The 144,179-nt window shown below is 36.4% G+C and overlaps 1 protein-coding gene across 3 annotated transcripts; it reads right to left on the bottom strand.

Moving 5' to 3' along the window:
• Positions 1-39,301: 39,301 nt before the first annotated feature.
• On the bottom strand, positions 39,302-115,320 carry LOC131072872 (asparagine synthetase [glutamine-hydrolyzing] 3). 3 transcript variants are annotated; one of them, XM_058009164.1, is made up of 16 exons: positions 115,008-115,320; positions 114,772-114,921; positions 114,477-114,593; positions 109,834-109,972; positions 104,890-104,988; positions 104,567-104,708; positions 104,387-104,482; positions 103,910-104,004; positions 88,983-89,144; positions 82,629-82,709; positions 82,283-82,504; positions 59,600-59,734; positions 59,106-59,186; positions 41,078-41,164; positions 40,341-40,448; positions 39,302-40,040 (listed from the first exon to the last, which is right to left on the bottom strand). In XM_058009164.1, the coding sequence occupies exons 3-16, from the start codon at positions 114,554-114,556 to the stop codon at positions 39,792-39,794; spliced, it is 1,776 nt and encodes a 591-aa protein (XP_057865147.1). In that variant the 5' UTR covers positions 114,557-114,593; positions 114,772-114,921; positions 115,008-115,320; the 3' UTR covers positions 39,302-39,791. The 3 variants fall into 3 exon arrangements, with proteins under 3 accessions (XP_057865147.1, XP_057865145.1, XP_057865146.1); XM_058009162.2 differs by having other exon boundaries at positions 114,772-114,903; positions 115,008-115,272; XM_058009163.2 differs by having other exon boundaries at positions 114,772-114,829; positions 115,008-115,272.
• Positions 115,321-144,179: the final 28,859 nt, after the last annotated feature.

The following is a 144,179-nucleotide window of genomic DNA, read 5'->3' as shown; positions in this document are numbered from 1 at the left end:
TTTGAATGCTAAATGTGACTCATTTGTTTTATGACCATCCACGATGATAGTTCCATTATCAATCAAGTCTTGAATAAGGTGCTTCAATCTTTGACAATCATTAGTTTGGTGTCCTTTGTTTCAATGATAATTGTAAAAATGATTGTCATTCCACCAATTAGGTTTGACTTGAGGTTCATAATTTCTTGCTTCTAGTAAGGTAATAAATTTGTTTGCAAGAAGAGTCTTCAAAGTTGATTCCAATGGTTCCCCAATGTTTGTGAATTTCCTGCGAGGATTGGAGAAGATTTAGATCTATTGTTCTCTTGATTGTTATTGTTTGGTTTTTCACATGATAAGTTGAAGATTGGTAGTTATTTGGTAGCATTGTTGTCATCATTTTCTCTATTGGTAACATTCTTATTCTTCGACCAAAATTTAGGTTTGTCATTGTTATTGTTACCTTTGTTGTTTTTATTGTTGTTGTTATTGTTGTTATTGTTGTTGTAGGAACTGTTGTAAAGCTTTAACTCTCCCTTCTTTACCATTGCATCTTCTATCTTTAGACCATTTTCAATCATTTTAGCAAAAGGAGGAGGACATTGCATTTTAAGACGGTAACTCATTTCACTAGTCAGGTTTGTTGGAAAATTGGAGAAATTGATTATGTGTTGCATTGATGTTTTGTCATTGATGGCAACATCGGTTGTTTTGGTTGTTCATCGGTTTCCAGTAGGTTTTGGTAGAGTGGTTGGATTATGATATTGATCTGGTATGATCCGGTATGCTTTGGTTTGTGGAATTGGTTTGGATCTGTCATTCATGCAATTCATATGTGTATCACAATCAGTTGGTTTGGGATTTGATGACTCTAGAGCTATCATTTGTTCTAGTAAGTCTTTTGGTCACCGGTAAGGTTTTTACCGGTAGAGTTTTGTTGAAGATATTTTGATGCACGTGATAAGTGGTGTTGGTTTGGCTTCTATATGGATTTCAAGATGTTGTCGGTTATCTTGTTCTTGTTCATGTTGATCGGTGGTGTTGGATTTAGGTCCCGACCTAATGCTATCTTATTCGGCTAGGTTATGGACCGGTTTATGTAACATGTTGGTGGATGATCTTGATGTGTTATCGGTTGGATTTATTGATTGGATTATGTTGTTTCGATCTTAGGCTCACATGGTTGTTCATTGGATTGCGGGTTTATGTTATGAATTTATTGTATTATCTTTTAGGTGGTCGACCTAATTGTTTAGGTCCTGGGTTGATATAAATGTGATGTAAGATCTCTTTGTATATCATGGGGTTTTATGGGTTATGCGATTATCTATGCTCAAATAAGATTGCAATCATATGCAGAGGTTTTCATTGATCATAGGTGATCAAATTGGGTTGGTGAAAGAGGTTTAAGATCTCCATTATTGATCTCAACCGGAAATATACTCAGGCATAGGAGATATTATTCTTGCAGTTCACTCTTCTTTCCAGATTGTAGTCTGGATTTATTTTGTAGTCTATGAGGCTCCTTTTGTGATGAGCAGTGCGCTCTAGGTTGTTGGTCTTCCTACATGTGCACGCCCCTCTTTTTATAATCACATACTTACTACAGAAGTATTATCTGACTATGGGTAGGCTTCCCACCATAGTTTTTCCCTTTACCAGTTTTTCCACGTACAAATCTTGGTGTTATCTTTTGTGGATGGTTGGTAAATGTTATATGGCTTATATTTGTGCTTAATTGTTATATCTGTTATTCCAATATTTGGTTTATGTATTCTGGTAATAAGGTTTTAATGCTTAAATTTATATAATCTGTTGACAACTGATTCACCCCCTCCCCTCTCAGTTGTCCTTTGGTTATCTGAGTTGTCTAACAAGGTTGTCAATGAATATGTCGATTTTCTCTTGATTGAGTACATCTCTTGGATACCTATTGAACATTCATTTTCATTGTTGTAAAAAGACCATGAAAGGTTCACCATTCTTTTGCTTGATGTTACATAGATCTAGCATTTTTATCTCATTTCTTATGTTGTAGGAGTATTATGAGAAAAAATTGTTCACAAGTTCTTCAAAAGATTTAATCCCAGATGGTAGTCTTGAGAACCATTCCATTGATTGTCCACTTAAGCTTCTAGGGAATAGCTGCATCAAGTAAGTTTCATCATGTGCAAATTCTATATTCACGGTGCAAAATTCCCTAATGTGATCTCGAGGATCAGATTTTCTATCATATTTATCATATCTTGGGATTTCACAATGTTGTGGAAATGGTATCATTATTAAACTCTTGTCAAAAGGATAGGGGAAGATGTCCTCTAATAAATATTTCTTAAAACGTGTTCCATTCTGCATATCTTGTATTTGTTGTTGCAAGGTTTGCATTTGTTGAGTGAGAGTTAATAAAGGATTATCAACACAGGTTCTCCTTGCATCCTCATAAGTTCTTCTTTCAACACGCTCTCTTCTTGCTTCACCTTGGTTCCTTTCATCATCATGATCTCTTCTTTTTCTATCTTGCCTTGTTTGCTCATGATTTACTCGATTTACATCCTCGTTATTGAAATCATCAGTGTTCTAATTGTTACTTGTTCCTGCATCTTGTTTCAAACTCTCTACGTTAAATTCTTGTGGCAATTTGGCTCCTAAATTTGCCAACATTAGGATGTACTTCTCATTTTGTTTCTCCAATAACTTTTCCATTAGTTTATCAAATTTAAAATCTTGTTCAAGGTCTCTAATGTTGCTATTGATTACTTCTTCATCAACATCGGTGTATCCAAATTGATGAAACATTGGATTTTCCTCTTCCATTTGACGTCTTCTAAATTGCTTGTGTTGAGATTTAGTCCAAACCGACATGTGATTGATTTGAAAAATTCCTAAGTTTTTTATCTTGTAAATGCAACTCAATAGGTGATTATTGGTTTAGGAAGATAAGCTTTGTTGATTTTACCATCATTATTAGTGCGTTGTGATAAACCTTCTCTTTATTGAAAAGCACGTCTTTGCAAAATTTCTCTGTCAAATTTTGTTCCGTAACCACGTATATAGTGATAAAAATGGTGTAGGAATGTCTTATGTTTTAACAAGATTTTGCGATTGATGTACAAGAATCTTGCCTTCTTCAGAGTAGCCTTATAACTGGGTTTTATTTTCTTGAGGCGATATTTAAAAGTCATATAAGCATATGATGGTTTACAAGTTTGTTTGATTCCAATGTGAGTGCAATCTTGATTTTGATATAACCTAGGTTCAAAATAGGAACAATATATCTCAGATAATGAACAAAGGTTAATAAGATCTAGTTTCATGATAAAGGATTTGATGTATCCTGGTGAGAAACTGATAATGATGTTGATTTTTACGCTTGAGATGGTTGAATCACCAACTTGTTGAATGCTTTATGCTTATGAAAACCTTTGGAAATAACCTATTTGATTGATAACCTGATTATCTGACTAGTTTGAAGCCCTGTGATAATTGAAGACAAATCTACTTGAAAAAGGGTATCCCAAACTATTGTTGAAATTTTGATCTGATATGTGGAAAAGCCCTTTGTTTCAGATGCGGGAAAACATTTGCGCTAACCTATTGTTAAAAAGCGCTAACCTGGGTCATAAATGTGTTGTTTTGTGAAGTAAAAGCATTTCTCTGCATCACAAATGCGCTAAAATGTGTTGTAAAAGTGCAGTTTCGAGTTCAAAAGCATTGTTTCAATGATCAAATGTGTGATTCTAGAGAACCAAAGCACCATATTGTTGATTAGAAGCAATTTTCTACAAAACAAATGTGTTGTTTTGTGCAACAAAAGCATTGTTCTGATTGTGTTGAAATATTTTTCACTTTTTCTAGCAAGTTATCAAATTTTTACCCATTATAGGATGATGATTTTTCAAGTTTTTGACCATTTTGAGCATGTTTTGCAGACACAATGTTTTGAAAAATAAAATGCACAAGCAAGCATGAATCCTATGGTAGGTCGAGACAATAATTATTGAATCTCACATGGGGTTTCCCTCGAGGCTATGCTATTCAAAGTGGATATTTAGGTGCTTGACCCCACTGGTTCCACCCTTGGTACTCACTTCTCTAGGGCAGTCAAGCACCAGTTTCCATGAAAACTCATCATGGAAAACTTCATATCTCTACTAAGAACCGTATGTGTGTGAGTTGCTTCAAAGGTCCGACCTCCTACACCAACAACTAGAAGGATTTTGGCAGCTAGATACAAATGGTTTTTAGTAAGGGCTTCTGGTCATGTGGCCATACATGCGGCACTTTACACTCTGTAAATACAAAAGGCTCCTAGCATATAGAGGTTACTCTCCATAGGGTTTATGGGGAAACATAGTGTTGGTATGAACTAATCAGCACATGTTATTTATGACTTTCATCATAGACATGATTTATTTAGAGTGGATCGGAAGGACTTGGTATTAGCCCATTTCCACTTCATTCATTCCTCTCTCACTGGCCTCGTCAAGGTAGCTCGAGAAGGCAAGCCCTCTAAAGGTTACACATAAAGAAAGTAGGTATAGTTTTTTGATCACCATATGAGGGTAAGACCATACTCGTCTACTACTTCAACAAGCACGGAAGACAGGTTTATTTTAAGCCTTCTAAAATCTATGTGCGACTACTTTAAAGAGCACACTCAAATCCAAGTTGCATGTTGTTAATTATCCTCCTAGATGAGCAATATATGGTATGTTACTCTCCAAAATAACTCCTAATTAAACTACATGAGGAAATGCATTAAATTTGCTTCAAAATAACCCTACACACAAAAATGTCAATAGTTTTCAAAATTTTAAGTCTTGGACATTCGGACCTGCAAAATTGGTAGTTGTCAGATTATGAAAATTCAAAGTTTGCAGACTAACAGAACATAAGTGGTACTAAAAATTCAAAAGTGCTATCTTAAAGAACAAAAGCACTAACCTAAAAGGCAAAAGCGATATCCTAATCAATAAAACCGCTAACATATGTGACGAATGCGCTAACCTATTGCTTAAATGCGTGAATTTATAGATTTTTTAGTGCATAAGCTTAGGTGACAGAGTTAAACAGTCATGATTAAATATTTCAAATTGGATGGCTATGAGCAAGAATTTGAAGGTTGAGAGAAAGGCGGAAGGAGAAGACAAGTGTCACCCATCTCACCTTGACTGAATTGAAGACTAAGAGAATATAGGATAGGTGGAGAAGATATAGGAATGAGAGGACAAGTGGACACAAGTCCTCCTAAGATAGAGAGATTATGGAGAAATATAGAAGAAGGTTGAAGAAATATGTGTACGTACACATTATTCATTTATTTTGGAAGTTGAAGATAAGTAGCTAATAAATGATTTTATTTTTTATTTTTTTTGTTGAATTAATTTAGCCACACGATGGATGAGTTGGAAAAGAAGAAATGATGTAGAGATGGAAAGGTGAGTTGGAAATAGATTTAAATAATTAAGAAATTATTTACTTAATGAGACTATAGGATAGTAGATAGAGGAATAATCAAATATTAAAATATTTAATTATTTAATTAGAAGAAATCAATAAAACGAATTAATTAATAAAATGTTTTGATTAAATTAATTAATAGAAGAACATGAAATGAATTAAATAAATTAATCTTTTCAAATTAACTATTTAATAGAAGAATAACGATTAAATAAAATATTTAATATTTATTTAATTGCTCATAGCCTATTTTATGTGTATAAATGTTGCCCCTCATTGAAATGTTGTTGAGACAACATTGTTTCAAAGATTAAATCAAGTCTCGATAATGCACCTGACGAAGATAAAAAATTTGATTGTATGCCCCCTCGGGAGATTGATCTTGAAATTGTTAAAAAAATTGGAATTGATTGTGAGATTGATCAAGTATGCAAACTTCAAGCCACAAATGAATCTATTAAAATTGATCAAGAGGGAACTTGTAGTATCAAGGATGCATGTTTTGATATAATGCATCCATTTGAGGGACAAACGTCAGATGATGAGTCACTTGATAGTGAATCACAAAATATCAATCCTAACTTCGTTAGAACTAATTGGAGGGCACTTGGGAGAGACTATCCTCAAGAGAGTTATATCTATGGCATTACCTATTCTACGCCAAACTATGATTATTATGTCATGAACCTTGAAACACCCAACAATGACAATGACTATGACCTACCCCTGCTTCATCCAGAGATAATTGATTGGGATAACCTAGAAAACCCTGAATTGGATGTCTTTTCCAATGACCATGACAATTATATATCTTATAATGCAGTTACCTAAGATATCTTTCACCGATGAATCGACTAACGCTTCTTGCAGTCAAGAGAATGCCAAACTTTCTAGTCAAATTTAACAAATGCGATGTCAAATTTCATAGATGTGTGAAACTGGCTTAGAAAAGAATTAAATTGATTCTATGAGAATAAGACAGTATATTAGAAAGGTAAGTGTGAGGCCTGAGCCCCACAGTGGGTGCCAAAAATGTTGAGGCTAAAGTTGAACTCCAAAGAAATGTCCCAAAACTGTTAGTCCATCATAAAACATAAAAGAAAGCTACAGGAAATTTAGCTTCAACCAATCAAGTAACATGAAATAAACAAAACAAACAAAATAAACAAAATTATACCTTCCATGATTTATGCCTCATTGTGTCCTAACTCCACTATTCTTGGTTGCGAATAATTTTGCTCTCAGACAACCACAGATAGCTTCCAAGATGGCATATGAAGAATGGACGGCTAATTAATTGATACTATGATATGCAAATGATATTAAGCTGTAATTTTATGAAAATGATTTATGCTCAAAAACTCTAAAATGCTATTTGCTTCAAAAACTCAAACTCATAGATGCAAGATACAGACTCCTAGTAGACTATTAGTTTTAAAAATGTCTTAGGAGAGTTTTATTTATAGATTTTTGATTGCATGAGCTTAGGTGGTAGAGATCAACGGTCATGATTAAATCTTACAAATTGGATGGCTATGAGCAAGAGGTTGAAGGTTGAGAGAAAGGGGGAAGGAGAAGACAAGTGTCACTCATCTCACCTTGACTAAGTTGAAGACAGAGAGAGTATAGGATAGGTGGAGAAGATATAGGAATGAGAGGACAAGTGGACTCAAGCTCCTAAGATATAGGTATGTTGGAGAGAATATAGAAGAAGGTTGAAGAAATATGTGTACGTACACATTATTTATTTATTTTGGAAGTTGAAGATAAGTTGCTAATAAATTATTTTATTTTGTTGAATTAATTTAGCCACATGATGGATGATTTGGAAAAGAAGAAATGATGTGGAGATGGAAAGGTGAGTTGGAAATAGAATTAAATAATTAAGAAATTATTTAATTAATGAGACTATAGGATAGTGGATAGAGGAATAATCAAATATAAAAATATTTAATTATTTAATTAGAAGAAAGGGATAAAATGAATTAATTAATAAAATGTTTCGATTAAATTAATTAATAGAAGAACATGAAATGAATTAAATTAATTAATCTTTTCAAATTAACTATTTAATAGAAGAATAATTATTAAATAAAATATTTAATATTTATTTAATTGCTTGTAGGCAATTTTATTTGTATACAATAGTCACTAAGCATTTCAAGGAGTTAAAGATACAAGGATAGGAAATAGTTTTTGACACCTCTAAAAGGATAGAAGCAGATGATTCTTCTTGTGTTTCTTCTATCACAAATGAATTGAGTACATAAGTTCATAAGGATTGTGAGATTGATCTTACACCATCCCAAGGATCATGCATTGAAGATGTCATGGTAGGGATTGAATATAAGGATCATAATTCAAACCATGTGGAGTTTCTTAGTGATGAGGGTGTCAGCCAAGATTCCATTTCACCTCTTGACTATCATATGCCAGTCCCTAGCAAACCAATGATTGAGGATGAGAAGAGTAACATTTCTAAGAGCAGTGATCAAGAAATTACATAGTGTGACCAATCTAATCACATTGATGAAGATAAACAAATAAATGTGAAGGTATGGATCTATAAGATACTAAAGATAATGAACATGGAAAAGTTTTAGGGTGTTAAGTATCCCTTGTTTGAAGTTGAAGTACATAAAATTTATGACAACCCACTTTTTGAATTGAATGAAAAATCTATTTTGGATTCATATAAAATTAAAGATGAAAACAAAACTTGGAACCTTGGAGTCAAGATGACATATGAAAAGTATAGTAAAATTTCTCTTATCATGTTGTAGAATCCTAAATTTTACTCACCTACAATTTTGTCCTCACCTAGGCCTCACTTTGGCATTCCATTTTCCAAGGCCTAATTGCAATGTTGATTCTACTCACACTACCCATCTATTTTGCATTTTTATTAATTTCCCAATTCTGACCTGAATCTAGAGTCCTAATTTCCAGGACCATGGTGTGGTGTGTACCACGCCCTGGGCCTCTTAATTGGGCCCCAAATTGAAACCTCATAATGGTCATCATTAATGAGAGGGAATTTGGATCTCGTGTCAGCCTGTTGCGGAAATTCAATTTGATTTTAGACGGTCAAGTATAAAAGGAGGTCTACCTCTCTCATTTGAAAGCTAATCAATCACCTAAAGACTTCCAAGATCTCAATTACACTCTAGAAAATTCTAGTGAGCAAGCAATCAGTCATTCATCAAGCATTGGAGCAGAAGTCAAGTCAAGTTCAAGCATTGAAGATGCATGCATGATCAATGTTTTATGAAGACATCTTACATGAAACCCTAAAATCCTTGTGTAAAGACAAACAAAACTTCATCAAGGTAAACATTGTGGTTTCAAACATTACATTCTTTATGAATTCATTCTTTCATTACATTTGTCGATTCAATTTCATGGTTAATTCTGAAACTAGGGTTTGACCTAAGCCAAACCCCTATTCCCAACATATTTCCCTTTCTTTTTGTGTGTAGGAAATAGGTACAGTTGTACTCGGTAAATCTGGCAAAGTCGACAATGACAAACAAGTTCATCTTTTGACAACATAAAATTCAAAGGACTAAGAAAATTTGTGGTACTTGGTCTCAAAAAATTAGGCCAAACTTTTGAGAATGGGTTTTAATCATCTCATTTTGCCCAAATCCAAGTTTGTGGCTCAGTGGGACATTTGTAGCTGATTGTTTCTATCAGTTTACTTCAATAATTCATGGTTTTACCCTAGTTTCACAATTGCATTACAATTCAACTTAGAAAGAGGATATTTAACCCTAACCAATTGAATCCAATCATAATCCCAGTCTATTTCCCATTAGGATTGAGCCTAGATCTATTGGGTTCAGTCCTCTTTCAATATAATTTGGTTAATTGGACTATTTAGTGGATTTACTTAGTGAAACCCTAATTCCTAATTTTTCACACATTATAAATGATAAAGACTTGAGGCTTTTGGAAGACAATCTTCTAAAGAGCATGTGTAGCAGGGAAATATTATACCTTTTGACAACTTTCAGAAGACTACTCCACAAGACTATGTTTTGCATAGATGGCGCTACCAAGTTTGGTATCCAGGAATCATGGTTTAAATAATGCTTGTGGAAAAGCATTTTCAAGAAGGAGAGACTGTGATGTCTCCACCCAAATTTAAATACAAGGCAAAACTTCATTAAGCTTTATGTTGCTAACTTAAGAAAGCTCATTATATTATCTTTATGAATGATGTGAATAAGGAACAGTGAATGGTCTATGATATATGACAATGATCAAAATAATAGCCAGTAAATCCATAATCCAACATGTCCATAAGATGGTATCCTATCATCATCAAGACAATATGAAGAATGTACAATGCATACTGAAAACTTAGCATGGATATAGCAATACTCAAGGATCATAATATTAATGTCACATAAGCATACACATTGTAGCAGTTGATCATGAAGAACTCTTATATGCATCGACCATATATTAAGACAAATCCATATCGATATCACCAACTATAACACCCATCATACAAAGGGAAGATAATGGAGATAGCAGGTAACATGGTCAAATCATCATCCATCATTTATTATCGTTTTGTAATGATTCCCATCTAATGAAGAGGAGACAATAGAAGGAGCATGATCAAGCATTACTTAATATTTTTTTACAAGAAGGATTAAATAGGTTCAATCAACAAGTTGATGATTGGCATACTCATGAAGTAACACTCAATAAACTTATAAATGTCATGTAAACGAGAATTAGTATTGCTTAAAGAACTGATTAGGATTGGCGATTTACTAATCAAATGATTAGTTGTCCAATAAACAACGAGTATATACTTAACATGGCAGAGGCTGTTATTCGAACAATAAGCTCGATTTGTGAAGAGATGCAATTATGGGAAAGGTGTGTCTATTCCCAAGCAATAGTTGCAACTATACAATACTATGATATATTTAATAAGAATCAATCTCATTCCAAGAACATCAATGAATCTTACTCATTTATTTCTTATAGCCAGTTTGGATCGCTCTATTAGAGAAATTGCATTTTGGCATAAATCATTGGCATATAATCCAAGTTTTCTATCAAGAATAGCCCATTCTTTGCACATTTATAAAGTTCAGACCATACACAGCAATATCATCGCTATAAGTGATAGTGGAAGACATTTGCATATTTATAAAAATAGATCAAGAACAGCAAGATATATCATTGTTACAAGCGATAGAAGATGACTTTATCCTATTCCTTAGTGTCATATTACATACAGCTATCAACAACATTGATTGCACACTTCATATTTTTATAGCAAAAGCGCAAATCACACATAGACACATATATGTATATGTATATGTATATGCATATGCATATGTATATGTATATGTATATGTATATGTATATGTATATGTATATGTATATGTATATGTCTGTACGTGTGTATGTGTGTGTAGATGAGATCGTCTTGCATAAATCCCATTGATATATCAGAGATAGTGCCCACTGATAATCTATCTATAAGTATTATATCATCACATTATAAGTAGTATTGATTGTAAATCCTAAGAATAAACATTCAAAATCTTTAATTCGAAAGAAGTCCCTTGCAATTAATTTGAGCTGATATTCCCTGATTCCTAAGAATTTACATAAGAAAACATTGTAAAATTTTACTTGCGATTCCCTTCAAAAATTGAGAGATCTATATGATTTTCATTCTAAATTGGAGATTATTCAGTTACAATTAAAGTTCTTCAACCTTGAACTGAAGAATGGAGATGTCATGAGTTTGTCTTTTGAAATTCGAGCCATAAGACAAGATGTTGATGTTGTTGGTGGGAAAGTTGATAACTATTTCATGTGCAGTCTTTTGAAATTCAAGCCAACAAAGAGGAGTGGATTATAATTATAGTTTTGAGCTTGTGATGTTTAATCACAATTAGAAAAATATCATAAAATCAATTATTAAAGCATGCAATGTGAAATGATTTCTCTCCTTGATCATGTATTTGATTTATAATTTTAAAACTGAAAAAATGCCTAACATTTCTTGGCTTTCATTTGTAACAGTGAATGATAGACTCAAAATCCCACAAAAGAATAGCTAGAGGATGAATTGTTTGATTACGAATGCAAAATGATATTATGATACCATAGATATGTAAATTATACAAATGGATACATAGTATATGAAGAGCCTTGCTTATATAGTTAAGATGATGAAATGTGAGAAAATAAATTATGAAAAAGAGTCGTAATCATAATGATATAAAGTATTTTATTTATATAACATGAAACACAAAAACTAAATAACCTAAAAATATTCTAAGTAAACCTAATAAGAGTGAATAAAACCTAGGAGGTTAAGTAGATAGATAAAATATTTCATTCACATCAACACCCTCCTTACGTGTAACCTACACGTGCAAATGATGCAAAGATGGATGAAAGATGGGTCGTGGCTACAAGACCATGTTAGATACTAATGAACAAATGATCTCTCACGAATTAAAGAGAAAAAAAAATCATAGAAAAAATTCCCTCCAAAAGAGAGAACCCTAGATAAACATTATGGAAGGTCTCGATATTGTCTTCATAGGCTACATTCGTTACAAATATGCAACCAATAATCACATGTTCACACATAAACTATTCAAATGTTGACACTGTTACATCCCTTTTTCTTAATTTTGGAAATGTTTATTATGATTTATTCTTTAAATTAATGACATTATTTATTCTTCTATGAAGGAATTGCTATCAAAAAGGAAATGATATATGAAGTTTTTTAAATTAGCAGCATATTATGAATTTGGCTAAACGGATTAGATGTGACTAACTGAATATTCTTGTGACCAAGTGTTTGCAAGAACCTCAACACCCTCGGGAGGGAGGGAGAGTATCATCAAGGAAAGGGTCGCAGATATTAGAAAAGAATTGACAATATTAGAAAAAAACATTGTCAATGAGTCCTGGATCTAGTTAATCGGATATTTACTTTGAGCATCTTGGTCATGATAGAGTAAGGTTTGTACCACCTTATTATTGATGTTGACCTAGAATCATCTTGTCACCCTTGTACCGACGGGTAGTTAGGTATCCTTGGTTTGAATCTATTTTTCTTGATGTGTTGTCTTTCTTGTTAATTGTCTCTCTCATTATTGATTGAAGGATATAAGTGTGTGCACGCGCGCGCACACACACAGATAACGTACGTGTATGGATATGAATATATCCATTTTTGTTTTGGCTATGTAATAGCATGCGAAGTATCGCATTATTGTTAAGCTTCTTATTTTGAAGACCGCCAACAATAAGTCAGGGTGGCCACCACCTTTGTGGCGGAGGCCTTCTTGTGTAATTGTTGGGATGTTATGTCTTGGCATCGGTTCTTAATCACCAAGCTCGCATGGCATTATTTTTATTTATATGGTATTTGATCCAAAGTTGGAGGTTATTGTCTTGGTGATATGAGACTTCATTGTTATTGCTCTGCAACTCATTAAACTTTTTGTTTTGGTGCTTGTTTGGGAATTGAGGTTTGGGGGGCAGAAAGATTGAGTCGTTGCTGTGCGTGAATCATAGTTTGGAAGCTCTGTTGCATTGAACAATAACAAAGCTGATTGCTACGAGCTTGGCGGAAGTCTTGGGATTCTCTGTTGATTCTCAAGCAAGAAAAATGTTTCCCTCTATCTCTGTCTTTCTTGATTATTTGAAGCAAATTCTTAAGTCTATATTCAATGATCGCATCATACTTGTATAGTAATCAATGCATGACTAGACGAAGTTGTGAATGAGATTGAGCTTGTTAGCTATATTCAAATAGTATGATATTGATATGAAGCATCGAATAGTGATATTGTAAACACAGGGATCTTGAACGGCATATCAAATAATGGTATTGTTGTCAAGGGAACTAAATGTTCATTATTGGTGTCATGAAGTATATGAAGTTGTTATTTTCTTGTTGATATTAGATTAAGGAAGGCGTATTCCTTGTTAATACTGTTTTGTAACACCATGACTGTTATTAGATTAAGGAAGTTGTATTCCTTGTTAATAATGTTATGTTACATCATGACTATTTTTAGATTAAGGAAGTCGTTTTCCTTGTCAATACTGTTTTGTTATGTCATTGTTGAAGTAGATCGAGGAAGACCATGTCCTTGGGCTAGCTTTGTTTCATTATTTATTTATTGTTGCTTGAGATTGGAAGCCAAACTTAGTTCTAGAACAAGTAACCATGAGCAGCTTGTTATATTTTGTCATAACTGGGTCCTAGTATGACAATTCAGCACCCAAAGCTAATTAAGAACTTATAATCGTCTCTCCATGATTGGGATAAACCTTTACCCTTTTTACTTGTTTACCAATGGTCAACTGGACCCTTGAGTAAGTTTCAAGCACGCAACTCTTCTTTAATAGGTCAAGTAAGGGTGGGTAACATGGACTGGACTCAACGTGCTATTTATGAAACCTTGGCCAAGGTGGTGCAGCACTCAGCATGTGTTTGTTAGTTCACAAGAGTCAAATACACCACTAGCCAAAGTGTCATGCAAAGTTATGGGATACCTATACTGTATGACCGGTTAGTCAATGTAGATTCTAAACACCAAGCTCAAATGCTCATTGGAATTTGTTCTATCCTCTATCTACTTCCTTTGTGAAGGGTCGGGCCCTTCCAGTAGGAAGTGGCACAAGGGACTTATGTCCATGGTTGGTTGGAAAAGCCCTTGATGATGCTCTCCCTCTCCCTATTGTAACAAGATAAGCACCTGTTCATCGGAAAGTTCATTACTCTGAAAATTATTAAACTCTTCTCTCTTTACTTTTAGATATGAAGTTGTTAGATGTTAGTTAATGTTTCCTTTCTACTGAAATGCTTAGTTAATTGAAGTTAAGTTAGTTATTAACGATTTCAATTTCAGCTGAACATGAATCATATGAATTTTTTTTCTTAGAATTAGTAGAAGTTAACATATTATTCTATTCTAGAATTTTTGGTTGTTAGACACACATCATAATCAAATGATGTTAATTTTATTAAGACTAGCCAGAAACAAGCTCTAAAGACAATAATTGGGTTTGCCCGCTAGTGTCATGCCCAAAATTTAGGGCAAAAACGGAACGATTTTTTTTTTAAAACGACTAGTTAGATAACCAAGTTTGCTATCACGACATGTGTTAACATGTTGGCCATAACAAAGATCGTTCTAACTAAGATACTAACTAAGTTTCGAAACTTAATTAAAATTCATTTGCAGAAACTAAAAGTTTTAATTTATTTTCTCATCAAATAAAGTCGTTAGTTTAATTTATTAAACTCATTTAAATGGGTAGACGAAGGTAAGAATTGATCTCCCATAAAACCATATTGTCTGAATTTCATTTTGAATCATTAATTAGATTAAAGGATTAAAGTGTCAACTTAATCTCTAAATGACATTATCCGATGAGGAAAATTATCTTTCCAAAGTCCAATTTAGTTATCAAGGAATTTAATTTTTCCCTTCTATTTAATCTAAGGCTCCCCAATTAGTTAGTCCTAAAATAATTAAATGGAATTAAAATTTCCCGTCTATCTAATTTGGAAACCCTAACTAATTTAAATATAAAATTCCACTACTAATAAATTATTATCATGAAAGACCTAATTTAAAATTACACTATAAAAATTACTTCTATGACTCTTTTTTTTTTTAAAAATAACTTAAAACTCATTTATCTTCCCCTCTACCCTAGCTCTAACCGAGCTAGGGTTTCTCTTTTTTTTTTAAGTTTATATATTTTTTTTTTGTGCTCAACCCCATTTCCACGCAGGGCGGCCATGGCGGTGAACGGACTGCGCGAATGCAGAAGGAGGCGGAATGGTGGAGGTCGGCGCCGCCGAAGACTCCAATGTGCAAAGCACAGTGGGCTCGGCCGCCAGCCACTGTGTATAACACAGTGCGCACGGCCGCCGGCCACTGTGCAGTGCACAGTGAGCTCGGCCCGCCGACCACTGTGCCATGCACAGTGCACTCGGCCGCTAGCCACTGTGCATTGCACAGTGCGCTCGGCCCCGACCAAAACCCTCCGCGCATTTTTTTTTTGTTATAAAATTTATTTTTTTTAATTTTTTTTATTTATATATATAATATATATATATATACATTTATATATATAATATATATATAATATATATATATAATATATATATAATATATATATATATGCATTTATATATATATATACATTTATATATATATTACTCAATGTTAATTTTACTTGCAAAATTTCTTTTAAAAAAGAAACAAAAATAACAAAGTAATCTCATAATGCTAAATTAATATATATATATATATATTTGGTAAATAAACTTAGGCTCTCTTTTTCATTTGTTTTATGAATATAGGGTTTAGAAGGAATTTCAATATATTTAACACTCTGATTTTTATTTTAAACTGTTTAATATCAAAGGCATAAATTGATTTTCTGCTAAAATCTAAGGTAAATAAATGTAAAATAAAATTACAGCAAGTAAATAGATATAGATTTATTTCCTACAATAAAATAACCATAGGTATCAATAAATTTTCAATAGCATCTTATCATTCTGAAGTTTAATAAACTCAAGATAAGGAATTAGAAGAGAGGAATGCTTTAGATTTTATTCCTAAAATTAATTGTGTAATTTCATTTTTGCAACTATCATTTTCTAGGATCCAAAAACATAAATCTTACAATAGGAAATTTAAACTGCAATATACGCCTTTAATACAACATGCATACATTCATTAAAATATTAACAATAAACATTACTCATATTTTTCTGCAAGTAGAATGAAGGTAAGTTAATTAAAAACTGATTTTTTTTTTCCATATTACCAAAGAAGCTTTTGCATGCAAATCAAAGCAACCCTTTACTTTTCAAAATAGAAATAGAAACATATCTGGCTTTTTACAACTCTATCGATATCCTGCAAAATTACAAGCTATTTCTTTATTTAACTACAATTTAAAATCACATGTCCTATCTCAAAATTACAACTTGCCTCTCATTCAACAAATGAGGGTATATTTCTACTATCAAATTTAAACAAATAACTACAAATGGATTTAAGTATCTTCAACAATAATCTTCTGCATCTTTTCACTGTTCCTATTCTCTTCTCCTGACTTTCCTGCATAATGAATCACAATATGACCACAGAGTGCTCACCTCCCAGCCTAGGCTAACTGGTAGCCACCCCCGAGCTCGGAGAACCAAGCCCTAGACGGGTAACAATCATGCAAACACATAGAAGACAAAAATACACACACAGAGATTCAAACACACTCCCAACTTGGCTTCACAGCACCACACTTTGGTGATGACCTTTTTAAGGGTGGTAGTGGACCAATACCCTGAGGAGAACTGCAAGTATGGAAAAACAAGTAGCCACCTCATGGCACAATAAATATATCAAGAATCTCAACCCCTTATTCCTTATGCCCCCCAAAGGCATTCTAGCCTTATAACCCTCCTTATGACCCCCATTGCACAAACAAGCCATGCAGCAAGGGTCACACAAAGATCCCTTGTGATCGCTCTCAAACGAGAGTCTCTCACTCGAGGGTTGTCACTGCTACCACCCACAAGATCCTCCTCTCTCCCAAGAGTAAGAGGTCTTGAGAAAACTCCCAAAGCACAACAAAACATAATGCAAAATTTTCAAATGAAATTCTAAAACAAGCCATTCAAGAAGCTCAGATTTCTTCACCAATCATACACTCAAACGCATACAAGATAACAGACATTTTAAAGAAAAATCAAACCAACCTTAATCTGCCCAATGGTAGTATAATATTTGAGGAAGAGCTACCCAATCCACGGATCTTCTTCTTCTACCCTTAGTTAAATTTTCTATTCCAAAACTATTCTTTTCTTTTCAAAATTTCTCGTCTCCAAAAATGGAGAGTGGGTGATTACCCTCAAATTCACAAAATCTTCCTTAAGAAGCTCTTTCTCTGAGTTCTCACAAGTTTCTAAAAAAAATAAAAAAATAAAAAAGGAAGTAAAGCAGAATGCAAAAAGACTCTCATTCGAATAGGAAAAATCTAAATTAGATTTAACTTCTAATTTTCAATTTTCGCACAACTCAAAAAGCCAATTTTTAAAGCTTCAAAAAGATCATTTAAAAGTAGAAACTTGCCTAAAATTACCCCTAACCCCTAGGTATACCTTATGGGGTTTAGGAAACCCTATTAAACTACCCCTAGGTGTTCATTTAACCCATTTTAAACCCCTCTGAAGTTTATTTTCGGGTCAAACATATGTTGACCACTCCAAAGATTATATTCCCAAAGTATTTATGACAACACATTATATTATTTAAGAAAAACTATAGTTAAACACTTTCCCACCAAGAGACAAAAATAAAACATTTAAATTTAAATCCACACGTGTCAAGTGACACAAATAAAACATTTTTACAAAATAAAACATGAAATTGTCCCTTGTGGTTTTTACACATTAAATTTAAATAACACTTAACACTCATGCAGCATATACTGTTACGAATAAAATACAACACAAACGGGGTGTTGTCTCTCCAAATAGACAACCCCTGGCTTACGAACATACATAAGTCTAGGTTTGATTCTCCGTAATTTTCCATGGTCACATGGTAAATTTCCTGTGCATCTCAATTAACACATTAGTACTTCCAAATATCCATATATAATATAATTCAATAATATAACAATACACATCATCACTTGCATAAAATTTTCATCTGCACAGATTAAATACATCTTTTATCAAGCAAATTCTCATAAGCAATTTCACCCCAATTCACATAAACTTAACCATACATCATAGTTCTATATTCATAGTGAAGTCCTGCAAATTTAATAACGACATCTATCAATGCAATATCATCCTATCTAACAATCATGTAGTGTTCTATCCCATAAAGCATATAAGTAAATCATCAAATCATAGCAATGTTATCCAAATCCTGAAATCATATAAGTTCTAAGTCTCAAAATGCATCAAAATAAAGTATCCATAATAGTCTAAATATAAAATCCACTGAATGTCAGACTGAGTCGAGGTGAGGCCTCACAGCTAGCTCAAACAATTGGCATGGTTGTGCTAAGGCTTTGTGTTTGTCCCATGTAGGTCCAAGGTTCGATTCACTCTGGTCGGGTTTACCCTATTGCACGTCGTGTTTGAGCCTCGGCTTGCAGCTCCAGTGGACTAGTCTCGCCTCCACTCGCCCCCTCTGTCCCCCAAAACCTGACACAAAAAATAAGCCTAGTGCAAGGGTGGTTGAGGTTGTTGGGTAGAGTCACAAACCATGAGGTTGGGGATACCACTGGGATATCAAAAAAAAGAAAAAGTGTTATAATTGTCATAAAATAGGAGATTACTGCCCCCAAATGAATTCTCCAAATCAACAAAATGAGACTACAAATAAAGATGAAATGTAGGATAGACAGAAAGCCCAAGTAGTTATGTTTGGAAGATATGTGATTGTTCTAAATCGATAGGGGGTCATGGATGTAGCAATACCAATCTCATCAAGAGCAACAAAAGATGAAGTTTTAATCTCAATAACATAAGGAAGAGAAATTCTTGTACCGTCAAAACATGTAAGATATTCAATATACTCAAACTTATATAAAGTATTATCATCCAAAGCTATATCATTTGCATCAAGGGGATTAGGGCAATCCATAGTAAAATATTATCTAAGAATTGAAACATATAAGAGTCTCCAAACATTTCCAAAATCTCAATTCGAAGTGTGTGAAACAATAAAAATCAAATTATTCAAATTTAGACTGTAACTTTGAAATGTCTCTCCCGCTCCCCTGCAATGGCTCTCCCGCTTCATAATGTTTGACCGATGCTTCTGCTACTAGTGTCAAGTTTGGTGTGTGGGTTGCTCCATCCATCTCTGCCCACATACCCTCATCTGCAAATTCCCCCCCCCCCCCTCCCTGGCATGGGGGTTGTTGGCGACCTTCCCTCGCCCTCTTGCTCTGTGTCGATTGACGTTGTCCCTCCCGATGATGCTTTGGCTAGCTCGGACCTTCCCCCTCCTCTCATGGGCTTTGGCGCGTGGGGTCTTCCCTTTATTAAGGGCATTGTTGCTTCTTCGACTGTTGCTTTTGCAGGCAAAGGTGTGGATGCTCCCAAACCTCCTCCTCTTTCTCGTGGAAGATGTTATGCTCATGTGGCTAGGGCTTCTACTGTTAAGGGGGTTCGTCCCCTTCCCTATGCCAAATCTTCCCCTATGGTGGTTTGTGGCCAAGATGTTGTGCACAATATTGACTTCTATCATAGTAATGCTTTGGTGTGCAGATTTTTTGGGCTTTGGCCCTCTCTTCCAGACCTCCATCGTTGGGTGAGTAACTCTTGGAAACCCCTTATTTCCCACAAGATTGAGCTCTTTCCTTGTGGGAAGGGTTTTTTTATTGCATCCTTTACTTCTACCTTGGATAGAAACTTGGTTTTGGACAAAGTGTGGGCTTGGGGAGATCACTCTCTTTCTGTCAAGCCCTAGACAACCTCTTTTAATCCCCTTACTAAATCATTGTCTGTGCATCCAATATGGGCCCACCTTCCTAATCTCCCTCTCCATTTTTGGGAACTCTCATGCTACAAGGCCATTGGCAACTCCATTGGTTGTTTCTTGAAGGTGGATAAGGCCACGTCTTCTATGGGGCACTCTACCTTTGCTCGCTTGTTAGTCGACATCGACATCTCCTCGCCTCTCCCCAAGGATGTTGTTCTTATGGTTGGGGATAAGCCTTGGTCTCAGTCGTTGGATTATGAGGGCTTGCCCTCCCATTGTCGAAAATGCTCTTCCTCGCCAAAAGGGTGTTGCTACTTGGTGGAAAGATGCCACCATTGAACATTTGATTGTCAGTGTGTTGGACACTACTTGTTTCTCTCATGAGGATGATGTTTCCTCCTATGATGAAGAGCCTCTCACTGCTGCTGAACCTTCTATTGATCCTCTCACTGTTGTTCGGTAGCCTTGTTCTACTATTGTTGAGCCTGCTTTTGGTGTTGCTCTGCTTCGACAGCCTACCCTGCAACAATTTGTCGTTGTTTCTCAGCTTCCTATTCCAGTTCTACAACAACACTCTGCAGCTACTTCTGATCACAACTCTATTGAATCACTTCCACCTGATCTCTCTCTTGGTCCTAATGATTGTATGCATGGATTGTGGTTCGTCGAAGGCAGAAGGGGAGGTCTTCCCCCCTTGTCCTAACCTCTCCCTCTCAAGGCTTGGGTGTCTCTTCCCGTCCTTGAGTTGGGTCTAGTTTGTTTTTTGATCTGACTGTTGTAACTTGCTCCCTTTCCCACCCATCCCCACACACCACCCTGCTACCATAATGGCAGTGTGCATGCGTAGGGCCCCTAGAAATAGCTAGGACCGATTGATGCATAGAAGCAGCAAGGATGGGCAGGCACAAGATGTGGGCCCTATATATCTATCTGGGATTCTTAGAACTGGGCGGGAGTAATAGGGAATAGTTAATCCATAGGCAGGGTTTGATCTGGAGCCCTTCCCTTAATCGAATAGGGCTTTGGGATGTCGATCGCTTCTCAGTTTGTTTTGTCTTTTTTATAGTTTCTGACTATGTTGAGGGTCAGCACCTTAGTTAACGTTGTTTTTTTAATCAAAAACAATAAAAATCCAATATAGCTCACATAATGTCATTATCATTTAAACAAATCAATCCTACAACATTACCAATATTATCTTCTCATGCCAACTTTCTCTTATGTGCCTTTAGTTGTAGAATTAGTTTATAGAGCTGAGACCAAAGATTAAGCCACATGAGATGTATCCAGATGTAATTTCACCAAGACTTGTAATTATCCTTACACAAAATTACTACAAAAAGATGTATAGAAAAAATAATGATCTCTTCAATTTTTTTAGAGACTAATAAAGTCAACAAACATGAATCTGATAAAATGAAATCACTTCATCAAAACATAACTTTTTCAAATGTCAAAACATCAAAGTAATCAACTAGAATACAAATATGTGACAAACTAAATTAAAATAAAATCCTTAATTTACAAACCTTAAACATGGCTAGATAGGTTCCTTAATACCTTTCCAAGATCTATTTGTTTTTAAAAAATGGAGATTTTAAATATACAAACCTCTACCAATACTTGAGGTGCTATGGACATTTTAAATATTGGCAACAATGAGAGGAAATCACTCATTGGATGGCATTGAAAATAATGTAATTTGAAGAAATTAATCTGAAAACTAGGGCAGTGATGATAACTAAATGTAATTAAATATGTTAAATTACTAATAACCAATAAATTAATTGTAACTACTTGGAATTTGGATTTAAAAGAGAACATTCTTAACATGGCAAACTGTGCTGAAAATGCATAAATTCATGAGTATGAAGATCCCCCCAACAAATGAGGAAGGAAATTGAGGTGTCAATCAACAAGAAGTCCTCTTTAGAACATTTATACTCTACATAGACATGAGGGCCTTCCTTTAGGCTATCAGCCTTCAAAACAAGGTTCTCCCTCTCCTGATTTATAGTACCGAAAGCTTAAGGTCCTGTTGTGACCATTTCACACATCGCCCCATTAGAATGGGGACCCCCTCTTTTTTCTTTGGGTTTTGTTTTCCTTTTGCTTGTTTTTCTCTCTACTTTTTAGGGTTTTGAGTGAGTGAGTGGTTTGCCTGGGCTGGCTAGATTAGGGCTAATCTTGGAAGCTCATTTTAGGGTTTCTTTCAAGCTGAGTCTAGCCTAATTTTGGGGAGTTGTTAGCCGTCTGCCTGAAGCCTCAAGTTTGCCATAATCAAGCATGCCTTTCAAGAGAGTCAAGTTGGTTTGATTAAGGAGCAGGGTGAATAGGTCTCAAGTCAAGTCTAGATTGAGAGAAGATTTTCTTGTCAGGATCCTATTTGTTTCTAGGTCTGAGTTAGTTGAGAAGAGTCGGTGGAGAAAGGGATTTGATTTGATCAAGTTTGATGGAGAAAGAAGTGAACCAAGGTAAAATCTAGCCTAAGATGCCAATTTCGCTCCTGACCCTTCCAAAGGGTCCAGGGCGAAAAACTCAAAATCCCCTATTTTGCCTTGCAAGAACAAACCAAACTTGGGTGGAGTGAATGAAGAAGACCATTGCCTAGCCTTGAGGGGTGGATTGAAGACAAGATGATGGAGGAGTAAGCCCAAGCAAGAAAAATCGCTCCTGACCCTTCCAGAGGGTCCAGGGCGAAAAACCCTAAAGTCACCTTTTTCTTCCAGATTTGAGTGAGACTAAGCCTGGACTACAATGAAAGAACCTATTTAGAATGCCTTGAAGAAATTTAGACCTTCAAAAAATGAGAATTTTGAGCTCAAGAGAGAATTTCGCTCCTGACCCTTCCAAAGGGTCCAGAGCGAAATTCCCAAAAATGCAGTATTGCCTTCAAAGTTTTGATGAGCCAACTCAGTGATGGAGATAAATATACCCTGGAGATAGCCTTGAAAGAGGTTAATGATCAACCTAAGGTGAATTTTGGCCTAAAATGTTAAAATCGCTCCTGACCCTTCCAGAGGGTCCAGGGCAAAATTCACATTTTCACCTAATTTCCTCATGTGAAATACTAAAAATTGAAATGCAAGACTTTGATTAGGTCAAAACAAACATGAACTCGCCTTCCAGGAGATTTTGGAGTGAAGGGAATGAGGTATTCAAGACCTAATTGGAAAAATCGCTCCTGACCCTTCCAAAGGGTCTAGGGCGAAATCATCAAAAAACCTATCATTCAACCTCGTTTGATTAAGTCTAAGGCAAATTGCAAGATTGTGAAGACAAAGTCATGGAAATTTGCAAAAATAAGTTGGGAAGTTTTTAACTCATGAAGTGAGTAAGTCTAGATGAGAGGTTCAAACAAGTCTTGAAATAATCTAGACCTTCATCACTTTGGACATTTCAATGCCTAAGGGAGAAAGGTAACTTCATTAAGCCTCAATCAAAACTTAATATTCCCAAATTTTCTCTAAATTTGCCAATTCAAGAAGTTAAATGAAATTTGCATAAATTAAGGCATTTGCAATTGAATCAATTAGTTTTGAGCCTTAAAACAAATGAGAAAGAACACCTTTCAAGCCTTAAAATTAATTTTAAAATTAAAAAAATAAAAGTGAGCACTCAAATTCATTTATTTGCTTCTACAAGCAAGTCGGCCCCCTTTTAAAAGGAATTTTATCTTATTTTATTGCTAAAAACCTAGGTCGGCCTCATGGCTAATTAGGGTGAGCGCCCTATATAAGATAGGAGCATGGTAGCATTTTCAAATCATTCATTCATTATCCTTCTCATGCGAATTTTGAGGAGCAGATTGGAGGAGCGAAATCTAGCAGATTGGAGGAGCGAAATCTAGCAGATTGGAGGCGAATTTCTTACTAATTTGGAGGCTAAATTCTAGAATTTGCTATGTCTTTGGAGGCTAGTGGAAGGCGAAGTTCTTTTGAAGGCTAATCGAGGCGTAATTCATCCAAAGGAAGACCACAATTCAATCTTTATCCAGCAAATTTTGATCTTTTTCCTTCCATTTTCTAAGGTTCATAGTTAAGCATTCAAAAAGAGGTATGAAGAATCAAATTGTTTGAAGTTCTTATTCAAGACTTATTTTGATTTCATAGCAATCTTTTAAAGTCTTAGTCTTGAAAAATCTAATTTCCATTCATAATTAATTTGAGAATTTATAATTCTTGATTTATCATGTCATTTTCAAATTAATGTCCAAATTATCCCCTTGAAAGGTCTTAGATCCTATGCTTTAAGATATTATGCTCAAGGACTAATTTTAAGTTTTTGTGTAGGCATCAAATGACGACCCCCAAAGCCGGAGGATCAATTACTTGGCAAACTCACATCAAAGAAGATCAAGCCAGATCAAGGACGATCTCCTCCAGCCCAGCATCATCAAGGACGACCTTCTCCAGTCCAGCATCATTAAGGACAAACTTCTCCATCTATCTTCCAGTCCAGCATTTGAAGGAAGGCATCACCAAATTGAGCATCAACCAAATGTTAGACAAGGTGGCATCCCAGTCATCACTCCTCCATTCGGGTTGGTCCACCTCAGCATGTCCAGATTCAATGTACCTGGTTCATTAAAGATGGCACAAACTTCGATGTACCTACCCCGGCTATCCATAGGTCGAATATTCCAGAGAAGACGTGTCCAAATAATGCAATTATTTCATTGGTCAGAATTAAGTTTGTTGTAACAAACCATAATTAGGGTTTCATTGTGAAATCTTGGCCATTGATCTTGAATTGATCCAAGCCGTTCATTGTATTTGAGGATGCTATATATGCCCTCACTCATTTCATTTTAAGGGGTTAGAAAAGTTAGAAGAGAGAGAGAGCTTAGAGTAAAGAAAGTTAGAGAGTTAGAGATAAATAAGTTATTGTTGTAGCAAGATTCAGTAGTGAAGAAAGGATTTTGAACAATTGTTGTCCATTTGGCTATGAGATAAATAAAATATTGAAGTTATGGTGTTCTATTGCAACACTTGTGGCTATCTTCATGATTGTTTATCTTCTTGAATCACTCTCAGTTGAAATAGCATTTAAATTTTAAGTTTGAAGGACGAATTGTTGTGCTTGATCTTTGATAAGATTCACATTCCAAACCACTAGCTTCTTACTGATTGTGAGGACGCCTTGTATGGTCAACTGGAAACATTAAGATTGATTAAGAATTCAATCATTATTGGAAGTATTGATATGTATCTCTATGATAGTATCTATATCCTTGATGATTTGAAAGTTATTTGAATCCCCTTAGAAGATCGCATCAATTCTAGTAGAGTTGTAATTTCTTGGCGATACTGAAATTGGTAGAATCTTATCAAGTCTAGCCTTCATTGAGTCATTCTTAGGATTAGTTAAGTATCTCTTCCTTGAAACCCTTATCTTTTGATATTTTTTGAAAATCTGTTAGCGTTAGGAAAATCCTGTTCCTTCATTTGGAAGGAGAGTAACACGGACAAGCTTTTTCTGAAAGTACGTAAGGCCCCTTGAAGAAACAGCATACACAACAACCATTGGAGCTTATCCACACATAGAGATTCTGCAAAAAAGAACCTTGAAGTCATCCCGATTGATACTTTTCGCGACATCTTCAGCATTCGAAGACTTTATTCAAGAGAGGATAAGATACCTCTAGGTATTTTATTCTGTGTTTGGTCGTGTAAAAAATACACATCAACAGAATTGGCACTAGAAGGAGGGCTTGAAGGCAATGAATGCGTAAACAATTGGACTTCAAAATTTTATCAATTCATGTTTGCAGGAGTTATCCAGAACTTTTGTCCCTCCTCCCGCGCTCAACAGAATTGGTGCTAGAGGGAGGGCCTTTCTTATACGCAAGTTTGATTATCAAAAGGAACAGTACTATCCAAAAAATTCAAAAAAAAAGAAGTTTCAACATGAACATGTATCACGATGGTGTTGCCACATGAAGGATTGAATGAGGTAGCACAACCTAATTTGGAAATAGGCAACATTCAAGAGGACATTATTTCAGGATTGAATGACCTAGCGTGGAACTTAAGGAGAAGTGAAGCTGAGTATAATAGGGTCAGAATCATTTTGGAACAAGAAGCAGACAGAGCTGAAGAATGCCAAAGAGTCGCCGCCAGAGAACTTCGCAATCAAAGGAACCTGCAGTAATCTCCATTAAACAGATCTTCACGCTAGATCGTATTGGTTCTTTCTCGCCCGAAAAACACCAAAGAATATTGAGGTCTACACCAGGCACCAAGAATATAACCGAACTTCAATTCACTTCAAGGTCGAAGCGGGCTAAAAGAGAAGATACTCCAAAAGAGTCTAAACTGAGATTAGAAGGCACTTATGAGTCATTACAAGCTCCATCTCTTCAAGAACAAGTACAAGTAGCAATTCACACAAGTATCCAGGCAATTTCTCAACCAGCGAGCCAGGTCAGATCATCAAGTTCTCAATCAAGTTTCCAACCTTCGGGAAGCACGATGGCTCACAATGCTCCTCCTCCTCCTCTTGCTCATGTACTCAACGGCGCTAAATGGATGATCAATAATTCATCACCATTAGAATTTGCAATCTATCATGATATGCCAAAGAATCCTGAGAATTTATGTCCCAAATTCAATGCCAGTGATTTCAATCATACAGCAGAGGATCATATCAAAATGTTCGAAGATCTTCTTCGTAACATGCGAGTTGAATATGGAGATGTAGCATGTAGGCTCTTTCCCTACTCATTAGGAGAAGAAGCATACTTCTGGTTCATTCACTTACCAACAGGGTCAATCAGGACATGGGATGCAATGAAGGATACATTTATTGCAAAATTTGGTATCCCAACCACACCAGCTGAGCTGTATAGACAGTTTGTTGAGATTCGAAGGAGAGAACATGAGCCAATCACTTCTTTCAATAACAGGTTCCATAGGGCTTACACGATGTTACGACATCCCTATCTCATTGCTGACCCAAGGGAGATTTATTATGGAGCCTTAGATCATCTCACTGTCATGTTCGTAAGAACTCATCCTATCTCGAATGATCTAAACGCAGCATATGCAAAAGCTATTGAGGTCAATAAGCACATGGGGCAGAATATTACTGGGCCGCTACTTCATATGGGACCTACTACAGCACCGAACCAAATTCAAGCAGTTAGTCTAGCCTTGGCCAACCAGACTCCAGTCATGAATCCTATTCCGTAAGCAACATATCCTAATATGCAGTCGTCAAACCAATTGGTGCTTCATCCTGGAGTTGCACTTTCACAAGCCCCACCAGCACAACCAGTGTACCTACAAAATGCAACAAACTCTTCAAGAACACAGGAAGAAAAGGACGAAATGAAAGAATTGATTGAACAAGTCAAGAAGCTACCAACTGAGGTAACTCATTTGAGGAATCAAAATAATCAACTTCAAAGCATGCAAAGGATCAACCAAGGCCAACAAGCTAATAATCAGAACTTTCAAGGAAATAATAATCAAGGTTTCAGAAACAACTATCAAGGAAACAACAATCAAGGCTTTCAAAGGAGAACATGGAATATAGCTCCTAATAATGGAAACGTGGTGATGCCATTAGACAACGCATCAAGTTCATAGAATCAAGAAAATCATCCTACCAGTAAAGTGTTTCTAGCAGAGGCGGCCTTATCCAGCTGGTGTAGACTCCACAATACAAACCAACATTCTGAGTTGCAGTGTCCTGAATTCAAGATTGCAGCTGACATATTCCAGCAGGAGATGTGTAGCAATGATCCACCTGAAAACCCTCCTACAATAGGATATGAAATGGTCCCAACTACCCGCTATGATCAAGCCATGGTTGTGGAAAGCTACAAACATTTACCGAAAGGAGAAAATAACCAAGCTCAAAGTGGGAGATTTCCGCCAAAATCGGCTAATGGACCAATTGTACCTCCTGGTTCCCAGTTTCCACCTGCATCAGCAAATGAACCTGTTGAAGACTCAGAGTATTATTTCCCGCCTTTGAATAATAGTGTCCTAGTTGAAGGGATAAAAGAAGTATTCCACCAGTCCTCAAGAGGCGTAGGCCTGAGAGTTTACCAAAGAAATCAGAGAAATCAGGAACCTCTGACAACATCAATCCCTCCAAACAATTTCTCTACTCCTCCAGATCCAAAGGCTAGCAATAATCCGGATTATCCACAAGATGCACAATAATATAGGCAAAGGAATGTTCCTCCTCCCCCAAGAGATGAAATGAGAAGGCTGGCTATGTTGGTGTTCGAAGAACTCAAGAAAGTGAAAATTAGCCTGCCGCTTTATGAGTTATTGAAGGTGTCAGAGATTAAAGATGTTGTGATTAATAGCTTGAATGATTCAAACACAGTAAGGCCAAATGTTCAAAATACGTCCAAAGAAGTGGCCAACAATGTTCAAGCCACCATCAATGTAATTCAAGATGAAGCTGATAACAAGCAACAATCTGAACAAGACGAATGTATGGTCCAGACCATAACCTTCCCAGCCAAAAAGGAAGATATGTTAGAAGGAAAGGTGTTACTCAAAAGAGGTGAGGTTAAGAAAACTCAACCCACCGTCAAAGAAAGTCTCACTACAAGTCAGATTCTTCCAGAAAAAGGGGTTGCGGCTAAGAAAGATGTGATCAAGAAAGGAAAGCCTCTAAAGAAGACGGATAATTCAAAAGAGGAAACATCAGAAAAGAGTGACAATCCAAAGATCAATGAAGTAAAGAATTAGGATGATGAGGATTCCTCAATCCTTTGCCAAGGAAAAGATGAGCCAGCCCCATTCCTGCTATCAGTCAGAATCTTTGGAAAATTATTGCACAACTGTCTATATGATTTAGGAGCTTCTAGTAATGTGATGCCCTTGGCCGTCTGTCAGAAGCTAGGTATAACTCCTACACCCACCAGAAGGAAAGTCACTCAATTAGATAAGACAGAAGTTCCAGTCATGGGAGAATTGAACAATATCCACATGCAATTAGTTGTAGACCCGAGGGTCCAAAATTTCATAGACATATCAGTAGTGGATATACCCGACACATATGGTATGCCTCTGAGTAGAGATTGGTCACGAAAGTTGAATGGGTATCTGTCAACGGACTTTGCACATATGTGGCTACCCTGGAGGGGAGTTCCAAACCAAATCAAAATCGATAGTACTCCAAGATTAAGGCTTATGATAACCGAGTATGGAGAAGATAATGAGGTTCTATTTTTAGAAACTGATTTAGGGACATACAAACCTAAAGTAGAAGAAGTCTTGATGATACAAAACCTGCAAGAAAAAGACAGTCAACAAGAGGTGATGGAATCTACGGAAATTGTCGTGGAAAGTGACCAAGGATCTGATCAAGATGATGATGGAATGTTTGAAAATTTTAGAAATTTTGTCCACAAGAATGTGCAACAAAGTATGCAACTTGGCAACTTGGCGTCTGTCCGAGATATGCTCCTCCCCAACTGGTGTAGAATACATAATGTCGTCCATTTAGAATTATCATGTGCTATGTGCCAGACTGCATTACAACAAGTATACAAGAGGGTCCCACAGACATTGACTATAGAAGAAATTGAAGACCCAGAAGTAGAAAGCTCTTCGGAAGATGAAGTTCTATCTAACACATCAGAGGAAAGCCAAGATGTCCAAGAATCAAAAGACCAGAAAATTCCAATGTGGACATTGAGATTTGATGGATCTAAGTCCAAACAAGGATCTGGAGCTGGCTTTGAATTGGTCAGTCCGTCAGGAGAAACTTACCTTGCCGCCCATAGGCTACAGTTCCCTTGCACCAACAATGTGGCTGAATATGAATCCTTGATTCATGGATTATTGCTAGCTATCAGAAAGAAAGCTAAAATACTGCAGGTATATGGAGATTCAGAAATAGTAATAAGACAAATTAGAAGGCAGTATCTGTGCCATGACAAAAGGTTGACTAGATACCGGAATCGAGTTTGGGATCTCATTGAAAGTTTTGAGGCCTTCAATATCAAGTCCATATACAGACATCAGAATCAAGTGGCTAATTCTCTTGCACAAGCCACCAGCTCTTTGGTACCATTAGCTATGGAAGGATTGAAAAAGTTCACAGTAGAGCTGACCTCAGTACCTTCAGTCCCAGATAACATCACCAACTTTCAAGTCTTTGAAGATGACAAGCATATATTGGATTTCTTGACCAACACGGATGTCTTCTTAGCCCAAATCATTGATAAGAAGAAGTGGAGGGAGCAGAATTGGATGCAGAAGGAGTTTTGAATTTGAAGACAAACACTGTTCCAAAAGGAATGGTGGAATTAGAAAGAATCTTTGATCTCGACAAATTGAGGGAGATGAAAAGCCATAGCATGGAAGGAAATGTGTGTGACACAATCAATGTTGGTGATGACGGACAAGTTAAGAATGTGTTCATTGGGAAGACCTGCACTTCGCAAGAAAGAAATGGTATCTTGAAAAATGTAAGAGATTTCCCAGATGTCATCGCTTGGAGCTATGAAGATCTCAAGACTTATGATACTGCAATCATCACTCACACAATCCCTTTGAAGCCAGGAAGCAAACCTTTTAGACAAAGACAAAGGTCGGTCAATCCTTTCCTGGAACCTTTAATATATCAAGAGGTTAAGAAGTTGCTCTCAGACAAAATTATCTTTCCAGTAAGACATTCAACATGGGTCACCAACCTGGTTCCTGTCAGGAAAAAGAATGGAGAGATCAGATTGTGTGTCAATTTCAGAAATCTCAACCGAGCTTCAGAAAAGGATAATTATCCACTGCAATCACTGGATGAAGTATTGCAAATTGTCAACGGGTCACAAATGATGTCTTTTTTGTATGGATATTCAGGTTATAATCAAGTATTGGTTGAACCCGAAGATTGACTGAAGACCGCTTTCACTACCAAGTGGGGAACATTTGCATACAAAAGGATGCCTTTTGGACTTATCAATGTTGGGGCCACCTTTCAAAGAGCCATGGATATCGCTTTCAGAGACTTGATTGGGAAATGCATCATCATATACATGGATGATATCACAGTTTTCTCCAGGAAAAGGGAAGATCATGTGGATGATCTAAGAAAAGTCTTCCAGAGGTGTAAAATATATGGTGTTTCTCTCAATCCTAAGAAATGCATATTTGGGGTGACGGAAGGAAAGCTGCTAGGACATGTCATTTCAGAGGAAGGAATCTCTATTGATCCTGCTATAGTGAAGGCTATATCAACCATCAACCTGCCAGCCAGTAAGAAGGAACTCAAATCATTCTTCAGCAAGATCAATTTCGTCAGAAAATTCATCACAGGGTTTGCCGAGATAGTCAGGCCTTTGAATGAGATGCTAAAGAAGGATGCAAAAATAGAATGGTCGACGCAGGCCAAGAGAGCATTCGAGGAGATAAAGTCAGCAATCGCAGAAGCACTAGTACTGATCAGTCCTGATTACATGAAGCCCTTCTACCTATATTCATTCGCCTCTGAATACACTTGTGCAGCTATTCTCACCCAGAGGACTGAAGAGAGGAACGAGAACCCAATTGCATTCATGAGTACCCCGTTGAAAGATGCGGAGCTCAGATATCCTAATATTGAAAAACAGGGATATGCATTAGTCAAAGCCATTAAAAAATTTAGACATTACCTCTTAAGGGCCAAAATCTATGCAATTGTACCAGATGCAGCCGTAAAAACCCTCCTCATGCAAAACGAACTAGGGGAGAGAAGAGGCAAGTGGGTCGCCATTATTCAAGAATTTGATATTGAAATGCAGCCAATGAAACTTGTTCGAGGGCAGGCTTTAGCTCAGACACTGGCAGTCGACGGGCCCGAGTTAATCTAGCAAGTTTATGAATTGGATGATGTCACCCCAGATGAATGGTACAAGGAAATTGTGACTTGCCTGCTCAATCACAAATGCCCTGCTCATATGACACCCACTCAGAAGAGAGCATTGAGGATAAAATGTCAGCATTATATGCTTCAAGGATCCATCCTATATCGTAGGAATCACGAAGGAATATATCTAAGATGTGTTGGCAAAGAAGAAGTCAAACAAATAATTGAACATTTTCACTCCAAGTTTGGTACAGGACATGGTGCTAACCTAGCCACAGCTCATCAAATCCTGAGAGCCGGATATTACTGGCCCACACTATTCAAAGATACATTTGATCATGTCAAGACTTGTCACACTTGCCAAGTTGCCGCTTTCAGAGAGAAGAGTCCTGCCATGCCACTAAATCTAGTGATCAAAGCAAGACCATTTGCAAAATGGAGAATGGATTTTATTGGTGTCATCAACCCCGCATCCTCGACGGAACACAGGTATATCATCACTGCTACTGATTACTGTACCAAATGGTCGGAGGCTCAAGCTCTCAAGGTATGCACTACTGAGGCCGTAATTAAATTCCTCGAGGAAAACATTATTACAAGATTTGGGTGTCCTTATGCATTGGTTTGCGACAATGGCTCAGCCTTCACATCATTGAGATTTTCAAATTGGGCTTTTGAGTACGGTATAACCCTTAAATTTTCATCTAATTATTACCCTCAGGGTAATGGGTTAGCTGAGTCAACAAATAAAAACCTACTCAGTGTGATCAAGAAATTATTGGAGAGAAGTCCCAGAGAATGGCATACCCAACTGAGATTTGCCCTTTGGGCAGATCAGATCAGGACCAAGAACGCATTAGGGATTTCGCCTTACTTCCTAGTTTACGGTCAAGACCCGGTATTCCCTATGCAACTTAAGATCCTGACCTTGAGATTTATCCAAGAATACATGGAAGACACCGACGTTGTCCAAGCCCGATTAACGCAACTATTGAATCTTGAGGAAAAGAGGGATCAAGCACTAGAAAATTTTGCAAAGCATCAGGGAGTTGTTAAAAGATGGTTCGATTGAAAAGCTAGAACCAAGGCGTTCCGGATCTCAAATATTGTCTTGTACTGGGATAAAGCACACGAAAAAAAGGGGGAGCATGATAAATTTGATAGACTATGGAAAGGCCCTTATCAAATCTCTGAGATTCTAGGAGAAAATGTGTTCAAACTGAAGACCTTAACTGGAGAAGACGTCCCATTGCCTGTCAATGGGAGGTTAATTAAAGCATTACTTCCAATCCTAAAGTTCAGGAGGTTTGCCTTTGTACATAGTTAGTCTAGTTTCCTTCGTTTTGATTTTGTTTGGTTTGGTTTGTTTTGGGTTTGTCCTTCGTTTTGTTTTTGGGTCTTAGTTTGGGTGGTTTTGGTGTCTTAGGTTAGGTTGGTTGGTTTGTTTTGAGGGGTATCCATTTGAAAATGGGCGATTTTGTGATGAAGCACTCTGACCCCCCGCTAGATTGTTTGTCTCATTTGGACAAATATGAAGTCTTTTAGAAGCACAAAGAAGTTTTTCTTGATAAAATTTTGAGTCTGGCCGTATTTGCAATGGAGTAAGATTGGCTTATTGGACTCGGATATTATTGTCCCTCGGTTATTATATCTTTTCACACTTATAATCTCCAAGTCGTTATGGTTTTCAGGCAAAGTTGTGATTGGTGAAAAATCTAAAATCTGACTTCAGCGCCACCACAATCCTCAAACCCTAGTAAGCTTCACTGCTTACGAGCCAAAGGAATTGACGGAATGAAAAAGCAATATGAAAAAAGGAAAAAGTGAGAAAATGAAAGAGAAAAATCCAAAAAAAAGAAAAAAAAAAGAGCTGAAAATGAAATATCAAAATTGGCTAACGGGAATATACGGATAACTCCATTAGGGCTATGGACGCCTGGCTGGCAATGGAGCAATGTTCCTGAGCTTGCGGCGATAACCTCGTCGGGACTATGGACGTCTGACTGGCAGCGAGGCTCTATCTAGGATGCTTTTGAGGTTCAGATAAACTACGTAGCTAGTCACAGGGGAACCTGGAGATCATGATTGTCTTGTTGAGGGGAATTAACTCATTGCACACACATGGATAACTATGGACTTAAAACTTTGTCTCGGTATGAAAATCTCTTCTTGTAAGTACTGTTTAACTCCTTGTTTTATTGAGGGAGATTTTCTGAGTTTTCTTTAAGATGGATTGATTCTCAAATGTTCGCGAACATTCTCAGTGGTGTCGCCAGATGTTGTGACCATTTCACACATCGCCCCATTAGAATGGGGACCCCCTCTTTTTTCTTTGGGTTTTGTTTTCCTTTTGCTTGTTTTTCTCTCTGCTTTTTAGGGTTTTGAGTGAGTGAGTGGTTTGCCTGGGCTGGCTAGATTAGGGCTAATCTTACAAGCTCATTTTAGGGTTTCTTTCAAGCGGAGTCTAGCCTAATTTTGGGGAGTTGTTAGTCGTCTGCCTGAAGCCTCAAATTTGCCATAATGAAGCATGCCTTTCAGGAGAGTCAAGTTGGTTTGATCAAGGAGCAGGTCAAGCGGAGTCTAGCCTAATTTTGGGGAGTTGTTAGTCGTCTGCCTGAAGCCTCAAATTTGCCATAATGAAGCATGCCTTTCAGGAGAGTCAAGTTGGTTTGATCAAGGAGCAGGGTGAATAGTTCTCAGGTCAGGTCTAGATTGAGAGAAGATTTTCTTGTCAGGATCTTGTCTGTTTCTAGGTCTGAGTCAGTTGAGAAGAGTTGGTGGAGAAAGGGAATTGATTTGATCAAGTTTGATGGAGAATGAAGTGAACCAAGGTAAAATCTAGCCTAAGATGCCAATTTCGCTCCTGACCCTTCCAAAGGGTCCAGGGCGAAAAACTCAAAATCCCCTATTTTGCCTTGCAAGAACAAACCAAGCTTGGGTGGAGTGAATCAAGAAGACCATTGCCTAGCCTTGAGGGGTGGATTGAAGACAAGATGATGGAGGAGTAAGCCCAAGCAAGAAAAATTCGCTCCTGACCCTTCCAGAGGGTCCAGGGCGAAAAACCCTAAAGTCACCTTTTTCTTCAAGATTTGAGTGAGACTAGGCCTGGATTACAATGAAAGAACCTATTTGGAATGCCTTGAAGAAATTTAGACCTTCAAAAAATGAGAATTTTGAGCTCAGGAGAGAATTTCGCTCCTAACCCTTCCAAAGGGTCCAGAGCGAAATTCCCAAAAATGCAGTATTGCCTTCAAAGTTTTGATGAGCCAACTCAGTGATGGAGATAAATATACCCTGGAGATTGCCTTGAAAGAGGTTAATGATCAAGCTAAGGTGAATTTTGGCCTAAAATGTAAAAATCGCTCATAACCCTTCCAGAGAGTCCAGGGTGAAATTCACATTTTCACCTAATTTCCTCATGTGAAATACTAAAAATTGAAATGCAAGACTTTGATTAGGTCAAAACAAACGTGAACTCGCCTTCCGGGAGATTTTGGAGTGAAGGGAATGAGGTATTCAAGACCTAACTGGAAAAATCGCTCCTGACCCTTCTAAAGGGTCTAGGGCGAAATCATCAAAAAACCTATCATTCGACCTCGTTTGATTAAGTCTATGGCAAATTGCAAGATTGTGAAGACAAAGTCATGGAAATCTGCAAAAATAAGTCGGGAAGTTTTTAACTCATGAAGTGAGTAAGTCTAGATGAGAGGTTCAAACAAGTCTTGAAATAATCTAGACCTTCATCACTTTGGACATTTCAATGCCTAAGGGAGAAAGGTAACTTCATTAAGCCTCAATCAAAACTTAATATTCCCAAATTTTCTCTAAATTTGCCAAATTCAAGAAGTTAAATGAAATTCGCATAAATTAAGGCATTTGCAATTGAATCAATTAGTTTTGAGCCTTAAAACAAATGAGAAAGAACACCTTTCAAGCCTTAAAATTAATTTTAAAATTAAAAAGATAAAAGTGAGCACTCAAATTCATTTATTTGCTTCTACAAGCAAGTCAGCCCCCTTTTAAAAGGAATTTTATCTTATTTTATTGCTAAAAACCTAGGTCGGCCTCATGGCTAATTAGGGTGAGCGCCCTATATAAGAGAGGAGCATGGTAGCATTTTCAAATCATTCATCCATTATTCTTCTCATGCGAATTTTGAGGAGCAGATTGGAGGAGCGAAATCTAGCAGATTGGAGGCGAATTTCGTACTAATTTGGAGGCTAAATTCCAAAATTTGCTAAGTCTTTGGAGGCTAGTGGAAGGCGAAGTTCTTTTGAAGGCTAATTGAGGCGTAATTCATCCAAAAGAAGACCACAATTCAATCTTTATCCAGCAACTTTTGATCTTCTTCCTTCCATTTTCTAAGGTCCATAGTTAAGCATTCAAGAAGAGGTATGAAGAATCAAATTGTTTGAAGTTCTTATTCAAGACTTATTTTGATTTCATAGCAATCTTTTAAAGTCTAAGTCTTGAAAAATCTAATTTCCATTCATAATTAATTTGAGAATTTATAATTATTGATTTATCATGTCATTTTCAAATTAATGTCCAAATTATCCTCTTGAAAGGTCTTAGATCCTATGCTTCAAGATATTATGCTCAAGGACTAATTTTAAGTTTTTGTGTAGGCATCAAATGACGACCCCCAAAGCCGGAGGATCAATTACTTGGCAGACTCACATCAAAGAAGATCAAGCCAGATCAAGGACGATCTCCTCTAGCCCAGCATCATCAAGGATGGCCTTCTCTAGTCCAACATCATTAAGGACGACCTTCTCCATCTATCTTCCAGTCCAGCATTTGAAGGAATGCATCACCAAATTGAGCATTATCCAAGTGTTAGACAAGGTGGCATCCCAGTCATCACTCCTCCATTCGGGTTGGTCCACCTCAGCATGTCCAGATTCAATGTACCTGGCTCATTAAAGATGGCACAAACTTCAATGTACCTACCCTGGCTATCCATTGGTCGAATATTCCAGAGAAGACGTGTCCAAATAATGCAATTATTTCATTGGTCAGAATTAAGTTTGTTGTAACAAACCATAATTAGGGTTTCATTGTGAAATCTTGGTCATTGATCTTGAATTGATCCAAGTCGTTCATTGTATTTGAGGATGCTATATATGCCCTCACTCATTTCATTTTAAGGGGTTAGAAAAGTTAGAAGAGAGAGAGAGCTTAGAGTAAAGAAAGTTAAGAGAGTTAGAGAGAAATAAGTTGTTGTAGCAAGATTGAATAGTGAAGAAAGGATTTTGAACAATTGTTGTCCATTTGGCTATGAGATCAATAAAATATTGAAGTTATGGTGTTTTATTGCAACACTTGTGGCTATCTTCATGATTGTTTATCTTCTTGAATCACTCTCATTTGAAATAGCATTTAAATTTTAAGTTTGAAGGACGAATTGTTGTGCTTGATCTTTGATAAGATTCACATTCCAAACCACTAGCTTCTTACTAATTGTGAGGACACACCTTGTATGGTCAACTGGAAACATTAAGATTGATTAAAAATTCAATCATTATTGGAAGTATTGATATGTATCTCTATGATAGTATCTATATCCTTGATGATTTGAAAGTTATTTGAATCCCCTTAGAAGATCACATCAATTCTAGTAGAGTTGTAATTTCTTGGCGATACTGAAATTGGTAGAATCTTATCAAGTCTAGCCTTCATTGAGTCATTCTTAGGATTAGTTAAGTATCTCTTCCTTGAAACCCTTATCTTTTGATATTTTTTGAAAATCTGTTAGTGTTAGGAAAATCTTGTTCCTTCATTTAGAAGGAGAGTAACACGGACAAGCTTTCTCTGAAAGTACGTAAGGCCCCTTGAAAAAACAACATACACAACGACCACTGGTACTTATCCACACATAGAGATCCTGCAAAAAAGAACTTTGAAGTCATCCCAATTGATCATTTTCACGACATCTTCAGCATTCGGAGACTTTATTCAAGAGAGGATAAGATACCTCTGGGTATTTTATTCTGTGTTTGGTCGTGTACAAAATACACATCAACAGGTCCTCAACATAAAGGGCAAGTGATACGTTATTATTCACCCTCTCCTAATTTACAATGCCAAAAAGTCTTCAACATAAAGGGCAAGTGATCCATTATTACTCACCCCTCATCCTAATCCCCTTGCATCAAGGGTTAATAAATCCATTTGTCAAATATGTGCCCCATCATTGCACATGCCTCATCTATCATGTACCTAGAGGTCATAGTTTTGTTGAGTAAACCCCCCTTTATACTACATGAAATATGGATCAATTAGAGAAAAGAAGAGAAATTTAAGAACACAATGACTCCACCAAAAGGCTCAAAAAAATTTCAAGTAGCAAAACAAAATTTCAGATAAGTTGGGATAAAACTACCACAATTTTTCATCCATTATGATTAAATAGGTAAGAAGATTATTTAATGCATTATTCCAAGGAAATGTATCCCCTTTGCAAGTTTATTTTCTAAAATGGAGATGATCTGTTTAAAATAAAGTCTTTACAAAGGGAATTGATCAAGGCGATTTTAAGAAAATCATTTTCTTTTTTAATCGTGCAACAGGCTACTCCATGAGACAAACTATTGATCAGTTGGAGAACATACAAGTACAACTTACAAAGCATCTGGATATTCTAGTTATTCTCACAGTTACTCTTTATATGTTTTGTTTGTTCCCTAATTAATATTTTGAAATCTCAGCAGTTGTAAATTTCAACACAGCTTGCATTCTGTGTCATGACAATTATGTAAACACACATAATAAAAACAAGTGAATAGGAAATTATTTTTGTAATTGCTTGCTATATTGCGTTTCTAGCATAAGATTTGGAGGTCAGACATGAGGATCTGAATCAATATCCAAGTCCAGATAGTCATTGTGCAGAAGGCTAATCATGCCAAAGAAACTATGCAACCGAAAATGACAATAGAGCTGATAGATCTTAGGCATGGCATTGACAAAGAAAACAATTCATCCATATAAAGAAGATTTTATATTGTGATAACCTGATACGTATCTAGTGCAGTGGGCAGCAAATATGTCGAATTCTGCTCCAGAAAGGCACTAATCTTCAAAAATGAGGAATTGTGTTTATCTGCATTTTTGTTATACAGGCAATGCAAGGTACTCATCCCACCATAAATGATCCAAGTTCTTTTTTAAATGCTTGGACAAATTGCACAAGTTAATCAGTTTTAAACTATTGATGTCTTCAATTAGTCTAGCCATGGATGCGAATTGGAACCCATTTTCTTTTGGGACAGAAAATCTACACTTCCAACTTCTTCAATTATAGTTCATCATTTTTAGTCAATCGCGTTTAAAAAGAGGTTTCAAAATTATATCTCCTACCTGTGATTACTGGCAAGTTTCATGACCCACTTAATGCCGCCTCCAATGATTTCAATTGCTATTTATGCTTTAACGCCATTCAACTCATAAAATGTGAGCCGTGTTCCAAGATTGAGTATAAGTTTTTGAAACCGGAAACAAGAAGCTCATTCAATTACAAGACTACAAAGGCGAGCCTTTTAAACAGCTATAGTAATTCTATTACATCATGGTGATTCGAGTAGGTAAGAGATATTTATAGGCTCCATGGTGCTTGGCTTTCTACGGGTAAACAAGCTAAGGATAGCTGGCATATCCTCCTGTGATAAAAAAAAATTGTAACAGATCTTAAGCACAGAAGATATCTAGTGACAAACTACTTTTTTCAAGGAAAAAACCAGTATACTTAATTGTAACATCCGAACAAATTAACTAGAATTACATCAGCCAGGTATTCTCCAGAATATACGCCCAACAAAAACTTCATCGGTGGAACTGGCAGAGTAATTTTCAATGATAAAATCTAGAGAACGAATACAATATGAGAATATTCGCCTCTATTCAATTCAATGAATCTCAACATTCACTACAGGGAACATCACCTAGACAGGAAAAGTACCAAAGCTTGCAATAATGCATTCCAATTATTCGTTTGCATCTTTAACTCTCAACCGCAACTTCTACAACACCTTCCTGTAGTCTTTGCTTCTTATTTGGGGCATCTTCGGATACTTCCTCTGTGCCATTATTTGCATTAGCTGCAGTCTCTTCGTATGCAGCCACATGAACCCCTAAAGCGGCTCTTCCAGAAGGATCCGGATTTTTAGACCATGCAGCATCCCATTCCAAAGCTTTAGCGGTGCTGCATGCCACACTAGGCCCCCCTGGTACAGTCAAGCGTGCAGCATTCTGCAGAAACCGAAGGAAAAATACAATTCAAGCTTACTCTTGAAACATCTTAAAGCCCCTAGAAAACATTTAAGAACTCCCATCTTCTTGCAGTTGATAAAAAAAATCATACACCCTCATAAACCTAAAAATACTGGCAGTTGTTATTAACACCATTATTATAATTCAGAAAATCAGAGCATCTTGAAGTCAGCTATATCACACTTACTACTTCATAATAATTTAAACAAAGGGATGTCATATTCGAGGAAACACGCACGACTGTTTATGTACTCATATATATAAAAGAGCAAAGCTTGCCTGGGGAAAGAATCTTTCAAAAATCATCCTGTAATAGTATGCCTCTTTTGTGGCAGGTGTATTCTCAGGATAAATGTATTTTGCATTTGCCAGCATCATATCAGTAACCTGCCAGAATACAAGCCACTTCCAATCAGAAAGTACAAATGGAATTTAAATTTAAAGTTTCTGTATAAAATGTTTCGAGCAGCCATTCAAAAAATTCAGCTAAAGGGGATGTTCATAGTTTTCCAAAATTGTAAACACTAGCCTGAAAGTAAATATGCATAGATAATAGGAGTCAGGAAGTTGAAATTTGTTAGTTGGTGTAGCATTTTTTTAAAGACAGCTACAAGCCAATCAACATCACAAGTTTTGGATGCATATTTACAGGTAAACAATGCATATTTTCCACAACTAAGTCTTGCCACACAACTTGGACACTAACAGGCAGCAGTGTAAAAGGTGAAAGATATTGAGTAAAATATAGCAAAGCAACTTCAGGTTGAAAACATATTTCATTTTACCACAAATACTATTGAGAGTGAAATCCTTCACAAATATTTATGCACTAACAAAAATTGTCAAAAACTTGGGGATGCTTTGATATTTTCCAGCCAAAAACATTCCATACAAGAAAAATTCAGTTTCATGATGCTCATACCCTCAGATTAACAAATCAAAGCTTCAAATCCAATATAATAATAGAATAATGAAGAAACTAAATATTCTTTGACATTGAGGATCAATTAGCATACACGATTTGAAGCATGCGCTTTTACACCATCAATCCAACTGTAGCCAACCCCATCACTGAATTGTTCTTTCTGTCTGTACAAAATATGCTGCAACATGAGGAGAGAAGCATGTCGTTACAAATTGCTAGCAGCGAATAGGAAAATTAAGTTTTTGACAAATTAAAAATTAAATAGAACATATATGCCAATTCTTTGTCTTCAGCTTGCCGTTCTAAATTTAAATTTTCTACAACAATGTTACAGACTCACATAACAAACATGTTGTAAACCAAGTTACAGCATTATGTTGAAAATCACAGAGAAAAGCTTCAAACAAATATTAAAGAAATGCATAATAATGGGGAAAAAATGAGAAATAACAAAGGAACCAACTTAGCCATACTAGCTACCACCTTGGCAGTATAAGCAGCTACCCAAGAAGAGTAGAATGTCTGGTGCACAAAAACTTGGAAAATCAATACCAATGATAGATATAAAAATCAATCACATTAAGCTATTCCACTGCTTCCAACACCATGTTTAGATCTTGAAAGAAAAACAACATGCATCTTATGACAGCTAAGGTAATTCTCATCAAACTTGTCTTCTTTCTAAACAGTTTGCATCATACAGCAAAATTTTGCAGTTTTGAAGAAATTTTGGACTAATTCAAACATCAAATCCACCTCAACAAAGGACTACTTCAATATAATGCATAGTTTACAAGCTTGCCAAGTAATTTTGGATTTGTGCTCTCGGTGAGTATTCACCATGTGAACTCGTGGGGCATCTCCAGACAAAGGTTTTGGCAAGTTTTGGTGTCAGACTCACTGAAAAAACAGCATGCATCTTATAAAAGCTAAGGTAATTCTTATCAAACCCTTCTTCTTTCTAAGTAGTTTGCATCATACACCAAAATTCAGCAGTTTTGAAGAGTTTTGGGCTATGCTCCACGGGGATGCATCCCTGGGGCTGGTACCCACATACCCATACTGGAGACAGTACGGAGATGCAGGGACGTTTTTTTGCCGTACCCAACCCTTTTCTCATTTGCAGTGAAAAAAGGAAGCATTCTTTGCCTCTTTGCCTCATCCTTTCAAATGCCTTCTTCGAGTACAATGCAGGGTCTTCAAATTGATTTGAATCTAGCAGAAAACTAAATTAATACCTTAATTCTTTCCTGTGTATATTAACTCTTTTAGAGTTACTTTGCCGACAGATTTACCATTCGCTGTGCATAATCTGACATTTTGTATTTTAAATTGTTTGATTTTTCAAACTTTGATCTCATATGAAAAAATGTAATTGTAAATGCAGATCAGTTATGAATAGGCAAGGAAATCTAAATATTTCACTTCCCATACCCAACCATCATAAGGATTGGAGAGGATAATACAAAGGGTGCCCGAGGCCATCCACAACTAAGCCCAAGGGTGCAGAGCATCCAACCAAGACAACTCAACCCCTTGGCTAATTACTAATCCTTTGTTAACAAACATATGATCGTTGCCTTGTTATTTACTTATCCTGATTGCTGCATTTATTTCATTATTTGTGATCCATGCCTTTAATATCAGTCGCTGCCTTTAGTACATCTTTTGCTGATCATTATTATTCATATGTTCATTATTATTATTGTAAGTTAATCGCTATATAATAGATTATTGCTCGCTGTTCTCTGCTCTGATAATCGTTGCCTATTATTTGTTTTCTTCATGCCCTTAGATAATCGCACCTTACATTCTTAAATACACACCCTTAGTCTCATTCAAAGGGAGTCGTCCCTAAAGTAAGATAGATTTAATTTAATTTTAACACCAACAGGTTGGCTATCATGGATAATGTAAACTCAGTCAGCCTCCCTATGAATTAATCCAGGTCGGCCCTATATAGAATTGCGATTTTATTATCTATTTATTTTATCTTATTATCTATTTATTTTATTTTATTTTATTATTATATTTGGTCGGCCCTGCTTACCGGGGTTTTTATGGCTGCAACCCTATTAATATGGTTCAATTCTACTTATTGATGGGACATGACTGTCCGCCCTTCCCGAAATTGCTTGTCCTCAAGCAATGTCAGTTTAACCAAATCCTTTCAATGCGAGGAGATTTTGTAAACTTTAGATCCTTCATTTGCAAGAACTTATATATTAACGCTAAGGCAAGAACATATATATTAAGACGAGGATTAGAAGCATGACACACATCTATGACCTTAAATGCAATGTTCCTTTCTAAATAATTTCATCTCTTTTGGTTCACTCTAGTTATTCTCATATTCTAGATCAACCAAAAATAGAAATCGCGTGATAATAGGAACATGTTTACAGTAATCATAGATACTCATGGAGTAGACATGCTGGAAACACATCAGGTATTAATCAAACATGGAGCATACACATAAAAACACGAAGCATACACATGAATATTTGCAGACACGAGGCATACACGCAAATACATGTAATGTTAGATCCTTTCTCATTGACTAGAATGCATCCATTGATTTATCTTTACCCTGCAGGCTGGCAGGATCAAAGGCTCTGATACCAATTGTAATGTCCCCTTTTGGGAATTACCCTAAATTTTGCCCTAGAATCACAAATTTAATAAAAAAATAAAACCTAACATAGTTAGAATCATATTTTACCAATTAAATATCTTCATCAAGATAAAATCTGCGACAATGTTAGACAAGCACTGAAAGAGTAATTCATTAAGCAATTATTTCAACTAGGGTTAGATAGCATATATTCATAACTAGTCAAATCTAGGTGAACTACACAATATCTATAATGCATAATTGGAATTCAACCATAATAGGGCTTGGATGAGAAACACGATAGGGCCCTCGAAGCTGTCCCCATGCTAAGCCCAAGAGCGAATATACCATCCCTCTTAGCCCCATGTGGCAATCCACCTACCATATGAGGTGGTGTGCTTAATGGGTAAACTTGTAACTGTCCTCCCTATCCATGCTACCTTATCCACCCTTCTATGATTGAGACCCCTTTAATCCATTCGACAATCAACCATGGTAAAGGTTTGTAAGGAAACCACAATAGGGTGTCCCGAGCATCTTTCCCTTCTAAGCCCAAGGCCAAGATACACCTTTGCCCCCCTTAGCCCACATGTGGCAGACACGCCAGTAATGTTAGAAACACGATTATCGTTGCACCAAAAGATCAACCTATTAATGCCCAATACAACCGCAAGATTTAATGAATCCAAGGAGGCGGTTAAGCCATGTCGCAAACCCAAGAACTACGTTGCACAGCACAAGGAGAACAAGGGCGCACACCTTGCAACAATCCCCCCCCCCAAACAAGCGAGGGGTTTGAACCCATGACCTAGGCTCTGATACCACTTGTTAGAAACACGATTGTTGTTGCACCAAAAGATTTAATGAAATATTTAATGAATCTAGGGAGGCGATTAAGCCATGTCGCAAACCCGAGCAATGCACTACACAACACAAGGAAACCAAGGGCGCACACCTTGCAACAAGTCATTCACCATGAGATTGTGTACTTAGAAGAGGATCTCATCACAATTCACCCTCCTTGTATTCCCTTATTAACCTCATCATGATCGTTTGCAACAATTTGATGAATAGACTAGGAAATCTAAATATTTCACTTCCCATAACCAACCATCATCATGGGGATTGGACAAGATAACAAAAAGGGTGCTCAAGGCCATCCACAACTACGCCCAAGGGTGCAAAAAACCCAACCAAGACAACTCGACCCCTTGGCCTCATGAGAGGCGAGAACATCCAACCAAGACAATTCCATCCAACTCGAGGTGGTGTGCTTAGAGGGGACCCAATATCAATTCTCTCAAATGGATCTCCTTCCTTACCCACACATTAGTTCAAATTTTTAGACTAATTTTTTGTAACAAAATCGGGGTTTTCATGGAGGGTTTTCTGACTTTTTCCACAAAAAATCACAACGGTTGTTTTGTTTGTGGCTACGACCCGTTTTCTACATGTGTTTTTGTTTTACCGGGCAATGAAAGGATTTGGCTGCAATGCGAGGATTTTTGTGTTTTTTGGTATTTTGCATGATTTTTTGAAAAATCGTGGGTTCTTTTTCTGTCGGGGGGTTTTCTGATTTTTCCCACAAAAAATCGTGACTAGTGTTGCTTTTTTGGGGGCTTTCTAATTTTTTCCACAAAAAAAAATCATGATGGGTTTATTGCATGGTTTTGAGAAGCTAATCTTGGTGTCTCTAGATAAAGGGATGGATGGCTTTTGTTGCCCAATATCATGTTGGAAGGATTGTCATAGACAACTTGTGATAAACTTGGTCATATCCAAAAGTTCTACAGAACCGAGGAGGGTTTCATCAACAAGCTCATGTCATAGAGCGTTCTAAGGAGAAGGGGGCAGCCTTCTATGCACTCATGGCCAAAAGACCTGCAGATTAAGCCAAGTTTTCTGTAGGGTAGTGTTGATGGTGTTTTTACGCACTATACAACACAAAATAAAATATCAAGTATTCTATCCTCTCTTGAACAAAGACTCTCAAATGCTAAGATGCGTGATCAAGTGGGATGACTCCAAGGTTCTCGAATGTCAAGTCTTGACGTGCTCTTGGATAGACTCAGTTGTATATGATGTTATATTGCTGGTTTCACAAGGTGGACTTCCGTTGAAAGTTTGAATGCTCAAATGATGTTGGAACGTGGGATTAACTTGATTGAAAAAAAAGGAAAAGGGATAGGGTTGAGGAAGTTGTTCTAAATCTAGGAATGTAAGAGCAATGGCAATCTTTGATAATAATCAACTAAGTCTTGCTTTGACATGCAACAAACATCTCCACAAGGCTAGTGCAATCTCCTAAGGATAGCTTTATGATTTTCAAATTACCACCACAAGCATAAACACCATCAAGTTGATGCATATCAATGAAGAAATGATAATTCAAGTTAGGCTTGGCTAAGGTGGATCCAGTTGACTACACAAGGCACTTGACCATCAGCAAGGTGTTAGTAGTATGGATATAAGAATTTCACCATTGATCATACACAAAGTCTTCCATTCATCTAAATAACATGAAAATCAAATTGAGAAGTAGAGACCATGCAAATTGTTGAATCAACACATAGAATTCACCATATTTTCAATGAAGTTTACATGCCTTTTGCAAGATTCTTGGCAACAATCTTTGCCTTCTCTTCCTACTCTACTTTAATTGCTATCTGCTATTACTATTCTCTATTCGTTATTAACTCTTGTCTATTAACTTTACAAATGAAGAAGTGGAGCCTTATATAGCGCTCTCATTACAATTGAGTGGCTGAGATTGATTCACAATCAATAGCCAAGATCCAAAGATAGAAACCCTAATTAGGGTTTGTTAGACCCATTGCAAAGCATTTAATGCTTGACCAATGACAAAATTACAATTGATGGGACACGTCCTTTGAAAATTCAACCAATAGATAGTGACGATAGGTACATAGAACTTTGTGCCCATGTGGCAGTTATCTTCTTTGATAGATGAGTTGGGTACATCGAATCTGTATGCCTTATCATGAAATGATATGATTGGAAAGATGATGACTAGGCACCACCTCAGCTTTGACCTTTTGTAGCTCATCACAAGTTGTGATTGGACGAGGCATATCTCTTGATACTCAACATTATCAAGCTCCTCTCTTGTTTGGGAATTCTGCCTTAGTGTTGAATTTGATGATGATCCTATCAGCTGCCTTGTATAAGGTTGAGACTTGATGTGATGCAATGTCTTCCTTGGTCCTTGTCTTCACTTAGGTGATGAAATCTTGATATTGTAAGTGAGCTGATGTTCCTTCACCTTGGATCGGATCGTTATCACATGTTGCAGTTGAAGTGTGCTATGTATCATCATGCTGATCATGTTCTTTGTATTCGCTGCCACCCTTGAAGTAATGATGAAATCTTCCATGCCTTGAATCCCTGACCTTCCTCACATTCCTTTGCATACTCATTTCACTTGCATCAAACCTGATTTGATGATTTTCAAGTCTGGAACAAGTCTGATCTGCATTGATTTCATGTAGCAAAGGAGGTGCTAGTCATTAGACGCTGATTGGCATTGCTTAGAACGAACCCTGTCTTGGGCAGATAGCTTTGGTCAAAGGAAGAGGCGTGTTTGGTCAAAGAACAAGGTGTTTGAAGCAATGATAGGGGGTCTCGAAAGCAATGACAGCCTAGATCATTTTCATGCCTTAGCCAAATTTCTTGATCTCAACTTTGATGTCCTTAGCCAAAGGACGAAATGTCCTTTGAATTCCATGCCTTGATGTTACTTGCAGCCTTGGACATGTTGAACTCCCCATGTTGCTGGCATTGAAGCATTAAACGTGTTGATCATGAAGTCTTAATCACTTGAATCAAATCACCTCCTTGGAATGAATGTCCTATGATTGATCGCTGGACCTTAGGAAGCTTTGGTGTATATTCGTTAATCTTCCTCAAATTCGCTGTTGCTGTATTCATATCAAAATCGCCTTTTGCTTTCAAACTGAAAATTGCTGGTGCATTCGCTTTGCAATATTTGATCAAAATGGAGATAGCTGGAACATAATTCAATGATGTCTATAGTCACAATGTCGCCGCCTTGAATGACAAATTCGCTGATGCCTGAAGTCAAGTTGATGTTGATGATGGCTGGATTCGATGTCTTCACTGGTTTCGCCTTGATTCAATCCAAGTCGCTTTCAGTCTAAGGAGGGAATTCGCTGTCTATGAATTCGCATTATCCAATCTGAATCGTCCTCTTCTTAGGGAGAGATATGTTATGATTCCAAATCAGTTCAGGTTCGCTATATCCCCATATTTGGATTACCTTCAATCTGAGATGAATTCTGTCTTGCAATCACTCTTAAAATCAATTATATGTGTTTGATCAACTGAAAGGATCAAACACCTCTTTAAACTCCAGCATGATGAGGTATGATTTCAATCAAAGGCCGACTTTATTTAATAATCAGGATTCACAGCAAGGGACCAGCTCGGATCATATTTTAATGACTTACAACTCGAAATTGAATGAAAGGTTCTTTTGCATTGTTGAAAGATCAATTTAAAATAACGGCTTATCACCAAAATGTTTTGCAATTAATTCATCAAACAACTTTCATTAAATGCCTTGCAATTAACATCTAGGCCGACTTACATGTAAAATGTTTTATTTTTCTCTCTTGCTGAGCGCTTTGCATTACACAAGACGATAGCCGACTTGTCATTGATGCTTGCTTGATGGTGTTTAGGGAGATGTCAGCATTTTATCCTCCATTTGTATTAGACCCTTGGCGACATTCATCTCTTTGATTACACAAATTATTACTTCCCTCTTGTCGGCATTTTTAGATATGCATGTGCAAACAAGGCGGGGTTTTGATGTTCAATTGCATTGAGATTTCGGTATTGAGTTCTTGGTTTACATAATGAATCGGTGCCCTAACCCCCATTTGTATAAAGATTTCAGCCCTTTCTTGCCCATTTGCATCAGCAAGTTTGCTTGATAAATTGTTGATCACTTGATTACACCATTACAAATCGGTGCTTATGTGTTCATTTGAACAATCGTATAACGGCCTTCATTTGCATTAGCTCATCCGTTTGATGAAATGTTGATTGCCCTTCTCCATTAAGACATATCGGTGTTTTGTTCTTCATTTGCAAACTCAAGTTGGCAAGATCAAATTTTGATTGCCTCATTGATCCTAGGCAAATCGGTGTTTTTGGCTTCATTTGTATGATGAATTTGGTATTCTCTTTTATTCACCATTCAATTCCTCGAGTATGTAGATCTCTTCCCTCGTGTTGAGGAGCCGTCATTCTTAGTTTGTCATCATCTTATATTCCGTGTATCACACAAAAGAGAACATCCCGAATCAAAAGTTGAGAATGAAAATAAGATACAGGTAACTGAGACGAGAAATGTTAGTTCATAGCTTAATAACGTTCATGACAATCATTGTCTTCCAAAAATCATTAACAACAAACTTCTTCACAAACCCCTCTTTTTATTGAAACCTGATTTTGCAAAAATGCACATTTGCTGCTCTGCTATTGAATTTACTCCTTACTGCTCTAATTTGTTCTGAAATCTGATATCCTTGTCTCAGAATCTGCTATGATTTATTTGTATCTTTGCTGTAACTTGCTTCTCTGATTCACTTCTGAACTCATTTTCAGATTTTGGAGAGGCTCTATATAGAGTGGTGGAAATTTAAGGAGATTGATGTAATATGGAGTAGAAAAAATCAGATTGTCTTGCTTTACATTCGCCTCTATCTGCTAGTATTTGCATGTCTTGATTTGCATCATACTGTGAAATAATTGCTTGGAACCTTCCTTTACTGCTGTAACTGGAATTTGCAGTCTGTTCTTTTATGGTCTGATTTTGAATTTAAATACCCAATGTTTTGACACGTCTTTTACTCCAAAGATCAGCTTCCTTATTCCTTAATGCCACCTCTTGCCTCATCACTCATCGTGAATTTAAGGGGCTTTGGCACATAGTCAAAGGGAACGGTGAGGTGGATGTTCAAAAAAAATGCCTTAAAACTTTAACCTCCATCTTAGAATTTGTGGGCCCAAGTAATGACGCGGTAGAGGAGAGGAATATTAGGTGTTGTGGGTTGAAAGTGAATAGTAGTGAGAAAAGGTGCCACGTGAGGAAGGGAAGTAGAGGATGTTGGAGGAAAGGGAGACACAAGGGATATGGATGTGGGGGATGTAGGGAAGGGTAGGACATACCGTGGGTTAAGGTAGATGAAGGATGTGGGAGGTATAAGAGGTAATGAAGGGAGTTGGGATATAATGGGGGTAAAGGGAGTTAGTGGTGGTAGTAGAAGGGTAGTGTAGGATGGGATGGGGGTTAGTATAGGTAAGCTTAGGGGAATAAGGGGAGGTTAGATGATAAAGAAGTGTGGGTAGGGTGTAAGCTAGGATAGGATAGGGGTTATGAACGGTGTTAAAGGGGGTATGGGTAGTGGATGGGCAGGTTAAAGGGAGTAAGATATAGGATGGATAGAAAGAGGGGGTAAGAGGTTAATGAGGGGTATGCTAAAGGGTAAAGAAAATGGGATGAGGGTTAGAGGGTGTAGGAAGTGGTAAGGTAGGAGGAAGTAAAGGAAGTGAAGGTGGATGAAGTTAGGAAATGGGGAAAGTAAAGTGGAAAGATAGGGGAATAAGATAGTGGATGGGTGAAGGTAAAGAAGATGAAGGTAGGAAATGGTAGGCAGGAGGTAGTAAAGGATTTGAAGGTGGGGATGAAGGTTAGAAGAAGGTGGAAGGAGAGGGGAATGGAATGGAAGGAAAAGACAAAGGAGGTGAAATGAAAAGGAGAGATGGATGAGAAGCGATTGGGCTTGGGCAACCACTGGTAGTGCTGGAAGAGGAAGGTCGGAAAGGACAAAGTGGCGTGCCTAACTTCATGTATTCATTACATCTCAGTCACTTGGGATGCTACACTTCTTCCAAATGAAAGGCTAATAGCTAAAAGACTCAAAAAACTAACCTAGAAGCAAAAAAAAGGAGGGCTCCCCATTTGCAATGGGGCGATGTGTGAAAACGTCACAACAGGTAGTTAGTAGAATGACCATTAAGGGAGGGTATTAAAATAATATTGTAGTATTGATATAATGGTCATCTTAATCATTTAGTTAGTATTTAGAAACTTTTGTTTATGTCTTTCATCTTTAGTTAGTTTGTTATGGAAAGATCGTCTAGTAATTTTCTATATAAGGAGTAATCCTCTCCTTAATTACAACATTTAATTATCATTTCATTACCTTCTAATGACCATCCTCATTACTTCTCACATTTACCTTGTTGTTTGTGACTTTCACAAGACCATCCCTTTTTTATTTATAAATGTTTTTTTTATATGCAAGTGAAATCGTTGTTGGGCCCTAACAGACTACTAGCCATCCACGAGAGGGTCAGGGAATTCCTAGATGTTCCCTAGCCATCCTGGAAACAGCAAGTTATCCACTATCAATTTTGGAATGTTTTGGGGACATTTTCTTTTTTGGCACTCATCGGGGGTGGGAGGCGAGCATTTCCTAGGCATCCCTAAGTCCTTGAAACATCCCTTTCAAAAGGCAAGGGTACCAAGGTAGGGGATGCGTCCCTTGAGAGAAATGCTATGAAGCCATTCAAAGTACTCTAAAGTTTAATTACCCTTTCCAACAAAGATTTAGATAATGAAAATTATGTACAAACCACTAGAAAATGCGTAAATTTTTCGCCTAGGAAATCCCAAATTTGAAAGAAAACCCTAATTGATAGGTGTCAATAGCAACATCACTTGTATTATTTATTTGTACAATACAAGATGAGGATTCCAATAAAAATACTACTCTTGTCCTCCTTGTCAATCAAATGGGAGGAACTTCATGTCAATTGATAGTTCCCAAACTCCGTGAATCAGCAAACTCAATGAGTCAATTCATAGTTTGCAAACTCAGTGAACAACCAAGTACTCATGAGTTTTCTTGCTCTACAAGTACTCACGAGGCTGCTCAACAAGTTTTTTTGCCAAGTATTTGGAAAAATTCACCAAGTTCTTCCACTTCACTCGTCACACTAGCAAAACATTGAAATTGCTAAAAAAAGCATGGGTTAAAGACTCCCAAAACCCTTTTGGGGGGTTTTATAAACTATTGCTTTTTTCCTTCAAAAATTATGAAAATGGTGTACACCATGAAGGTCGGTGCTGTTTTGAAGGTCTTCATTTGGGCTTGGTCCTCTGCCAGTTACAAGTTCCTTGATCCTTTTCCAATCAAACCATGTCCACTAGAGAGTCTAACAAGTGCTTCTACCAGTTCCAAGTTCAATCGTCTCAAACTACAAAAAATTATGTCAACTTCATGTCTAGTAACATTGCTTTGTACATCTATGACTCAAAACAATATATTCTCCAACAAGAAGAATATTTGCTACATAATTTAGAAGAAGTCACATAGACTTGAGAAATTGTCTATCCCTCCTACTCTTGAGAATTCCAATTATTCTAGAAATTTCATTCCTTCCACATCTTTGCTAATGTCCATTTCACAAATAGCAACATGAAAGACACTACGACAAACTTCCTAATTCCAAAATTGATAGAATAATATTATAATAATATAAATCAATAATTATGCATTATAACATTGTTCACTAACATACATGCAACCTACAATTTGTGTTGCCTTCACAAAAGAGTATAGTACACTATAGATACAATCATACATGTATGCATTTACAAACATATATTTACCTAAAAGGAAGGTAGCAATTAACACAATTTCCCGGGGTATTGAAATCGACCTATCTGAGGAAATCGAAGATAGTTTCGCTGTCTGGGATAATCATGCCATAATTGCTCGGGTTGTAGGACCTAAATTCACAAGGTTGGTCATTCAATCAGGGTTTGACGAAAATTGGGGCAAACACACTGTTATTAAATTTCTTCCCAAAAACTTTTTTGTTGCAATTTTTGCAGATGGTGCGGAGAGAGATCGACCCCTTGGTCTGAAAAATTGGTTCTTGGAAGATCACCCCTTATATCTACAACCATGGACGGCAAATTTTGATCCTACTCTGCTAGCTGTGTATGATAAGCCTGTTTGGATCAGATTATATAACTTACCAATTGAATACTGGAACGAATCCTACTTGGAAAAAATCGGTAGATCATTGGGCACAATGTTGGAATTAGATGAAGAGATAATCAAAAACGATTTATACACTTACGCAAGAATGAAGGTGGCGGTTGTTAAATTGATCCCCTCGTCAATTTTCCTCCTATCTACGAATGGTGAGTGGGAGCAACAAATTGAAGTAGAAAAGGATATTATCGCCTGCTCAAAATGTGGTAGCAAGACGCATACTGTGGATCATTGTCGAATGTATGTAAGGAAAGCTCATGCCAAAAAAACCAAGCAAGTACGGAGAAAAAAAGAGGATATTTCTTCGCAGCAGATATTGCTTATTGAAGGCCCGAAACCGACTGAAAATGCCCTAACTATTGAATCGATTCCCCCCACCTCATATTCCTCGGCTGACCATACTGCTACAAATTCCATTGGCAGAGATTATGACACATTGGAACAGGGTGTCACGGATGGTCAAATAGATTCCTGCTCGGATTCTTCTGAAGATGAAGATTATAAGGATGAGTTGAGACATGGTTGAACCTAGATGCATAAGTCAATCTGCGAACACTCTAATTGGTAATTCTAAAGCCATAAGAGAAAGGAAAAGTAACCGGACTGTGAGGGAAGAAAGAGCGAAGGAAAAAGGGATTGTCAATATTATGGAATTTTTGAATAAATCCAAGGGAGGAATGCCCTCCCTTGGAGGACAATGAAGATCACCTCATGGAATGTCAGGGGCTTGTTTGCCCCTGACAAAAGGCGTATGGTCAAAAGGACTTTGGCCAGGCTCAATTCGGATATAGTTTTACTACAGGAAACCAAGCTCAATGGGAATAAGGCGATCAACTTTGTGAAATTCTGTTACAAATGGGAAGGTATCTTTCAGGATGCTCGTGGCTCTGCGGGTGGATTAGGTGTGATGTGGAATCCTTCCATTGTTGATGTTACTCCTATATACTCCTCTGATCACTGGATGGTTGTCATATTAAACTTTAAGTTATCGAATATCTGCTTCCCTCTGTTCAATGTATATGGTCCCATTCGTACAAAGGAAAAACTCAAAGTGTGGTCAGAAATTACGAATCAGGCATTATTGTTGGATATGGACAAAATTGTTGTGGCTGGAGACTTCAATGCCCTTCTAGATATGGATGATAAGGAGGGTGGTCTTCGGAAACCAACCAAAGTAATGGATGATTTCCGAGATTTTGTGGCCAATTGCAGACTTATTGACATCATTCCTAAAAATGGGAAATACACCTGGACAAACAGAAGATTAAACTTTTCAAAGATCTCTGAAAGGCTGGACAGATTTTTTGTGGGGGAGTGGTGGATGAAGGGCGATCTTTCCCTGGAGACTTCTATTATTCCTCAAGTTGGATCCAGTCACTTTCCAATTACTCTTTCCATTGCTCATGATACACATAATTATAAAAACTACTTCAAATTCCTAAGCATGTGGTGGCGGGATCCAAACTTCAAAGAAAACATCTGAAATTGGTGGATGGAAAGCAATATGTTTTCTGGCTCACCCAGATTCACATTTGCAAAACGAATACAGTTTCTAAAGAGTAAAATAAAATTGTGGAATAAAACTTCTTTCAAGAACATATTTGAGGAGAAAATCAGAATCGAGGATGAGCTTGAAGCAATTAGCAACAGGGTCATGTGTTGTGGTATGACAAACATTGATTTTGAACTCGAAAAGGCCCTCAAGGAACAGTATTCGGAAATATTGAAGAGAGGAGATCTATTGGAAGGATAAAGCAAGAGAGCTATGGATTGCCGACGGTGACCTTAATACAAAAAAATTTCATGCCTCATCCAAAGCAAGAAGAGTGAATAATAAAATTTGCTCCATCATGGATGATGCTGGTAATTTGGTGAATTCAGTTAAGGAAATCGAACAGACTGCTCTTGACCACTTTACAAGTATTCTTGGCAAGGAGGTGAGGATCGATGACTATGCTATTCCCTTTATAAATGAAATTATCGATCCTGTTATTAGTGAGGCAAACTGTGAAATGTTGCTTGCCCCTTATACTCTGGAAGAGGTCAAGCATGCCACATTCTCTTTGCATCCGCATAAGGCTCCTGGTCCCGATGGGATAACTGTTGATCTATTCCAGAATTGTTGGGATCTGTTTGGAATTGATATTTGGAAGATTGTGGAGGAATTCAGAAAAAAGCAGAGATTTGTGAAGGAGATAAACCACACCATTATATCTCTGATCCCTAAGAAAAACAATGTCTGATTTCCGGCCAATTTCGTTATGTAACACAATATACAAAATAATTTCCAAAGCTATGGCTGAGAGACTTACGAAGCTGCTTCCTAAGTTAATCTCTGAGAATCAAAATGGGTTTACACCGGGCAGGGAGATTGCTGACAGCATTATTCTGGTTTCTGAAATACTACATTCATTACACAAGAGAAATCTAAAAGGTATGGTTATTAAATTGGATGTTGCAAAAGCTTAAGATAGGGTTAACTGGCATTTTCTTCTGTGCATTCTGGAAAGATTTGGTTTCCCACGAAAATGGGTGGAGTGTATTAAATTTTGCATTGCAACTGTTAAATACTCAATACTTGTCAACGGAAATGTCTGGTTGCTTTGGTGCTGAAAGTGGACTGAGGCAGGGTGATCCCCTTTCACCTTCTTTATTTGTATTAATGGCTGAAGCATTGGGCAGACTGATAAAGAAAAAGCATGGGGAAGGGATTTGGAAAGGGGTTAAGGTTCATGACCAATTTGAATCTATTACACACTCACAGTTTGCAGACAATACCATTGTTTTTGGGGAAGCTTCCCTAAATGAAGCTAAATGCATTTCTAACACCCTCAGCATGTATACCAAAATATCGGGCCAGGTAATGAACAAGGAAAAGTCACAACTGTTTTTCTTCAATACCAACAAGAAGACTCAAATAAAAATTGCACAAATTCTGGATATTAATATATCCATACTCCCAATAAAATATCTTGGAGTGAGCATCAACAAAGGGAGTAGGCAGAATCAGATATGGGACGATGTCCTCAAAGCTTGTCAGGCCAAGACCGAATTATGGAAAAATAGATGGTTATCCCAAGCTGGAAGATTAACCATGGTCAAATCTGTCCTCTCGGCCATTCCAATATACAGTATGTCATGTTTTAAGTTGCCATATGCTGCTGGGAAAAGTCTGGATAACTTGCTTAAAAAATTTGTTTGGGATGGGGCAAAAGACACAAGGAAGATACCTCTATTAAACTGGGATACCATGTGCCTGGTAAAAGAAGATGGAGGTGCTGGTTTGAGGAAAATGGCACTTCAAAACCTTGCATTAGGTGCAAAATTGACATGGAAGATGTACAAGCAGCCACAGAAACTTTGGTGCAGACTCTTTAGGAAAAAATATCTTGATTCTGAGGATCCATCTAGAATTCTTACTATGGCAAATTCTGATAGGGGATCTGCCACATGGAGTTTCTTATGGGACAGCCGGGGCATTATCTCTGAGCATTTATCATGGCATATTGGAGATGGAAGGAAGGCTCTGTTCTGGAGAGATTCATGGGACAGTTTCTCTGCTTTGGCTGATCAGTTTGAGGAACAAGATTGGATCAACCTGGTGGAAGACTGCATTGGAAAATATGTTTACAATTACTTTGAGGAAAAGTCGGAACCACAGGGGATGAGAGTTTGGAAAAAGATCACTATCGGTAACCCTTCTATATGTGGGAAACTATGGGAATTAATTTAAGACAGATGCATCCCGGTATCACAAGAGGATGATACCATATTTTGGTGTGCCTCAAAGTTAGGTGAATATAGTGTCAAAATGGGTTATGAGATACAAAGAACAAAAGGTAATGCTTCGAATTGGACCCATATGCTCTGTTGGAATAAGAAGGTTCTACCTAAGGCTGGCGCCTTTTTATGGATTGCACTACATGGCAGAATACTAACTGGGGACAGATTGCAAATCATAGGCATTTCCGGACCTAATAGATGTATCATGTGTGGTTCTGAGGAAGAGACAGTTAATCATCTACTATTCAAATGTTGGGTGGCTGAGAAATGCTGGAATTGGTATCTAGATAGAATCAATTGGAGAGTTGCTAAAAATGATCATCTGAAAGACTTTCTTGTATCTTGGCCAGCATGTAGAAAATCAAAATGGAGTGATCTTTGGTTGATTGGCCCTTCGATGATTGTGTGGCACATCTGGAAGGAAAGGAACAGGAGAATATTTAAGGATTCCTCTCTCTCTGTGGACAGCTTACCGACAAAATCAGAACTGCAATTGAGGAGGTGTTAAATGGTGAGATTGGTTGTGGGAATCTGGCAAACTACCAAGATTGGGATCGTTGCATGGAAGGTAATTGGTCACTTAAGAATCCGGGTGTATCCATCCAGCCCAATAAAATTAAACCTGACAGGAAATCAATCAGATGGATGGCTCCTCCAGTTGGCTGGGTAAAACTCAATTTCGATGGTGCATGCAAAGGTAACCCGGGTATGTCTGGGGTTGGGGCAATCGTAAGAGACGCGAATGGGGAACTGGTTCAAGGAATCTATGGTGGTATTGGTTGTGCTACTAACAATGATGCTGAGATAAGGGCACTTGAAGCTGGGTTAGATCTCTGTGTCCAATCGGGGTACCACAAGGTAATAATAGAAGGTGATTTGCACATAATCTTAAAAGGTATTTGCAATTCTCAGTTTCAGAATAGGAAATTAAACAAATGGTTACCACGTATCAATAAACTTCTTGATGCAATCTCTATATATGAAATTAAGCATGTGTTTCGAGAGGGTAACCGTACTGCTGATCATCTCGCAAACTTAGCAGTCGGTATGAATAATGAAATGGTCATTTTCAATCAAAAAACTGTGTCAGACGCCATCTTGGTTCAGATCAGGAAAGACATCATTCCTTCTCCACGCGAGGGAATTGGTTAGAGTGTGAACCTTCTTTGGGATTAATGCCCGATCCTCGGGTGTATGTGGCGTCTGGATGATAGTCGGTCTGGCATCCTATGCAGCAAATGTCATATCACTCACAGATCGATGGATTATGGTACTGAGCTAAACTTGATTAACCTATCTTGGCGGTATGGTAGTATTATCACCTGGATGAATTACTGCCACTCTATTTGGGCCGTAGTCTGTGTCTTGCGGAAACTCCACTACAGCCTAACATGAAAACACAGAACTGTGGCAGACACTCTAAAAAATAAAAAATAAAAAAATTAACACAATATCAGAGAAAATGTATTATCATATGGACGTCAATATCATGAACTTGTAACTTTTTAACTTCTTTTCATTCTTTCAAACTTTGGGTATATACTAAAGACAACTAAGTTATAAATCTATTATCAACACAATTACAAAACAATAGTGAATGTTCAGTCATCAAAACTGCCTAAATCACAAGAGTGTACATAAACATTCAAATCATCAAGAACCTATGAAAATTGCAATGCATGCAAAACGAGGAAATTTCAAGATTACTAATAAATAATACTCATGTAGAGAAGTGTATTCATAGCATATCAATAGATCCCAATTGATTTATACAAATGACCACAGAGAATATACCGAAGTTTGGAGGCATCAAAAGTATTCAAAATATTTTCTTCCAAAAACAAAGTGGGGACAAAGTGGGGCTTAACGTGTCCAAATTGAACCCCAATAATAGTGACAAAGAAAGAGATCACACAAAACCTTATGATGGTGAGGAGGTAGTTTGAATCACGACCAGACCATAGACAATATGATTTTTACAGAATTGTCCAGAGTCTAGACAGAAATTAATCCAATTAATTGAAGTTGTGAAACCTCTCTTATAAATTTCTTTGTCAAGTTAGAAGCTACAAATGCACGTAGCTATTCCAAGAATTTGCTTAGTCCAATAATAATTGCGAACAAGTCAAAACCAAAAATATCAGTTAATTTACGTTGTGAAACCTTTCTTAAAAGGTTATTTTACAAGCTAGAGGCTATGAAAGTGAGTAGCCAAAATAAGATTTTTCTAACTACAATAATTCTAGTGAGGCAGTCCAAACCAAAAGTACTGTTCCATAAATTTCCTAGCAACTTAAAGATAACTGGATCACACTTTAATAGAAAACTTCATGCAATAAGTTTACATCTATTAATTATGTTGCTATTTTGACAGTAAACTTGTTATCTTTAAAATATAATATATTTACTCGGTCGCATGCAAATAGAATTCAAGTATATTAAATGTTATTCCAGGTAAAATTCCTATTCAAAATTGTGCCAATCAATATAAAGTTGCACAGTTTTCACAACATAGCAACACAAAATACTAATAAATCTTGTGCATTTCAGAAAATTATCAACTAAATGCTAGAAACAAAAAGAATTTCAATGGTATGCATTCATACTTTTGGTAGGTAAGGCTTCTCTTCATCATCAAATGCCTTCCGAAGGACCCACTTCTCAATGCGACCAAGATCAGGTCGAACCTGGAAGAATTTTCAACTATTCAATGAATTTGATCCACAAATAAATATATTAATTATAGTGAACTTGAATGCTATCTCACTGCAATATCCACAAATATAACTTTTTTTAAGTTGGTTAATATTATCAAACCCAAACATGAGATAAAGATTTCAGGTTGTAGAGATAAACAAGTAGAAAGAAATGTTTGAGCTGAAAGCCAATGATATATGTTTGAAAATTATACAACCAAAACATATTAATTTAAACATCATATGCAGAGGACGAATGTAGCAACTGAAAACAAATTGCAAACACTTAAAATATATCTTAAGAAATTCCATTTTAAATCTCATACATCAGATCTTTAAGTTCTTGCAACTACTAAAATACAATAAAATATTCACATATTTTCGATTGTGTGATGTAGCTTTACCATCTTCCACTCTGGATCAATTGCCATGGAAACATTGATAAACTCCTTGTCTAGAAAAGGCACCCGAGCCTCCAAACCCCATGCCGATGTTGACTTATTAGCTCTCAAGCAATCATACAGATGAAGAGCTTTTATCTGAAGTTGAAAAATATGGAACAACACCAGATATTATTACCACACATAAATGATACGTGACAATGTGCAAAAACTTCAAAGTATCTATGACAAAGTAGCAAACAAGTAAATTAAAAATTAAAATCCAAATTCATTATCTAGTTTCTATCATTTTGATGAGTTTAAAAACCAAAGAATCAGAAAAGCTAGAAATGTCATATCGAATATTTTTATTGCAGGAATATTCTGGTAGAGAAAGAGAAAGGAGCCCAGATTCACAAGACTTTGAGCAATGTTTTCACTTTTCAGAAGGAAATCTTTATACTGCTATCTTCACCATAAAAGAAACTTGAAATTTCACTAGGATCTTTAAAAGGGTAGAAATGTCATATCGAATATTTTTATTGCAGGAATATTCTGGTAGAGGAAGAGAAAGGAGCCCAGATTCACAAGACTTTGAGCAATGTTTTCAGAGGGAAATCTTTATACTGCTATCTTCACTATAAAAGAAACTTGAAATTTCACTAGGATTTTTAAAAGGGTAGAAACTCGGAGTGGAAAATTATTTGTATTGTAACAAGCCTCCTTTACCAGGCACATGAATAGTTTAATTCTACAATTTTAGTTATTAGTCTGTGAAGAGTATTGGTAGAAATTAACCATTTATAAGGTCAAAAGGCAGAAATAGTTACAAAACATTCAGAAACAGACTTAATCTAATTCCAACTATAACTGTGACATTTATGAATGAAAATTTGGTGCAAGTTTATTTTTGCTAAGTTCATTCTAGTTTATATGTAATGTCCCCTTTTAGGAACAATGAAATATATCCACTAAAATTGCATCTTATTTAACAATACTCTCTTAAACTTCTGATATAAAGTCTGATTTGTATGTACAAGAAGATGACATTGATCCGTATCAAGATCTGATTGCTGTTCCTGAATAATGTCTTTTAAAACCATGCATAAACTCGGATATAGATCTGCATATACGAGATATTGCTGTCCCAGATTTATGACTCTAAAACCATGCATTAACCTTGTGTAAGTCTGCCTATTATAGGCCTTGAAACTTGACTGCTTTACCTGATTGAAATCCCTATAATTATGCAGTTCTGTTATGAAGCTTTCCCTGATTTATACATTTGAAATATATGCTTCCATATTATAAACTTCTGCTGCTCAACTGAGCCCTTCAGATTAGAGTAATAATAAAATAAAATCTTCACATACACCAACCTCCATTTGTAATCTCCATATATATATTTTTCAAGAAATGTGATTGTTCTTTAAAAGACATACCTCTTTTCCAAACATAACTCTTCATCACACCTCTTCTTAATGATCATATATTTTGGCTTATTTATTTCCTTTAGAAACAAAACACGCCAAATCGCACCCTTTGGTTTCTTCATACTAATTGCTGTTGTTTGTTTGACTAACTAAACATACACTACCATCTAATGTAATCACACCTCTGGCCAAATCGCACTTTTTGCAAACTGTTACTAAAACCGACTCCTTAACTGATCATCAATCGCCACCTTCGTATAAATCGCATCTCTTATTAATTAAACAAATCGTTGATTATTAATTCTGAATTGTTTTGTCTATTAACCATCTTATTGATTTGTCATCAAATAATATTACTTGATTAAATCACTGCTTTTACTTAGTCATGCAAATTGCTGTCTTTGTCAATGTAATCATTGCTTTCTTAAACAAACTGTCACCTTTTCTCATTGTGACTCTACTAACATATGATCGCTGCTTCTTATAGCAACCGTAAGGATTGGGCTTTCTGTTTTGTTTGTTTGTGTATTTATACAAAGAAGTTTTCATATTAATCAGATCTCATATTTGTTTGCATATTAAACAGATCGCATAACAACCACCGCATACATGGATAGCTGCATTTTATTAATCCTACTTGCTCCTTTAAAGAGTATTAATCGCTGCACTTGACAATATATTCACTGCTATCGTATATTTGTTGCTTCCTTACATATTTTCGATGCTCCTCTAAATTCTCAATCGCTGCCTCTTAATGATAATTAATTCTGCTCCTTATCATCAATTATTGCCTCCTCTCTGCAATAGTTTTTCATGACAGACAACTCACAGCACAGTTTTTCGTGAGATGTATTTACCCTCAAAAGTGCAATTGTTTAAAACTTTGATCCTTGAACAATTCAAGAAGCCCTAGAGTCCAAACCTTGTGAAGAATCTATGGATACAAAGTATCAAGCACTAATGAAGAAGAAGACATGGGAACTTCTTGATCTTACAACATATACTCAAGTGGTATACCAGCACCATATATGATGCAATGTTGAATAGAGTCTCGAACACATCAACTTCAAGGCAGACAACTCACGGCATGGTTTTTCATGAGAGCGAATTTGCCCTCAAAAGTGCATTTGTTTAAAACTTTAAACCTCCAACAATTCGAGAAGACCTAGAGTCCAAACCTTGTAAAGAATCTATGGATATAATGTATCAAGCACTAACGAAGAGGGAGACATGGGAACTTGTTGATCTTCCAACAAGAAAGAAGGCCATTGGTCTGAAACTGAGTTTTCACGACCAAGTACAAGTCTAATGATAACATAGACCAGTGCAAGGCAAAACTTGTGGCAAAGGCTATGATCAAAAGGAATGCATTAACTATGACAAATGCAAGGCAAGGGCAAAGGGCTATGATCAAAAGGAATGCATCAACTATGAGGAAACTTTTGCTCCCAAAGCAAAGATAAATATCATAGTTGGAATAACAACCATAGTTGCCAACTACTTGCCGGAAATTATGCAAACATGTTTTAGAAATAGTAACTCGTGAATTTTATAAAAAGAGATTTCAGCGAGTTTGGGGGCTGAACCCACATGAGTACTTGACAATTCCAACCCTCAAACTCATCGAAATGTGGTTTGTACATGGTTTTCACATTAAAAACAGGTTTCTATTCTAATTGAGTTTGACACACTGTTGATGTGTTTTTTATGACACCTCAAACACAGAATTGGCGCTAGAAGGAGGGCATCAATGACGAACGGTGGATCTTATCAATTCATATTTGGAGCAGTTAACTTAAGCCTTGTTTTACCCTCCTCTACGCCCCCCAGCAGAATTTTCACCAGAAAGGAGGTGAGAATGCTGAATCATCAAACGAATTTGTAAAAGTAGGCAGTAACCAGTAAGAGCTTTCAAAAGTCAAATTTGAGATATACTAGATCTCTTTTATGTTGAAAATCCCGAAAGAGTGAAAATTTTGAAAATCCAAAAAATCAGAAAATCAGAAAATCAAAAAAAAAAAAAAATTCTCAATGGATGGGCAACAGTTTCATGTTTCTTGCAGCCAAGACGATCATCAAGTTGATATTCTTAAGCTTTGGTGGGATTTAAATGCACAGTTACATCCATCGAATTTGTCCAAATTCGCATTGTCGGGGAAGTGTAGAATCCACGATACGACTGAACATGATGAGATGCATTGCATGACCTTCTTGTCAAGGATGAAGATACACTGCAAGGAAAGATCTTCTTTTGGGATGTTCCCAAACCAATGATACTTGAAGAAGCTGATGATTTCAATGTTCTAGAAAGTAACGAGGTATTCACAAGATTTAAAGGGAGGATTGAGAATTAGTTAAGTCTTGACAATGGATTATGCCTAGAAAATATATTGCTACCTTGTTGGTGCAGGATTCATAATGCACCCAGTTCCTCGGCGGTTAGCTCTGTCCTACGCCTTTTCAGGCCAAGCCTACGTCTGTACGGTACGCTCTGGCCTCTGCATCCCCGGGGAATGATTCGATGGTTGCTCTGGGGAATTCTAGTACGGCCCTAAAGTAAAGATTGATTTGAGAACTGCCGTACTCTAACAAGCTGATTAATTGGGGTGGGCCCCTACTATCATTCAGAGTTGACATGTTCATTATGTGAGATGGCAATCAATCAAGTTAATGTTCAGTTTGGGTTACCACAACAATCAAGCGTAGTAGAGGAGTGCATTACAGATAAAATTTGGAGTGCATTCCTCCAACAAATAAGTTTGGCACCAAAAGATAGATGTGTTGCCACATCATCCAATAGTAAGGGACATGAATTGTCAGAAGAAAGAATGATTGAGCCTGATGATCAATGTATTGCCATTGGGGACAACTTTGCATACCTTGCACCCAAGGAAGAATGCATTGAAAGGGAAGATATTCAAGTTAGGAAAATAGTGGCCAGTGATGATCAAGGTTTGGAAGTGTTGAAGTAAGAAGAACTAAAAGTTGTTGCTAGTGTAAATCATCAAGAAATTGAGAAGGGGAACTTAGCAAAAGGCATGAGCAACTTGAAGGATTGTCATGATTCATTATCACTTGATGCTTCATCAATCAAGGAAGAATGGAGCAACTCAAATCAATTGCAAGAAGAGGAAGAAATCCTTGGTGAACGTTTGTTCATACAACAAAGAGAAGATTCAAATGAAGAGTTTCAAGCCATCCTAATAGAAGAAATTTCAAGCATCCTTGAAGATGAACAAATGGAATTACAAGGCGATCGGCAAGTTGTACAGTGAAGGAAAAGGATGAAGAGCAATTCAAAGTGGCACTACAAATAGAGATTGTATTTGAGGGACAATTAGAGAAGATATTTGAAGATCAACTTATCAAAGAAGCCTTAGTTTTCGAGGATATGCTTACAGAACTACACAAAGATGCGTGGTTTATGCAACATGAAGATAGACGAATAGGAGAAATATTCCATGTACCTGAATTCAAGTTTGAGCCTACATTGCCCACTAGCGAATATGGTGTTGATGCAAGTGGAATGATACAACATCCACTTCGACCTCCCAAGGGTGCATTGGTGGATAGCAAACAAGAATGTTCATTTGAGGACGAGGCATGCTAGGTCATTTCTTTCCTTGCTCTTAGTTTTGAAGGTTATCAGTTTGATTATAAAAGTTAAGGAAAAACAACTTGCGTGTGGATTAATCATGGGCCCAATGAATTGCCACAATTATTGATTTTGCATGATCATTTTGAAGAATATGAAAGTTGCATTGTGAGAAGTCAATTCTAAGAATTAAAAGATAAAATTTGCAAAACTTTGAACCATGACTTATGCCATGTTGCTGCTAAGCATTTTGAGAAATCACGTTAGGTCTAGTATATACTTAGGTCTTTTGTAAATAGTTTAGCTTAAGAGTAGGTTCCCATTCCATTTGTTTAAGTTTAGTTTTCTTTGCTTAGTTTAGTTGTCGGTCTGCCTTGAGTCATTTGGCTTGAGTAGTTTTAGTTTCCCTTAGTTTAGTTTGCTTCGAGTCGTTTAGTTTTAGTTGTTGCTTAGTTAAGTTTCCTTTGTGGGAACTTTATTTGTGAGAAAGGCGTTGTGTTGTTTTGGCATACGCTGGCACAATTTTGATTTCCATGTCCTATTTATTTCTTGGATAATTATTTGTGAAATTCTTTAGAATTCGAGGTTATTCTTCTCAAACTTTTTCATTTGGTTAGGATTTGTCCTCGACTCAGAAGGGAATCATCTATTGTGTCTTGATACTGAAATCTTGTGATTATTATATTTTACAGACATAATTAAATTGCTCTAAGTCATTGCGGTTTCTTAGAAGTTGTTGCTAGTACAAAATACTTCAGCGCCACTATAATTCTCAAACCCATATGAAGTTCACTACTTATAAGCCAAATTGCAAAGTGTGAAAAAAAAAAGTCATATCAAAAAAGAAAAGAAAAAAGAGAAAAAATCAATGAAAAGACATATCAAAGTATTTGGCTTTGGGAATTTGCAAATAGCTCCATCAAGGCTATGGACGCCTGGCTAGCAAAGGAGCAATGTTTGTGAGGATTGCAGCGATAACCCCGTTGAGGCTATGGACGCCTAACTGGCAGCAAGGCAATATCCAAGATGCTTTTGAAGTTAGGACTACTCACATAGCTCGACGTGATGGATTCTAAGACTTACAATGATCTTGTGAGACGGAATGAATACATTTAAACACACTTGGGTAATCAAAGAAAAAGTATCCTGATCCAGTTTGTGATGATTCTTCCCTTTTGAGTATATTTCCTAGTCGGTTGATAGATTGGAAAGAATTATCCAAAGGTTTTGGGTATGGAGTGAGTCTTTATCTTTGAAATGTTCAAGAACATTTTTTTCCGAATTGGCGCTATGTTGTGTTGCAAACACGCATGCCCCATTGCAAATGGGGACCCCCTCTTTTTTTATTTTTTTCTTGTTAGCTCAGTTGTTTGCTTAGTTTTGTGTAGCTTAGCAGTGTATTTTGTCTCCTCGCTTTGAAAAGTAAAGTGATGTCTTGTCAATTTGAATGAATGCATACGAAATCTATGAGGCAAGTGTAAAGTTCAATCCTTGAATGGGTAAGTCAGGTCAGGAATTCCAAATCTGGGATAACGACTGAATGTGCAATCCACCATCTAGCGTAGGAAAATTCCTTGCTTGAGATAAGAAATGTGCAATTGTTCTAGTGAATGAAAATAGAATTTGTCCAAATTCAAGACCAAGGGAAATCCCCAATTGGAAATCCAGGTCCAAGATCCCTAGATAGGCGACCTTTAAGATGAGGAAGTGTAGAGCAAGATCATGAGGAAAATCACAAATTTCACTTGACAAAGCATGGAGTTGGCAAAGTTGTGAAATATTGTCAAAGTTGTCAAAATGCAAGAAATGTTGTCAAAGTTGTCAGGAGAAAAATTATCTAGAAAGAAACTGAATTTGAAAGTTGTGAAAGGAAAATTCCTAAGTCGAAAGATAAAATTTCAAGGAAAAAATCAAGGAAAATCATGGAAAACCATGAATTATGAAAGAAAATTCCACTCCCAAGTTGTGGAAATGCAACAAATTTTTCCTTTCCATCACATGGAAATTTCCTTGCTCAACCTGAAAGTGCGCCCTACATTTCCTTTCCTTAGTGAGCATGCACTCAAAATTTCTCCTCATATGAGGATTTGCACATAACATTTCCTTCTCATGTGAAAACCCACTCACTTATTCCTTGTCATAGGTCAATTGTGCCCATCATTTCATATCTTTGGTATTGAAATGTATAAATTTCCGTGCACTAGTCTAATTTGCACCCAACACTTCACAAATTTCCTCCTCAAGGCAGATTCGCGCTCACAATTCCTTCACTATGGTGGAAATGTGCTCGATATTCCATGAGCAAAGCTTAAATGCGCTCAAACATTGCAAAGCAAGCCCTAATATATGTGCTGGAAATTGTAGAACACCCCCTGATTTGCGCCCAGCTGCAATACAAGGCCTGAAATGCACTCTACAATGCAGAGCAGACCTCTAAATGCGCCACACAATGCATATGCAAACGAAAATCCCGCCATGCATATATATAGCGCTAACATCAAATGGGTAAGAGGCCCCACCTAGGGTAGAAATAATAAATTTCCCATATGAAACGTGTGAATGCATAAAATGGAATATAAGGCCGACCTAAGGGAATTGCTGTCAAAAAGTGTGGAGTATAAAAGGAATGAGATGAAACGTGTATTGAGAGGCTAAGTCGGCTGGGGCTGTGAGCAAATCGTGTAAAGGAAACATTGAAATTTAAAATTTAAATAAAATCCATGCTAGATGGCTGACCTCCTTGAAACTTGGTGTCAAGCACCTATAAAAAGAAAATGTAAACCATCATTTTCTCAATCAATCAAATGCAATTCAAATAAATCTAATGGGCAGAGCAGACAAGAAGGTGCAAGTTACAGCAGTGAAGAAAGTGATTTCAAGACAATAAGGAAAGATTTCCAGTAAAGGAGAGCTCCACCTGTGTGCCACGTGTGATGGATGGACAACAACATAAAGGAATGAGAGAAATGAGGAAATGATCCTTAAAGTTGTTGTATCAGAGTTAGTGAATTAATCCAGGTGTCTCCATTCGTCATGCACGTGAGGGAGTAATAAAGAAGTAGGATTAATAGGTTTGAGATTGTTGCAACAGTCTCCATGATGACATTTACACATGACAAATATGCATAAGCTTTTTCAGTTCCATTATTTTTATTGGTTAGAATTTTTGGGTTCTATTTAAACATGTGGGCATTTTGTATTAACAGTTCATCATCTTTTTAAAATATCAAACTTTTAGTTTCATTTCATATGAATAGAGATTAATCGCATACAAGGGTAGGTGTTTGATGAAGGAAGAAAGAGCTGGTGATAAAAAATTCAAAGACGACAGCCATTTGAAAGAAATACAAGCAACTTTCCTGAATCAGACATTTTCAGGCCTAAACATCAACAAATTTTCAGAATGTATTAAGGGTGAACATCAAGGGTTTGAAAGAACCTGCTTTGCAATTTCACGATTGAAGATTGATTTTTCATGATCAAAATTTTTAATTCTTCAACATAAATAAAAGTGTAAGGTCTTGAATTCCCATTTTATCAAAATTTCTCACATTTCACTAACATAGGGTTTAATTTATAATCATAATTCAAAGTGTTTTCTTTGTCTTTTCAGGTTTGATGCAAGGAATGATGCATGGAAAGATGATGGAATGATGGTAAATGATACAACAACAACAACGTGGGGAGAGAGATTAAGGATCAAGGATGAAAGAACTCACCAATGCAAGACAAGATTTACATTTGAAGAAGGCGTTAAAGAAGGATTCCATAATGACCTTCACTATTAGAAACCTATCCAATGGGCATAGCAAGATGATGCAATTTGGGAATATGAACCATCGCAATTAGTCAAAATGCAACAACTTCTTTGTGATGAAGGATAGAGAATGTCTGCAAGACGTACATGCTGAGGTGGCACTCACTCATCATCAACCAATTAGATAATTCCAAGTCAACATGTCCAAGTACATCGAGCCTGATTCATCAACAAGTACACAAGTGGAAGGCACTAGATACAATGCTACATCCTAATTTTCTCATTGGTCCTTTTCCTAGAAGGTCATGTATTCAAAGCAATGTAATTTTCTCATTGGTCAAGAAGGAGTTAGTTGTAACTAATCATAATTAGGGTTTCATAGTTGTGTTGTGACCTAATCACACATCACCCCATCTCAGATAGGGACCCCCTTAACTTTTAGCCCCTTTCGGTCGTTTGGTCTTGGTTTTTGTGTGTTTTGGTGGCAATCTCGTCAATCTCTCCGCTTTGCGGGTGTTCGGGGGTCATTTGAAGTTGATCTGCTTCTTTGTTGAGCGAGTTCTATGAAGTCTAAGGCCCGTTTTGTCCATTTTTAGGGTTTCTACCTTATGTCCTAGATTTTAGGAGTTTCTATTAGTGTTTTGGAAAAACTGAACATACGAATGGAATCAGGACCCTTCAAGGAGCCTCCCAGTAAAATTTGAGCCAAAATGGAGCAACTTTCTATTTTTAGAAAGTTCCTATTTTTTAGGGATTTTTTCTAAGTCCTAGAATGTCGTCATTTTGCCAAAAATCAAACTTACTATTTTTAGTAAGTTTCTATATATAGTAAGTCATTCCTGCACCTTGTCTAGGGTCTAATGCTGACACTTTAAAGGTTTCTATTTTTGGAAAGTTAGTACTGACAGGGTCAATCAGACAAGGCGACAAAGATCAGACATTTGCAGATATTTCTAATTCCGGAAAGTCAGAAATCAAACAGAGAAAGCCAAAAATCGGTTAAGTGTTGGAAGCCCATGCCTGAAATAGAAAGCTCAGAAATTCACCAAAGTTCAAGAAGACATTTCAAAATCACAAGGAGGTCAAAATGTTCTAAGTCTGGAAGATTGAATGATGAGTTCCAAAAATCCATGCCATAATGAGAATTCCGCCCAAGGAAATGATTGGGCGCTAGATGAGGCAGGTCAAGAAATGTTTAGAAATTTATGAATCCTCCACAGTGGTGAAATTCCGCCCAATTGTGGACTTGGGCGCTAAAAAGGTGGTCTCAAGGATTCACAAAAAAGTTGTGAATTCCTCCACATAGTCAAAATTTTGCCCTTTCACCAAGGAAGGCGCTAAAATGGAGGTGTAAAGGAAGAATGAAAAACGATAGTGAATGCCTCCCTTAACCAAATTTGCGCCAAGAGAGGATAGTAGGCACTAAACTGGGGGGTCATGGAAGAAGGAACAGATGGATGAATTCCATGACACAGTCAAATTTGTGCCTAAGGATGATGGAAAGTGCTAGACTCACATGGAGGTGGAAGGAAGGAGAATTTGATGAAATCCTTCCTCTAGTCAAATTTGCCCCTAGAACTCAAGGAAGGCGCCAAGATGGAAGTATGACGGAAGGAAGAGAAAGGATGATTTCCTTCCCTCAAATGAAATGCCGCCTAGGAATGATGGAAAGCACCAAAATAGCTAAGTCAAGGAGAATCATGCAAGATTCACAAATTTGATGGAATTCCCTCTCCAGCGAAAATCCACGCTCAAGTTTGAAAAAATTGAAATTTTGCCCAGGGCATGGAATCCAAGGGATCAAGGAGGAATAAAAAGTAAAATTCCCCTCAGGCAAATTTTTGAATTTGCTATTTTTAGACACCGAATCTCGCCGGAATGGGGAAAGTTTTAGAGATTCGGAATCGTGGTGGAATTCTCCATCCAATGGACCTGGCTCCTAAATTTTAGGAGGATCCCTAAAAAATAGGGATGTTGAAAAGAAACATGGAAATTCCTTCAAAAGCAGGAGACGGCCAGTTAGAATGGAATCAATCCTGAGAGAATCCTTCAAATTCCCTCCAAAATTGGAAAGAGTGAAAATCAACGAGTTGGCGAAGAGAATCTTCCAAGTATGGTGCATGACTTGGTGCATTTAAGGAAATTTCTAAATTCAAACTCATTCGCATGGGAAGTTGCTTCTGCATGGCGTAGTAATTGGGGAAAGTATGACACGTCATGAATGCAATTGCTAATGTAATGCCTCTTAAGAATTCTATATAAGTTTGTGTTGTGACATATTCACACATCGCCCCATTGCAAATGGGGATAATGCCTCTTAAGAATTCTATATAAGTTTGTGTTGTGACGTATTCACACATCGCCCCATTGCAAATGGGGACCCCTACTTTTTGCTTTCCTGGGTTTGTTTTCTAGGTCTTTTAGGGTCCTGTCTATTAGCCTTTGCGTTTTGAGTGTTGTCTGAGGGATCACTAGGATGGCAGGCTCTGTTTTAGCTAGGGTGAGTCAGTGGATGCTCAGGGTTAGGGTCATCTTTGAAAGTCTTCCTTAGAGCGAAGTTTTGCTCTGGTTGTTAATTGTTTCTTGTTTTTGAAGAGGTCAATGAAGCTTGGTAAGTGAATATCATTTTTTGAAGGCCTGAGTTAGGTCAAAATGGTAAGTGATGAAGTCTTGGGCGTTGATTGATGAGTAGTTGACCTATCTGTCCTTTGGAGATGCCGTGGACAAATCTAGACATGATGATTTGATGAAATGATCAAGAAGCCTAAGATAGACTTGAATTTCGCTCCTGACCCTTCCAAAGGGTCGAGAGCGAAATTTCACCAAGGACCCAAGATTTCACCTAAGTCAAAGAGTGGTTGAGCGAATTGGCAAGGATATGGAAGGATATGCACCAAGGGTTGAGCCTAGGGCAAAGTCAAGTTAATTCCAAAGTGAATCAAGCCTAGAATCAGGAATTTCGCTCCTGACCCTTCCAAAGGGTCCAGAGCGAATTCCTTCATAAGACATTTTACCTTGCCCAAACCTATGAGCTAACCCTTGTCCCATGCATTTTTGAGAGCCAAGCACTACTTTGGATAAGGAAATATGAAAATGAAGTCACGATTTGAGCCTAAATATGAATTTCGCTCCTGACCCTTCCAAAGGGTCCAAAGCGAAATTCTTGAATGACCTTATTTCCTCACAAAGACCTTGAAATAAATGCCACTTTGAGAGCAATTTGACTTGATGATGATAGGAGGAGGCCTAAGAAGTTATATTCAAGCCAAGAAAGGGAGGAAAAAGGTGAGAAATGAGCCCAAGTAAGAATTTCGCTCCTGACCCTTCCAAAGGGTCCAGAGCGAAATTCACATAACCTTCATTTTCTTCCTTGTTATGGCCAAGTTTTGGACTTCTAAGGCATGGTTGGAGTGACCTTAAGGTGTTCTAGCCTTTGAAAGGAGGTTGAGGCGATGAAGTGGTAGAAATCAACCTAAAAGAAGAATTTCGCTCCTGACCCTTCCAAAGGGTCAGAGCGAAATTTCACAAAACCTCTCTTTTCTCTCAGTTTTGTGCCAAGTCTAGTGTGGGTCAAGGTGAATTAGGATTGGAGATGTCCTTAGGCATGACTTTGAGTTGCTAGTAATCAACAAATGTGAAGGAATTGAACAAAAACTAGAATTTCGCTCCTGACCCTTCCAAAGGGTCCAGAGCGAAATTCCTAAGATCACCTATTTCCCTTCAAAACAAGTCAAGCTTTTGGTTTTTTTTGGCCTAGAGAGGAATGGAATAACGTTTTCTTGGACTTTGAGGTGAATTGAAATGGAAGAATGAAGGAATAAGCTCAAGGACAAGGATTTCGCTCTTGACCCTTCCAAAGGGTCCAGAGCGAAAATCCTAAAACCTATTCTATCTTCCAAATTTTGTGCCAAGCCAAGCCTAGACCAAGGTGAGAGAAGTTGGGAGATGCCCCTAGGATTGCCCTTGGATGGATTTTGGCCACCCAAAATGAAGATTTTAGGCTAGGACAAGAATTTCGCTCCTGACCCTTCCAAAGGGTCCAGAGTGAAATCCTAGATAGGTCCTGTCCTTGGCCATGATTTTTAGCGAAGTTCTCCTTTCTAGCCATTTTGAGGTCAAACAAAGTGTTGCAAGCATGAGAGAAGGATCCAAAGGGAGAGTCAAGGGGGAACAAAGTGAGAAGAATGGAGCTAAGCAAGAGAAAACAAGCAAGGAATGAATTTCGCTCCTGACCCTTCCAAAGGGTCCGGAGCGAAATTCTTCAAACCACCTATTTTCTCCTTGTGTGAAGCCAAAACTTTGATTCCTATGGCATGGTTGAAGGTGGAGTGAGGTATTCTTGCCTTGTAAGGTGAATTGGAATGAAGAAAATGAAGGATCAAGTCTAAAACTTGAATTTCGCTCTTGACCCTTCCAAAGGGTCTAGAGCGAAATTCCCAAAATCACCTAATTTGCCCATGATGAAGGTCAAGGTATGAATTCCCAGGCCTTGGTGGAGAGAAGACTAGTGTATGCTTGCCTTGGAAGACATTTTGGAGTGGAGAAGTGATGGAACTTGAGCCTAAACAAGAATTTCGCTCCTAACCCTTTCAAAGGGTCCAGAGCAAAATCCTTAACGACTCCATCTTGCTCCAATTTTACCTCAAACTTGGTATTGGTTGAGATTAAAGGGATCCTTAGGCATGTATATGAGCAAATATGGTCACAAAGTGAGAAGAATTTGAGCCAAGAATGCAAATTTCGCTCCTGACCCTTCCACAGGGTCCAGAGCGAAATTTCTAAGTGGTCTAGTATTTTGCCTAGGTCCTTGAGCAAAACCTTGTCCTGGGAAATTTTGGAGGTGAATGACTTGATCTTGGTGAAGTAATGTTGAAAATGAGGTCTGATTGAGCAACTTTGTCAAAATTCGCTCTTGACCCTTCCAAAGGGTCTAGAGCGAAGATCTAATAGGGCCTGTCCCTGGAGAGGATATTGAGTGAAATTCCATTTTGATGACTTCTCATTAATGATTTAAGGTGGAAAATGCTATGTTGAAATGAATATGTCATATGTGCTTAATCATCCTTTGGTTTATTTTGTAGATAAAAGAAGATCAGGCCTGGGCAAGGACGACCTATTCCAATCCATCATTATCAAGGACACTTCAAAGGCATGGAGGAGGACTCAAGGTGTTTTGAAGCCTTGGAAAACTACATGTGTTCAAAGAGTTGCCAGCTGTCTCCAAAACCTTCACTTCGCCACACTAAGGAACCACAAGATAACAAAGAAAGGCTTTGCTAGCACTTCAAGGCGAGATATGCTACTGGAGTAGGAAGACTTGACAGTAAGGAGGCCTCATCAAGCATATGGGAGTCAAGGGAGTACGCTTTTCATCAAAGTACATCAAGGACGAAGGAAGATCAACCAAGTCACAAGCGTTAGACAAGGTGGCATCCCAGTCATCATTCCTCCGATCGGATTGGTCCACCTCAACATGACTAGATTCAATGTACCTAATTTATCGGAGGCGACACAAACTTCGGTGTACCTACCCCTGCTTCCTATTGGTCCTCACTCCAAGAATGTAATTTTCTCATTGGCTAGAGGAAGTTTGTTGTAACAAACCCTAATTAGGGTTTCTATCTTGTAATCCTAGCCATTGATTCTAAGACAATCAGAGTCGTCTGTTTGTAAAGGGTTCTCTATATAAAGCCTTGGCTCCTCATTTGTAAAGGTTAATAGTTAATAGTGAGCTAATAGTGAATAGTCAAAGAGTAGGAAATAGTTAGAGTAGAGTAGAAAGAGAAGGCAAAGATTGTTGGCAAGATATTGTTGCAAAAGACTTGTAAACTTCATTGAAGAAATGGTGAATTCTATGGGTCGATTCAACAATTTGCATGGTCTCTATACTACTCAAATTTGATTTCATGTTATTAGGTGAATGGAAGAAATTTGTATGATCAACAGTGAAATTCGTATATCCATACTACTAGCGGTTTGTTGATTGCAGACTTGCCTTGCGTAGTCAACTGGAATCATTCAACTTAAGCTTAACTTCAATTATCACTTCTTCATTGATATGCATCAACCTAACAGTGTCCATGCTTGTAGCGGTGATTTAAACATCATGAAGCTTTCCTCAAAAGATCGCACTAATCTTGTGGAGATGATCCTAGGATGTCAAAGCAAGAATTAGTTAGAATTTCATCAAAGGTCATTCATTGCTCTTACGTTCTTAGTGTTAGAAATAGATCCCATTCCAACCCTTATCCTTTTTTCTTTTTTTCAAAATCAAGGGCCGATGAAATTCCACATTCCAGTAATATCCAAAGCAAATCAGACGTTCAGATCGTCGAAAGTAAGTCCCCTTGTGATTCCAGCAAAATCACATTGTACCGCAAAGAGCTTATCCACACGTAGAGAACCTACATATTAGAACCTTCGAGTTACTCCGACTGATCCTTCGGGGACATCTTCAGCAGTTGGGAAACTTTGTTCAAGAGAGGATAAGGTACCTTTAGGTATTTTATTTTGTGTTTGGTCGTGTACAAAAGACACATCAACAGTTTGGAAAGGCATTTCATTTCTCACGTGCAAGATTCAGGAAAGGAGAAGTGGAGAAGTGAAGAGTGGTCATACTTAGTCTCTGTTTTCATCATTTCCAAGGTGCTTCTAGGATGGCGGAATCAAGCAAGCCAGCTACTCTCTCAAGGCAGGCATTGATCAAGGCGGAAATGAAATGTTTCCTTCCCCATTCCCGGCTGAATTCAAGATGGGAAGAGATCAGCGATACTAATTTAGGCACTATCAATTTGGTTGCCTTCAAGATCAGAATGTTCAGGAGAGCAGGGCACAATCCATCACCAACAACTATCAAAATTGTCAAAAGCAGAATTGTTGCGGCAACTGGTTTTCCTCCTGCTATTCAGTGCCTGGACTTGGTCTAGGAATGTGCAGCACAATATAATTTGGAGCGAAAGACAATCTCAATGCCGAAGTCAATCGATGAGGCTTTTGGAATTCCTTCGCACTATTCCATGACATACAGGACCAGTAGCGGAGCTCAGGCAGTATATGAAGCAGGTCCTACCAGGTGTGCTGATTTGATTAACAAGCAGTGGTTGCTGAAGCCTAAGGTGCATGCCTCCAAGATGCCAAAAACTCTCACCATCTTCGAGTTCAAGCAGGAGTATGTGGACCTGATAAAAATGCTAAGCAAAGTAATGGGGTGTCCACACTTTGTGAACTTTGAGGCCTGGATGTTCTTCTACATAGGCGAGATCATGAATTCAAATGCGATGATCGACTAGGCCAGATTGATCAGTCACTACTTGCACGAGCAATTGAAAAACTTAAAAGAAAAAAGGTCCCAATCCTTTTTCATGAGCTCCTACCTATTCTATATGCTTGCACGAAGAGGAGGATTCGAAGGGCTGCCAGCAAGAGGAATCATGGGTTGCGGACCAGTTCAGCTGAAAGTACATGAGTGTTATCCCCAGCTGCATCTTCACAATGTCAATTCTTACAGATTGGCGAATGACACCTTCACCATGTACTTGACACGGCTTATGCAAAAGAAGTTGCACGCTAGGGTGTCGCCGCAAGCAAATGCCTTGGTCCAGAAGTATGGAGTTGCGTTCTTGCAATTTCCTAAATTCACCTACATCAGGATGCAAGGATTCTCGTTCCAGTCATACAAGTTGCCAAGATATCCATCTTACAAGCTTGTATTGCTAGAGCTCATGAGACAGTTAACCGCCTATGATCAGTTGCAGAAGAAGAAGAAAAAGCAATCAATTGAATTTCCAGTTGTCTTGGGTGACTTCATGGAAATATGCCCAGGCTTGGAAGCCGCTGAAAGTGCAACAGGGGAATTGGTATTCTATCGTCTGCCATTTTATACATCCAGGGCCCAATATGATCCTTACTACCAAATCAGAAAGGTCGTTGGCGTCAAATTCATACACAAGTTTCACTTAGAAGATTATTGGGCAGGTGTCGAGGACGACCTTGAGGTTCGGAAGAGAATGCATTCCAGATTGCCCCTTGACACCATCAGGATAAGTGAAATTTATCAAGTGCCAGATTAAGTGAAGGAAGATGAAAATTTGATACAACTTGAATTCGAGAAAGTAGAAGATCAGCCTATTCAGTTGCCAGATTGGTCAAAGCCCGAGATGGATGATTTGAGTATCTTAGCTAGACCGGTGCGGAAATTCACCAAGCACTGGATTGACAGGCAGGTAAGGAAGTTGGCGGAAGGGAATGTTCATCTAACATATCAGCTAATGGGAAGTCTAGATTCCCACAATGAGGCAACCGAAGGCTCTTCGCAGGTTCAGGCAGGAAGGGAAGTTCGGATGGATAAAGGAAAAAATGCCCAAAAGAGACCAAGGTCAGCAAAGAATAAGGATATCTAGCAGGAAATCCCACAGGAGGTTCAACAGGAAGTCCAGTAGGAAGAACCTCTGCAAAAGAAATCAAGGACGGAAAGAGATCACTCACCACCAAGTTCCTCAAGTGTGCAGGAGGTAGAGATGTTTCTGAATACCACAGGTCCACTTCCAGAGAGCATTCTGGCACCAGATATACTCAGCATCAACGCTTCACAGGGACACCATCGACCAAGAAGTCAAAGGCAAGAAAGTTCCCCTCACCAGGAAGAGACTCGCCAAGATAGCTTCGTGGAAGCTATCCTTGGTGAAATGGAGGAGGAGTCGCAAGAGCAGGAGCACATAGAGGATCATAGTCACTCCATCCCTACTCCGGATTGGCTAGTGGGAAGGCTAACAAGGGAATCAGAAAGGGAAACTGATCTTGCTCAGGAGTTAGAAGAATTATTGAAAAGGATGGATCAGCCAGCAGAAAAGAAGGCTCCCCGAAAACTTTCCAAGGTTGTTAGGGGAGAATCTGAATCCCGGACCTTGCACATTGTTGAACCTGCAGTGGATAAAGACAGAACTGAGATCAGGCAAGAATTATGTTATCAGACAAATTGATCTTGGCCATGCTTCCACAGGTCAAGTAATGGGAGACTTTGAAGAATCTTCCTTGGCCATGAAGGAGAAACTGCTGAAATCAAAGGCAAAATGTAAGCGGTTGAGGGAAGAAAATAGAGTCCTATGCGAGTACGTCAGGAGTTTCAAAAGACCCCTCAAGGAAGCAGGTCCTTCATTCACTCCTCCTTCCTCCCTTTCTAAGGAAGTGGTTGATGATGCAGAGGTTATTAGAGCGATGGCACAAAATTCCAAGGAATGGATAGAAGATGTTTATACCGAAGCAGAAAAATTCATTGAAGACCTAGCTCTGCTTCATTCAAAGTTCGTAACCCTCCTGAACGGACGAGAGACAGCAGAAGGATTATGGGAGGATGTGCACATTTACCAGGACCTAACCATTCCACGACTCAGGACTCTGACGAAGGTTCCAAGGCAAATTCTGGTTGACGGGAAAGTGATTCAGGAAAATGAAGCTTATGACTTTCCCCGATGGTTCTACGCCATCTACTCAAGTAATAACACCTTCGATAAATTCAGTGTAGACTCCTTTACTTTGAAAGAGTCCATCAGAGGGGTGCAGGAGGAAATCATCAGTGCAATTGAAGCATTGTTTGTCAGGAAACTCAGTGACGGTGGACTAACGGTGAACTCCCTGAAATCCTAGTTGCACGATTTCTTCTTCGTAGGTTCATTCCCTAAGGAACATTTTGCAAATGTTTCTTCATTCTCCGGTATAATGAAGAAGACATAGGAAGTCACGACGGAGTGGGAGAGCTTCTTTTCCAAGAGCGAGGAAGAAATTGCCTTCATGGAATTTGACATTGAAAATGTGCCAAGTGTCTCCATCGGAGAGCTGGAAGCCGTCGTCAATAGATTCATTGCATATGCCAATAAATGAGCGGGATAATGGTCGTCCATTTTTGGACGAGAGTCTTTTGGTTGAATAGTGGTGTCGTATTTACTGTTGGAGGTATTTTGACTAGGTGTGGGTCCGATCAATGCATGTCATCGTCGAATGAGGAATCTTCTTGCATGCAGCCTCCTCATTTATTGTTTTATTCTCCGTGCATGTCGTCATCATATGGAGAATGATGGACATTTATTCCTTGCATGGGTGTTTGCAATATTCTGGGCATAATCAACATCACAGGGGCGCATTTATTGTGCTAGTGGGCGCTCTTTTGGGCTTTGAATTAATTGTATATGGGCATAATGGGTTATTAATTACCAATTCCCACCTTGAGTGGAGAATCTTCTGGGGTGAAACCCTAATTAGGGTTTGCATGGCCTGAGGCCTATATAAAGGGGTGACCCCCCTCATTTGTAAAGGCGGAGAGATTATTGTCTAAGATTGTTGCATCAAGATTGTGAAGTAACCAACTTAATGCATTGTTCAATTTTGATGGTGTATTCTTGTTGTACTTTGGCAATCTGCATGGTCTTGCTCTCTTCAATTAAATTAGATTTGCTTATATGTTGTTAGAAGAACTGAATTTGATAAGAGTGCTTGTTGCAGAATCTAAGCTCATACTTTTGGTGTGCAACTGATTGTTGTACACCATGCAAAGTTAGCCTGAGCCCTTTTGATGTGTATATGCTTAACTTTGATCATCAGTAGAGATTGTTCAATCCGATGGTCCATATTGATGATCTGAAACACCTTTAAGCACCCTTTGAAGATTGCACCACCTTCGTGTAGTTGTGCTCTGCTGGCGAAACAAAGCGTGGTTTGATTTTGCATGAGTGATCCCGTCCCCTGTTCTTAGGATTGGATTAGCTTTAGCATAGTCTTCTCTACCCTACTCTTATTTACTTTCTGCATAATTCGAAAAAATCCAAAAGATCCCAAATTAGAGCTTTCATTGCAAATAATTTGTGCAGAAATCTTTGAGCTTGCAAGAGTCTTCTCCAATTGAACACACATAAGGCCCCTTGAGTTATCAGCAAACCCATCAAACATCTGAGTCACGTCCACGCACTGAAGGAACCTTGGGATTAGCCGTTTGAACTTTAAGCAATCCTAGCATACGGACTAATATTGATCAAGAGAAGATAAGGTGACCGTTGGTGACTTTATTTTGTGTTAGACGCGGTCATAAAAAACACATCAACAAGTTGTATCTTGGACGTTGATTTCAAATCAATCCTATCCCTTCATTTTTAATGGGGATGTCTATAAAAGGCCTGGCCTTCTCATTTGTAAGAGATTAATAGTAAATGGATAGAGAATCCAAACTAATTGATTGTTAGCAGTTAGCAATAGAGTAGGAGGAGGAAGCTAGAGATTGTTGCCAAGACTATGCTGGAATAAAAATATAATTTTCATTGAAGATATGGTAGATCTTTATGTGTTGTTTCTACATTTTGCATGGTTTCTTGTTACTTCTCAAATTTTGTTGAAGTTCATTGATTGTAATAGATAAATGTGATGATATTTGATGGAATTCTGGTTCATACCATTTGATATTTGCTGATTGGAAATTGCAGTGTATAGTTAGTCTGAACCTGATTCAGCACTAGTTCGATTGTGGATGTCCATTTGGATTGCACCAGTCTTGGGTATTTGATGAGTGTTTACAATATGAAACTCCTTCGTTACCTTTGGAGATTGCATCAATTTTATGTGGTTGTTTCCCCATGGCAAAGCAAGGCTTGATTATGGAATCCATCTATCTAAGCATCATCTATTATCATCATTGTCCTTAGATTTAGCTTAGATTTCCTTAACCTTTCATCCTTTTGTCTTTTTACTCTCCAAGCTAGTTAAGTTAGTTTCCAAATTCCAGCTGCTTTGCATAAGCGTAAGTCCCTTTGTGATATCAACAAATCGCATCATTCACTGAGTCTATCCATTTGCAAGTCAAGACCTGACATTAAAGAAACCTTGGGGTAGCCTTGCTTAATCACATTATTTTGCATATAGCGTTTCCTTGTTCAAGAGAGGATAGAATACACATCAACAGGTAGGAAAATTATTTGGCAACCCTTCCTAGATGACAAAAAAATTTAAAACATTTCGATGATGTGAGCAAAAACTGTAGTAAATATGTCCCTTTGCATCCCCACGTCCTCAAAATATCTAGGATGTCCAAAATAGCCCCATTGGGCAAAGGGCATATACCTGTGCAGCATTAAAATGGGACTGACTACAATGTGTATCCACTTCAAACTTCAATTGCATGCCTTGATACAACTTGAATTGAATGAAATAAATGAAACCTTAAATTCTACCTTTGAAATTCAGAACTCCAAAGAAACTTCTCATAACCATGTCTTACAAATATGAAATACCTTAAATACTAAGTAAATAAAGTTTGAACTGCTGGAAGTTAGTTTGCGCAATTTGGAGCTGCCCAAACAGTGGTCAACATATGAATGGAAAACAATTACACTCTAGAAGAGAAAATCCAAAAAGCATATAAACAGTATTTTAAATAAACAGGATACAAAGGTACAAGAAAGCACCAAGATACAGATTTTCTAAAGTTTTAGACTTGATAAAAGAATGATATTAAAATATTTATAAATGAAAATTCAAATTTTTGAAACAATTCATAAAATCTGAAAAGCCCCAAATTTATGAAATGTCAAGGGACAACAAAAATGACTTATAAATGAATATTAAATTTTTTGAAATAATTCATAAAATCTGAAAGGCCCCAAAGTTATGAATTGTAAAGGGACAACAAAATCGTTTAACAACTTTTTAAGCAACACACAGGATATAATTTCCTGGAATCAACTGATAAACTGAACACATAACATTGCCAAGAATATTGAAGCAAGTTCTACTAACAAATTAATAGTTACAATGTATCAAACCAACTAGGAATTGCCACTCAATCTGGGTGAGATTCAGATGTAACAACAATTCACTCAAGCCTTAGACAACTACATCTAACTAGATGACTACGATAATTTAGGGTATGTGTCCATAAGTGTTTGCAATGATGAATGATAGAGAACTTGGGCCTATATGCTAACCTAACTGAAACTTAAAATGAGAAAGGAGTATAAGTGCATATAACAACAAAAGCCTGGTTCCTTCAACAACACTAGAACAAGATCAAATAAAAAAGGGTTTCCAAAGACATAAATGAAATTCATAGTCTTAGATGTGATATGTGTAAGATTGCTCAAAATAATTATTTAATTATCGCTCCTATTCTTTGTTGCATGGGATAGTCCTACTTAACATATATTGTCAAAAATGAATGGATGATTTTGCATGTCTTGACAACACAGAGATAATTTTGAACAACTTTTTCTAGCTAATAACTATAAGCAATTCTTTTATCGTCTATTTATTTATATTTTTAAATTGCAAATGCAAATAAGGCACCCAATTGTAAGTGGCAAAACTTAATCTTTCAAAATTCCATCAATTGATAATACTTCAATATAAATATCTTAACCCTTTTTACTGAGCATTTTCTCCCCCTACTACTACCACTCTGGGTATGGATTATGAGATTCTTAGCTGCAAAACATATGTACATTTTCAAGCAAGAAAAGTTTTAGAATGTGTATAAATATGTCATCTTAAGTCTTCTACTGTCTAGGGATGTCCCCACATGCATCTCTAGGATGAGGATGTGTTTCCAAGACTGGAAAAAAATACTGAGAATCAGGGCATGACTCTCCAGGTAACTACAGATAAAAGTGAAGCAACCAAACACAAAAAGAAAAGAAAAACTTCAAGTTGAAGCAATGGTAAAAGAATAATAGTGCCTGCCAAAGACCAAACACTGAATTAAAGTAACATGCTTGACATGTGTGCTTGATGTCAACATACCCAGGAGAGAATACATGCACACAAATGCATCAGCCTTAAAGATCATGTAACCTAAAGGTTCTTTTCCAACATTGATTACATTGTAAAAGTATTTCATCTAATTTTCTACCAGCTTAATCTGAATACAAAAGCACATAACCATTTTATACCTTGCGACATGTTTCATGATGAAGCTCCTCCTTGTTTGGAGCCTTATGAAAATACAAATAACCACCAAATATCTCATCTGAGCCCTCGCCAGAAAGAACCATCTTAACTCCCAGAGACTTAATCTTACGAGACATCAAGAACATAGGTGTGCTAGCTCTAATTGTGGTCACATCATATGTTTCAACATGATAGATGACCTCCTCAATTGCATCTATGCCCTCCTGTTATCAAATTCATATAGTCAGAAGCAATGTTAATTTATGAGCATAAAACTTGGTTGCTTAAACTTAAAGCATATCTTTACACTATCAGTATAAAGAGATGGCCATTGGCAAAAAGGTTTACCTGCACGGTGAAGTGAAATTCATGATGAAGAGTACCTAGGAAATCTGCCACCTCCCGTGCAGCCTTCAGATCTGGAGAACCCTGCATTGATATGTAGCATGTAGGTAGGAAAACAAAAGAAAAAATATATAATTTTGTAACGAGTGTGTAACAGGAATTAATAACAGGACAGCATCAATTAATAGGACTTGTGAACAGGACGACAAGAAAAGGCAAACACTGGAGCAAGAAAATAGGAAGGCAACAAAAACATTAAACATTTGAACTGAGCAAGGATGACAAAGGCCTTTAAACAGCTGAGGCCCAACAATACAAAAGATTGATATTTCCATTCCTATAATAAGGGTTGGATTACAAAAATTATGGTTAAGTTTCTTACATGTACATTTAACCAATGTCAAATTTATAGTATTTACTATTTATAATAATCTTAAAAATATTTGTATTACGTGGAAACCCAGGATGGGAAAACCAAGGTGAGAATGCTGCTAGGATCCACTGTCCTGATCCAGCCTCACAGTTAAGATGATTACAAAATTTTAGGGCACCAACCCCAAGGAATCACCAAATTCCTTATCAGAGCACCAACTTTTCTAAATCAACAACCTGAGCACCAACTCAGCACCAAATTCCTTATCAGCGCACTAACTCTTCTAAATCAACAACCCGAGCAACAACTCAGCACCAAATTCCTTATCAGAGCACCAACTCTTCTAAGTCAACAACCTGAGCACCAACTCAGCAACTATAAGTCACCAGTCTTAAGAATGTTTCAGACAAATGAGTTTCAGACTTCAGATACAATGCTGAAAGCATACAATTAAATTATTACAAAGTGAGCAACATTAGACTTCTTACTTATGAAGAAATTCTATATTCAATCTGAAAGTAAATATGAATATTCTGTCTACAGTCTTCTTGAAAGGCCCTGTTCACACCCACTTCATACACAACTTCAACAAAAATGTCATATACATATATATAGGTATATCTGCATTGTTAGACTTTGTCTATCATCTGCATCAACTATATACTCACAGCACAAGGTTTATCTTGAACAAATAAAATGAACAAACACTGTATACCTCAACCCTGATATATCCTTATTGCACTTTACAGCAGTAATCCCCATGACAATTCACATTCATATTAATCCTTGTCAAAAATGTGCATTTACACCAGGCTTATATGATATCTCTATATTTCTCTTCTCAGCGATAACATATCAACAACATACAGATGTTGCACATAAAACAAAATATATAATGTTCGATAGGTAATAGGAAGTTCAAATAACTTCTTTCAACCGCTCTGATCACCGATCACTTAAAAGAATGATTATCATAAACAACCGATAGCAATATAACTGAGATCAACCAGTTTCTACAGGTGGCAACGATTCAAGAGTTTGAATATGTTATAAGGAAACATATGCACCACATGTATTCTATTCTTTGTATTACATGACATATGGCAATCACATAACTGAAACTAATCTTCAAAAAAACACGAGCACATCAACAATTCCCCCAACATGTACTTAAGCATTTCTGAACCGATACTTATGCACTATAATTTCTGTCATTTCCAAGCAACATTCTTACTCTGGCTGCCTCCCATGAAATGCACAAAACTCTTTGATAGATGTATATCTCCATGGCACAGCTTCATTTCTGGATTCCGTTTCTAAACTTTGTTGTTGATCACTATCGGGATGTCTACTCCGTTTCACACATTGGTGCACAATTAAAAATTCCAAGTCTAACTCCCGTGCTCAGACGATACTTCCCAAAACGCAACAACATTCTTCCAATCACAAAAATGGTAGATATTTTAGTTCAAACCTTATTCTCCACAATATACAATCATTTACAATCTCATTTTCTTCAATATAACTGAAGCATTCAAACAACGAATCTTTGATACCGTGTCTTAGTTCAACATTAACACTGTACACTATGTATATCAAAACTTATTATTAACCCAAAATATTACATTTATGTGTATTTGAAGAAACATCAAACTCAATTATTGGGTACTTGTGTGCTTCAGAAACTTAAGCGACAAAATCTGTCATTAAGTCATATAATGAGTCTGGTTACACAACACTTATGCAACTTCTTTTAACATCAATGACTTATGCAACTTCTTTTGATATCAATGACTTCGGCACCTTCTTTTGACATCAATGGCAACTATGGCTAACAGGTCAACCCTAACCCAAACCATTTTAAAAAGTGGGAAAATGCTTCACTAAAATTAATTAATTTATTGTATTTCACGAAAGCATTGGTATCAATCTCTAAGCGAAGGGAAAGTTATAAAAAAATGGAGTGGCATAGTCTTGATGCTAGGAGTTTTGGTTATCTTCTGATCTCCTCCTCCCTTAGATCTTGCTTCTATTAAGCTTCTCAAATCTAAGCTCTCTCCAAAGCCTGCTGCCACAGGAGCCTCAGCCTTCTCTCAAACGTTTGTTCTTCTTAAAGAGAGCTCCTATCAATTTCTCCTCAAATGCATTGATTGGACATTTCATTGGGCTTTGCTATGCTATTAACCCATTGATCGTATGAGGATCCAACTTGTCGATAGCATAATCCTCAATTGAATCATTTATTAATCTCTAAGGATAATTATTGTGTGCGATCTTGGACTTGTTTGGATTAGGATACTAATATTACCTGATGGTGACTTTATATAAGAGGTAGTAAGTAGTAGTTAACCATCATATTGCAAATATTGTTCTTATTGAATATATTTGGAGGTTACACCTTCAAGTGGCTTATTATTATCAAGTATTGACGTCTTATTTCCTATTATATTCTTCTCTTCTAAGGTAATTTTGTTATAAGTGATATTAGAGCCTGACCTTAGCATCAAAAAGGCAAGAACAAAGCAATTTTTTTCAATTTTGCAATTTTTTTCTTGAAATCTAGAGGGCTGCTCAAAGACACATTGAAGCAGATATAGTCCAAAATGGAGGTGAATAAAAGCACTTTTGGAGTTATTGTGAAATAAGAGTTTTCACTTCTTGGAGAGTTTTTAGCAAAGCAAGGATTAAAATCAAGTAAGTTAAAGTAAAACTTTCTGCTTATTTTGATAACAAATCATAATCATGCTGGAAAAGTTGATCTCAAATACTTGTGGTCCTTTGCATTTAAAATTCGTTCCTTTGAACTCCAATTATGTGGGAGAGGATATTTGATCATCATTTTTCAACAAGGGTCATTGTTTCAAGGACCAAGCCCTCTATTTTTTTGCCACCAGACTGCACACTTTTATCCGCAACTGAATGTGCCTAACAAGGTTCCAATCTAGGTAACACTTCCTTTTCTTCAACATTTATGGAATAAATCAATTCTAGAATTAATAGCTAACCAAATTGAAAATTCTGTTGACTAGATCCCACTTAAAGCCCACAATACCTCCTGTGCAAGAATTTGTGTCCAAGTTAATCTATTAAAAGCTAAGTTACCCCAAATTTCTATGACAGGGATGGCAAGGGACGAGGGATGCATTTCGAGGTCCCCGATTTTTCAGGCCATTTTTGGGGATGGCAAGGGACGGCAAATGCGATGGCTATATAAAAATTAGGGAAAATTTAAGATATATAAGGAAATTTTAAATATTCATATATAACATTGATAAATCACACATATATACATTATAGAACCATAATACATAACATTTGTGCTAAGTTGAGAGTGCACATGGGAGTCAAAGTCAAACAGATTAGCAAATGTCAAAATTTAATTTAAATTGATTTCATAATTCATTGATAAAATGCATGTGGTATTAAAAAAGCATACAAGTAACAACAAAACGCCCAAGGGCTACAAGTTTCACTTTCAATCACAATATGAAAAATACAAAAGCAGAAAGTACATTGTTACCCCTAAAATACATCTCTCAACACTACATCCAAAATCAAAGTCCTCTAAGTCAATTTCCACTATGAGGGTCTAACTCATCCAACTAAATCCCAACCAATCCCTCTAGTGCCTCCTCCTCATCAACCTAGGTGACGTCTTCAGGGTCAAAATCCCAATGCAAAGCTGGAATCTGTCAATACTCTGGAATTTGAGATCCTCAAGTCAAACAGCACTATGAATGGCCACTAGCTTCTCTACTTGTCTAGAGGTAAGTCTATTCTTCTTGATGGAGCAAATAAAGCCCTATGTATACCAATTACTCTCTATAGTAGAGGAATTGGCAACCTATGAGAGGAGGCGAATGGCAAGCATATTCAATTGTGGTGTATCCTTCCCGTGCCATATCCACTATCCAATAGAGTTAGTTTGATCTAATGTAGCTCTACCTATCTTCATCTCCGGTTTATTAAAAGTTAGACCATGAAGATTTGTTAAGACAAGCCATTTTGTGTGAAGTATTGTACCATTTTGTGCTAAGTGTTACAGACTCCTCATCTGAATACATCTTTTGAAAGGCCTTCATCAGCCCTTCTTTGACCTCTTCACCATCACATGGAGCCAACCTTTCAGGCTTTGATGCATACCATTTGGGATTTAGAGCAAAGGCAACCATATGAAACGGGGTGTTCATTGTGTTCCACGTCCGCATCACAATGGGCTTAATATGTTGCTCACATACTCCCAAAGTAGAATCCTTAGCCAAAATTGTTTTTTCCAAGCATGTTGTTAAATGCCTCATGTATCTCTCCAAGACTAGAAGTCTATATCAACATACCTAATGACATCTACATGTGAGATGAAAGAGCAAACATATCTGCAAAATGGAAACAAAAAGTTCAAAAGAATCCATTGACACGTTAATTGACATGATAGAGATTTCAAAAGTTGAAGCATTGAACAATAAAATTTAAGCATTAAAATCAGAAATTTAATTTGAAAAACAGCAATTTAAAATTTAATGTTTGGTACTATCAGAAATTTAATAATAAAACCAGAACTATCTTACCTCACAGTGGACCACCAATCCTCATCAAGGACCTTTTGTTTGATGGATTTTCCTTCAATAGAGCTTGAATTAGGCCATCTACTCCACTTTGTATTCACCGCCATCATTGTAGAGACTAATGCACCTCAAACATTGTCTCTGATAAAATGAAGTAACTAGCATATATTGTCTCAACAAGTTTGAGGAACCCCTTTGAAAACGTCTTGAAGAGAGTGAGGAGTGGTGGTTTGCAAATGAACATTTGAATGTCTCTAGATTCTACCACCACTTGCTTCACCCAATCTATTTTCCCTATGTCTTTCAATACATGAACACAACAATGGGTCCAAAAGATGTGCTTGTGAGCACCCTCCACCATCATACCCACCAATTTGCACACACGTGCTAAATCAATGACCAGTTGTACAACATTTAAGGCCCCAACCTCCTTTATGGGCTCTCTAAAAATGAGAAACTGGAAATTTACATCCTTATGCTCCCTTGAACAATCCACGGCTCTAAGAAAATATGAGCCAGTAGGGCATGTGACTATGATATTGATGAATGGCCGATGTCTAATATTGTCAGGCAATAATTGATTTCAGACAAGTTCCTAGCAAGACTAGCTCTTATGCCAACAAATAGGCTATAGGTGGAATCAAAACACCTAGCTGCAAAATCTTTGTCCATATATTTAATTGTAACTCTCAAGATGATACTTGTCATCTTGAATTATCATTCTTTCCATTTGTAATTGCTCATTCTATTTTTAATATAGTATTCACCTTTTATTTTCAAAAAAATATGATCAAAAAAAGCATTACCAAAATCTAGGGGGAGAGTAATGCTGTTAAACTTTGCTTCCAGACATGGGATGTAAATGTTGGTTTGTGCAGACAGCATCATCATACATATTATGTGATGCTTGTCATGCAAAAGACATGGATATGTTGCTATCCATGTGCCCTTCTCATTGTTAAGTGTCGTATGGCTAATGTTTCACTAATACTAATTTCTTCGATTTTATTTAAAGGGTAATTTTCTCAGAAAAAGTACAACAGACAAACAGCATCAGATATATCAAGATAATTTTCTCAGGTAAAGAATAACAGACAAACAGCATCAGATGTATCATGATCTTCACAAATGCACATTTGGCCCAAGAATCCTATTTTAAAATAATTTTCTGAAATTGTAACTTATCCCTCGCTTTGAACTCTGATGTACTCTTAATACAAATGATGAGCAGGGTTCTGTAAAGCAGAAATTAAACCATGCTGCAACATCTATTTACTGAATTAAATGGTGCTGTGTTGCAAGTGTTATAATAGTTCATAGGAACAAAAATAATCCAAAAAAAGTATTGATATATAAATGGGAATAACATCATGTATTAGCCATGCAATCCATATGTTGTTATGATGCAGAAATTGGACAAACCTCTAGTCCCACACAGAAGGTGTGAAGCTTGGATCCCCACTGCTTAGCAACCTCAGTACCTGCCAAGTGGCGTGAAGCAACAGCAGCAACTAAGGAAGAATCCAAGCCACCAGACAACAGTACTCCAAAAGGAACATCTGTCATAAGCCTTTTCAGAACAGCCTGCATCACCAAATGAATCTAATCAGCCCAGTTCCACAATTTTATTAGACTAATAAATAAATCATTGCTACTAGATGACGCACATTGTCAATTTTATAATTTATTTTGATTCCCAAAAAAAAAATTGTGAAGCCTAGAAACAATGAAACAGTAGAAAGGATGATACGTATTTGCTAATGTGAGCTAGCACTTTAAGGAGAATATTTTAATTAAGAAAATATAAATGGGGAGGAATCTAATTATATATGACAGCAATAATCTAATTAATTCTCTATAAAATATAGTAAATGGCAAATTGCATAGTTTTGGAAGTATTTACTTGAATAAATAAAGGCTGATGTTGGTTCTCAGTTTCAGAAAAAATGAAATGATTACGAAAATTACTATTATTTTTTAATAAGGGTAAAGGAGGGTTTTGGAAGGAACCCATAACCCTTTTACAAAGAAATGAGAAGAAATAGCAATGAAGCCTGAAAAACACAATATGAAACAAGAAGACGAAGGACAAACAGTAGCAGACCACCCCAAATGACTGCCCAACAAGGACCAAAAACGAACAAGAACCAGGTTACAACAGAAGAAATGTTAAATTGGTGTGGATTGAATCCAAAGCGCTCTAGAGAGCTTTGAATACAGCCGCCAAATCAATTCAGTGAAAAATCCTTATAATCAACATTCCCTTTTTTGATTGTTTGCCTTGATTCACAAGAATTCGATGGTCATATCACAAATCTCTCCTCCAAAGGCTTCTTCCTTTTGTCATTGTATTTGGATAACGATACAATAGATTGAGTGTTATTCACTGAATCTTCATTGACAAATTCCCTGTTGGCTAACTCCAGGCTTTTCCCACCATGACATTTGGAGGACCCACAACAACCACTTCACCCAATTCCATTAAAGGTTGAGAAAGGCTAGGATTAATAGCCTCTTTTTTTCTCCAAGCAAAGTCTTCCCCGAAGGTTGAGAAAACCACTATTACTCAAAAGGAATAAAATAAAATTGTAAATGATATGTCAGGAAAAGGATAATGTGACAAGTGATATTATACCCAAAACCCTCTTTGTTTTGATTGGGAAGTGGCACAATAATAATAAAAAAAGACAAACTACTTTGAGAATGGTAGAGATTAGAGAGCATTATCTTACCATTTATATTGTTGTCATGTTGCTTAAAGAATCAAGGCTTCTTAATTTCAAATTAATTTTTTTCCCTCGAGCATGTACACATGTATATTATACATAAATATAAAATAATATATATTTATATTATATTATATATTCATATTTATACGAATTAATAATGGAGACCCAAGTTCAATTTCCAAAGGGAAACCTAAGACGGAATTCTAATTCATGACTCTTGGTCTTCTATAGTTGGCTTCTAGTGTGGAGATGGTTTCTAATTAAGTGGATTTCAAGTTGACACTCTCCGTCTTCCATAGGTGGTTTCTAATGTGATTGCTCAAAAGGAGTTGCTGTTAGTCTCATGGTTGTGCTCACAAGAGCTTGTAATGGTCTCAAGTTAATGCTTGTATGACCAAAATATTTTTAAACAGTTAGCAATATATATATATATATATATATATATGCATTCAAGCAATCAGCAATTTACTCGTGATTGGAGTATTAACAGTTGAACCCCAATACTGAGAGAGTTGCAATTCGACTCAGTGGCAGGCCAAAGATCAAGGAAAAAAGTAAATTGAGGGCTAAAACATATGGTTTGTTTCCACATAGGAGTAAGTGGGCCAAGCGGTTGATTGGGATTCACGTGAAGAAGCAAACTCCAAATCATCAATCCCATCAAAAGGTTCATTTCACATGATATGGGAGTCTTTCACCATTTTCCAATACAACGTACATGCTTCATATGTGGAGAAAGCAAACTGCATTTCACCACTAACATTGGAATGCTTCCGAAAAATTATTAGTCCAATTAAAAACACAACCCTAAATAAAAATATTGCCACCAACACAAGAATGCATCATTGCTCCCATGTTTGTTGGCAAGTGAGTCCATAGCCATCCACACCCTATATCTGAACCCAAACTTGACCCAACAAATATGGGTGGCAAAATAGCCAAACTAGTCAAGTCCACAAATTATCACATAAACAATATTGTCAACACTCAATAGTCAATATATCCCTTTTATTCTCTCATTATGTCATATCAGCATAGCCAAACCCTGAACTCAAACCAAGTATAGCAACTTAGATAATTCGTGTTGTTGCATAAAAGAACAATGAAAAGTTGGTATAATAATTGAAAACAAGAACTTTAGTATTTCTTATTCTACTCTAACATGCTGGAAATGTTGATTTTTGGATACATCACAACCAAGCATGCAAGTTAAACAGGTTACAAAACAATAAATAGACATGCCTAAGGCATGACTCACATTTCTATTAACCAAAATTAATGGAATAAAATTATGGATAAGAGCTTTTACACATCATTCTAGGTCATGAATCTAGATCTCATTCAGTCAACATCGTGTGAAAGAGGTATATATATTAGAGATTATATAATAAATAATATTTTTATGGTGCATAGGTTAAACATGCACTTAGGCATACCGCAAAGATAATCAACAATGATAATTTTCTGTTATGTATAATAAGTCTGGGTCTGATATGCTATGTGCCAGATCTGAATTCATTCTTATTGCTTAATATTGTCTTCTTTGATCGGTATTGATATTTCCCTTAATTGATCGCTGAAGATGTTTGTCTGATTTTCCTTGATGTCCTTCCTTCAACCAATGTCCCTCCTTAAATATCCTTCTTTTGTTGCTAAGAGTTGTGCCTCCTTAGGTGGCCACCCTTCCCCCAAGAGTGGTGTCCCTTTCGCTCCTTAACTAATCTAAAACATATTTGATTGCTGCTTTTGACTAAGCTATTGATTGTTATTAACTTAATCATATCATTTCCTACAGCTGCGGCACTTTAATGAAGACCTGCGGCTGCTTGGATGTAATTGCACCTCCTCAATCATGCATACCTTAAAAAAAAAATTCCTATATATTATTGCTGCTGTTTATCTTAATTGCCTTTCAAAATTGAATAAATTCGCTGATATGTATTTATGCATCAATGCTGGGTTAGGGAAGGTTTGTTAACACTACAGGTTGCTGATCAAGGAAACGGATTCCTTATGGTCGGTGGTGTAGGCATTTAGAAAATTGTTAAGTATTATTAATTAAGACAATTTTCTCAATTTATTTATTGATTTCTGAAATGGTAGTGAATATTATTATTATATCCCTTATGACATGATCGGGGGCATGACATTTGTTTATGATAGAAAATGGTTAAAACAAATAATTTTGAGTTAAGAAGTCAAATTTTGAATGAATTTTAGGCTTGTGTCAAACAGTTTGCAAAATTAATTGTGTGAACTGAAAAAGACATCAAAGTAAATGGAAGTGCCACTTTATGAGTCAAAAAATATTTAACAGAATTTGGAATGGAATGGATCGTATCCATTTAAGACCCTAGGAAGTGAAAAATAAATTGAATGAATGCTTCAATAATCGGATAATTACATTGAACGATATACACACACATATATATAGAGGTTACAAGACAATGTTCTATAATTAGAACATAACGTTAAAGTAAAAGATTAAAGAGCTAAACACTAAATTAAGCTTGAAAGCTAAATTAAGCTTAAAAGCTAAATAAAGCTTAAAAGCTAAATAACTAAAAAGAAAAAGCTAAATGCTAAATAAAGCTTAAAAGCTAATTGCATAATAAAAAAGCTAACTTAACAAGCCAAATAAGTCGACAACTTAAAAAAGAAGATGACCACTAAAAATAGAAGATGACCATTATAGAAGATATTAATATTATTTTAACACCCTCCCTAATGGTCATCGTACTCAATACCCTACAGAAAACACTGCAGGTGTTATGATCACAGATGCAAAGAACACTCTGTTGCTACGGAGACCCTCCCAAGATCTGCAAAATGTAAATGACCAAGAGTAACAAAAGCCATCCAAGCGAATGTAGCCTTCACACGCGAATTAGAGATCTGGCACACACAAATTACTGAAGCCTGAAACAATGATTTTGAGGAAAAAATCAGCAAACCCTTTTGCAGAAGAGTACCAACTCCAAAACTGACTGCAAGATACCAAGGTTGCAGATGCTCGCCCTGGCAGGTGCGACCCAAACTGACTGCAACAAAGCTCGATTTTTGAGGAGAAAAATCAATCAAAACCAAAGAACTTCACGAATCACAAATCCCACGCGAACTTCGCATATTATAGATGATTTTTGAGGAAAAAATCATAAAAACTGGCAAACAATTTTTGAAGAAAAAAATTATGAAAACCTAGAAATCCCACACAAGCTTTGCGGATGACAAATAATAATTTTTAAGGAAAGAATTCTAAACCCTGCGAAAAATTTTGAGGAAAAAATCGTGAAAACCCTCCCATGATTTTTTGTGGAAAAAATCAAAAAACCGATAGACAATTTTTCAGGAAAAAATCGTGAAAACTTTGGGCCCTGTAAGACGAGTTTTGGCCTAAATCAATATGATAAAGGTATGATATAGATATCGTGAACATGCACTATTTCCAGGTGTTGTGGCAGCTGTTGAACTTTTGAATGTGTTCCGACATGATGTTGGTCAAAGATGCCATCACGAAAATGGAGGTTGAACGAGGTCAACCTAGTGAAAGCATGAGATAGAAGAATCTGATTTGATTTTTTTTTTAAATCAGAATAGAAGCAACTGCTAAAAAAACTGAAACCCTATAGGAGAATTTTAGCACGAATTCCAAGGCACAAATTTCGAGGTTTGGAAGACAGCTAAATTCCCGATGTCCACAAAATTAGCAGAAATTGCGAATTGTTTTTAAATTACAAGGCAAATTTGCTGGCACAAAATTCAAGGCATAGAAAACGAGGCACCCAAAAAAATGAGACCAACTCAGAAAAGCTCTTGAAAAACCCACCAAGAATCTGAAATCAGAATGCAAACTCGACTGCTCAAAAACCGAGGCACGGAAAACGATGCACCCAAAAAAATATGACAACGACCCAATTGAGGTCTCGAAAAACCCACCAAGAATCTGCAACCAGAATAAAATTTCGACTTGAACTTAAGGGTCAAAACCCTAGTCGAAATTGCAGAAACCCTAAGAGAATTTTCAATCTGCAAAAAAAACCCTCTAAGTTGCAGGCCCGAAAATCTCCAAAACCCTCAAAAAAACATGAACTATTGCCCAGCACAAAGAAATTCGCCCACGAACCAGAAACCCTCGAAACCCTCAAAAAGCTTTCAAAAAAGCAAAATCGGTTTTTTATAAATAAAAACAATTAAAAAAAAATCTGGAAAATATTTCAGAAAGAAGGCCATGAATTTTTATAAAAATTCGTCAAACTTTAAAGAATCCCATCGACCTGCTCTAATACCATGAAAAATAAATTGAACGAATGATTCAATAATCGGATAATTACATTGAATGATATACACACGTATATATAGAGGTTACAAAACGATGTTCTATAATTAGAACATAACATTAAAGTAAAAGATTAAAGTGTTAAAAAGCTAAATTAAGCGTGAAAGCTAAATTAAGCTTAAAAGATAAATGCTAAATAAAGCTTAAAAGCTAATTACATAATAAAAAGCTAACTTAACAAGCTAAATAAGTCGACAACTTAAAATAGAAGATGACCATTATAGAAGATATTAATATTATTTTAACAGGGAGGATACAAATGAAATAAGATCAATGCGATGTTGATTTCAAAGTAAAGCGTATCACTCCTCTGATAGATCAGTTTAGAAGTTAAGGAAGTATTTAGAATACTACTACTATATTATCCACTGGAATTAAGATACAATATTTCAGCTACCTACTAGATATGTCAACATATCAAGTGCCAAACACTGCCAAACCAGATAAATATTGTCTTTTCCAACATTCCCCTCTTTATGTTTATTAGAAATGACAGATTCAGCAAACACACGCATGTGGATCCCTACATTGCTTAGACTAATGAGGTACCTATTACAACATAGTTCTTTTGCCTCCAATGATGATCATTTACTTCTGTCAATATGCCATGCAGGACAGCTTTCAAGCATCTCTAATGTAAGCATTATATCTCACTTAATCAAATGTAACGGAAGCCATTGCAGCTGCTGACTGAAGTAGAAATGGTGCTAGACATTGAGCTCACTCTTTAACTCTACAAGTGTACCAATAATTTGTTATTGACACATCTATAGCTGCTCCTCATGGTTATAGGCTATATCTTTGCAACAATATTAGCAGAATTAAGCCTCAAACTTCTAGCCTTCCTCTAGGAAAACTTCTGCGCCTTAAATTCAAAAAATTTAAATTAAAATTATCACAGTCCAATATGATCTTCCTACCATGTTTTTTAACATCTACAGCATGTCTATGATCTTTTTTGCAGAAAAAAATCATATTAACAGTTGCTAAATCCCTTAAAAAATACACTAAGGAATTTAACTAATTAATATCAACTTTTACAAAGTACAACCAAATTCCATTCCCTTATTCACCTCCTGCACCCTAATCTAACCAACTTACAATCACTTTGAATACAAAACAGAAAATGACCAAGTTGCCCTTTAAATTGTTCAAGCTATTTCTGTTTCTTTATTCAATGCACTTTTCTTTCTACCTTTTGTTCAGATAAGACAGCACACATTCTTTATCTTTGCCAATCAAATTTCTTCACATCACCCACAATGCACTAATCTCACCTTCAGCAGACCACAAACTTCCATCAACACCAACCAGTCTTTGCTGTACAGGTACAGAACCTTCTCTCCATCAAGCTGCCTGGCGAAATCAATATTCCTTTCCAATGCATTTGTCCCACTTTAATGTGTCTACTTAAAATCAACAACTTAATCACCTACTCTGGTGCCAATCTTCTGTGTTCTCACTACAGATCCAGGTTGGCCACATCTGTCACAAAGTGCAATTTGTTGGCCTCTGTCAGGATTTAAAGGATTTTTAAGAACTGGGGCTCTCTCACGTGCCAATCTTGTGTGTTCTCACTACAGATCCAGGTTGGCCACATCTGTCACAAAGTGCAATTTGTTGGCCTCTGTCAGGATTTAAAGGATTTTTAAGAACTGGGGCTCTCTCACAATAGTCCCTCTACCTCCCAAGGATATATGAGTTCTCTTTCACAGCAATCACTAGATGTTCTACAGCCCTTTAACATGGTGCAGTTTAAATATTTGTTCCAATAATTTTCCTAACTTTGTTTCTGATAACAATGCTTCCAGTCTTCAATTAGATTGCACTTTTTTCCAACAATATTTTATCAAGTGTTCTATTTTGGGTATCATGCCAGGTTCTTAAGCTATCTCATGTTATGTGCTGAGGCAATCAAGAAGATTGAAAAGCCTTTGAACAGATGAATAAACATTTGGCAGTTATTTCATTCAAAGAATGCTGAAAAAAAATTGTCCAAGTTTTGAATCAAATTGTTGATCTGAGTAATGGAAATTAAGCCGGGGATGAAGTTTATTTATAGACACTCGGTAGTGTTGGTGTCTGTTTTATCATCTACCAAAGATTAGAATAGGATACCCGAAGGTATTCTATCCTCTCCTGAAAAATCACTACTGATTCCAAGGTCTATATGTGCGAACAAGCGACCTTAGTGGAATAGCTTCTTGGGTAGTGTATCCTGAAATTTCAAGGGGGACTTACGTTTAACAAGTATCTTGAACTGCAGGACTTAGATGGATTTAGCAATTTTAGGCTGTTCTTTTTTTGGGGAATTTTCTGGGATTTAGACTTTCAAAAGAAAGGGAAAAGGGATAGGGTTTGAGAAGGCTAATCTAATCCTACGAATTTTGGAGACGGTATCAACTGGGTGCTCTCAAGAAACCAAACCTTGCTTCGCCACACTAGGGACAACTACACAAAGTCGGTGCGATCTTCGATGGGTTGTGCTTATGATTGTGATGTTGGGATGCACAGAGGACGGGCTCAGACTAACTTTGCACGGTAAGATGGAAATCATCCATTTACCAAAAGTATGAGCGAAGATACACCATTAATTGACACTTATCAAATCCTTCATTCAAATTAACAACAATGAAAGCAAATCTAAACTAACTCTAACTAAGTGTTGAGGAAATTGAAACCATGCAAATCATTCAAACAATAGCGATTACAAAGCAGCGCACATGCAATATATTATCTGGAAATGACCTTAAGCAACAATACATCAAAAACCTCACACTCTCCAAATGAGAGGAGGTAGCCTTATATAGTTTCTCAAAAATAAATGAACGGCCGAGATCAAACAGTGATCAAGGGCCCAGATTGAAAGCTATAAACCATAATCAGGGTTTCCCAAAACTAACTACCCTCGACCAATTACATTTGGGACACTTGTCCTTCTTGCTAAATATGAACCATCAATGAAAATAGAAGGTTGTTGCATTGTGAAGTGTGCCCTTCTAAAAGCTTCTGGATAAGTCAGGTTCATCGAACCTAGACATGCTAACTTGGAGCGATTTGATTGGTTGGAAAATGACGAGGCGCCACCTCAACGTGTTCAATGTCTTCCTTGAATTCTCCAATTTGTGTCAAGAAATCGTCTAAGTATGGAAATTTGATTCCTTCTTGTCGCCATTTGATTATGCTTGGGAGCTTGTCTTTTTTTATTCCTTCAAGAGATGAAATCCTTCAAGAAGTTGGAAGTTTATCTAACTTTTCATATTTTCACCAAGTCTGAGAACTTTTCTTTCTTGATGCCTTGAGATTCTTTCAAGTGCCTCGAATTTGGAGAGGAAATCCCCTCGTGAAGTTTTTCTCATACTTAGCCAAATTTTGGCCCTCTCTATACTCGGACGAACCTTGCTCGTGGTCCCGTCTTCAATTCTGAATTTGGCTTGAAACTCCATTTGTGTTGTTTGTGATGATCCTGCCTTCAGTTGCCAATTTATGTTGCGTGGGAGGAGGGTAAAAGCTCTAGATAGCCCCTTGCAAATATGAAATGATGGGATCAAGCTGTTCAGGCATTCGCTGTGATCATGTCCTTCTTCTTGATACCCTGACATTTGGAGAAGAATTTCTCCATACCTTCATCATAATTGAGGAAATTGGAATTTTCTTTGTGAAACATTTCCCATACTTAACCAAATTTTGGCTATCTTCACGCCCGGATGAACCTTGCCTGTGAACTTGTCCTCAATCTTTCGTTTGGCTTGAAACTCCAGCTGCGATCTCTATGATGATCCCGCTTCTATGTCCTCCTGCGACCTGTAAAACCAAAGGAAAATAAGTTAGAAATCTATCTTGGATTAAAGAAAATCAAGGCTGTGAACGGCTAAGTGTCGGAAAATTTCATCTTATACTTAGCCATAAAAAACTTGAAATTTCTTTTGAAAAACCGATGGTCGTGATCGTAAATCAACACTGAGTGTCATAGCTTTGAAAAACTTTCTTACTTAGCCAAAAAAAATGATTTTCTTTCTCCAAAATTCAAACAAATTCACTAAAAATCATTTCTCAAACTCTGGAAAAAACTCGGAAAATACATAAATCTGCATCATGAATTTAATTTCACCTTCGAATAAAGGGATGTAAGGCTGGAAATTTCTCAAAAATACTCAAAAATTTAAGAGAGATTCAATAATTCTTCCTTATACTAGTTGTCTTTCTCAAAAATCTGTGAAACTTTTGTCAAAAAAGTTTATCCAACTTCCAGCATTGTCCAAAACTTTCTCCAGATGATCTTCAAACTGAAAATACTTTACTAAGCTCTCCTTAGTAATTTCGAACTTCTTGGTGTAGAAATGAAGTTTACAACGAAGTATTTGTAAATAAAGTTAAATCCTCAATCAGAAACCCTTAATATCTTCTAAAAGTTTCCAATTTGGCTATAAGTTCGAAATATTTATTAATCTTCCAATATTCTCTTTTAAAAACTTTCCATTTTGGATTTAAGTTTGAAATCCTTGTCAATCTTCAAATATTCTCTTCCAAAGAACTTTCTATTTTGGTCTCTAAGTTCAAAATCTTGGAGGATTTTCATGACATCACTTGTATTTTCGTTGATTTTGTTTGACTTTTATGTTTAGGCGGACTTTTGAAGACTCACCTTCATCTTCTTCAAGCTTTGGCGGACTTTTGGAAGCTTACCTTCTTTGGCGGACTTTCCTTTACCTCTCAATGCATGGCGGAGATTTAGAGGTCTCCACATCATCTCCTTGGATAGGGCGGGGTTTTGGTGTTACTTCCACCAAGGCAGACTTTGGTGTCACCTCCACCAAGGCGGACTTTGAAGGCTCCAATATGCTTGGAGGGCGGAGTTTAGACATGGCTTCTATCTACCTTGAGCGGACTTCTAAGGCCTCTCCTCATGGGCGGACTTTGGAGACTCTCCTACCTTGTTGCTTGCCAAGGTGGACTTCTAGATAACCCTTCATCTAGACTTGAAGGCTTAGGGCGGACTTTTCATATGGCTCTTCTTCCATGACTTAGCATCTTGGGCGGAGTTTGAAGACTTCTCCAACATGGGCGGACTTCCCTAAGATCACCATCATTTTGCTAGGGTAGGGCGGACTTTTGAGGTGGCACAAAGGAGGGCGGAGTTTTGGGCTCCCTCTCCTTAGTCTTCTTGACCTATGGCGGACTTTGGAGACTCCTCTACATAGCGGGCTTTAGGCTATACCCCTTCATGGCGGACTTCTAAGACCTCTCCTCATGGGCTTCCAAACTTAACCTATACATGGCGGAGTTTTGAAAAGGCTCCCACATGGCGGAGTTTTGAAAAGGCTCCCACATGACGGACCTTGGAAGGCATTCCTTCATGGCGGACTTTGGAGGGTTGGCCACCAACATGGTAGGATAGGGCGGAGTTTCCAGTGTTGGCCACCAAGGTGCTAGGATAGGGCGGAGTTTCAAGACAATTCACTCAGCAGCACCTTGGGCGGAGTTTTGGATGACCAGCACCATGGGCGGAGTTTTGGAAGGTGTTCTCCTTTGGCAGACTTCTGGGTGACCTCAACCAAGGCGGACTTTGAAGGTCTTCCTCATGCATGGCGGACTTTGGTGTTCCCTCTCAACATGGTGGACTTTTGGAGAGACCTCAACCAAGGCGGAGTTTTAGGCTCCCACCAAGGATGGCAGACTTTGGAAGACCTCTTCAAACATGGCAGACTTTGAGCACCTCTCCATCATGGGGCGGAGTTTAGAGCTCTCCCTTCAAGGCGGACTTTTGGAGGCTCTCAAGAGGGCGGACTATATATGAAATATAACATTTAAGTATAAGAAAGAGAAAAGACATATATTGTCAGGATGTTTGAGAGTGGTTTCGGACCTCTAGGACTACTAATGCAAAATCTAGTTTTTTTGAGGATTCTCCAATTTTCTAGACTTAGTCAAATTTCAGGATCGGGATGACATTCCAGGCAACTAAATTTCTTATAAAAAAATCAAAATTTCACAGCTTAATCAAATTTAACTGGATTAACTTGAAATTTGAAATCCATGCCTAGGTGGATCATCTGAGGCATCACGCCCCCTAAAATCTAGGGATTTGGCTTTTTAGGTCAAAACTTGGAATTTTTGAGTTCCAGTCAAAGCTGGTCAGTGGTGTAAGTGCAAACCCTAGATTCACATCCTAAAAAAGCAAAAAGCAGTATGATCCCTAAAATCTAGGGATTTGGCTTTTTAGGTCAAAACCTGGAATTTTCGAGTTCCGGTCGAAGCTGGTCAGTGGTGCAAGTGTAAACCCTAGGTTCGCATCCCGAAAAAGCAAAAAGCAAGCATCCCTAAAAAGTAGGAAAAACTTTCTAAAAATAACCATATCGGGGATCGGGCTGAAAATGCCAAAAACAAAACTTCCTAAAAAATAGGAAAAAGCAAAAAAAAAGCAAACTTTCTAAAAATAGAAAGTTGTCCAAATTCGTCCAAATCAATTACGATCTTTGTCCTTTGGCCTTTCTAAGCACTCTGGTGGTGTTCGTATTTCAGAATAACATAATTTGCAAAAAACTAACTTTCAATCGTCAGGGCTTGAAATGCTCAAAACTGGACAAGGCTTGGTGAAACTGCAGCAGAAGGTCATAGGACACTAACAAAACCCTAGAAAGCAGGAAAAGAGAGGGTCCCCATTTGCAATGGGGCGATGTGTGAAAAAGGTCACAACAGGTAGCAAGCAAGGCACTACCTGCATCATTGAAATAGCTAATGCAAGGTAAGAAACATTTAAGTGTGTACAATCTACTTAATTTTCCCATGGCAAACCTTGCCAATCTGCCCATTGATTTAAACTTAAATAAGAAAAACAGGAGGAAAGATAAATCATTTAACAAAGCAGAGCCAGAGTCTTAACTGATTCATATAGTTGTATACCAGAGACTTCCACAGTCCATATTAACATGAAAAACAATTTAAAATAGATGTTGTCAGAGTCGTGCAAAAGTTATTTGTGTTTGCTAAGAGTCAAAAACAAATCAGATGAACGGTAGAAGACAATTTAAATTCAGTCTATGCCAAAGTTCCTAATTTCTAAAAATAGCAAATGTCATGTTGTCAAGTGCGAAAATCATTCAGCAAATCAAAATCAGGGTCTAGATTGTTCATAATAATGTGAAAAACAATTTCAAACAGTTGTCAACGAGTAATGCAAAAGTTATTTGACATTTGTTTAGAGTCAAATAGTTAAACAAATCAGATGACCAGTGTAAGACAATTTGAGTCCAGTCTATGCCAAAATTCACCAAACTTCAAAAAATAGGAGAAATTTCATGTTAAGTGTGGAAGTTATATTTGTAAGTTGTCGAGGGCAGTGAAGAAGAGGAGCTATCAAGTTAGGAGATTGATTGTTGGTGTGGTCATTATTGCAAAATTGCAGTGGTGAGTTGTTTAAGATTTGTTGGGAATATACATGAACTTATCAAAGTTTGTTGTTAAGACCTAAAGTTGAGGGTGCTGTTGAAGCCGATCTTGAGACTTTGTTGAGATTGTTATTAAGGTTTTGGAAGATAGTTGTGAAATTGTTGAGTGAGGGGATTAGATTTCTTCAACTACATCCTATTAAACAGTAAAACTAAGTGGAGATATTTGAAGTTGTAAGATTATCTCTGCAAGTCCTACAATTAAGAAAACAAAGCAATTGAATTGGAATTCAGATTTGTTGTAAATTTATTGAGCAGTTCAAGCATTTGACAGATAGAGCTTACAGGAATATCAACAGCTGATTAAGTTCATTTTTTTATTTTCACAATGATAAAGATGGATGTCTCCACATAACTATGTGGTACTCAAAAGGGCAATTAAAGAAATTTGGTCACTCATCCAATCTGGTTATGTCCAGGGCATTTATAGATCAAAAAAACTGAAGCAGGTAGGTTTCAGAGGGTATAGTTCATGGTCAAATGCCAATTTTAATCATCCTAGGAAGAGGAATCCTGGACTAGATAAATTATTGAAAGCATTGTAGCAACATAAGTTTTATTTGATCCATGACAACGAATGGAGGATGATCACAGTTGTCAAAATAAAAAATTTGGGTTAAGATACAAATGCAGCAAATATAGTGAGATTGAGTATTTTGAGGATAAGTAGTATTTGCGAACAAAATTTGAAAAGCTGTACTAGAATAGATTAAGAAGAGATATTAAAGGTTAATATTATTATTAAAATAAATTAATCTTTATAAAGATGGTTGAATCATAAGCAGCTTATAGAAGGAAAAAAAAAGGATCCAAAGAGTAAATACTAAAGATTACATTTGGGCTCCCAGAAGATTACTAAAGAGTAAATTTGGGCTCCCAGTGATATGCTTCTCCCTTATTCTGATGACCATGTAATGATAAATACTAAAGATTACATTTTGCATTATGATGAATTTGAAAATGCTGCTCATCCTCCTTCAGATCCATCTAATGATGTAGTTCCTTCTCTTCCTCCAAGTTGAGCTATAACCAGTTATTACCAGTTGAGCTATTAAAGGCTAATGTTATTATCAAAATAAACTAATCTTTACATAAGAACAATTGAGCCATAACCGGATAATAGAAGGAAAAAAGATATCATGAGCCTATGTAGTCCCAGTGATGTGCTTCTCCATTTTCCTGATGACCCTGTGGTGGTAAATACTAAAGACTACATTTTCCATTCTGATGAAAATGAACTTGAAGGCATTTCCTTCTCCTCCTTCAGATCCATCTAATACTGTAGTTCCCTTCTCTCCCTCAAAGTGTTCCCATCAAAGAGGATGATGAAGAGAATTCTACTCCAAGGAATATCATCCTGAAAATCGGCTTTAAATCAGGCAGTTCCAGTTTAGCTGATGTCAATCCTGCTGCAGATAGCCCCAGCTTCTCTGATGTTAAGCCTGCAGTTATGATTAGTTTATAAGCTTGACTCAAGATTAGATATAGCTGTACTTCTATACATATGGTTGTGTAATAGTCTAATCAGGGGGTTTGCATGCAAGTACACATAGTTTTTGTATCCTGTAGGCACAACCAGTCTACATCTTAATTCAGACTTTCGCTTGGTATTTTGAGACTGCTAGCCCTTCTAAAGGCTTAGCTTTGCAACTTAAATGCATTTTAAAGAAAAAGCAATGAACTAATCCTTGACCACATAATTTTTGTATGAATTGACTTTATATTTTTATAGAGGGATTAAGAAAGTTTGCTGAACTAGTAGTTAGTACTTAGTAGTACCAAATTAAGCAAAACAATGCCATAAATTCAAATGATACACAAAATACAATGCCGTACATTCTCAAATGCTTGTCGTAAAACCAAGGGATTGTATGGAACTGATGGAATATCTTCTGAGAACCAAGGGGGATTGTACCATCTCCGATAGCCTCCTGCAACAGTTTTTCAATCAAACTGCCTCAAACCAAACTTTGAACATAGGTGGAATTTCTCACATACAAATAATGCATAAATGAATACACAGTACAAGAGAAAACCTGGTGAGTCTTCAAATTAATGTAACCTTGTAGAGATTTTGCTTGCAATTAAAAAATAACTCAAATAAGTGAAACAAAAAAACTATGGCACTACTCTTCCTATGTGTTCTTCCCCTCCTCAATTTTCATAAGTCTTTACAAAGTTAAAATCCCAATTGATACTTTACAATTTCCCAAACAGCACCAAGAGAATAAGGACTTCTTCAAGTTTTCCAAGACCAGTAACCGAACACCAGATAGTATTAATAGCATCATCTGGAAAGCGGTGTATAAATACCTGCTTTGCTGGAATATAAATGTCCAGGAGGAAAGCATTCAAAACGTTCACAGTCATCATTTAAAGCTTTCATCTCAGATGCAAACCATATTGATCCTGCAATAAAACAAAGTTACAAAAGTGAATAGAAGCATTGATTTAGGCAAGAGCAAATATCAATTCTATACAGCTATAGCATACCATCAAGGCCCCAGCCTGTATAAAGGGGTGTGATGCCAATAGCATCACGAGCTGCAAGAAAACTGTTGTCACGAGTGTCCACAAGAACAAAAGAGAACATTCCATCCAACATGTCAACGCAGTCCTCACCATATTCTTCGTACTATCAATATATTCAAACCACAAGTAAGTATCCCTGAAATCCACTAAGTTTAAGATATGACAACTGCAATTCCATTTAACTTCAACTGAAAAAAAAAAATCAACTGAAAAAAAAGATACACAATTTCAACTCTTAACCCTAAGACATATGCTTCAAATCTTATCGGTAAAATTGTACTTACAAGATAGGCAATAACTTCACAGTCACTCCCAGTCCTAAACTTGTGGGATTTGAGTACTGTTTTCCTTAATTCCTTGTGGTTGTATATCTCTCCATTCACCTGCAGCATAGGTAGACATCTATGATTGCACATTGACATAGTTACTTTAAAAAAAAAAATCCTTTTAACTTTTCCAAAAATATGTCAGCAAAAAACCATGGAATAAAAATTTGAAATATTATTTTTATTGTAGAAACGTAAACATAAAGACCAGCACCACAAGTCCCTACCAGAACATAGTGTGAATGCTGTGATTGACAGAAAACAAAACACACGCAAAAATAAATCATCCACACTCAAGAACACCAAAAAAGTCAAGAGATACTCCTAGGGCACCCAAGCACACAAATTACTCAATATAGAATTGGAAGAGATGAATGATATGGTGTTTCATTGTAGCAGAGTCGGCTCTTTATATCCTCTTCTTAGTGTGTAACGAGTGCCAACACTATATAGCCTACCATGCTGACATCAATCCCAAGGTACAACACAAATATTAGTAACATCCTGAGCCCAATAAGAAGAGCTCTACAAACACAAACAATACTAACATCTCATTTCTAGAATTGTTTTAGTAAAATCTTGATAATGAGAAAGATGGCAAAATAGTCAACTATTTATGAGATATCTTTCTCAATCGCCTTTGTTACATCTTGTTAGAAAAACAGTAAATTGAAAAAATTATTCATATCCAGATTTTATATAATAATTTGTAATGACCATTTACAAGTAATCAAAACATTCATCTATTGTTTATTATAAAGTGTAAAAAGTGTTTGAAGCACATGATAGATAGACAGATAGACAGACAGATTGAAAACGCAGCTGATAGTGATAAAAATAATTGATAATTCAATGTCAAGTGTCAAATCAATACAGAATTACAAAATATTTAAATAACAATCAATAATCTTCATATTTCTCTTATATAGATAGATAGATAGAAAGATGCCGCTGCAGCTACTTATGGTTCAAAAAAACCAAGTGATGACATTGATGCTCTCATTGAAAAGCAATATGAAGATTATTGATTGTAAGTGTGTATTGATTTGACACTTGACATTGAATTATCAATTATCTTTATCACTATCAGCTGCGTTTTCAATTCTGCATTTTTTGGGGGCACATTATGGGTATATATCTATGGCACTGCAACTGTTTGTGGTTCAAATGAACCAAGTGATGACATTGATGCTCTCAATGAAGAGCAATAAGACAATTTTTTATGGTAATTTTTTATTGATTTGACACTTTTGACACTGATTTATCAATTATCTTTATATACACAGCTAAACCCATCCATACAAAAGTCGCCATACTAGCAAAATCCCAAACCCATACCTGAACCAAAGATTTAGCACAAAAATTACATCAGTGCCTCAAAAAGTCAAAACTAGTGATTTTCATACATTATAAAGAGAGTCCATTTTTATTAAAGGAAAGGACAAAGCCATTGTGTGCCGTTCAACACATTATTCCTAAGTTAACCAGCACAGATTATTTTCAAGCAGCCCATCAAACAGTGGCCTGCATATTACTTCTATAAAAGCTTCCTCTGCAAAGAGGCTTAGCCTTTTCAAACCTGAGGGAGAATCCTTTAAAAGACAGAAAACAAAGGGACAACTGTAACATTTGAACAGAAAGAATTTATTAGGTTCAAGGTTACACAGCTTATAATTCAAGCAGTCCGTTCAACACATTATTCCTAAATTAACCAGCACAGATTATTTTCAAGCAGCCCATCAAACAGTGGCCTGCATATTACTTCTATAAAAGCTTCCTCTGCAAAGAGGCGTAGCCTTTTCAAACCTGAGGGAGAATCCTTTAAAAGACAGAAAACAAAGGGACAACTGTAACATTTGAACAGAAAGAATTTATTAGGTTCAAGGTTACACAGCTTATAATTCAAGCAGTCCATTAAACGGTGGTGGTTTCATGAGCTGCATATTAACTGTGTAAAGGTTTCCTATGCAAAAAGGTATGGCGTTTTCAAACCTGCACGAGAAGCTTTTAGACTACAGAAAACAAACCAATAACTGCAACATTTTAACGGAAAGACTTCTCTAGGCTTAGGATTACAGGACTCTCTGAGTAATCAACAAGTGCTCTGAGTCCATGTCCAAGAAGGCCCAAACAAACCCTGCCAAGAAGGTGCCAAGCCTGAGCAGTAACAATGGTCCTTATAGAAAGTTTCTAGATAATATCACCGGTTATCATCTTTGGAAATCCAGTGTTTAACATTGAGTTTGTGCCAAATATTTGCCAAGTCTGGGTCAACAGTTAGTCTGCTGAGTCCATGTCTGGTAACACTTATTAGGTTGCTCAGGCTACTGAACGTGGGGAGGCAAATCAATGATTCTGTTCTCAAAAGATGAAACAATTTCATTTACAATGGAGTATCATACCATATATAATTATCAGCAGACCAAGAAGAAGAAGGACCACGGTACTAAGAATGCAAAATTTGATATTTCTTAGAACACTACACTGGCTACTGTTTTCTAGTGACAGGAATTCTTATTTTGTGTGTGTAAGCGTCATCGGCCTGCCAAGTCCAAGTCTTGTAACACTAATAAGCTTGCTCTGGCTGCAAACATGGAGAGGATAACCAATAGTTCTGTTGTCAAAAGATGAAATAACTCCATTTACAATGGAGTATCGGACCATCAATAATTATCATCAAACAAACAAAAAGGGCCATGGTACCCAAACTACAGGATTTTAAGATTTCTTAGAAGACTATCTTGGCCATTGGTTTGTACATACAGAAATACAGAACTTCCTATTTTGTGTGTAAACTCATTGTGGAGACATTCAAGACAATTGAGCAACATGATTGTCCAAGCTAATGAATGAAAATCTGGCTAAAATGACAAATAAGTATGCATGGCATTTTAAGTTCATTAATTGGGTAACAGGTTTCATGAGAAACTATATATGCCTTGTTAGAAATATTGTCATTGATGTCAAAGGAGAACTAATGTCACAATATTTTATTGAAGTCAAAAGAGAGTTAAATGGCTAGCCAACCCATGGAATAATATTATGATTTAATGTAATATTATTATGTAATTTAGTATAGCCAACCCATGGAATAATATTATGATTTAATGTAATATTATTATTTAATTTAGTATGGCCAACCCATGTGTTTGGCGCCCAAAATTGTTGGCACCCATGTTTTGGGAAAAGTCAGTCCCATTTAATTTTTTAATATTAATTGGGGTGCCTCTTTGAAAGGGGCCGACCTCCCTTGAAAAAACAACTTCTCTTCATGAAAAGGCATGAAGTGAAATAAAAAGAAGATGAGATGGAGGTAAGAAGGCAAGTAGAAAAAATGTGATATCTTTCTAATAAAAACAGATTCTTAAAGGAGAGTATATGTGTGAAAATACGTTGATTCATTTACAAGCAGATTTTATGAAGGAGATTTAAACAATGGTCATCCATTGAAGAAGCAATATTCAATAAGGCAAAAACTTTGTTTATCTTAAAGTTTGTGCCTCCGAAAAGAAGAGATCGGTGTCTCTTGTTAAGTTGATGCTTAGTTGTGGGGATTGGTGTCTCTAGCGGGTCGGTGCCTACAAATTTTTGCAAGAAAAATTTACTTTGTCGCTGGATTTGGACAGAGATCCAAGCAGTCTTTCTTGTGGTTTTCTCTCGAAAGGGTTTCCACATAAATCTTATGTTTCTTAATTGTTAGATCTTATGGGATTGCTCTATTGTGGTTGTTAAATTTTAATAAGCAAAAGGTTGTCTTATACTGATTCACCCCCTTTCTCAGTATAAGTGTGTGCTCATCATGCCTACCCAGACGCCATAACAAATCAGCCACGTTTTGAAAAAAGAAATAAATAAATACGTGGAGAAAAATCTGTAAGAAATGATTGAGAAGACCTTGTCAAACCAGCCTTTTCTTAATCATCCTCAAAGATATCACTTAAAAATTTTAAAAAATAAAAAAATAAAAAACTTGGGAACACTATACCATGCTAAAACCCATCAGAACATTGTCCAAAATGACATGACAGTTGTCTGATTCTCCTCTATAGAAATAATTTTAAAGGAAGTCATTATTAAATTGCAAAGCAAACCTGTGTTTTTCAAAACAGTATCCCACTAATATATTTGCCATCAAGACACACAAATTGTAGAAATGGTATGAATGCAATACATTGATAATTTTAAAATCTCTATCATATGATTTCCTTGGAGATATTTAGTTTCAATACTTTTTTAAACTAAAAGTTCGCCTGTGAAATTTTGTAATGTTTCTGTAATGGCTATATTATTTGATAAATGGCAAATCAGTTATATATGGCACTGAACTATTTTGAATCAAATGGCCAAAAAGACACTATCATATGAAGTAACCAAAACAAAAATTGAACATTAAAAAATATACTATACAGCTGGAGGGAATAAAATATTAAAAAGAGACAAAGAAATTTAGTCACAATTTTCAAATATCCAATATAGGTGTAGTATTTTATATTGCACCTCTTTTATTTAAGGTATAATGTCTTGCTTGAATGCAATCAAAGCTGCCACCACTGCCTCTAGTTATTAAGTTAGCACCTCCCCTATATTGAATTTGCACCTTTCTTAGTGCAGTTAACTCACCTCCTATAGGAAACTTGTCACCATGACTTATGCACCCACGAGACTATTTATGTGTCTGGTTTTGAATACTAGAATAAGAAAGCCAACTTCAATTCACGGCAATTGTAAATAAAAGCACTGGTAGTAATTACTAATTTACTAGTAATTAGTTTAATTGTCCAGGACATGGGTAGAGGTTTTAAGCTTTCGTTAAGGAAATTCTAAAATCCAATTAAAATACATTTCACTAGAATTACACCAAAATTGACAATTCACTTCCTTTGAGTAGGGCTAGAAACTTACAGTAACAACTATTGTTTTGTCTTCATTATATAATGGTTGATCCCCAGATGTTGGATCCACTATGGCCAGTCTCTGATGTGCAAGAAAAAAATTGTCATGGTGAGAGATTCCACTCCAGTCTGGACCTCTGTGCTTTAGCCTGCCCACAAATAAAATAAAAAAGACATATTATGTAGGTTCTACAAGATAACAATACAGTCACAAATTCGTGTTCAATGTAATGCCCCCTTCTAAATTTTCTTTGTCTTCTTTAAGCATAATAAAGTATAAACCCTAACTTATAATAATAGTTGCATAATTAATTATAAGTATAAATTTAAACCAGAATTTGTAGTCTTAACAATGATTATGTAATTCAGATTTAAAGCTTGTAGCGTATCTTGGAAAATATAGAACTTATACTTTTATCTCTGCTGTACTTCTCCAATCTGCAGTGATCTCTCTCTTTTAAATCAGCTAGAGAAATTAAGGGGATTTCGCCCTTTAATTTCAGGCCTAGAGGGGTTTCATCCTCAGGTTCGTCAAACCTTATTCATATTCCACAAGGGAAATAATAAAATAATATATCCTCGAATAATTGTTCTTCTTCTCCTTACTTGGAGCCCTTTAAATATGTTATTTATTCAAGAGTTGCCACTCTTGAAAGTCTCTTGATTATACTTAATTTCATTTGATTATATTGTTCAATCGAAGCGGATGCCTTTTAACCTTTGTCTTCTAGCAGCTGCTTTTTAACTTTTTGTTTTGTAGCACTAAAAAACGGTTTGCATCTTTTTTTGTTTTTTGGTCTTATTCTAACTATCTTGATTCTTAACAACGTTTTTAATCTCCTTTTTCCTGTAGAGACTGCACAGCTGCATCCCTTTTTACTACCTTAATAATTTATTAATATTTCTGAATATTCTAATCTGAGCTTAATTTCTGAAATAAGGACATTACATTCAGTAAATAGAAGAAAACACAGAAAGCCTTCAAATTCAACATACAAAGAAAAAAGAAGCCAAAAGAAGCGAATTGTGTTAAAATTTTCATTTTAAACTATAATTTTTAAAAAAAATTGACCGTCTAAAGTGCATTAGGTCATTAATTCTTGAGAGTAATGTCAACGGAAACATAAGTCATGCTAAGAAAAATTTAACATTTAATTTTGAAATAGCAATCACAGCAGGCCTTCTCTTTCTATATCTCTTACCATACTTCAGATTTAGACATATTTAATGTGATTTTACACTATAAACCAGAGTTGCCGGAAACTCCTTTGTCCCTCCCCGGGAACGCGTTTCCCCGTATCCGTTCCCGTTTCTGAAACGGATACGTATCCGATACAACCCAAATACACGTCGAATATTGTACCCATGCATGCCCAAAAATCCTAGATTTCCAACCATGCTAAATACTAATGTAATTTGATTTTTTTTTAAAATTGACGTAAATCTTCCTAAATTTAATTTTAAAAAACTTCATTAATGCATTTTTAAAAAAAAACATGGTATTAACAGAACCTACACCAAATGAGAAAGACAAATGAAATATTTTTCTATTTCAGTGACCCATTTTTTGGGTTATCTTCGATGCAACTCTTCTATTTTTGCATATTGTAAAATGTTAAATCAACTTATCATTATTTATGTAGAAATTATGTGTCTATATTGCTTTTGAAGTAATGAAAATCTCCTTGAATAACTTAGAAAATTGTGTTAAATATATGTGTATGTTTTTTATGAATGACGTGTCCAGCCGTATCCGTATCCAATACCGTATCCGTATCGGATACCGTATCCGTGTCCATGCAACTTTGCTATAAACAGCTCTTCTTTACTGGCAGATTATCTATGGCTTTGTGCAATACATCCCAGTGGAACTAACATGCATCAGAGAACAATGTTTGTAGTGTGGACTTAATCCTTCAATTCGTGATGATTCTGTTGCTTCTCAAGGTATTGGCAATTATTGTAGCAGTAGCTGGGAAACCCTTTCTTCACATCATTAACTTTGTATATGTAGCGTCCTAAAATTGCGACACTTGCAATTTCGACTGCATTTCGGTCTTCACGATGGCGACGCAACACGGAACCTGAATGGAGACCCCGAAACTTGTCCACGACACCAAAAACTGCATTTTCAAGCACCCTGGCCTGAACCTCCTTTGCACCCTGCTGTCCCGGGAGGTGGGACCAAAGCGCCCAGCGCCTTGGTCCCTGGCCCTATTTTGGGCCCGGTCTCCTATGGGACTTCGGGTCTTTTTGTTTGCAAATTGGAAATTATCTTTCCTGGTCGGCCTAAGGTCGGAAAAATCAGTCTATTAACCCTAATTGGCAAGTATATAAACTACATTTTCCTCTCTCATTTGGATGGATGGAAAATAGATGAACATATGTGGAAACAATACTCAAGCATTCAAGCATTCAAGCATTCTTTCTAAGTCTCCATTCAAGGCTAAGTGTTGCATTCAAGACAAAGATTCAACCATTGAAGAGGAGATCACTTACTACATACTACTACAACATACAACATACAACAACATCTATACCTTCGCACATAAGGATACAAACATCCTTACAACAAGGTATTAGTACTTGTTTTACATTACAGACATTTACATTTACAGCATTTCTCATTTCTTGGTTAATTCCAAAACCGGGGTTTGACCTAAAGGCAAACCCCTAATCCCTAACCCCCCAATCGTCTTCGCTTTTCTGTGTGTAGGTTGCAGGTACGCGGCTGAAATTGAAGATCTGGAATCCTTGTGCAGAGACGAACAGATCCCCTTCGTTTCGCGGATTTTTTGGAGGACCGTGTGCACGCCGGGCGCCATCGTCCCGTCAACTTTCGCTCAAATTTGCAGGACAGCGCCGTATCGACATTTTACTGCTAATTCCAGGTCCGCAGCTTCATCCTATATCCCTATCTCAGTTTATAAGTGAATCTTTCTCACTTTCTATGCATTCCTAGCTTAATTCTTCTATGCACATTCTTTACAAAAGAGGGTAGCCTTGCTGTCTTAACCCTTGAAACTCATTTAGCATCCAATCTTGCATTGCGTGGGATTGGATCTTGTGGGTTTCAACCCCTCTTTTGAATGTAAAGTCTCCCAAGTGAAAACCATCAACCCTAGCAACCTCCCTTCTCTCTCCTTGGAGTTGGAAGAGGGGAGAGCAACTAGGGTTCGACCGATTTTCCGCTTTACAGTATATAAAAGATAAATACTATTCATGGAAAGGTGTTGATTAATATATGAGCAGAAGCAGAATCAACAATGCTCCATCCAATCCTATGGGGACAGAATTAGCAGTTTGAACCTGCATCAGAGAACAATGTTTGTAGTATGGACTTAATCCTTCAATCCATGATGATTTTGTTGCTTCTCAAGGTATTGGCAATTATTGTAGCAGAAGCTGGGATCCTCCTTAGCAGTATCCTAGGCAGTTCAATCGCTAGGAAGTAAGTGGTGATCATGTTCATAAGTTGGTTGTTGATAATAAAGTAATTAGTGTTGCACCTCCTAATTAAATTGATTAACATCCTATACTTGACAGTCATAAAACTTGACAATTTTTGAAGTTATAAGTTATAACAATTAGAAGAGTTTGGATAAGAACAATATATGTAGTCCAAAGCAACAAACAGCCCTAATTTTGATATGCGGTAAGAACATTTTATTGTCCAAGAATCTTTTAGGAAGATTAAAAAACCCAATGGGAAGCACAATTTTAGAGTTCCTATCTCAAGGTAAATCAATTTGTTGTATTCTTGACAGATGTCGTTATGGAGTATCAAAGTTGCTAAACCTTAAAAAACTTGGTTTGGATAAAATTTTGGCAGTAAGGCGGTCATGGCAATTCTTCTGGTTTTGATGCAAATGGAATGGTTCTGGGAGTCGGGCAAGATAACGTTATCATAACTTCGAGACCCTCAGTTGACTCTACCATTGTATGCTGCTCAAGATCCTCAGATAAATGCACCATTGTTTACTGTTCATGTTATGTACGGTCGGACTATTTTATCGAAACTCTATATGGTTGGGGTGCACAAATTATTAGTGCTTCTCTGGTTGCAGGTTTAACTATTAAGCAGGAAGATCAAGAAGAGCATTTTCAAGGTTCTCTTATGGACAGTTCTTTGTAGCTTCATCAGATGACTACTAGTTACACTGCTTAGTCATGACCTAGCCTTCGCTAGAATCAGATTGTATACCATATGGAAAGAAAATTTAAAGCATGGTAATAACAATTGTGACAAACTCGATACTAAACACGGCTTAGTAGTTGTATTACGCCGATTTGAACTTAAAACCCACATAAAACAGTCAATATTTTGCAAAACTGGAATAATGTGGATTCATTCAATAACTCGGGATTAACTATTTCATCTATTTTAAGTTTGCCAAGTTTTTCACTTTTTCATTTCCCTTCCGTGTCAACAGAATGCTTTTAATAATATATAATGTAACCATTCACATGCCCTCCACAGAAATTAAAGGGGATTTACCCAAAAGAAAAAAAGAATCAGAAGGGTTTCTATTGCTAACATTGAATAAACAGAAAAAATCAAAACAGGAAAAGCAGGTTAAAAGAAACTCAAATTAAAATAAATAAATGGTTCAGCATATGTTAGAAACTCAAGACATTGAAATACCAACACACCTTCGGGAAAGTTCGAGTATGCGAGCTCGTTTGGCTTGTGACGTGTCAATGCAACCCAACACTGCGAGTATTCCACACATTTTTCCTCTTCACTCTTAACCCCAAAACCCTAGGCACCTGAAAAACGCTCAAAGGTGGCCAAAAAACAAAAATACATCAGATCGAAGAAAAAATGATAAAATATCAGAAACCAAGATTCTCGGGACTATTAAAAGACGCAATAACTAATAAAATTCTAAAAATAAATAACGTGCATTTGGGAAGACTCTTTTTTTCCCTGCCGATAAAGCCTTACCAGTACCAGTCAGGCCGATCCTCTTCTTTCTCCTTGTGCTCTTGGATTCCAAGCTTCTCTATATTCGATTTCAGAATGGCGGCGTCCACAAAAAAGCGCGTATTAAATGGTAATCAAAGTGCTTTCATGAATCTGAGCAGGTTACGTAATCTGTGGACGAAAGTAAGTAACAAATAGGAATCCAATTTGCTCTTCATTTTTTAAGTCAAGTCAAACTAACGAAATTTTAAGATTACCGTTGGATGCGCTCATGGAATCACTTTGCAATTTGGAATTTGGAGTCTGTGGCGGACTTGGTGGCCACACAAGGGACATGAATCCCGTGTGTATGGAATTGATTGTATTTGTCAAAAGGTCACTACATTTTCCCGACAACGTAGGTACGTCGATATGGATCTTCCATAGAGTTTGTGGCAGACTAGCTTTTGCTGAACTGCTACTTTTCAGCACAAAACCCTAAATTTAAGTTTCCCACATGGGTGTACAATTGCAGGGAAATAAAGCAAATGGGTGAAATAATTAATAAGTTAGTGGAAGAAAAATTTACAAATATCATAAGAATACAAGAAATAGGATTTAGAAAGTTTTTATGAAAGAGTGAATATTAGTTTGAAAGTAAAATTGTCGATAGTTTAATTAAGATGCTCGTCGTCTTAGGTATTAAACTAATAATGGATGGTGTATAAAAAGGAGTGGGAAAAAATAGATTGATTGGAATAAGGAATGGTGGAGATAGAATGGTTCTTTGTCAAGGAGTGCAAAACATATAAAGACATTTGTGTCAACTATGAAGACACCTTGCAAGTTGATAATTTAAGTACCTTGTTTAAGGATGCAAGGTTGGACAAAACTACAAACTTCATCATCAAGATCCATTGTAGAAGATCTAGTTTTGAAGGGAGATTACAAACTTTATCAGGGTTTGTGTGTTGTTCCTATAGGTTGCTTTGGTCTCGTGGATATTTGTGTGCATCTTTTGGTACCAGTTGTGTGTTTATTTCCTTGACATTTCAAATCAAACTACATGATCCATCATCAAGTTGAGACCAAGATAAGAGAAAAATAATTGAATGATTGTTAGCAAGCTAGGTAAAATAGAAAAGGAGAGTGTGAGTGGGTGCAAGGATCAAGGTGACAAGAGATAGAGTAGGTAAAGATGCCTAAGGTTAAGAGAAAACTACTAAAAGAAAACAAACCTAAAGAATAAGGAGGAAGAGTAGAATAGAAAGAAAACAAAACAACTAGTCCACTCAAATAAATAAATGAAAATAAAAAAATGGTCACCTTGGTCCTTGTACCCACTCACCCTCTTCTTTTTATTCTACCTATTCTGCTAACAATCATTCAATTATTTTCTCTTGTCTTGCTCTCTTCGTGATGATGGTTCATGTAGTTTGATCCAAAATGTTGAGGAAATAAACTTACACAACTGATACCAGAAGATACACACAAACATTATATGTTATGATTTAGGTGCCATCAACCTTGCAAATCCTTTAATTTATTATTTTCTTAATATCTTTTGTAATTTACCCATAAGAGGTTAAATTGTTTAACCAACAGTGGTGAAAGAGACCATGTAAAGGCAAAGTTGCTTTTACCATTTGTCCTCAGGGAAAAGGACAAAAATAGCTAGGTGAGCCCTTTTTGGAAGCTTCTATTTTGAGATGGTTGGACACGTGTAAGGGGTTGTACGAACATCTATGATGGTTAAGATAGTCATTATTGATTCTATGACAATATTTATGATGAAATCCTTAGGCAGGTGCCCATGCATGAGAGATGCCTTACATATGACATTGTAAGAGCATCTGTAAAAGGCTATTTTTCATGTTTTTTACTCATTTCAATGAGATACGCATGAGTTTTTCTAGGTGGTTTTGTACCTTGTTGTTTGGTGATACCATGGTTGTATTCATCCTCACAAATCTCTATAAATTGGGGCCTTCAGCTGGAGTTATTCATTCAGTTTTGTTCAATTTCCAAGATAATGAAGTGTTGTCGAATTTTACAGAGGTCTACAAGAGAAGTGCATTGCTATTCTAATCTCCATTTGATTAGTAATATACTTGCCCCTCTTTTTGTGGTGGAGCTTTTTCTCTAAAGGATTTCTCCACATAAATCTAGTGTTTCATGTGTAATGGTCTTCTTGTTCTTGTTTTGATTCTACAATCACTTTGAAAAGGGTTAATCTTAGTTTCAAATTTTTAATAATTTTCATTTAAAGTTCATATTGCAAGTTTTCTTCACCTTGTTTTATAACATTATGGACTTGTTGATATTACTATATCTTTCATTCATTCATACAAATGAGATCTCAAGTATGTAAGCATAAAATGAAAAACATAAAGTAATTAGTTATTTTATTATATTATGTTAATTTATATATTACGACTAATTTGACTTAATTTATTGGATTAAATTCTTTAAAGATGAATTATCTCCTGTCACTAAAAAAGGAAGAAAAAAAAGAAAATTGTTGTTTATTGATTTTGGATTAAATCAAATTTACAATTTCAATTGTCTACCATTATTATGTCTTTGTGTTGCAATCATGATCTATGCACTTATAGACCTAGAGATTTTTTTTGTCCGTAAAATGAAATGTTATGCAAGCATTAAACTTTGATAGATATTTGTGCCTTGAATAGATTTGTATTATTGTTGTTCGCATGGTCAAATGCACATAAGATGATGTAAGAAACCTAAAAAAAAAGATTAATCAACTATTTGTAAATGTAGATGTTGACGCAAGTTTATGATCTATAATTCCTCTCTCCAAATATGTTGTTCGGTCATTATATTCTCTCATAACCTGGGACTTGTCTTTAAAGACACAACCATGTTTATGCTCAATTTGAAAGCGTCTATGTGTAAGCCAACTACTATATGCTCAAACTCTAGAAATTATAAAATATATTTTTTGCATAAAAGAATGCAATCACATGCATGATTATATCAAGGGTCATAATTGCATCTATAATTGTGTCTAAGTACATAATAACCTTACAAGATTGTATCAATATATAAGGATAAGGTATTGGAATAAAGGGGAAAACAATAGATTTAAAGCTAGCTTACATGTAAAATAAGAAAAATAGAGAACTAAGATATTGTACTTGAGACAAACCAAGAAGAAAAAGGAGCAAAGTATGCACTTTCTCCTATATATTTTATACCACTTTGGATGTGTATGTGTGCTAACATGAATCTTATATGCTAAAGTAAATAAGATAGTAAATAAACTAGCAAGCTATTTCTGAAAGTATATAGTTTGGATGATGCCCCTTCGCTTTTTTGTATGTCGATAGAGTCACATCTCTAAACCTATACACATGTGCATAATTAATCACTGATATCACTTGTGTTGGCCATAGACATAAGTGTGAAAAGCATCATATTTAACATTGCACATATTTGTATCTCAACTTTTTAATACAAAACATCAAAGAGGATAAAAGAGTGGATTTATGGGATTGTAATTGAGTTGGCCCCTATCAAATGACGCGTGTGAAAAGAAAAACATGCAATGTTGTTAGCATTGTCAACGAGTTTACTTGTTGGGATATGTAATATTCCTTGTTGCCATTATGTTAATATTTTTTATTTTTATTATTCAACCATGCATTTGAGGTATCCCAATTAAAGCGTCACTGTGTTATTTGTAATTTATAAGTAGGTAATGTGTAAATTTATTTGTGTCATCAAAGTTGTTAAAAGTAATTATTGTTGGGATAAAGGTGTCTCAACCTTAGAGTCATTACATGGATAAATATTTGATTATTTTATTAATTAAATCCTACGTGTTAACTTACTGTGTTACTATATCACTTTGTGGGACCTAATTATGAGTTGACTTCCTATATGTGAAGTGAAGAGCATGAAATTCTGCCACTTGTCACTTGTGCAAAAGAATCTATAAAAAAATTAGGAGGTGTGCTTTGGTGACATGTGTCCTTGTATGTTGAGTTTACACTTAGCGAGATATGGAAATTGCTATGTTGGGACTAAAGGATCATGGGGAGTTAATATTTGGTGGTTTATATTTATTTATTGAGTTATCTTTAGCAAGTATCCATATGCATGGTGGGCGCTTGATTATAACATCGGTGGTTTCTACGTAATTGAATGTTGTGCATATGGAAAGTTACCATTATGGAAGGATAAGTGTTAGTGCTTTTGAAAGTGTTATTTGTAACATGTCGATGATGTAGAAAGTTGTTGTTTTGGAGACCACTTGACTACCTGGGCAGGGGAGATTTTTTTGGAAACCATGGGTGCCTACCTTTCATATGTGAGCTCTATAAATATGTTAGTGCCTATATTGTTTTAGTTTCATTTATTTTTTGAGATATCATTACACTATTAGAGTTGCTCTACATTTCTCTATTGTTGTATCAACTCCTGAAGAGCATTAGCTTTGTACATTTTATTGTAATCTTTGTTGTTGGAATACAATTGAGCTCTTTATTTTGGAGTGTTGGTTTTTTTCCATACAGGTTTTTCCACATAAATATGGTGTTAAGTTTTTATGTTTTTATTTGCTTGAAATTGATATTACTTATGGGAATCTAATCTGTAATTTATTCAAGGGTTTGTAAGAAGTTTTTTTTACATTCATTCTTCTATTAGATTTAACATTGGAAGCGTTATATTACACTTTGCTTCTTTTCAGTTCGTATCAAAGCCTGGTCAACTTTGTTATCCTTGTTAGGTAGAAGGGGTTTTTTGTAGAGATCTTATTTTAGTGGGAGTCTTGTAGAGAAAAGACTGTAAACTTATTCCAACTAGCATAATAGAGATGGAGAAGTTTAATGGTGGCAATTTTGAGTTGTGGAAACTCAAAATGAAGGATATGCTTGTAGATAGAGATTTGTGGGATGTGATATTTAGAACAAAACCAACCATTGTTGCCCAAAATGTATGAGATACAATGGATCTGTAGTGTCGTAAATAGTCATTGGGCCAATTTACACCTCATGCTTGTGCCCCTACTTTAGCATATCTCCCCCATACCTCCTATCTAGATCCACTCAGTGTCTTGACTCCAGTTTTTATGCTCATTACACCTACCAGGTGATTCCCCGAAGAGGTGTCCTCCTCTTTCAACCCAAAATCTATTCCCCCTCTTTGGGGCCCAATTTTCAAGGAGGGGGTGAGACCTTCTCCGATAGGAAAATAAATTAGTAGCTCAATATGACCATTGGAGGTCAACCTGATCAATAAATTGACCTAGATCCCCATATATAAAGACATTAATCAATTCATTTCAATCCTAACGACGAGCATTATCAAGCAATCCAGCATTCAAACACTGTAGTGTTCATCATCAAGCATTTTCAAAAGTCTTCAAGACTACCTATTCTTCATTCAATCATTATGGAGCAAGTTACAACATTCATATGCAAGCATGTGTGTGTGATTAGGGTTTTTTCATGTTCATGCCATTTCATACAACATATGTGATTACATTCAATAAGTAAAGCATCATTATCAGTCATTGGAGATCTGAGGTATACTTTTCCATTATTTATTTTAATATTCACAATATTTCATTTAAGGTTAATTCCTAAACTGGGGTTTGACTTAGGAAAACCCCTATTCCCAACCTATTTTCCCTTCTTTATGTGTGTACGAAGTAGGTAAGAAGTTGTGATCTTCGAGATGAGCTTTATTTACAAAGACGAATCGATCCCCCATTGGGGTGCGAAAAGTTTGGAGGACCAGAGCGACCATCACACCGGTCCCGACAAATCAAGAGCTCCTTTTGGGAACAATTCTAAATCCTCTTACAACCCTCAAATCTAGGTTTGTGGTTCAATCAGATGATTGTAGCTTACTGTTTAATATAGTGAACTCACAATAATGGTTCCCACTTTTTTCCCAACTTTGACACTGAGATGAACATTTTTAAAAATAATCTTCACTTTCCGACACCTGTAACTTTTAAACCATTAAGAATTTGACGATGATGTAAATCAATGATTTGTAACATCTTGTCTATAGATTCTAAATAGATTTTTTCAATTTTTTTGGAAGAAAACTATTTTTATTTTTCCATCTCCCTCGAAAAGTAGTTTTTTACAACAAACAAATTTTTTTAAGAGTGATGTGCCTCCCAAAGTGCATAACTTTTTTTTCTATAAATGATAAAAACTTAATTCTTTCAAATTTTGGTTTGTAACATCAATATCCAGGGCATGGAGTTGGTTTGATAGTGATATGTTGAATATTTTTCATTTTATTAAGTTTTGAAGTCCGACTAACTATATTTTAGACATAGGTGTATTTTGAACACATAACTTATTCTATATATATCGAAATTCAAATTTTTTTTTGCTAGAAAGAAGACATCAATACCTAGGGCATAGATATTTTTCATAATTTTTTTGAATTAGTAAACTGTTATTCCCAATGCATTGAACAGAGAAGTTCATGTTCACTAAAAAAATAATATTTCGTAAAATTTTAAAAACAAGATCATAATAAACTCACAATGTGATAAAATTATAGTTGTTGGAAAGCTTGCTTCGAGTACTGTCATCCTATATTTTTGGGTTGTCAAGATTCCTTCATTTGACCCTTGAACTAGAGGATTCAAGGCTGGAATTTCTTAGAATTTTGAAGAATTTGGGGGAGAGATGTCCAGGAAGCCAGTTTATGCGAACAAGGATTCGTATGAAGGGGGGTTGTTTGAACCCCAAGCAGTTCGCTCGAACATAGGGTGCACAAACAACCACGTAACAAATTGGTTTGTGCGAACATGCCTTTTTTAACGGTTGACATTAGTACAAACCTAGGCTGACGCAAAATTATATTTTTTTTAGAATTAAAAATCTCTTATAAATAGAAATATTTTAATTCAATTTTTCCAACACAAATTATCAAAGTATTTTGTATTTTTTAATGGAAGAAGACATTTAAAGGTTATTTAAGGGCGACAATTTGAAGGTCATTTTGTGGGCGACAATTTGAAGGTCATTTTGTGGGCGACAAATTTAAGTCATTTAAGATATTTTAAGGTTGTTTTAAAGGCATGGGGAGCAAGAAGAGAAGGCAAAATAAGACTTCAAGGAATTATTCACCCAACACGGAACAAAGATATCGAGAACTAAGAATGCAAAGATATTATGCACATATGTATTTTTACTTAAGTTTGTAAAGTGGAAAATTGGGTCCTAGTGACTCCCCACCTATGAGAGAGAAAGGAAGCCACTTGGATGATTTTCACTTGCGAGGAACTTTAAATTCAAAAGAAGGGCTTGAATCCGCTAGATCCAAATCTAAGGGGAACAAGGATGTGAATTCTGAGTGGATTGCAAGTGGTTGAAGTGTGATTTGCCCTCTTTTGTAAATGAGAAAGTTGACTTGTTGACTATGTGGAAAAGAGAGAAGAAATGAGTGAAATGAGGTGCTACCAGTTCGGGATCGTGTTGTAACTTCGGATCTGAGCTAATTAAACTGACGCGGATCTACCTTGCAAATTTGGAGAAAATTTGTCGGGCCCATGGTAAGAATGTACATAGTTCGCCACAAAATCCATGAAATGAAAAGGGTTCTTTCATCTCTGCAAATGAAGCCCAAACCTACAATTACAGTTGTGCACCTGCAACCTACACACAGGAAAGAGAAGAAAGGGGGGTTGTGGATAAGGGTTTGCCTCAGTCAAACCCCGGTTGAGGAATCAACCTAGAAATAAAGTAATTGCAAATGCTTGAATGTAAACAATGGAAATGTATACCTTGTAGATCTACAACTTGTTGATGATGATTGCTTTGCTTCTTGAATGTAATCACAAATATTGTATGAAATGGCATGTAACATGACAAAACCCTAACACACACATGCTTGCAAATGAATGTTGTAATGTCGCTCCCATGACTGAATGAAGAAGACTTGAATGCTTGAATGCTTGATGATGACCTTGAAATCTTGTATCTTCTCCTTATGCCTATTATCTCCTCTCATGCGTTCATTCGCCCTCTATCCGTCCCTGAATGAAGGTATTCAATTCCTTTTTATACATGCCTCAAGGATTAATTTTCAACCACTGAAGGCCAATAAAGAGGAATTAAAAACCCCGAAGACAAGAAAATGCATAGGAGATCGGGCAAACCGAACATAGGGCCACCCTAAGGGGTGAGGACAAGGGTGCATCGCCCCTATCCTAGGGGGAGAGGGGCGCCATGCCACTATCCTAGGGGGAACAGGGGCTCCAAGCCCCTGTCCTGCCCTATTTTGGGGCTCGGGCAGGGTCTAAAGCAGACACAAGACATGAAGGAGAAAAACTGAAGGGTTGAAAATGCAAAAATAGGTCTCGGTAAGGGAAGGAGATACCGTCGCCGAGGTGAGGACCCCAAATATGGTTAAAATTTCATGGGTCGCAATTTTATGACACTACAAAGTTCTAGTTAATTTTACTTGTATTACGTACTGAAAATTGTATTTATTTGATTAGTTAATTTATATTTTTATGTAAAAAATTATAAAAAATATTTTAAATAAAATTTAATTTAATTAAATTAATAATTTTTTAAATAATTATATCTTAATTATTTCTAAATTATGTAATTTTTATTAAACTTTGTTAAGTGTGTTATTTTTATCAAACTTTGTTAAGTGTGTTATTTTTATTAAATTGTGTTTCTTCTAAATTATGAGACATTTTGAATAAATGAATTAAAAATAATCAAATTTGAAATTAGTCTATGATACTATACTTAAATCTTTTTATAACTCCTCTCTCTCTTTACAGCCTCTCTTTTTCTAGGATGTCTTTAAATTAGGACCTATGTATCTAGAGTAACAAGTTCATAAATTGGAAATGATTGGATTGAAAATAATCTCGTTTTAATTAAAAATAATCTTGCTTTAATTTGAAATAATGTGTGTCTTTGCATTTCAAATTCCTAGTCTAATTAGGCTCGCACAATTTTATTGACATTTTCTTTGTTTGTTGAGGGTAATTAACTTGCTTGGTGTGTCTTATGCCTTTGGCACGTTGTGTTTAATTTAAAACCCAAGGTGATAAAAAAAGTATCCTCTCCCCTCATCTTCCATTGGATCTTGGATGTAAGAGAAATTGTTATTATCTTTAGAGAGCCTACCTCCAGTCTTGTGAGAGGGAATGACCCAAGCACTATTTTCTTTTGGTCAGCAATATAAAAGATTGTGGTTTTGGACGAAAGTCCCTCATCACCTGGTGTCGATGTGTTATACCAACATATGTCTCCTCTAGTGCCATTTGGTGCGATAAAACCTGTAGAGCATAACCTCTACAAACTGGAAGGCCTCATTTAACATGAGTGAAATGTCGCATTTATAGCCACCAGATGCCCTGAAACATGACTAGACACCTTTAGATTAGTGGCCCACCCTTTTTTGACCGAACATCGCAATAGCTTCAGTGCAAGGAGATAGATGATTTTCCCCCCAAGATACTCACCATAAGGCTCCCGTGGGATGAGACAAAAATCCTCGTCTTAGCATAATCTACTTGTAGCTTTTCGGGGAGAGGGTGATAGGGTCATCCTTCCAGTCTTGGAGGCCTCTAGTTTTCTGCTCACGAAAAAAGGCACAATTAGTGAATACACCCCTCAAGGTGTCCCTGCACTTGAGCCGATGGAGATTCCAGGTTGTGGGTTGAGGTTACCGCCATGAGAACATGTCCTTAGGCTAAGCAAGTATTTGATGTGTTTTCAATTGTGCTAGACCCGTGGAAATTTGGGCTAATTTGGCCTATAGAACATACACATTACGATCATTTTGACAAAACCACCTTCATACATTGTGTCTTCATTGTTTGTTGTGTGTTCTTACCACAAAAACATTCAATTTACAAACATTGTTAGTATATGCAAAATCACTTCTGTGCTTAGTAAAACCAGTCTCGGTCCCACAATCAATCATTTTCCTTCATTCACAATCCCTCCTACATAAAAGGTTGCTTTGTTGTCCTTATCACATATCTTGCAAACATGTACTAGAGTAAGTAATTTATTAGATCTTGTGTGGGTCAGAAACATCGAACTCCCAACAATTTACTTTTGTAAGTTGTCTCATTAAATATTTTAACACCATTACCTCTACACAACACAACCCCATGAGCACATGGAGATGATGTCTGTCACAATCAATCATATTGAATTTCTTCAACATATCCTTTGTATACTCATTTGACAAATAATTTTTTTGTCCTTACTTTGATAAACATCCATTCCTATAAAATATTATATAATACCTAGATCTTTCATTTCAAATTCGTTTGAACCATAAAAAATTTGAACTCATTCTTCGTCTTAGAGGTACTACCCGTGCAGAAAAAAGAATTAACATACAAACCTATAATAAGTTAAAGTACTACAACATATCACTAAGTGGTTGCCTTATCAAATCCATCATCTTAGGGTCCCATTTGGTTTTCTTGCAAACCTCTCTCTCTCTCTTATTTCTTTTTTATACCCCTCTCTCTCCCCTTAAGTCCATTTTTAGGACCTCTCTTTATAGGATCTCTTATTAGGACCTCTCTTTAGATTAGCAATTTATATATTTAAAATTTTGGTGGATTAAAAATAATAGATCTAGTTTTAATTTAAATTAGATCTTTAGACCGTCTCCTCTCTCTCCCCTTAACTCTTCTTATGACTAGATCTCTTCTCTCTCCTTTTAAAAAGTCTTGAATCTACCCCCTCTCTTTGGCTTTTTGTCTCTCTCTCTCTCTCCTTAAAAGTGTTTAATCTCTCTCTCTCTCTCTCTCTCTCTCTCTCTCTAGACCCTTAAGTCTTTTTTTGATCTCTTTTTAGGACCTTTATCTTACTATATATACACATGTCATCTTTTGCACGTGCAGAACGGGCTCAACAAGAAGGAATTTCTCAAACGGGAGTTGAGGCAAACAATCCTGAAGAACACATTATAGTTGATGAACATAGGGAGGAGGCCCAAGTTGAATCAATGGAGGTCGAAGGAGAGGGGTCGAGATCATTACCTCCTACCGGTATGGATGAACATATTATGGATCTAGCTAAAAAGGTGAAGAGAAATATTTCTTATAAAAATTTAGATCATTTACTTGAAATGGATGTGAATGAGTTGAAATGTCTCAATGAAGAACCTAGACATACTAAAAGGAGGTCAATGACTAAAAGTGCAAAAGAAATAATGTCTCATTTCAATAATATTGATACTACACTAGAGAAAGCTCAATTGTTATCAATTGTACTTACTCGTAATGAGTTAATAGATCCATTAAAATTGTTGCGTATAAATACAACAAGTAAAAAGAGGAAAACTTCTCAGCTACCAAAATCTATTGTTGAAAATGTTAAGAAAGGTTTGGTGAACATTGGTAAAAAATCTCAAACAGTAGATAAGACCATTTCAAGAAGAGTGATGTTGACATCTTTAGTAAATGAAAGAATGCCTCAAAAAAAGACAAAACTATTCACCGTCATCAAAGTTTGGTTTTAGTAGAAGGACAATATCAAAATATGTGAAAAGGAGAAAGACTTTGGATGATACTACCTCAGTAGGGAATTAGGAAATTATGTGTAGAGCCCCTCGTTCTGATAGGATTGAAGATGTTGTTAGGAACATGGTGACAAGTTTTTGGAATGATAATACTCATCCTTCATCAAACAGTAGAGATTTTATCAAGCATATAATTGGTCCTAATCGTTATGATCTCCATGTAAAACATTGGTTAGACACAACAAAACATGAAGTGTATGTGTCATTAACTAAATCAAACCCTCATATAAAGACTGGACAAACAATGTTTGAAAGGTTAAGGCCATATTATGTGAAGGTAAACAAAGTATTTGAAACTTGTTGTTGTTGTTATCACATTGAATTTGATCTGTACTATCAGGTGTTTCGATAGATTAGAGAAGATAGTGATGGTTATAAAAATGCTCCTCCTAAACGAACAAGTCAATTCATAGCATCCATTTTATATGATAAATCAGATAATAATCCGATCGGTCAAATAGATGCTAAAAGGAATTTGTGGAACATGTGGGGAGTTGACTAAATTGCCTTTGAGAGATGAAGATTTTGACATGATGAAGATGGTAAATTGCAAGAGTTACAAGTACAAAAAGTTTGAAATAAAATTTGGAAAGGAATCTACAAGGTTAGATTATGTAGAAGAGGAGATACCTATTGGAACATTTATGGATAATTTTTGTAAGTTGATAAAATCATACATATTCCATGGTTTTTTTGCCAAGTGAAAAACACAACAATTTCAAACATTAAGAGACACTTTCCCACTTGGAACTATTCTATCGGTAGTGGACTTCGCAGAAAATTACTCTTTTGCACATCAAAAAGAGATTTAATTAGAGTATTACTTTTCAAAACAAATCACTATTATGGTGCATGTGTGTTATCGACATGCACAAATGGATTTGGATGGTGTCTACAGTACATTTGAAAATTGTGTCATTAAGAAAGAATACCACTTTTACATTAGTGATGATAAGGAGCATGAAACACTTTTTGTACAACATTGCTTTAAGATTTGTTTTGAATATTTGAAAGAGAGAGACATAACAATAGTTAAACATTTTATTTGGTCTAATAGATGTGTGGCACAATTCAAATCTTCAAGGTCATTTTATGCACTATGTAGATATCATCGAAATGACAAAATACCACATGTTTGGAGTTTTTTTAAGAGTGAGCATGAAAAGGGTGAACATGATGGTGCAAGAGTTTGTATCAAACGTGCTCTAAGAAAGCATCAAATAAATTATACAAGAGATCGTATAGATGATGCACATGATGTTGTTGAATGGTGTAAGAAACACTGTGTGCAACCAAATTATCCTAGTTCATCATCGGAAACATATAGGTCCATTCCATATAGTGTTTTGGGAGATTAGGTACGTGATCTCTTTTTAAATAAAAAATTAAGTTCAAAATATATAAGTAAAAAGGGAATTGTCTTAGAAGTAAATTTAATTTAATTTAATTGTTTACAAAGATGTGTGTGTGTGTGTGTGCACATGTACATTTTGCAGATGTGGATAAAAGATCAATGCATGGATGCAAGAGCGTGGAGAAGACAAGATCATTGCATTGTGTCATGAGTACAATCTCCCATGAACATTATACAATAGGAATTATTCATGTTTTTGTTATGATTGCATTTTAGAAAATTATGTTAATTGCAAGAACCAAGAGCTTGGATATGTCAATGAATAGAATTTAGTGCCACTAGTTGTTATTGACATATATGAGAAAAATGAGGACGAAATCTTTGAAGAAATTCATTTGATTTCTACTGATTATGACCATATTTTAGGATTGATTACAAAAATATGTATGCATGTACGTGTATATAGAGTTCTTTAAAAATTATATATTTTAAAAAAATGTTTCAAGTTTTTTTCGAGTACATTTTATTTATAAGTTTTTAATTTTTCATGTAAATTTGAATTGCAGGAGATATTTTTGCAGTCATAGCAGAAGCTGAAAATATAGAAGGTGTTAGTTATTATTCATTGTGTTGCATAGAAGAGAGAAAGAAGTTAACAAAATTTGAAATGAGCGATGAAATGTCCTTTCCCAGAAGTTTGAATTGATTAATGTGTTTTAATTAATTTATTTTGAGCACATGAATTTTTTATTTTTATACACTTTCACAAAATTTTGAACCTAGAGGAATTTGTTGTTTCTTATGTACATGCAGGCTCAGTTGTAGTGCAAGGGACATATTTCAAACAAGTTAAAATTGTTCAACATGGGATTCATTTCACTGAATATCAAATTGACAATAAGGCATGTCAGTATAACCACTTGGTCATTGTTGTTAGCCTAATTCTTCATACAGTTCCACGTCGCAGGCGGTCTCAAAAGTGGAGACTAGATAGTGAGAAAATAAAGAGCGGTTTGAACCACTTGATGTGATACCATTAACTATTTAGTACACCAAAGTACATGTGTTTGAACCCATGAATTGAATTATTAAGACTTTAGAACTTAACTTGTTTTGAAACTTGGATAAATTATTAAAAATATTAAAGTGTTTGAATGTAATACATGCAATGTGTATATGGCTTATGTGGACCATATTGTTTAGTTAAATATGAAATTTTCAATTATATTAAATTAGGATGCATGACTAATGTACATGTTAACTAATAGTACGCGTGAATATATGTCTTAAGGGGACATGTACAATTAAGATGTATATATCTAATTTATAATTTATATGAATAATTTGTAATTTATTTAGATAATTTAATATGTATGTAAATTAAATTAGTCCATACATATTCATTTCTGTTTATGGTAAAAATGGAAACAACAATATTGAAAGACTGAATGAATTCAACTACAAAACCCTAGCCTAACAACAAAGATCCACCATAACATATGAAGATTACCTAAGACAATGCAAATCAACAAATCACAAAGATTGTACCATCACATGTCCAGTAGGGTTTGGATCTCCTTCCTATCTCCATTGATCTTGCTTGATATATTTGCTCTCAGATTTTATCCGTGCACAAGAGCTCAACAAAGAACGAAAATATGGTTGATAGCTTGATCGCATATGAAAGTTTGAATGCTAGTCCAGGAGTTAGGGTTGATAATGAAAGAAGCATCCCCTTATATAGAAGACACTATAAGAAATGGAGGGATAAGATTGAGAGGTGTAAAAGATAAATGGTTAGCTAAGATTGGAGGTTAGGTAGAGAAAATAAGAAAATAATGAGAGGGTAGGTAGTGTAGGAATTAAGAGATGAATGACATGCATCATGGGTAGTGTATATGGTGAAAATAGATAATAACAATGTTGAAAGACTAAATAGATTCAACCACAAAACCCTAGCCTAACAACAACAAAGATCCACCATAACATATGAAGATTACCTAAGACAATGCAAATCAAATGAAATCACAAAGATTATACCATCACTTATCCAATAGGGTTTGGATCTCCATTCTTCCTATCTCCATTGATCTTGCTTGATATATTTGCTCTCAGATTTTATATGTGCACAAGAGCTCAACAAAGAACGGAAATGTGGTTGCAAGTAGGCTTGATCGCATATGAAAGTTCAAAAGCATAGTGTAGTCGAATAATCATCGAGATGCATAAAGTTTTATAATGAAGGAAGCATCTCCTTATATAGAAGACACTATAAGAAATGGAGGGATAAGATTAAGAGGTGTAAAAGATAAATGGTTGACTATGATTAGAGGGTAGGTAAAATAAATAATAAAATAATGAAAGGGTAGGTAGTGTATGAATTAAGAGATGAATGACATGTGTCATAGGTAGAAAAGGTTAATGAATTAATTAAATAAACAAAGATTCATTTAATTAATAGAAGAAGTGGGATAATTAAATAAATAAGATATTTATTTAATTTAGGAAAAGGATAATTTAAATAAATAAATGTATTTATTTAAATGAGAAATAAGGCTAGAAGAGGATAAATGAATTAATTAAATAAATAAAGATTTATTTAATTAATAGAAGAATTAGGCTAAAATAATTAAATAAATAAAGATATTTATTTAATTAGACTGGACAATTTTAGGTGTCTACATTTTGCCCCTCTTTGAGACAATGCAGCTTGTCGTATTGTTTCAAAGAAGATAATATGAACTGATACAAAGTTGCCCCAAGATGGGAATGATATGCCCCCTCGAGAGATTGGATGAAAATGTCTGGAAAGATCACAGACAATCTCTCAATAAGAAAGAAAGGCTAAAAAGGACTGACCGGAAAGGATAGAGTGACAGAGTCACGGGATAACGAAGACTGACAGGGGAGACTAGGGGTAGGGAAGTCTATAAGATAGAGTACGAGGGGAAAAAATTCTCATTGTCATCCACACATCCAAGAGATCAGAGTGCAAAGAGAGAGAATAGAGCAGCAACAGTCAGCAGCGATGGCATTGGTGCACAGATTCGATCGCGTTCACCGATTTCAGAGGCCAGCAGATGCAGGAGAGCTGGTAAGTACCACAAAACCTCCTTGTACTTTCTTGTAATAAATGTTTTCATTAATGCATGCTAGGTAGGGCAATAAATGGGCATTAGGTATTTCTAGAAAAATGTCAAGCGGGAGGAAAAACATTAAGGCGCGTCTGCATTGGTGCCAGGCACGTCTTGGTAGGCTAGGCGTGTTTATGTCTTCTAGGCCAAATCGATAGTTCTGTGATGAACATACGTTGTCGATTGGATAAGCTGCTGAGAGGATACACTCAAGCAGGTCCTCTAGAGAAGACCAGGATAGATCGAGGCACTTTGTGATGAACAGGGAGTACCAAGACAAAGTACTTTGTGATGAACAGGGATTACAAATATGAGCAGCACTTTGTGATGAATAGGGAGTGCAATTATGAGTAGCACTTTGTGATGAACAGGGAGTGCAAAAACACGTAGTACTTTTGATGAACAGGGAGTATCACTAGGATAAATAGCAACACTTTGCGATGAACAGGGAGTGTCACTAGGATAGAGTACCATAAGTACTAGGATAAAAAGCAGCATTTTGTGATGAACAGGGAATGCCACTATGATTGACATAGTTGATTTGCTTGACTACAGGAGGACCTACCTATGCTAGAGTCACGAGAGAGATTCTCATTGACTCAGAGTTTGCGAGCAGAGCTGACAGTTGAGGAGAGAGCAGCGGTTCAGGCTATGGGCCTACGACATATTTTGTATGTACCTGAGTTTCGGGTGAACATGGGGTTGCTGACTGCGCTGGCTGAGAGATGGCACTTAGAGACTTGTACTTTCCATTTGCCGATGGGTGAGATGACAATCACCTTGGAGGATGTATATAGGATTTTGAGGATACCGATCGATGGGGAGTTGGTTCCTTACGATCGGGATAGAGACAGGGATGCACTGAGACGAGTGTTCCAGGATCCGGGATTGGAGATGAGGGTTGGACACGTGGCATGGGACACGATGACACAGACAAGATTAACACTACCAGCAGTACTGGCAGGAGTGATCAGTGGATTCCTCTGTCCGGATAGGGCGACACGAGGGTTGGTTGTAGCCATATGTATTTTGACATCATTGTATCATGACATTTATGATTTTTTGAGATATATATATATATATATATATATATGAGATGATTCATCTTTATGGCAGCTATATCCATGTGTACTTATGTGATGTATGTTTCTATGTGTTAATGCATGATATGGATGCAAATATGTATATGATGCAATGCAATATTTTTGTTATTTTATGTTTTTAATATGTTATGCCAATGTGAATGTATGAAATGCAGATGAATATGATAATGTAAATAACAATTTACATGATGAAAATGTAAAGTGTACTAACATGTGTTGTGTGCAGGATGTGATGCAATTGTGATATCTATATGTATGTATGAAATGATAATATGTGGTAATGCAGGTGAAACTACATGAGATGCAAATGTTTTTGGTGTGTCATTATATTCAGTCATGTGATAGCAGACTACATGGACTCAAGAAGGACGATGGAAGTCAATCAAGAAAGGGGGATGGAAGATAGAAGATATGAAAGTGAAAGAGCTTCTTGTGCATTATCATCATTGAGCTTTATTATGGCAAAATAGGTTATGACAATCTAGGCATATGTTCGACCCAGAAAGTCATTGTACCCATTTGCATGGAGATAAGACAGTTGCAAACAAGGAATACCCCAGTTCACACTAGACTCACAGTGTCCTCATATCCTTGGACAATTCATAGCATTACTAAGTGACAATCCACAGATAGCAAAGAAAAAAAATAGGTGACGATACCCCATCCTCGCCTTTCTAGTCAAAGACATCCTGGAGATAAAATCTCTAGTCAGAGACATCCTGGAAAAGCTAAAAGACATGTCACCAAAAGATAAAATCAAAATAAAACCAAGACTCAACACCAACATCCACTGTAGTCCTCAAGTTTAGTGTCTCTTGTCACTTGTATAATTCTTATTTGATTGTGGTCACAATGTTTGCTTTAACAAAAAGGATAGATCGCGCTGAACCATAATGTTGTCTGAGTCTATTGAAAGATTTGATTTGTTGAAAGTCCATTGTTGTTGTCGTGTCTCATCTGAAATTGACTAAATCCATGAAACTGATACTTTATTGTGGAGAAGACGAAACTTTATTGCGGATTGGCGATGCAAATGTTGCTTTATTGTGAATTGTGCGTGGATAAACTGAAGAAAAGTGGAAGAAACTGGTACTCCTCAAAACGTGTGATGTTCTCAGTTCCACACCCATTACTAGATGTAGGATTTGCCTTAGCCACAGATAGGAGCCGATTTATTATGAATGGAAAAGGGTGAAAAGGATGTTTATTATTATGAATGGCTAACCAATCTTAGGTAGATCAATAACTAGCCATGATGGGAATGGGTAAGTTTGTTATGAATGGATAGGTTGTGAGTGTGTGCAAACTGAAGGATGAAATTGAATCCTAAAGGAGGGAGGAGCAATGTCTCTACGCATGGCACTGGTGACCCAATTTTCACCATGGTACTTGCCCAAGGCGCCACCAAAGTGGTTTTCACCTTTGGACAAAATGTTTTTCTTTACTTCTTTTTTTTTGTGTCACAAGGCGCCTATTTGCCAGGTTTTCACCAAGTAACGATTTTTTATGTTTTATGATTTTTTTTTGTATTTTGAATTTTTTTGAATTTTTTTTGTATTTTTGTATTTTTTGTTTTTTTGTTGTATTTTTGAATTAGGATACTTTGAAGAGCTATGTGTAAAACTTGTGAAGGTGCATGCTATTGATAGGATCCTCCAAAGGTTCACCCTATGTGGTTGAGAGTTGATATGCACCAGATCCATGTGTTGTTGTGATGATGTAAGGACCAAGCTAGTTTGGTTTGAACTTTCCCTTCTTCTCTCTGTCTTGTTGATTTTTAGGATTTTCTCTTAGAAACAAATCACCTACCTCAAATGTGTGAGGCTTGACTTTATGATTGTAGCTGCATTGTTCTTTGACTGAATGATGTGTAGCTCGAGTGACTGTCTTCCTTGATAAAGGAATTGAGATAGAATTACTAGTGTGTGGACTACAGAGGCCCGTATGTGTGTCACTTGAAGAAGTTTGGGCATCCTTGATAACAAAGTCCTTCAAGGAAGCTCCATTAAAGGTCCATGATGTATCGCCAAAAGGGGATGGATGTGTGGAACAAGTGGATGAGTTATGGAGGCTTATGATTGTGAAAAGAAGTGAAAGTACGATAGCATGATGGAGACTTAGGATCAACAAGTATGTTTTTTGACTTGAAATTTTAGAACTTTTGCCCCCAGTTATTTTGATATTAGGGGAGATCATCTCTTGTTCTCTTTCTTTCATAGGATTTTTATCCTTGACTTTGATTCTTGCAGATTCCAATAGCTTTTGATTTTGATTTGAACTAAATGACTTCTCTTTATTTTTGACTTTTAGATTTTTCTTTTCAAAGCTTGATTTTTCATCCCCAATTAGTAAGGGCTTTTGTGATTCTTGTTGATCCAAGTCTAGGAGCGAACTGGAAATGGAATGAGTGGATGAAATGGTAAAGCTATGTGAGTTCTCAAGAGGGCTGGCGATACACTCAATAGATTCCTTGTTGGAACCATTCTTAGGACTATTGATATCAAGAGATGCTTGCACCACTAGAGGAGATTTGCATTCAGACTTAGTAGCCATAACACTAGGTGGTTCACACCCAATTCCTTGGCATTGCAAATTGTTTGTAGGTTTTTCATGTTGACTGAATACCTTAGGAGATAATGGGAGTTGGTCAACATGAAATATATACTCACCACATCCTAGGTCTTTAATCTTGAACTTTTCTTTTAGCTCTGCTTGTTTGGATGTAGAAGCTTTCAATGATTCTGGATCCACATAGGCTGATGAAGGAATAGCTTGTCGATTGACTGGGATTGTTATTTCTGATCTAGGTCACATATTGTTGCAATATATGAATGGATTTGGATCAGCTTTGACGGTCACTTCAACTCCATTGTGTGGAAACTTGATACATCGATGATATGTAGATGGTACTACGCTCATCTCATGAATCCAAGGACGTCCTAGCAATATGTTGTATGTGAGATCTAGGTCTAGGACTTGACAAACCACATCCTTTGTAACTGGCCCAACTTTGAGAGGTAAGGTGACTGTGCCTTTGGATGAACGCTCTTCATCATCATATGCTTCGATGGTAATTTTGTTTGTAGCATTCACAACTTTTTCAAAATATCCCAATTGTATTATTGTGTTCAAAGTACAAATGTTCACACTTGCTCCTCCATCTATTAGGACTCGTTTTATTCGATGTTTGTGTAGGAAGGCTTCAATGTGTAACCGTGCATTATGTGGCTGACTTACGGAGGCGTCATCGGCTTCTGTGAATGTAAGGGAGTGTGGAATGGAAAGGTATCCCACCATGGCTTGAAACTGGTCCACGTTCAAATCAGTTTGGATAGAAGTGTCTCTCAAGATTTTGTCAAGAATGGCTTTATGTGCGGGGGATATGCGTAAGAGCTCAAGGATGGAGATGAGTGCGGGTGTCTTCCCTAACTGTTCTACAAGGTCATACTCAGGTTTGGTTGATGCGGAAGTGGTGTTTTTAGTTGGAATACCTTGCAAAGTGAATTTACCTCGATGAGTTGTAACATTACATTCAAAGGTAGGTTCTGAAGAAGATCCAATGCCTTTTAGGACAATCTTGGGTCTTTGGGTAGAATTCTCAGGCATTTTGTCCTTGATGATAATGGTAGAGACATAATTGTCCATTGAAATGTGATTGATAGTTGAATCATAGTTATAAGATGCTCTGGTATAGTTGGTTTGGTCATCTATGGCTCTAGCTTTTCCCTTGTCATGCTTTAGGAATGATTCCTTAAACATTTCATGTTCTTGGTTGGATGAATGTCCTTCAATCTCAATGTCGCCTCTATCAATGAGATCTTGTATGATATTCTTCAGTCGATGACAATTTCTTGTTTTATGACCTTTGCTCTTATGAAATTCACAATACTCATCATCATTCCACCAATTTGGTTTGACCTTTGGCTCATATGGAGGCAAATCTAGAATCGTTATTATTTTATTTGCCACTAGCTTCTTGAAAACTGATTCTAGTGGTTCTCCCAATGGAGTGTACTTCCTTCGTGACTTCAAAGTTGTTTGAGTATTCACCTGATTGTTTGTAGAGCTTGATCCAGAAAAAATGATTTTGGGTTGCACTGTATTGGCATCCACAACACCACCATTGACTGTGTTCTTGTTTTTATTCCAAAATCTTGGCTTGTCTTTTTCCTTTAAAGTCATCTTTGTTTTCATTGAATAACTTAATGACTCCTTGTTCAATTAGGACCTTCTTTGTTTCTAAGCCTTTTTCAATGACGTCTTTGAAGGTGGACAAACAAGCTTTTCTTAGGTCATAACCAATGTCTTTGTTAACATTTTGGGTGAACATCTCTACCATTTGTTTTTGTGGAATTTCACAAGAGCATCTGCTGGCTAGATTTCTCCATCTTTGTAAAAATGATGAAAAACATTCTCCATCCTTTTGTTTGGTATTGCACAAGGTAGTAACTGATATGTCTATCTCTATGTTGTACGATAAATTTTGGATAAATGCCTCTGCTAAGTCACCCCATGACTTAATACCAGGTGGAAGTTGGGAGAACCATTCCATAGCTTGATCTCCTAAGCTTTGTGGGAATAATCTCATCAAATATGTCTCTTCTGCTGCTACCTCAATGCAAGCTGTGAAAAATTATCTTATATGTGCCTTAGGATCTTCTTTGCCCTGTACTTATCAAACTTAGGTGTCACAAAGTGTGTAGGAAATGGAGGCATTTGAATGCTTTTGTCAAATGGATAGGGACATATGTCTCTCATTGTGTAAGTTGGCTTCGGTGTATTTATGTCCTCCATTTTCTTTTGTAAGTCCTTGATTTGCTGTTCCAAATTGTTCTTAGGTGGAGATCGACTTCTTAGACCATACCCCATGCCTGAACCACCGGGTGGAGGAGGAGCATGTTGCATATATGGATGATATTGATCATACACATGTTCATATGGAGGAGGTCTATAATGATGCTGCGTATATGTACCACTTGGTATAGAGTCATGATGAGGAATGGAATACCTGCTTTGTCCATGTATACCATACTCTATAGGCATTTCATGAGTTTTTTCTATTGTGTTGTCCCCAAATTTGACACGGGGTTTCCTTATGTCCAAATTTTGATCATGCCTTTGAATATCCAATTGCTTTGGTGGTTGATCCTTAGCATTTGTATGTGATTGAGTATATTTTTCTGCATGACTTCCATAATGGTATGCGAAGGTGAGTATCATATGCTTGACCATGTGTGTATGGGACCTCTGATTTTTGAAACAGAGATGATGGTGATTCAGGCACAAGATGTGGTCCTCTATTGCCTCCATTATTAGGCCTCCTTTGATCCATGTTGGAGTGAGTTTGTTGCAAAGGTCAATTTTCCATTATTTGAGACATGTCAAAATCATGAGGTATCTTGGCTCCACTTTGTGCCATCATTTGTAAGAAATATTGTCTATCCCTCCTCATTATTTCATCAACCAATTGATTGAAATGGGGATCCATAATGGAGTCTTCCACTTCTGCTGAATGTATTGAAATGTTGTCCATATTGTCATTGTGTGTATCATTGTTGTTTATAGTGTCCATGTGCTCAACATTTGGAATGTTTCTATAGGCATCCATGTCAGGTAATTTAATATGATCAGAATTGAAAAAGACATCATTGTCATACTCATAGGCACTCATGTTTACGGACTCTTGAGCCTCTTTAGCTTCTCTCCTAGATTTTTGGAAATGGGTTTCAACCATGAACTAAGTATTGACCGAGATGTTTGAGACTAGATGAAAATGGAAAGAGTATGGAAGACCAAGAGTTGGATGGAATGTAAATGAATCTGAGGTTTACTTGCAATGTCCAAAGTGTAAGACCAAGTATGTATGTAGTAGAGTAGGTGTGACTTCCAAAGAGATGATAGTTTCCCTTGATGAGGTAAGTTGACCTTGACTCTAAGTAAGACCAAATGAGACCCAAAGGTGATAGACCTTGATGAGGTACCACTTAGCAAAATGTTGTTGTATGTAATGTGTTGACAAAGTATGACGAGGACAAACAAGTGACCTTTTGACTCAAGTTTAGACAAATGTGAATGTAATGTTAGGTGTAGAGAAATGATGGACTTTGTGAGACCCAAAGATAGGTTGAATTCTAGATGAAAACCTGAAAAGATAACTTAGGAAGCTCAATAATTCTGAAAATGATAGCTCTTGTTTGTTGGACTGTAAATTTTTTTCAATTTGCGAAGTTGTTGTTGTGACCCAATCTAAAATTTTGACTGTTTTTCTGTGACAAGAGGACACAATGTTGATGAAGACTCAATGTTTGCAAGTGTTTAGACTCAAAATGACTCAACGAAAAGTGTGATGTTTGATGTAAAAATGTTTTGCATACACTTAAAGACACAAAAGACACAATGTTTTGATGTTTGGGTCTTGAATGTTTGATTGTTTAAAATAAGTCAAGCACAATTCCTATGGCTGGCCAGGACAATAGTTGTTGATTCCCACATGAGGCTACGCTATTCAGAGCGGATACTTAGATGCTTGACCCCACCGGGTCCACCCTCGGCACTCACTTCTTGGGGCAGCCAAACATTAGTCCCCACAAAAACTCCCCTGTGGCGAACTTTGTATCTCTACTAAGAACCATATGTGTGTGGGCCGCTCCAGAGGTCCGACCTCCTGCCCCAACAACTAGAAGGATTTTGGCTTCTAAAACAAAGAGGTGCTAGTAAGGGCATCCGCTTGTGTGGCCATACATGCAGCACTTTCAACTCTATAAATACAGAAGGCTCCTAACCGGTAGGGGTTACACCCTACAAATGATCAAATAAATTTGATCAAACGAGTTTATGGGGAGACATAGTGTCGATATGAACTAATCAACACACGTTATCCATGGTTTTCACCATGAATACAGTTGTTTATAGTGGTTCGAAAGAGGTGGGTTTTCCTCGCTACCACTTGGGTTGTTCTCTCCTCACTAGTAGTCCTAATGACCACACTGGGAGACAGACCCTCTAAAGATGAAACAAAAAGAGCCTATTGCCCAAGACACAAAAGACACTGGTTCAATTTTAGTGCACCAATTGAAGTATTTGATAATATATGAAAACAAGGCACAATAAAGATCAAAATAAAATCCTTGTCAAGGTCCTGCAACAAAGATTTATTAGTAGTTTAGATTGTTTCAAATGATCACCCCTTCCTATAAGCACACAAGTTAGGTAAATTTTAGATCCAAAAGACTTTGTGAAATAGGGACCTTCAACAATGCGTTTTGTTGACCAATTCAAAGATTTGATTCATCATTAAAAAAAATGCCACCTGTAAAATTTCAAGAGATTTCCAGAAATGTAAGAAAATCCAAAAAAATTGCTAATTTGCTAAAAAAATTAATTTTTTATGAAAAATCATAAAAAACTAATATAAAATGCAAAATCGATCCAAAAAATCTGAAATTTTTACTGGAGAGTCTCGATGGTCTTCCAAACTTGCATAAAAAAATTTCTGCAACCAAATCCAAGCAGTTTGTGAGATATGAGTAAAATAATGCAAAACCTTAATTTTCAAAGATCCGATTTTTGAGGAATGATTTTGCATCAAATTTAAAATCACAAAGAATAGATCCTATGTATAATTTTGAGATATTTCCCAAAATGTAAGAAAATCCGAAAAATTCGCTAATTTGCTCTCAAAATTATTTTTTTATGAAAAATCATAAAACATTCATATAAAATGAAACCTTGCTCCAAAAAATCTGAAATTTTTACTGAACACCTCTGATAATTGTTTTGACCTACAAAATAATTTTGATGCCAAAATTTGAAGCCGTTTGTGAGATCTGATCAAAATAAAGAAAAACCCTAATTTTTAAAGATATGATTTTTAGAGAAATATTTTGCATCAAAATTAAAATCACAAACAAAAGATCATGTGTATAAATTAGAGAGATTTCCAAAAATATAAGAAAATTTGAAAAATTCGCTAATTTGCTCTCAAAATTAATTTTTTATGAAAAATCATAAAAAAATCATGGAAAATGCAAATGTGCTCCAAAAATTCTGAATTTTGGATTGAGAGTTGTTAATATTGTCTTCAAGCTGCAAACAAAATTTGGTGAAAAAATTCTTAGCCATTTGTGAGATCAAATCAAATCTCTCCAAGATCTTGATTTTGTGTCCAAAACCCTAGCTGCACAAGGTTATTCTCCAAATTGTTTTACAAAACAACAATATAGGGTTAGAAAAACCTGCAAAAAACACAGATCTAACAAAAATCCATGTCCCACCAGGCGTGTTAAAATGTTTATGGTGAAAATGGATGACAACAATATTGAAAGACTGAATGAATTCAACCACCAAACCCTAGCCTAACAACAACAAATATCCACCATAACATATGAAGATTACCTAAGCGAATGCAAATCAAATGAAATCACAAAGATTATACCATCACATATCCAATAGGGTTTGGATCTCCATTTTTCCTATCTCCATTGATCTTGCTTGATATATTTGCTTTCAGATTTTATATGTGCACAAAAGCTCAACAAAGAACGGAAATGTGGTTGCATGTAGGCTTGATCGCATATGAAAGTTCAAAAGTGTAGTGTAGTCAAATAATCATCGAGATGCATAGGGTTTGGTAATGAAGGAAGCATCTCCTTATATAGAAGACACTATAAGAAATGGAGAGATAAGATTAAGAGGTGTAAAAGATAAATGGTCGGCTATGATTAGAGGGTAGGTAAAAGAAATAATAAAATAATGAAAGGGTAGGTAGTGTATGAATTAATTAAATAAATAAAGATTATTTATTAATAGAGGACGTGAGATCAATTAAGTAAATAAAAGTATTTATTTAATTTAGGAAAAAGAATAATTTAAATAAATAAATGTATTTATTTAAATGAGGAAAAAGGCTTAGAAGAGGATAATTGAATTAATTAAATAAATAAAGATTTATTCAATTAATGGAAGAATTAGGCTTAAATAATTAAATAAATAAAAATATTTATTTGATTAGACAGGACAATTTTAGGTGTCTACAATTTCATTCAATGCATTTGTATGAAATTAGATATTAAATTAGGACATATATGTGTAAATTTTAATACGTCTTAAGAGGACATGTGTACAATTAAGATATATATATATATATATATATATATATATATATTCAAAATATATATACACATACATATATACATACACACACATATTTGTGTTTGTGTGTGTACATATACATATATGTACACACACACACACGTGATATATATATATATATATGCATTCATGCATGCATGTATGTATGTATTACATACATATACATATACATATACATATGTGTGTGTGTGTGTGTGTGTCTCTCTCTCTCTCTCTCTCTCTCTCTATCTCACACACACACACACACACACACACACACACATATGTATATGTATATACATATGTGTATGTGCATATGTATATGTATATGTGTATGTGTATACATATACGTACACACACACACATATGTGTGTGTGTGTACGTGTATATGTACACATATACATATACATATATATACATGTGTGTGTGTGTGCACGTGCGCATATATATATATATATACATATACATATGTGTGTGTGTATATACATATATATCACACATATATGTATATGTACATATGTGTACATATACACATATACATATATATGTATATGTGTATACATATACGTATACACACACATGTGTGTGTACGTGTATATGTACACATATACATATACATATACATATATATACATGTGTGTGTGTGCACGTGCGCATATATATATGCATATACATATATGTGTGTGTATATACATATATATCACACACACATACACAAACACACACACACACACACACACATATATATGTGTGTGTGTACATGCACATGTATGTATGTATATGTATATGTAGATGTACATATGCATACATACACGTACACACACACACACACGTGTGCACAGACACAAAGATAGATGTGTGTGTGTGTGTGTATTCAAAGTAAACATCTAATCTATCTACACACATGATATATCTATAATATAAATGTCAAACATATAAAGTATATCAAATGTATATATAAAGGTAAAAAAACAACACATGTCTAGGAAAGCTTATATAAAGTAAGCCTGAATGTAACAATATGTCTATGAAAGTCCATGTATATATAAAGATAAACATGTGTACTGCAACTCGACACATTCTAGAAAGTGGCAGATGGGTCTGAATCATGTTGGCCATGAACGGATCGACCCTCTGAGTGAGAGTCCTGATCGTCTAATGGATGTCCAATCGAGCCCTACAAAAGTAGAATATAAATTAAATATCTTTACATGTATGGATATTAAATCAAATAGACTGTTAAAATATACTATAAATAATGTACATGTACAAAATCCATAACCAACCTGTCCACTAGTAGGTGTACCATCAAAAGGATCTCGCTTGCGCACATGCTCTGAGCTCAAGCTAGGAGTGACATGAGGTAGTTGTTGCATACACATTTTAGGATTAGTTTGAACAATAAATGATACTCTAAGTTAAATTATAGAAATTATATTCATTCAAAATATACATGCATATATCTACATTTTTATTGTATACACATAAAAATGGCTATGAGCGATTGAATAAATATTTAATATTATTTAATAATTATTCTTCTATTAAATAGTTAATTTGAAAAGATTAATTTATTTAATTCATTTCATGTCCTATTAATTAATTTAATTGAAATATTTTATTAATTAATTCATTTATCCTTTTCTTCTAATCAATTAATTAAATGTCTAATATTTAATTATTCCTTCAATTAATTAAATATCTAATATTTAATTATTCCTCAATCAATTAAATATCTAATATTTTAATGGTTATTCCTCTATCCCATAGTCTCAAATATTAAATAGTTGCTAAATTATTTAATCCCTTTTCCAACTCATCCTTCCATCTCCGCTTCATCTTTCCTTTGTCAACTCATCAATCATGTGGCTAAAGATATTAATATTTCTTAAATGATAATTCATCATTTATCTTCAACTTCCAAATTGAATGAAATATTGTGTACGTACACATATTTCTTAACCTTCTTCTATATTCTCTCCAACATCTCTACATCTTAGGAAGGACTTGAGTCCACTTGTCCTCTCATGCCTAAATCTTCTCCAACCATCCCTAGATTCCCTCAGTCAACAACCCAGTCAAGGTGAGATGAGTGACACTTCTCTTCTCCTTCCCCCTTTCTCTCAACCTTCACCTTTGCTCACATCCATCCAAATTTGCAGATCTGATCATGACTGTTGATCCAAGATACATCATCTTATCCTCTCAAAGTCTATAAATGTGGGAGTTTGAGTTGAGAAAGAGTTAGTCTTCAAGTGAGTTTTCAAGTTAACCATTTGTGAAAACTTATGCATCTGTGAGTTTTAATCTTGAAGCAATTTAGCATAAGCAATTTAACATTTCTCATTTAGCATAATCATTTAGCATTGCATATCATAGTATCAGTTAACTATTAGTTATCAGTCCATTCTTCATATGTCATCTTGGAAGCTATCAGTGCTTGTCAGAGAGCACATCATCTGCAACCAGGAACGGTGGAGTTAGGACACAACGAGACTTAAATCATGAAGGTAAAAATAATGTTTTTATTTTAATATTCATTTCATGTAGTTTCATTGGTTGAATTTGGATTTCCTGTAGAATTTCCTTTGTATTTTGTGAAACTAATATGTTGCAGGTAGTATTCTGATGATGAAATTCAAGTCGACATATTTTGGCGCCCACCGTGGGGCTGGACCCTCACATATATCTTTCTAATATCTTGTCCAATTCTCGCAAAAATAAATTTAATGCATTTGTAATCCAGATTCACACTTGTGTGAGTTTTGAGAGCATTTTTATTTAATAGGTTAGCGCTTTTGTCCTTCAAGTTAGCGCATTTGTCATTTACGTTAGCATTTTTGTCTGCAAATCAACGCATTTAATCTTCAAAACAACGATTTTGTCCTGCAAGTTAACGCATGTGTCATTTTGGTTAGCGCTTTTGTCAGTGATTTATCGCTTCTTAGTTCGCGGAGCAACACTTTTGTATCACAGGTTAGAGGTTTTATCCTTTAGGTTAATGCTTTTGAGGTGAAAGACAACACATTTGTTAGGATAACACTTTTATTTGCTACTGACAAAATTTTCCTGCAGGTCCGAATGTCCAATAACTTAAATTTTCAAACTACTAACATGTCTATGTGCAGGATTGTTTTTAAAGCAAATTTCATGCATTTC

Source organism: Cryptomeria japonica, chromosome 6, assembly GCF_030272615.1.
Source record: "Cryptomeria japonica chromosome 6, Sugi_1.0, whole genome shotgun sequence".
Classification (NCBI taxonomy): domain Eukaryota; kingdom Viridiplantae; phylum Streptophyta; class Pinopsida; order Cupressales; family Cupressaceae; genus Cryptomeria; species Cryptomeria japonica.
This window is presented reverse-complemented; position numbering and strand designations above follow the sequence as displayed.

What these genes read in the sequence shown, in the direction of transcription:
- LOC131072872 (XM_058009164.1), bottom strand. Translation starts at nt 114,556, where the DNA reads ATGTGTGGAATACTCGCAGTGTTGGGTTGCATTGACACGTCACAAGCC. An exon ending in ATCATGAAACATGTCGCAAG is followed by an intron (nt 59,735 to 82,282) that starts GTATAAAATGGT and finishes TTTCAACTTCAG; the next exon opens with ATAAAAGCTCTTCATCTGTA. An exon ending in TTGAAAGATTCTTTCCCCAG is followed by an intron (nt 40,041 to 40,340) that starts GCAAGCTTTGCT and finishes CGGTTTCTGCAG; the next exon opens with AATGCTGCACGCTTGACTGT.